Below are 144179 nucleotides of genomic sequence, written 5' to 3'. Positions count from 1 at the left end.
AAGGCTAAAGCAATCTATATTTGCAATTAAAGAGAGTAATATCTAATAGCAGGAGACATTCATCGAGCAAGTGGAAATCCTTTTATAGGAAACCTCTATTGGGGAATACTCCTTAATGTGAGTTTTGCTTAAGTCTTGAATAAACTCTAGGGCATACATTATGTATAGTTACAACTCGAATTACTTTGGATCCATCTAGATGTATTTGGGGGCACCACATTTTTAATACAGTAACAATAACGGGATCCTGATCGAATAAGCCTAGTGGATAGTCTACATAAACGATATATTGAATTCCTCCCCAACAACGGGCTCAATATAATAGCATTTACCTTTGTAACAAACACTGGTAAGTCCATTAGATTCTTAGGACACCTTGACCCAAAAGATCCCAAAAGAGCTTGCTATCAGGAGGCCAGACGTGAGGCCATTGAAGACTACTTAGGATCTGCCAACAACGGTCAAAGACTACTTAGGATCTACCCGATAGGAGTTGAAGACTTGCCGAACCGTGAAGAGCTGGAGCAATGCCCAGACAGGGTGTGGCAACCGTTGCCAGCCAGACTTGGCACTAGAGGCATGCCCTGATGGATGGGTTGGCCAACCCGAAGGGGCATACCCTAGAGTTGGCCAACCCGAAGGGGCATACTCTGGAGCAACGCATGGTCACCTCCATGCCTCGCCAGCACGAACTCGGCCATGAATGCCACTAGCATCCAGGGAGCAAATTGCACTTTCTACATCCAAAATGCGTTGCTTTGATATTTTGACACCGCTAACATTGGCTTCGCCAAAATATCACCTAAAAGATGGAACACTTTGATTCCATGATATTCTACCAATTTTAATCTATTTCCTTTTCTTTTCCTTGTTTTTGGTGCACAAAAGGACACTTATGCCCTAACCTCAACAACACTTACTTTCAAACAGGAAAGGGCTTCTGTGTCACTTTCTATTCTGTTGGGGCAGCTGCGTCGTCGCGGCCTTCGGTCAGAGCAGACCCACACCTCACCTGGGTCTGATCTAGGTTGGAGCCATGCATGGCCTTCGATCCGCGCGGGCCGGCTGGCCTGGGATTGACTAGGAGAGGTGGATCGATCTCCAGGCGAGTAGGATCGGCGGGGAGAGGTGGAGCGAAGCAGAGCAAAATGAGCAAGAATTGAGTGAAACGAGCAAGTAAGTGTTTTTGAGGCAAGGACATAAGTGTCTTTTCATGCACCAAAACTAGGGAAAAGAAAGGGAAATAGATTAAAATAGGTAGAATGCCATGAAATCAAAGGGCTCCATCTTTTGGGAGCCATTTTGGTGAAGCCAATATTGACTGTGTTACAAACGCCGAAGCCATGTGTTTTGGATGTCAAAGCGCAATTTTCTTGCATCCAAGTGGTGCCGTACGGCAAGATGGAGCACCAGGAAGAGGTGGATCGTGACTTCTCAGTGATGGATAGTGGCTCTCAATGGGCAGGCACACAGATCGAGCTACCACCATGTAGATCCAGCCACACCCACACAGATTTGGCCATTAGTGTACCAATCTTTGCACCACCGTCACCATTAGCACAACCACCACCAGATATGGAAGAGGATTATGGGAGGAGAGGGAGATATGGAGGGGAAGGAGGCCACGATGGACGCCGCTGGCTGACGCCACCACATTGTCCAACTGTGTCATAGTGGCAATGGCAGCCCCGCTGGTTTGGTTCTTGGGGTGGGGAGGTTGGGTTTGGGTTGCCCTTGTGTCACCCCTGTGAAACGACACGAAGGCCTCTTTTCTCCTCGGTGCACCCACTTAGCAACTTTCATTTTTTTGCAATTGCCACTAACATTTTTGGTTCCTCAATTTTCTTTACTTTTCTGGTGATTCTTTCATTTTTGTTGACTTTAAGCCAAAGGTTAGTAACATTTACAAGAAATCACCAAACACAATGGCGGGCACAATCAGAGACAAGGGTGTACATATGTACACCCAGTTTTTTTTTATGATTTTTTCTATATGTACTATTTAGTAGATAAATTCTCTAATAGATAGTAGTTAACGTCACCAACTCGCAATGATGGCCCAAGTCACAGCGCCGCAGTGAACACTAGTTCCACGACGGACCCACTGTCATGCGCCCACAACCCACCCCTATGCCCCATTCCCCATCGACTATGAGATGGATTTGGGTGACGACGGTGGCAACGCCGGCGCGGGCCAGGTGAGGCGTGGTGCGGGCACAAGCCACGTGGTTGTGCTAGGGGTTTGAGAGAGCCAGGGACAGAGTGAGGCAACTGGAGCTATAATGTCTTTCTTCAGATTGCTTCCCCAACTTTATCTTCTTTCTAAGCTAAGCTACTAATAATAGTTCTTTTAACCTGTCAACAGTTCAAGTTTTGATGCCTTGTTAATGTTTTAGTACAATTGTTTGGTACTTTAGTTTGTATACAGTGGCGAACCTTCCAGTAGGGCAAGGTTGGGCAGCTGCCCTACCTACCTCCGGCGAGGAGGCCAACCCCCTCCCCCCTCTTCTCCTCTAGCTCCAGCTCCCAGGTTTGTCATCTGCTATGCCGTGTGCCTATGCCCTGTGGAGCCGTCAGCTATGCGCCCATGCGTCTACTCTTTGTTCATGAGGTTGAAGGAGGCACATGCACCAAGAGGTATGGGCCATTCACATTGGGCCTACCAAAGTGCCAATAACCAAGTAGTTGGGCCAATAGCCTAAGCCCAATATTGTCTTGGTTGTGTCTTTGCTAGCTGCCCCAATTCGTTCGATTCAGCGGACGTCGGCAGTTTGTTTGATTCCCCAATTTGTTTGATTATCCAAAATCAGACACCCCAATTCATTGCCCCAATCGCCCGACAAGCTAGGCAGCTGGCACGTTGGCAATCCAGCATGGTGGGAGGTGGTGTGCCGGGTTCCAGCGTCAGGCACGGGCTCGTTCCAGTGGATGTCGATGGTGGGAGTGCTGGAGCAGGGCACAGCCAAGGACAACCAGTCAGTGGCCTTGATGGGAGCTCTGATGCCAAGCAAGGGCGAGGAAATGAATTGGCACTGGGAGCTCCATCTGCGGGGATTACGGAGTCGGCAACAGCAAGCACGGGTACGAGCTGCACAACCACGCCTACACCGGGACTACCAGGGAGGAAGAAGCGCTACAAAATCTTAAGTAAATTAATTGTGGTCTTATTCTTTTAGAAATTGTGCAGATATGGATTTTTGATTAATCAATCGAATGATTTTGTAGATTTAAAAAGCTTCTTTAGTAGCAATTACTTGGCTAGCAATGGTTTAGGCCCAAGCACACATGGAAGTGTGAATGATGTTGTGTCTTAAGGAGAAGTGCAAGGGGTTGCGGTCAAATTGGGAGATGTAGAAGCGCAAGTCATTGATGAAAAGGCACAACTGCTAGGACAAGATGTTGAAGGTATTAGGAATTTTGTCACAGATGTTCATCTTGTTTCTGATCCGGAGCTTTGTGTACCAATTGAGGGATTTCATCTTGACATTAGAGCAAATGTTCAAAGAGTTTATTTGGTAAAGGACCCAACCCAACCTTTTGGTCATAATTTTCCTCACAAGCATGATAATAGAGTATTTTTAGAAATATGGTTTAAGAAACATGATTGGTTAGAATACAGTGTGGCAAATGATGCATCATATTGTTTCTACTGCTTCCTTTTTAGGCAGGAACCCTTAGATGAAAATTTTGGTCATGATACTTTCACCAAAGTAGAGTATAGGAATTGGAACAATGCATACCACGGATTACCTCTACATATTGGTGGGTCAATTAGTTGCCACAATAGAGCAAGGACACCCTGCGAGGATTTTAGGGACTGAAGGGCAAGTATCAGACATAAGCGGGAGTCTAATAGCAAAGATGCAGGAGTGAAATATGAAATTCGTGTGACAGCTTCTTTAGCTATTTCATTTTTTCTCATTGCACAAGCTCATGCATTACGTGGACACAATGAATCTTCTTGTTTCTTAAATAGGGGGGATTTCTTAGAGATGCTTGAGTGGTAAACAAGATAAATGAGGAGGTAAGGGTTACATTTGAGGAGTCTGTCCAATAAATACCCAAATGACTTCATCCAAGATTCAAAAGGACCTTACTGAAGCTCATGCTATAGAGATTAGCAAAGTGATAAAGGAAGAGGTTTGTGATAATCTTTTCTCCGTTCTAATTGATGAATCTGATGATATATCAGTAGCAGAGCAAATGGTTGTGATTGTGAGGTTAGTAATTACATATTTATGCATTATATTAATTATTAAGAAGTGCTGTGTATCTAGTTGAGGCTTCAGAATAGGTGACCACAACTCCACAAGGTGGTCTAGTGTTTTATACACGAGATGTCTTACTCTTTACAGCTGGTGAAATTTAATAGCAATCAAAGTTCCTATGCTTTAAACTTGAGGGCATTTTTTTTGTGCATGGATGTACTTTTTTCTGCTGGGACTGAGGCTATATAGCATTTGTGCAGTTCTAACATGTAGAAATAAAACCTATGTGTAGGTCAATTGGTAGGAAATTTACAATTGATCTTCATGGTTGCGGCCTCTGTATACTTTTTTGGGGAGAAAAAGTTATTATGTGGCCTTTGTAATGACACCTTATTGCTCTTTTGTATGTGTGCAACCAACAACTTTGTTTCATCTAGTACTCAGCACTCTGCAGAACCTTTCAAGATATTACATATTTATGCATTATATTAATTCTTAAAACATGTTGTGTTACTTATCTAATTGTATCATATTTTCTGCAGGTTTGTGAATAATAAAGGAATAGTTGTGGAAAGGTTTTTGAGTCTTAAACATGTGCTAGATACAACATCAAATGCAAAGAAAGCTTTGCTTGAGCTGTTACTTGAAGATGTCAATTCATTTTTTGTTGCAAAAGGATTCCACTACCAAATATGAATGAGCTAATACCAAGATGGGGCCAATCAAGACTTGATGGGGACTTAATAACTCAAGAGCATCATTATCGTGTTGATACTTTCTTTGCTTCTCCTGATGCTATTATCAGTGAGATGGATCATCATTTCAATGAGGTATCATCGGAGTTACTAGTTTGCATATCTTGTCTTGATCCAGGAGACTCATTCTCCAGGTTTGATGTTGATAAGATTGCTCATCTAGCGGAGATTTATGATCAAGATTTCTCAATTGTCGATCGTTCGCTTATAAGGAATCAACTTGAGACCTTCAGTCTACATGTGAAGAGTTGATGATTTTATTGCTTGTCATGATCTTCGAAGTTTGGCCATGAAGTTGGTTCAAACTAAAAAACATTTTGCTTTTCCATTGGTCTATCGCATCATTGAGTTAGCATTGCTCCTTCCAGTGGCAACAACATCGGTTGAAAGAGCCTTCTTGGCTATGAAGATAATCAAGACTGATTTGTGCAATAGAATGTTCGATGAGTGACTTAATTACTTGAGTTTGTGCTACATTGAGAAGGAGATTTTTAGGGGACTCGACTTGGATAAAGTTAAGAAGACTTTCCAAGTCATGAAAGAACGGAAAATGAGCTTGCCTAAGCCTACTAGAAGACCTAGTCGTGCTTAGTGTTTTAGTAATGGTATGTCTTCTCACATTGTTCACTATTTTTTGTGATATATGGTCACCTAATTATCACTAACTAGTTGATTTATTATTAAAATTGACAGGTTTATCCTTTATTTTGGTGTATGTTGAACTATATAATGCAAAAATCATGGTTTATTCTTCATATGAGAGGTACCATTTTCATTCTTCTTCTATACTCTTAATTTACCGTTTATAGTCTAGCTTAAATGCTTAATGTGTCTTCAATAGAAATATGCGTATGTGGTTCGCTTTTTTATCGGTAAAGTTTGTTGTGCGTCTTCACCTTACCAATATTTTCGAGCTAGGTTCGCCACTGTTTGTATATGTTGAATGTTGCTGCTTGCTACAGTAGGATTATAAGTCCAAATTAGAGGGATATTATGCAGATATTTTTTCCTATTTCGTATGTGGCTGCATTGCACTAGACATCAAATTTGTATAGATGAAACTAAAAGGAGACCTATTTAGTTATGACAAGTTATAAGCATGGACTATGTTAGATGTGTTTGAACAAAGAGCATTGCCCTTGCTTATTTTTTCCCTTCCAAACGTCATGCATCAACTATTAGTCTGTTTGATCTTGTTTTGTCAAATGTGGTAGATATTCCTGTTCAGCATGCCTTCCCAGGATCACACTTAATGTTCCATGTTACCAAATTGTGAGCGTTTGTGGTTGCGTACATCTTGAGGTGCTGCTAAATGCAAATGCAAAGAATGCAGAAGGACATTGTGAGGAAGATTGTTGTAAAGTGGATTACTATCATCAACCAAAGTCATCTATATTCCAATTGTCATTTTCATTTGTCCAGTTAATGTGGGAGTTTCTCCTCTCAAGTCAATGCAAATTCCTATAATAGGAGGATGAGTTGGAGGATGGGTTTTTTTGATCTAGAGGTTTAACCTGGAGCTAATAAAATTGATGCAGGGTTGACATCTGAAGATAGTTCTTATGAGGATGCCATTGACGAATCTCTGATGCCAACGGGCATGGACACGACACATAGCGCTGTGAGAACTTTAATTCCCTCTTAGAGTTTATTTGTTTTAGCCATGGATTGTAAAAATCAGCTTTTAGATTGTGGATTGTAAAAAACTAGATTGTGAAAGTTGGATTGTAAAAGCTGGATATAATCCAGCCTGTTTGTTTTAGCTGCAATCTGTAAGATGAAACAAACAAACCCTTAGTCATTCAACTAAGGGTATGTACACCTAAGTTGAAAATCCCAATCCTGTTACTATCAAACTAGACGATTCTTTTTGCCGGGAATCATACATTTTATTACCTCTTGTAATTGACGCCAAGCACCTATTATGGCATGATTGTTTTACCATGTAGTAGCCTATTCTCTTTTACTTACCCCTTTTGACATTGACATAGTATTCATAAACACCATTGACCGTTAGTGTTTCTAATTATATGCTAGAAAAGATAAATAGTATAGTGATACGAAGAATCTAATGACAAATCTAATTGCTTTTATAAGTACTAGCGTTCAAAGTCTTGAAAGGTTGATAGTAAAAAGAAAATGGAGTAGTAGCATTTTCTAAGGACTGTAACAACAACTTAAGAGCGTACGAGCCAGATAGCTTAAAACATGTTTCCTACGTCATAGCAACAACATGCAAAGTTAAACAAAGTTCCATTTGTTGCAAAGAAAGAGATGTCTGATGAAATTTTGGCGTCTATCAACCTTTTTCTGACCTACCATCAGTGATGAAGCTTGGGTTGAAATTTAGAGAGCCCGATGAAACTAAATAGGTTCTAATTGGACCATAGGGAGGGCCGAATCAATAAAATATAAGAGATTAAACTTACGTACATTACAAAATACAGAAAATTTGTTGAGCCACAACTATACTCCACTCGTACTTGCTAAGTTATTCAGCGTTTAAACATGACATTATGCGGTTGATAAAAGGGGGAAAAGAAGGAACATACACTACATGCAAACATATACTACCCGTTGCACTCGCGACCCCTTCTCACCTTCTTCCTCCTAGCATCGTCGTCTTCCTCCAGGCTCCAACCTCTCACATGCTCCTCCACCTCTGCTGATACCTCCACCCACGTTACCACTGCCTATCACAACCATCGACGTCGTGGCTGCTCGCCTCACCCTCCTATCTTCTTCCTCTGCATGCAGCCTCACTACGTTACCCACCAGTGGCGGATCTTCTAGGAGCCCCCCTACTGTGCCGATGCACCGGGGAGCCCCCTAAGTGGGCCCCCTTGATTCTTTTTGCTGCCTTGCTGGTCTACGGTAGACTGCAGACGCCCTTGCGTCGAGAACCGTGAACCGGAGCTGGGTTTGGCCGCTTGGCCAAATGGCGAGTTTGGGATTTGGCAACTAGGCTGGAGTTGGGCTAAAGGCCCAATCGGCATGGTGCCAATCTCATTTTGTTCGGCTCTCGATCTTGATCCTCCACGCCGACCCTAACTCGCACGACTCAATAATCCCTAATCAACTCGACGGGCGGTGGCGCGGGTGGAGCTACTGTGAAAATTATTTGATAGTCTTTATACTGAAGAGACAAATGAAGTAAAATAAATACGGCCCATATTCACTGCTGGTCTAACATTGCTCTTACTGACCAGGGCTAATATACACACGGTCTAATCGCAATCCAGCATAAAATAAAAATCGCAACGAGCTCGGTTAGGCCCACAAAGGCCCATCACCTAACCGAAAGGGATGGCCCACCGCTCTCACCTTCTCCCTCACCCACCACCGCTGTCACTCACGAGCCGCCCTCACCTCGACTCGACTCCTCTACCCTTCAAAGAAAAAAGGGAGGAAAAAAAACGAGCTGCTAGTGATCACTGGAGCCAGCTCGGTTAGTTGCTTCCTCGAACCCGCAAATCTCGCCGCAGCCATGGAAGCCGCCGCCGCGCCTCGTACGCTGGTCGCCGCCATGGCGCTCGCGGTCGCCGCCTGCTGCCTCGCGCAGCTGGCGGCGGCGGACACGAACGGCGTGTACGAGCCGTGCAGCGACGCGCGGATCCAGCGCGGGGACGGCTTCACCTTTGGGGTGGCCGTCGCGGGCTACAACGCCTTCTTCTCCGGACCAACGCAGCTCTCCCCCTGCGACCGCCGCCTCAACCTAGCCGCCTCGGCGCAGCTCGCCCTCTTCCGCCCCAAGGTCGACGAGATCTCCCTCCTCACCATCAACACCACCACAGGCTTCAACCCAGTAAGCGATTTCTTCCCCTCTCTCCCTATCTTTTTAGTAGTTTCTTTTTTCGATTTTTGCCCGGGGTAAGTTGAGTTGGGTGGATCTGGAGGGGCTTGCATTGTACGTGCTTGTGGAAATGCGATTGTAGGTGGAGGTTGGTTGGATGGTGCCGAAAGCTTAGCATTTCTTGGTTGTTCCAAGCTGGAGGTAGGGGTGGATTAGCATGATCCTGATGCTTCCTGTAGCATTTCTCGATTACTTGGTGAGGAGGGAGATCTCATGATCCTGGTGTTTCCTGTAACATTGCTGCTCGATTGATTTGCTTCGATGCAAGACCTTTCTCCAGATGTAGTGGCAACTGGGAACAACGAAGTTATATGTTGTTGCGAAAGTGCACATCGTGATGCAAGTATCCTAGCGTGAGGTTCTGATCTTCACACTGTTGGCATTGACCCTTTGAGTTAGACTCAGACAACACATGAACATTTGGTTGTCCCAGAACTAGACCCATTTGGATTCTCCAAGCCATCACTTGATCCCCCAAGTGGTGATGACTCCTTCCGAACATAGCATCTTCATACACAAGTAGCTATGATGGACCACTATGTCGAAGCTTGTCAGGTGTCCTTTTCCAAAGATTGCATTGTATTGGTACGAGACATCCACTACATCAAACACTATCTACTCTTTGTGCAACCTCTCCCCATTTCCGAGGGTGACTAGGAGGGATATCCGTCTAAGGGCCTCGATAGGCCGGTCCCCAAAACCCAAGAGTGGGGTCCTGGCGGGTCGGAGGTGGCTCTGGGCTATGCCCATGCGATCGAACGCTTCGACGAAAAGAAAATATGCCGAGCTCCCACTATCGATCAATACTCAGTGTACTTCGGACCCTGAAAAATGTTCGCCGTGATGACAAAAGAGTCAGTGTGTGGGTAGTCCAAGGCCCGTATATCTTCCTAGGAGAAAGTTATTAGGACATGAGACCATTGAGACTTCACAAAAGGACGGTTGGTTCCCACATGATTCACCCTTTGTACATATTCTCTTCGTTGCCTCTTGGAGTCGAAGTTGTGGCTTGGGCCTCTGAAGATGGCCAACATCACATTTCGGGTCCCCCTGATGCTTTGAACTGATCGGGTTCCGTCAGATGAAGCTTCGATGGCCATGCGAGGTGGTGGGGGCGGCAATTCGGTAGGCGGGGGATACTGTGGTTGGTAGCTTCCGATCCACGGCGAAGGATGCGGGTGATACACCGGAGGTGGAGCCAGAGGAGATGCATCAAAGGCTCGCCAGTAGTGACTCGCTGATGACCGAAAAGGTTCCCTGTGGTATATTGCCCGAGGATTGAGGGCCTAACTAGAGCTAGATGACCCCGAAGTCTGCCTATGCATGCCTTCCTTCAATGGCACAATGTGCGGGCAAATCTTGGTGGTGTGGTCGGCATCTTCTCCATGCACCGCATTGTAAAGCACTCTGGTGCGACCGCCACCGTGCCCTTGGCCCCTCGCTCCACCTTTGTCCTTCGGTTGGCCCCAATCGGCCCTCCCTTTAGTAGGGAATTCATATTGGACATATTTCTCTTATGGCCCTTCGAGTGGGAGGAGTGCCGATGCGTCTTCTGCTTCTTAGGGAACCGGTGGTGCTCCTTTGGCTAATCCTCCTTCTCACTTCCTTGGGACTTAAATTTGTCCCTGGTCTTGTGGCTATTGCCTTTGCAGATCATCTTCCTCTGCTTTGGAATACTCCTCCATCTTAGCAAAAAGCTCGACTACCCTTCTGACTGCCTTACGAGTCGGACGAGAAGCCAACTTGCTTGCCCGAAGGCCCTGCCGGGCCGCATCAATTACAGTGTCATCGCTCAAGTGCTTCACCTGGCATTTCACACGCAAAAAGTGACGGATATACTCATTCAAGCTCTCACCCTCCTACCTTACCGCGAACAAATCCCCCACGTTGACAGGTACAACATAGTTGCCTTGGAAGTGGGAGAAAAGTGCTTCGCGATGCCGCTCTCAGGAATAAATCCTTCCCGGGGACAACGAAGTGTACCAAGAGAGGACTATCCCTTCGGTGGTGAGGACGAAGGCTTTTGCCATAGTGGTGTCATCTCTTCCTGCCGACTCAACTCCAGCTTCAAAGCTCATCACAAACTCCTTAGGGTCGGTCTCGTCGTTGTACAGGTGAAGGTGTGGCACCTTAAAGCCCGGAGGCCATGGGTGTGCCTACAGGGCTAGAGACAACGGGGAGTTGAGGTCTACATCCTGCGACCGGGCATGCTCTTCCGAACACCTGCCTGAGTCCCCTCGTCGTATGTAAGCCCCCAGTATGCCCCCCCCCCCCCGACGGCTCATGCTAAGAAGTTGCGGAATAACAAAGGGACCTAATCTCTTCCCAAAGCTCCTATACCTGCTTCACCGCCTCTTCCGTCTGGCGCCTGTATTTGGCTTCACGGGCTTCGGTGTCTCTACGCTCCTCTGCCGATACTCTTGACTTGCCAGGCCATCTTCGAATTCCCTTGTCTTCACCTTTCCTTTTGCCTCCTTCGCCCTTCCGCTCCTGGTCTTTGGCGGCATGACTTGTGATTTCTCTCTTTCTCTCATCCACGCGGTCTAGAGCTCTCAACCACGTGGTCGTGGGTTCGGTCCCCACGGATGGCGCAAAATGTTGTGATCATGGGAATTGGGATCACAACACAGTAAACAAGTGTAGGGTGGAACTTAGATTCATCATCCTATTACACAAAATAGGTTGGGTATTTATAAGCCATACCCTAACCATCCAGGTTTACAATACATTGGTACCCCCTATCTGTTAGTATTCTCATTTATAAGCCATACCCTAACCATCCAGGTTTACAATACATTGGTACCCCCTATCTGTTAGTATTCTCAGAATATTCTCGAGGTATTACAATCATTGTATAGGTACAAGGCATACAAATATAGGACTTTACTTTTATGCCCCTATGACTATCTTCTATCGGTGAGGCCTTTGGTATGTCGGGCCTTCGTCATCGTGGTCGTAGCTACCCTTTGGCCTTTGGAAGTCGAACCTTCAAATCTTCTTCGGGCTTTGCTCCTTCAGGTCCCTCGCTCCGCATTGGCTAAACCTTCGGGTCTCACTGACTCCTTTAGTGGTCTTCGACCTCTTAGAGGTTTAGCCTTCAGGCTCCACTCCTTAGCTGTCCTTCGGTTCCATACCTGTGACCAAAGTATTCCAACGAAAGCGGTAGCGTCACCAATCGCTTCCTATCCTTGGGGTTGGCTGAGGCCAGCTGGAGTCAAAGGGGGTCAACACGGTACCATTCCCCCAACATTAGGATTTGGGATATAATGTATGAGTAGGTTATGCTTGTTCACCAATAAATTTCCTGATTACTCCTTTATTGTTTTTCATCACCAAAAGCTTGGCTTAACAGTATACTTTCAGAATGCTGCCTGTTTTGTTCTCTACTTTATTTTTAAAAAGAAGTGGGGAAATTTACGTCTGTGTGTTAACAGCATGTCCTACTGATGCACTTTAATGTGTGTCTTGAGATTAGTAATTCGTTGGTCTTGGCCTTCATTACCCTTACATTTAGGTTACTATGTATCGGAGCGCAAAAATGTTGTTCCGGAAATGTAGGAGAAATGTTAGGTTAGTAGCTCAAATTGAAACAGGAAATGATTCTGCATTACAAATTATTCCAATTTTCAATGAGATAATGTAAATGTGAAAAATGCTAATTCTTTAAATGAGTTATCACCTGAAGTTGCATTTTGTTATTACCCATCAAGTTTACACTGTCATGGCACATTGGTGATCACACGTTAGCTTGATGTAACCTGTTGGTGTTCTGCATTCATGGTTAAATACATGCATCTGATGTTGGAATTGTCAGTATATGACCTGGAAATTCTTGTGCATATTTCGTAGGCTTCAGCTGGTGGATACATGGTAGCGTTTGCTGGTAGGAAGTACGCAGCCAGATCTGAACCAATTTTTATCTCCAACAGCTCGTTTACAGTGTCCAGCTTCACCCTGGTAAGGAACTACAAATATCTTGTCCAGCATGTGTGAACTTGGAACTGAGAAATTCTGAATCTTACTGCTACATGATAATACTTCTCTAGATTCTCGAGTTCAACAAAGGCAGACTTCAAAACTTGCACTGGAAGAAGGATGGCTGTGGTGCTTGCTCAGGGAAGTCAAACATGGTTTGCCTCGGCAAACGAATGTGCGCCTTTAGAACACAAAGCTGTAAGAACCAAGGAACTGTCGACTGCAGCATCGGCATCCAGCTGGCTTTCTCAGGCACCGATAAGCACGAGTCAGTTCTGAACTCGTGGTATGAGGTGTCCAACTTGCGACAATACTCTCTCTATGGGCTCTACTCAAACCTCAAGGACACCCTCAGCGGCCAGTTCAACAAGTTCTTCTAGCCTGTTTGGCGCAGCCGTTGTTTATTCTCTCCTGCTCCCGCCCCTTTCGATCTCCCTGAATCATGTTTTTGTACTTAACGTCCTTTGGGTTTGCTCGTCAGGTTGCTTGTATTCAAACAGATTTGAGCTTGTGTGGAAGGTTCAGTCGTCATATGTACCGTCGGTGTCATTTGCTATGAGTGTTTTTTTATTGCCATTTGCGATTAACTTTCGTTGTGTGATGAGCTGCTGCTGACGATGTTTGGTACCCAAGAAAAAGTCATATTGTCCAGTTTGCATAGATGTAAAGAGTAGCTTGGTCCTCGAGATATCGACAGCTTGTACCCATCACCAGTTGCTCAAGGTTTCTGAAAATGTCTTGTGATCGTCCGGCAGTTGAGCTGGTTCAGTCTTTGGATTTGCAGCCTGCCCTTTTTTAATTCTGTCCTACCTTGATGAGTAATTGTTTTTTTTTTCAAAACTATTGCGGCTGTTAGTGATATAAATGGCATTATCGAGTTGTTTATAAGTACACAAAACTTAGTATCGAGCTGAGCCAGGAATTCATGCTCCTGCTTCTAAGAATAGGCCTGAACAGTAATCGCTGCCCGGTTTGGAACGGAAAGCTTTGTAGGAATTACATTGTTTCCTGCAAAATTATGAGTTTACCATACTCCAAAATACAAATGATTCCAGCATCCGAACCGGAGTAATTTTTTAATGGAGCGAAAACGAGCTGTCTCCGCTTCGGCAACAGACCGTCGGAACAACCAATCATCGCCTATGGGATGACAAAGACGGAAAAGGAAGGAAAATCTCAGCTGTTGAACTCAGTATTCTTGTTGCAATATCCAATGCTGGTTTGTCCCATTTGCACTTTGTATTATATGCTAAAGATTATCAGTAAACTAGGATGCTGTTCCTTTCGCCAGGCTGACTTAAACCTCCTATTTCATTTGTTATTCTTGGATCACAGATTTGTCCTTATTTTTTGTTGGAAAAACTGCAACCCACATGTAACTTTGAGGGTTCCTCTCTTCTTCTATAATAAATGGAAGAACTTCTGCTACTCCGTTTACGGAAAAAAAAAACCTTTGGGGTTTGTCCAAAAAGCTCCTATAACTTATTTTTCTCTAGTCTCCCACCTACAACTATTATATAATGCTAAATATCCCCCTATAATAATTAGTCGTTATAGGATTAAGATGCCCATGAGAAAGTGAATTGGGTTCTAAAATCTTTTTTTATTCTAGAAACTATTGCAAAGGAGTTGAATAACCTTAGTATAAATATATGCACTAGTTTCTAGGTGAACTATCTTATGAACAAAGAAACTCAGCCAAGTTACAACCCTATTCTAGCATAGTAAACCTACTAAAAAAAATTGCAAGAATGCAAATACTAAATTTAAATGCTAGAAGTAAATTGCTCAAAAGTAAAGATAGGGATATGCAGACTCGATTTTTTCCCGATGTATCGGGGAGTTGATGCTCTTCCTAGTCCTCGTTAGAGCACCCACGTAAGGGTATAGCTCACTCTTTATCCTATGTGTCACGTCCCAAAATCTGTAATGCCATGTTTAATATTAAACATGAGTCACTAGCTTCAAGTTCGAATTTCAAACGCTTTCAATCGCCAGATTGAAATTTGAATTGCAAATTTGTGATCAGATACTTCTAAGGATTTTAATCATGACATAAAAATTTCGTAGATTTTCGGAGCACAATAGCAACTCAATTTGGATTAATGAGGTGGGAGAAAAGAAAATGAGAGAGAAAATTGAATTAGAAGCAAATTTGGGATTGATCACTTGCATGTGGACCCATTTGAGTGGAAAAGATCTCTCCTTCTCACTCAAAAGGGGCAGCCACCTCTCTCTCTCTCTCTCCCTCCCACTCCCCACGTGCTCTCTCTCTCTCTCTCTCGTTGGCCGGCCACCCCACAGGAGCTCACTCCCTCTCCCCTCTCTCTCTAGCTCTCTCCCTTTCCCCCATGGTTCCCGCCTCTGCAAGCGAAATCGAGGTACGTATATGGTACCTACGCGACCACACGTTCGAGAGCTACTCATCCGTCCAATCCTTTTTTGTTTTTTTCGAAGGATTCGAGCCGGTGTTGATCTCTTTCGGTGTTTAGGTTGAAGTGTTTGGAGCACTGGAGTTCTTCTTCGTCCCGAACTTTTCGCTTCTTCTCGAAGGTCACAAAGCGGGGCAAAAGCATCCTTGGTGAGCCGGTGTTGATCTCTTTCGGTGTTTAGGTTGAAGTGTTTGGAGCACCTGAGTTCTTCTTCGTCCCGAACTTTCCGCTTCTTCCCGAAAGTCACAAAGCGGGGCAAAAGCATCCTTGGTGAGCCGATGTTGATCTCTTTCGGTGTTTAGGTTGAAGTGTTTGGAGCACCAGAGTTCTTCTTCGTCCCGAACTTTCCGCTTCTTCCCGAAGGTCACAAAGCGGGGCAAAAGCATCCTTGGTGAGTCCTTTAGGCTTCCCATGGCATGAATGCGGATTCGAGCCGGTGTTGATCTCTTTCGGTGTTTAGGTTGAAGTGTTTGGAGCATCGGAGTTCTTCTTCGTCCCAAACTTTCCGCTTCTTCCCGAAGGTCACAAAGCGGGGCAAAAGCATCCTTGGTGAGTCCTTTAGGCTTCCCATGGCATGAACGCGCATTTGGATGATCGATTTTTGTGAAATCAATGCGTTCTTGAGCATTAGGAGCGAATTATGGATTTGGTTGAGATTTGATTTAGGAATTGAGTTGCTAGGTGGTTAGTTAAGTCCTAGACTCTCTAAACTCTCCCAAACATATCCCTCTTTGGAGTGGAAAAGATCGCAAATTGATTTGGCAAAGTTTCCCCTCAAATAGGAGTAGTTCTGAAAAGTCCAGAACCTCCGGAAAATTATCCGGAGGTTCCGCAGTCCGGAACCCCGCGAAAAAGTGCGGATAGTAAAAAAAAATGCGGAGGGTCCGCAGTTACTATTTATTGGCGCGTTGAGGCTTGCAAAATTCATAATTAATTCATCCGAACTCCAAACTATGTGAGACCAGTTGCGTTAGATTCGTATGAGTATGAATTACGTGTTAAAAATGTTGAAACTCCAGAAAATATTTTTGATAATTAGTGAGTTAATTAAATATGTTTCGGCTTGTTTAGGTCACGTTTAGTTGTTGCCATGTCCTAAAATTATGAAACCACTTTTGTTAGCCTTGTATTAACATGCTCTATACATTAAAAATACTATGAGCCATGAGATGAGTGTTTGAATTCCGTTGGTTAATGAAATACACACTGAGGTTTAATGAGTCATTGAAATGGTTTCAATCTTTAACATTTCGTAATTAATTGAATCTAAACCCCTTATATAGTGTATGACCATGCTTAGGTAGAGTGTGTCTAGTGTTCAAGTTGAATCGATCAACGAATCGGCAAAAACATATTTCCTGTCAATGTCCGGAGTGTCCGGAAGGTCCGCATAAATGCGGAAGGTCCGGAGAATCTCTGAACTGCCCAATGTCTGGATGTTCCACATAATTTTGCGGATAGTCCGCATATGTCCAGAGGTTCCGCACTTTCGGCAACTTTTCAAAATTGGTTTAAATCCTAATTTTATTCTAGCTCACATGTTTGCACTTTTAACATATTTTGTGCATCTTATGGTATGCATTGTTGCATTTCATCCATACTCATGGCATTGCACACGTTATTCTTTTTAGAGAACGCTGATCCGACGATTCCGACGAGCGAGGGCGATCCGGAGGCACCCCACCTTTCTGATCTAGGGCAGCAAGGCAAGCATCTTTCATATTGCACCTTTGTCGTATTGAATGAAGTCTAAATATTGATAAATTATACTTATGTATAGGTTTGCATGTATAGGAAGTCAATGTTGGGTTTTGATGGGTAGATTCTACGTTGAATTGCATTGTCTCTACCTTGATGTATTGTTGATCCATATCCTTGTAGCCTGGGTTTAATCATGCTAAGGTCTAACTTAAAAGTGACACGAGATGCTTAGCAATGCATAGCTCATTGGTAGAAGTTGAGCGGTGGAACGTCCCATCGTTCGCGAGCTATAGGTTAATTACCTTCACAATGATTACAATGTTGGGTCGATAATGTTGGTTGGTGAGTGGTGGGTATGAGACGAGATGTGGGCGGTGTTAGCGGTGTCGTCTGCCTCGGTGGAAAGTCCAAGGGGCAGGTCGGGAGAGGAAACCCGAGCGCCATAGACCGCTTGCATCGTTTAAGGCCGTCTGTCGGTACCGTTGGCTTTAGCACTTACCTTACTCACCACATGCCGATCTAATGGTAAGGTGAGCTGAATACCTTCACAGCTGTGGCTTTGTGGGGCCTGAACAACGATGATGTGAGCGGACGGGCTTGTAAGCGGTACTAGTTTGCTCATGGAGTAGTTCTAGTACTACCATGCCGAACGTTGCATGTCGCATACGGTTGGGGCTGATTAAGAAAGGTTGTCACGAGTACCCCTTTGTGTGCACTTTAGCGGGTGGTACAAGTCGTATGGTCCTTGTGTCGTGTGGGTTCAGAAGTATCCTCTGCAGGGTGTATAAACATTTCGAAATGCCGCGCTCTCGGTCATGAGCATGCTATTATTTCATCGTATCGGTCGTAGAGTTCTCACTTGTGGATTATGGTTGTGGTATGTTGGGAGTGGATGTTGGTGGTCGAGATGGTTGGCAAGTTGGGTCGAGGTGGTTATGATTTCGTTACAGTTATGCTAACTTACTTTTTAGATGTATTTATGTTCAGTTGAGTATTGCAGGGTAGAAGTACTTATTGTTGGTTAAGTTCGGGTGCTCACACATATATGTCTAGGTTGCTTACCGCATATATGTTTCACTTAACCTTGTGACCTAATCTTGCTACCAGCTCAATGCATAATCCTTAGAGTCGGAATATTATACTACCCATATTGTGTAAGTCTTGCTAGTATCTTCGTACTCAGGGTGCTGCCCTTAAGTTGATGCAGGTACTACTCAAGTTGGAGAGGAAGAGGCGGTGTTCAGCTACTGGGTGCTTGCTGATCAGTGTGGCAGGCAGGAGTAGCACATTCTACTCCGAACTCGGTGCTTTTGGTGTGGAGCCTAAGGGCATGTGGCTCCATACCCTTTTGTTGTATGGTTTTGTTCCGCTGCGTAGTTGTTGTTTCATTTTGATGTAAATTGTGGAAACAGCTGCATGTTTAAAGACTTGTAATATAAATGTTTAATTACCTGCGCTTTATTAAACTGTGTTGTGATGCATATGTTGGAAGACATGTGTTCCAATCCTTGGGCACAAAACACGTGCCGGGACTGCCAGAGCAGTATTTTGATTAATCATCGAGGTTGTGATTATGTTAATGATCCACCTGATGATTAGTTCGAATACTGTTTGGTCGGGTCCTCACACTATGCAAGGGACCAAGTGATCTCTAGTGGTAGTCATTCTCTACTCTGGATCGGTGAACTCCAAACCGGTACATCTTCATCTTGAGGCTTCAACAATCACTTCACTATGAAGCTCCTCAAGATCAAATGTCACCAATCCATCTATGTGACACCAATCACCAAGAGTAACAAGCTAAGAACCTCACTTGACCTAATCTAGACTAAAGAGGTGGATATATGCATACAATCTACTTTCCTAACACTAATGGTGCCTTAATATTCAATTAAGAAACTTGAATGATCATTGAAGTGCTTCTTCTTCCTCGACTCTCCAAAGGTGTAGGTGAAGTCAAGAGAGCCTTCAATGAGGTGAGGGGAGCATATTTATAGTCAACCACCACAAACTAACAGTTATCCTCTCGGCCTCTAAAAATCGGGTCACCGAACAATCAGGTGGGCCACCGATGTGACTTCAAATCCAACGGTCCAGAAACTAGCCGTTTACAGTATGACTACCTCACTGGACAATTAAGTTGGTCACTGGACTGTCCGGTGGCCTTCATTTACCAAGTTTCCATGCCCTTTGGATAATTTGTCTGGTGACCACAGACAAACTAGGCATACTGTATGGTGACTCACCGAACAATCAAGTGGACCACCAGACCGTACGATGGCCCCCAAGGTCCAAGTTACAAGGCTCTCTGGACATTCTGTTAGGTAACCAACAGACATTTGCTCTTGATTATTCGGTGCCACCAAGCAGTCAGTTGGCCCCACCAGACTGTCCAACAGACTTGATTCCAGATTTGCTTCAAAGTCTTCATGTTACTGGATAATATGGCTTGATTTTTTGGTGATCACCAGACGATCAGGTGACATCACCAGACTGTCTAGTGACCTAATTTCATTTGGGATTTCTCCATTTCAGCTAATCTTTTGTCCCTACTTTGTTTCTTCGATACTTTGGGCTTCCATGGAGCTTCCTAGTTTTAGACTAAGCTTGTGTGCATCACAACCAATTATCTAGTGTCGACTAGATCAAGCTAATACTCTTAACCTCCATTTAGAATACGGTCAAAGGAAAACAAATAATCTATATACTACTAAGTGTCAACCTTAACCCTTTGTGACACTTGAGCTAAACAGCCCTTAATCTTTGTGTATATCCTTTGGTAATACCCATGAAAACCAATATGGGGTCCAGATCATCCAAATACCATCATCATGACCTAACTTCAAAATATATCAATAAAACAAGTTAGTCATGATTATTATATTTTTATTATCGACCAAAACATAAATTAGATGTCTAAATGCTTTCAGGGCGCACCATGTGGTGCATGCATGACTTACTATGATTCCTAGGGCGGCACAATGATATATAGCATCACTTCCAGCATCTATGGGACCATTGAAACTAACCTAAAATTTCATTATTTGGGCTCTCTATTCACATACTTTCGAAATTCATCCTATTTATGTGTGAAACATGAGTGACAGACCAAGGAGACTATGAAATTAATTCTAGAAGCCAATGTGCCATATCATGCAGTCAAATAGTGCTAGGGGTAATTTGACATCATAGAAGAGTTGCAGAGGTGGACAGACAAAAAAAACAATTGCAGGGGTTTGGACCCATATGTATAGGTGGATTTTTACAAAAAAAAAAAAAAAATCAAGAGATGCTTAGCACACAATTGTAGAGCACCATTTGTTTCATCACATGTACCGCTCTGGCCTGCATGAGTTTCATGAGCTGCAAGGAACACAACCAAAATGCTGCATGAGGACACACAGAAAAACGCCGGATGACCGCAAGAATCATCACTCTAGAACACAAATCACAAGAGACAGGCTCCTTGTCACACAGTGATGAAACCTTGGAGGGACCGTTTTTTGCGTCCTGTTTTCTTGCCTTCTTTGCCGACTGTAGATGGACCAGTGCATGATGTCACAGTAAAGAAATCACCTGCACAGAATGGCATGAAAAAGATACAGGGACAGCTCACCAAAAGCTGAAGCCAAAGGGAACCGAACTTTGTGTCACCAAAAAAGGTTAAAAGATGCAAAAATTTGCACTATGAGAGGACAGAGAGAGGAGACACGAGCAGCACTGAAGGGCACTCAAACTTTTGTACGAAGGGAGCACTGAAAGTTAATGGCTGCAGCAGAGAGTACTGCTTCCGAACCGATTTACTTGTCGTTTAGGTACAGACGCGTCCAACTATACATGAATTTGATCATCTCTTTTTCTAAATATGTATTAATTAAAAACACAAAAATATACAGTGATGATGAATATGATACCATTGATTATAGATACTTTGATAAATAGAAGTCGTCAAAGATTATATTTCGGTTGGACGCATTCTAAGACAATATTTATTAATAAAAGCTGTCTGAATCATATTTCTGTAGAATCTGGAATCTGAATCTGACTTCTCTACAAGGGCAAAGCGAACAATTTATTTTAGTACTAGTAGAATCAATGCAGGAAGTTGCAAAGGGGAACACGAAGGTATTAAAAATAGGCAGAGGATAAGATGATGCGAGGATGGAGAAGTGGCACGAGAGAAAGAGTGGTGGCCACACACCAGGGCAGCACCACTGTAAAAGATTTTTAGTGCAGTGCAGCATAGGAAAGGGTCTCAGTGCAGCATCAGGCCCACAGCTGAGCTGGAGTTCCAGCATATGGTTGCGTTGTTTGCCATACTTAATTTTTTTTAGGAGAACTGTTACAGGCAATTGACACTTATGTTTATATTTTTTTGTAAGAAAGCAGCTGGCATTTATATTATGTGTTTTCTCTAAGGTGCCAGACTGATTCTTCACTTTATTTTTTAAATGGGTGAACAAATGGAATTTGGCTACTCCACTGGACTCTTTTTCATTGATTCTAATGGTATGTGCTATGAAAGTATTTCTTATATGGATATAGTAACACCAATTTTATGTTACCAATTCACGTAGCTTTTTGTATATTCATGGTCAAAACTAAAAATCTCTGACCAGCATAGATCCTAAAACTAATAATTCGAAACGGAGAGAGTATGTGAAGTTTCCTCGGAATTAATGTTCTTACCCTGCACAAAACTTTAAAGAACTCGTTTTATTGTCTTCAATTTACATATGTGGATAATTGTGTAAAGTTGGCGATCAAGATGAATCATATCTCTCAACTTTTATATTTTTGAAGCCTTAATTCAGGGCCTAAAAACACCCCCATTAAACTAGTGTTCTGATTCGTGACAAATTGCATATATTTGTTCACTCTGGTTCTTAGTGTTAGAATCCGACTTTAAGAATGCCCAAGTTGTCAATTAACTAAAATGCAAAACAGTGAAACCCTTTTGGCTACAATAACTGTTTTCTATATAGTTGTTATTTGTGGATAGGTTTTGAACACGCTTCACTCTAAATCTCATATTTTGACAGAATAACCAGTACATGCAAAATAAATTTTAGTGCATGTACTCATTACAGTTAAAATTATTTTAAGCATACCTATCGTGTATTATTTATTGGTGTCCAAAAGGTGCATTTCAACTGCTCAACCGTTTTCTTCAGCTCCAACCGTATAAAAAAGTTTGGGTCCTCTGACAATAGCGGTTCATTTGATCTTAACCTACCGCTACCTAACAAGAGATTTATAGAAGCCAAAAGACAACTTGCAATTTAGGAAATGTTGGTCATATAGTACTTCCCCCCAAAACTAACAACAACAGGACCATGTTGCAAACGTTGTTGACACTGTATCTTTGCAGTTTAAAATATTCTGGCTGCTTCACCACTAATGCAAATAATGCCGCTACATCACTTTGCACTTTTTTCCTTGGAGTTTATTTTGTGGATAGGTCTGGAGAGATGGCCCATGTTGCATGCATGCAGTGGCTTCTTTGACTTTCTGTCCTGGCAAGTGCTCAGTGCACAAGTACGAGGGGTACTTCTATTTCACTTAATGAAAGTTGCACAACTTGAAAGTACTCGCGCTTATTAATGGTTTGATGACACGATAAGTTTGTACTATATGATGGACATTTTAATGTGTTCTTATCCATTGAAATGGTGCAGCTTGATGTCAGCGATGATTTTAGAGTGACCCTTTCTGTCACAATGATCATGCAAATCGAATAATTAAAAGTGGGCTCCTTAATTAGTTTGATGGTTTTAGACCCTCCTTGGTGGAGATTATTCTTTTGATTCCCTGATTCTACAATCGAATATATATGCTCCAGTGCATATTTATCTACCAGTGCATAATTTAGTTTGTGAGATAAGTTCTGTCCATTCCTTTGGTGTACATGCACATTAGTGATATATCACATATGCATCATTGTCCCTACTTCATCACAAGTTGGTATATATTTTTAAAGAAAAATAATGACAAAAAATTGTTACTCCCTCTTTATACAAATGTATTTATTTTAAACATAGCAAAAGCTAGGTTACTCTCTCCAGTCATAAAACAGACACATTTCGGAAATGGATATGTTATCAAAAACACAACCATGAACTTAATTGCAGTATATGCCTAATACCTGGTAATATTATACATGTATTTCTGTGACAAAAATGCACATATAATTTTTATATGAAACTGTTGTATAAGCAACAGTAATTTTGTATAGAACATATTGGTACTAATTTCACTCGGCAAATCTAAATATTTGTCTCTCTCATATTAGCAGTAAAAATTCAAAAAGTTACTGCACCTTGTCAACAATGACATACATTTATAAGTGAAAGTAACTAAGAATTCATATTGTTTGACTATTTCATTACTCGTATTTTACTATTAAGAAACTACTTGTTAGGAAAAAAAAAGGTGCAGGTTCATCTACTCATTGTGCACTGACTTGAGCACTAAGCACTTAACTTGTTTTTAATGAATTTTTTTATTTTAGTTTTTTAAATTAATACTTTAATAACAACACGTGGGAAACTAAATTTCCAATAACAAGCCCAATTTGTCACGCCGAAATACTTATCGTGACTCTTCAACTTGATCACGCCAATACATATGGCGTGACCAAGATAGCCACACTAATGTAAGCCCTAGTGTCTTTACACGTGGGGCTGACATAGCAACCCTCAGTCACGCCAAAGCATGACTCATAATGACGATGTGTCAAATGAACAATACCCGTTAGGATTCTAATTTTTCTCCTTCCTTCTTTCTCTATTTGGATAATAGGGTTGTTGTGCTCCAAAATTCATAAAAAAAAATTTGTATGTTCTATAATTCAAGGTGAATCCATTTCAAAAGAATTCATCTCAATACCCCATGTAGGTTTCAAAATTAAAAAACTCCAAAAGGGCTACTTTTAGAGCAATTTTTAATGCCTCAAAGAAATTCCCAAAAATCTGGAAAAATTCACTAATATTTCTTTCATGTGGTATAATAATTTCTAAAATTATTTACAACCCTAGGTTACTTGGTGAAAAAGTGAGTTCCTTTGCAATGATCCATTTATATGCATTTTTATCATTGCATGTGATATTCTCTTTTTAATTCAATTTGAATTCAAACATGTAATTTTTATTTGATACCATTTCATCTGTTATCAGAGCCTGTGTTTCCACAGTAGGATCGTTTACCCCTATCTCCATATATTTTGTGTTCGTTCTATCCACTAAAAGCCAGAAAAAATGCCAAAGCCTTTTGTTTGCATATGTTATTTTAGTGAATTTGGTTAAGTTTCTGTTTATTAGAGTCTTTGTTTTAGTCACTAATCATCCATCCTTTGTGTCATTCTATATTCTTGTGCCGTTTCATATCTATAAGTGAAAATCACACAAAAAAGAAGTCATAGCCCAAGTCATCCTTTGTGAAAACTTTGATCCCATCAAGTTCTAGCTGCTAGTTGTGTTGGGTTTTATCTTCTAATTATGCTAGTCATATACCTGGTCTTGTTGTGTTGGAGTTAAAAAAAAGTGTCAAAAAAAGAGAAAGAAAGTTGCTGCAAAAAAGGGGGAAGCTTGAGAAAGAAGTGAGAAAGATTCGTTTGCACAAGTGTGTAAACCTTGAATCAAGTTGTGCAATTAAGTGTAATCCTTTTTTTAAGTGTGCAAGAGTGTAAACCGTGCGTCAAGTGGGAAAATAGTTCGCTATCCTTCTTTGGTGCAATTTTTTCTTGGGTCTTATTGCAACACTTGCATCTCGAGCATACTCCTTGTTTGCATCAAATCTGAAATTTCTTTGTGCATGAGTTGCTTCAAACTCTTCACTGGTATCTTGAGATCAGCACTAGGCATTGAACTTCTAGTTTAGACTATTACTTATCTTTACAACAGCTAGATTTCAAATTTCTCCTTGTGCATTAATCCCCACCGAGCTCCAAAAAAACCATTGTGTACATATTTCTAGTCTTGTATTCGCTTAACTATCACTTAGACCACCACACATATACTTATGTAATCTACAGTGAAACATAAGAGCTTTGATTGGTTAGGAAAGGTGAGGTTATGAGATTCCACAAATTATCCTATAGAACATATTTGTTTTTCTCGCTACTTGTTTCACTAACCGTGCAGAAAAGATGGCTGCCCCTAATCCGGAGGAATGTGTTTCCATAGCTCAATTCAATGAACTGAAACATAGCTTGGAGGAGAGACAAGAAAGGATTTCACAAGAACTTTAAAATCTTATTGTACATATTCAAGGTCTCCAACCTCCTGGTGAAAATGCAAGTGTACATGTTGAAGAACTAGATAAGACCAATGAAGAAGCTGCTACTAGAATGGCTTGAGAAGTTCAAGCAAGAAGACATAGAGTTGCTGCTCATGCCATGAGGCCTCCTAGCCTTGGTCGTTGTTATGGTGGCGTTGCTGCTGGTTGTAGTTCAGGAAGAGGTCATGGACGTGGTGATGAGAATTGTGATGAATTCCAAGAAGAATTTGACCAAGATAATCATGTTTTTCCCAGATACGCAGAGCATCAACCTCAGGACTATCGCGGCCATGCACAGGAGAAAAGGTTTGGCAAGCTGAAAATCACCATGGCTAAGTTTGAAGGTGGAGCCGACTCGGAAGCATATTTCACATGGGATTTAAAGGTTGACAAGATTTTTCGCATGCACAATTACTCTGAAGAAAAGAATATTGCAATGGCCTCTCTTTAATTTGATGGGTATGCATTAATTTGGTGGGAGAAAGTTCAAAATGAGCGTGAAGCTGTCAGACAACCTAATATTGCTACATGGGTTGAAATGAAAAGAGAAATGAGAATCCGATTTGTCCCACGTCATCACAGGCATGATCTTTTTAACAAGTTGCAAAATTTACAACAAGGCACACAAACCATTGAAGAGTACTATAAAGAAATGGAGAAGGCTATGATTCGAGCAAATGTTTAAGAAGATGAAGAGCAATCTATGGCACGATTCTTGTCAGGGTTAAACAAAGAAGTAAAGAGAAATGCAGATTTTCAACCATACAACACTCTTATTGAGTTGGTGAATCAAACGTCCAAAGCTGAGCATCAACGACAAGATGACAGAAAATCAAGCCGAACTTCAATAACTAACTCACGGTTTATTGCAAGTGGCAGCAAGTTTGCACCCAAGTTCAATACCGGACATGGTCTTAGTAATAATTCTAGTGGAGGTTTACGTGCAAATACTAGCTCGTCTTAAAGTAGAAAGGAAGCATATACTCCAAGTCAGAAGAACAAACCTGCAACATCAACAAATTCCTTAGTTGGTTCTATTGCTAGGAGCAGTGAAATTCAGTGCTTCAAGTATGGGGGTCGTGGACATGTTCTCAAAGAGTGTTTGAATTCAAATTGAATTAAAAAGAGAATATCACATGAAATAATAAAAATGCATATGAATGGAGCATTGCAAAGGAACTCATATTTTCACCAAGTAACCTAGGATTGCAAATCATTTTAGAAATTATTAGGCCATATGAGAGGAATATTGGTGAATTTTCCTAGATTTTTGGGGAAAAAATTTAAGTCCTTAAAAATTGCTAGAAGTTCTAAAAGTAGCCCTTTTAGAGTTTTTTATTTTGAAACCTACACGGGTTATTGAGGTAAATCCTTTTAAAATGGATTTATCATTAATTACAGGACATAAAGAAAAAAAATTGTGAATTTTAGAGCAAGGAAACCCCACTGTACAAATAGAGAAAGAGGGAAGGAGAAAAATCGGAATTGTGATGGGTACTGTTCATTCACCACTCAATCATTTTCCTTATTTGGTGTGACTCCAGGCTACCACACCGGTCCCATATGTAAAAGCGCCAGGACAGACACCAGCGTGGCCACACATGCATTGGTGTGACCAAGTGGGATTCACACCAAGGACTTTGGCGTGACAAAAGTTGCTAGTTCCTGGACATTTAGTTTTTCACATGCTATTATTAAATATTAGCTTAAAAAGGCTAAAATAAAAAAAAATTAATACATAAGTTTACCTAGGCAAGCGTTGCTTAGCTGGCTGTTATCATTAATTAATCTTAATCTATTATATTAAATCTATGTACAAACAATGACATATGAGGGTTGTTCGTGCTCCCTCTAGTCACAAATAAATAACATTTTGGGTTATGTGTAGTAATTATTTTTAAACTTTAGCTAAAAATTACTCTTTATGTATTAAGTATTGATATTTAAAAGTAATGCGGATATAACTAGTTTCATAACATTATAACTTTGTTACTCCCTCAAGTCTGAAATAAGTATCGTTTTGGACATCGATACAGTCCTCAAAATACCACTTCGACTACTACTTTTTTTTAATATATTGATAAAGTATAGAAAAAAATATATTATTATGAAAGTACTTTTTGAGACAAATGTATCGTGCCATTTTTAAGTATCCAAACCCAACATATAAAAAGTAATTTTAGCCAAAGTTTGAAGTAGTTGCCTTCACGTAACCCAATATGACACTTATTTTAGACTAGAGGGAGTATATTCTATTTCTATAAACATATTACACCAAAAAGTAGTAGTTAAATATGTGTTTTGGAGACCATATCAATGTTCAAAATAATACTTATTTATGACTAGAGGGATGTAGGCATCTAGGCATCTAATCCCAGTTTTAGTGATGAATGAAAACGTGATCACCGTGACTAACGTATTTGTTGTAGGATTATTAAAAGTTAGGTCATGATGATGACTCTTGGATATTCTCGGCACCTATATTGGTTTTCATGGTTATTATTAAAGGATATACACGAAGATTAAGGACTATTTAGTTATAAGTGTCGCAAGGTGTTGGGATGACACGTAGAGTACATGGGATTCTCATTTCCCTTTGGTTGTACTATAAAGGGGGTCGAGGATAGTAGTTTGGCCTAGTTTTATCTAGAGAGATAGTTGTGATGCACACTAGTCGAGTCTAGCACTAGATAGCTCAGAAGAAGCCCAAAAAAGCACAAATCAAAGATGAAACAAAGCTTGGATTGAATTGAAGAAAACCAATTTTTTTGTATGCATCGGGTGATTGCACTGGAGTAATTGTGTAGGGAGCAAATTTTAGAGATTTTGAAGTTACATAAAACATAAAATGCTAAAAATAAAGAAAATAAAGTACTACGACAAGAATGCAAACTCGATATGATGACGCTCGCATCCTGGCAACAATGTCAGAAAATGTGCTACTGCTTTGTAATGCGTCCTTGTTATACGCAGTTGTTCTTCCAATGTCACTATAGAGAATGTGCAACAAGAAATCCCTAGAGCGACCCTAGGTTCAAATATTGATCCCTCAGAGAAACAGTTGGTCTATCAAGCTTGCACTCTAATCTAACCCTTCAATCACTGAATCCCTTTATTGTAATGTAGGGGGGATTAAATACTTATAAATATAATAATTATAATTTTAAACGCAAGAAATAAATTATCCTAAAATTAATAAGGATGGAAACCATGATTAAAAGTAGAGTATAGGACACTTAGGAACCATGTAGATAGTTGGTTACATGGATCGGGAAATAATCTATACGTTAGAGAATAAATAAGATAAAGATTAATTATAGAAATTAAATATGTTTGATATTGGGTGGCACATCCTAATCTTCTCTTGTCTACCGGTCTCTTGTGGGCCATCGGACAAGAACAATCATCCTTCAGTGTATACGACACTATCACCATACACATCTATTAAGGGATAGATCCTGGAATAACGTCTTACATGTTGTGGTTGTACCATTTATCCCTTGTGGATTTTCTTCACTCCAACCAGGTATAGTTCCTATCACGGAGCCTCGATCTACAACTTGGCCATCCACATAGTTGTTGCCTCCATATGTAGATTCAATCCTTGTATTTTTGGTCAAACAAACCTAGGAAAGGCGAGAGACAAATAAAAAGATTTAGATAGGAAAAGACTATGTTATGATTACTCATAATCTACACCAATGGTATGCTACGTGGCGCCTATGCGTCCTCTATCCCTAAGGGGATTATTCGCTCATCGCAATGAAAATTAAACTCATAATAATTACAAGAAAGATTATCATCTAATAAATGAGGAACACAATTAAAGATAAAAATGAATAACATACTTGATGCGATAAATGTTTGCACTGAGAAGTGATGATGGAGACCTATTACAATGGATCTGATGAAGGGGAAATAGATGAACTATGGTGGAAATGATAGTCTCTACTTTGATATGGATCGACGCCATCTTTAAATAACCGTTGGGATAGGGTTTTGCGTTGCCTTTGAAAGTCATTCCATGTCACCGCCTTCACAAAAATTGTTTGGTTTTATGAGCTGGACATAGGGGGTACGGTCAGATGGTATGCCCACTCCTGATCATACCGCACCCCTCCAAACCCTCTGAAAACTCCAATTGAGGCACAATATTTTCTTTTCCTATGTTTTTAACAAAAAGGAACATATCCCATGCAAATAGCAATTAATTGATGGTTAGCCGAGCAATAATTATCAAAGATATTCACGAAATCATTCGAAAATATGATGCGTAGTTTGGATGCATCACACATCGATAGGCACTACAAGGAAAAATGCAAAACTTAACAAAAATTCAAGAGCGTGAAAATTCTGGATTCTAGATCCTAATATACTTACAATCTTATTGAGTTGCACGCACCTTGCACCACCAACTCACCCAAAATCCCAATCTGATTGGGAAGGGTGGGTAAATCACTTATTTCAACATCATCTTTCATACAAAAAGTGCATGATGCATATCGAATGTTTACACCTAATTATCTTGTCCGCATAAGTTTTTATCTTATCATCTGGATTATGTTATTGGAGGGAGAAATTTAGTGACTTGCCTTTGTTTCGGGATTTGGATGGTCTTAAGACATAGTAGGTGGGTCTTCCATTAGTTGCAATGCGTCTGTTTCATGAACGAGAAACTTGCGTCGAACGTAGATAACTTGAAAGAAATGAATGCGGGTGTGCCAGTATACACAATATATACAGGTAAATGAAAACAATGTAACAGAAACATTGAGCTTTATTCATTCATTATTGAATTTATAGAGTGCAAGTTTCTCAGATTACAGCGTATTACTCCACACATGAACGCACATGCTATCTGACTAGCTGATTGTCTGGTGATTGTGTCGTCTTGGTTCATGTGATCTCGTGAAAGCCTCCAGTTAATTATGCCCATCTCTTAGGCTAATCCGCTATAAATGCACCGATGGTCGTCGTCTCGAGGTCATATCCGAGTCTTCAAAGCTAAAAACACAAACACACAGACAAGCAGAGTGACAATGTGACTAGTAAAGTAAAGGATGGTCTCAGCATTGCATCATCGACCTTAGGCAACCCGAGGCATCATCGATCTTGTACCATCGACCTCAGAATAGTATAGGCAATAGAGATGAATTACAAGCACAACACGACGCGTAGCTTCAACCTGAAAAGAATCTGTTGTCGCTTAGAGGGGGTAAATAGGTGGAACCTAAAAATTTTACAAACTAAACGTAGCGAATCAGCAAGATGCGGACTCTCCGCAGATTTTTTTCGGAACCGGAACCTCCGCAAATATACGGAGGTTCTGCAGAAATTTGCGGATACTCCAAATATTTTTGAGGGAACTCAAATTATTCCTATGCAACAGCAACGTGGATCAAATCCATGAATAACAAAGCACCAGAGGATGTGTTCCAATATATTTCTCCAAGTACCTGCAGCTCAAACCTCACAAAGAGATAGAGTCAAAACCCTAAATCAACGGGAACAAAAATATGCAATAAATCACAAAATATTGACAAATGATACACAAGGATTTGTTTACCGAAGTTCAGCCACTCCACAAAGAAGTGCCTACATATTCATTGAGGTGCTCACAAAGAGTCGGGTTTTTTTAGTCCTTTCCTCACCGAAGTGACCATAAAGATTGAGCTAGAGTTGCTTACTTAAATTTGCATGGGTGATACAAATTTCCCAAGGCTCAGCACAAGATTGGGAGCTCAACGGGCGATGCCTAGCTGTCTAGGTGGACAAACCACCAAGAGTAACAAACACGAAATCACCGGCTTGACGAAGAGAACTAGTGCTCAAAGGATGGATTTGAATCTTACTAGCACTTCTTCTTTCTCTCACTCAATCCTACACAAGATGTCACCTAGAATCACAAAGGGGAGTGGAGAGGGGAGTTTTGAATGCTCTTGAGTTGCTTGTCTCAAGTTAGGTCAAAATGAATAAGCTAGTTGTTGTTGGAGAGAGAGGGTGTGGGGTATAAATACTCCACACTCAAAAACTAGCTGTTACACCTATGAAAATGCGGACACTTCGCAAAGGTGCGGACCTTTCGCACACTCTTAATTAACCCAAACTCTACTAAAGTGCGGACTATCCACAAAAATACGGACACTCCACATTTGCACATTATGTAAAGATTAGGGCTAACATAGGTGCAAGTGTTGTGTTTGATGTGTCTCTCATAGGTTTGTTAGATCTTTTGAGCACTTTTTTCTACGCAAACAAGTAAATTTTGTATCCCCCTTAATAGTACGGCATCTTAATCTCAATTTTAAAAGATAAATGAATTTAAAAACTATAAGATCCATGTACTGCTTTTTCTCTTTTCCTTTTTGGGAATCTCCATACGTCAAATTCTTACTTGATCGAATTACACATGTTCATACTTCATAAAACTCATTAGTTCTTTAATTTTTTTGTCATTATCACCAAAACTCACTTAGGGCCTAGATGCACTTTTAATCTCCTCCTTCTTGATGATTGATGACAACCCAATTATCGCTTACAAAAGAGGTATATAATTAAAGCTTTTGAATCCTTATGATATAGAGAGCCCCCCCCCCCTAAAAATCTGCATTTGAATGAACTTCAAAAAAATTTATAAATTCTAATTGCACAATTTTAGGGTAGTGTGGAGACTCCCCCTATATCATAGCATCCGTAGAGTACAACAACAACAGGTGTGTAAGATCATGAATAAACATGATGCACATGACATGATAAGCATATAAATAACCTAGATTTCTATCCAAGTGCGGACCCTCCTCAAACATGCGAATTCTCTAGACATTTTTGCAGACTCTCCGCACTTGACACATTCTAAACTAAAAAGCGTATTACAGCACAAGAACACATTATCTCACTCTAGCATAATAAAACTTAGTACCAACAAGAACTAACAGTTTAAGCACATCACGATCATACAATTTCATGTCAAGAGTTATTACAAAACGAGTACAGGAAAGATAACCTTTTACTCCCCCTTTGGCATCAAGTGCCAAAAAGGGAGGAAAGGAAAGACTATAAAGATTAGCATCTACTCGTCATCATCCTCGTCCTCGTCCTCGTCCTCGTCGCCATCATCATCATCATCTTCTTGATACTCGCCCTCTTGTTCGCTTTCTTCTTCTTCTATCTTACCATAAGCAGAGCGAGTATGACGAGAGCGGGGAGCCAGAGGAGGAACCTCTTCTTCTTATTATTTCTTGATCTGTTGCCTCCCACTCAGCAAACGGATCTCCAAAATCAAGCACTTCTTGATGAGGAGAAGTAGGAAGTCCTAAATGCCCTTTGATTTCTTTTACTTCTCTTCTAAGCTCATTTACTTATGTGGCATTGTACTTGCACATAGAGAAGATTGAGCGAAGCACATTTTTTATGTACTTGCCACGTCCACGAGAGCCACCACCACAAGATTGCGAAGAGGAGGGTGCACGAGATAGAGGTGAGGCTGCACGGATGAGCTTGCACCACGAGATAGCCTAGAGGATGCCTTCTTTTTCACATGATAGGACTCATGAATGCAATCTTTTGGAAACAAGATCTTTGTAACCTTCTCAATGATATACATGATGTACAAAGCATATGGAAGCCTTTTTCTTTCATCAACCATGGCGTCACAAAGCTCGACCCAAATGAAATCACCAACACTAAAGGGTCTTCCACCGGGTGCCATCCTAAGAATAATATTCCTTGACATGCCATGGAGCTTAGTCCCATCTCCCTTCTTTGGATTGATGGTTTGGCGAAAAAGAAGATTTAGATAGTGATAATATGACTTCAAACTATAAGTGGAGCCATCGGCCATTCTAGGATCCCCATAAATTTCACCCAAGTCATATTCCTTGTTCTTTTTCTCAACAAAAATTGTACCATGTTCATGATCTTGTGATCTAAGAGCAAGAAGACGAGAAAAAGTCATGTAGTCTATACAATAGTGAATTCCATGTGTTGTCCAATGAATCTCTTTCTTGCAGACACTGAAAAAGAATGAGGCATGGAATTGAGCAATGATTTCTTTTTTCCAATTATACTTGAAATCCATGACATCTTTTATTCCTTTCTCCGTGCAAGCATTGATGACTTCATCAAAATGGGATCATTGGTGTCTTCCATGTATTTCCAATCAATATATTGCATATAGACAATGGGCTTGATCTTACTTAGGTAGATGACAGATAGATAGAAATCAAAATAAAATTGGCACCAAAACCATCCATCCAAATACTCATATCTAGGCCACAAGTAGGGGTCATGTTTCCTTTCTTTCTTGACCACTAATTCTTAATTCTTGTAGCTCTTTGGTAGTCGAGGATCATAGGGTTGATTGATTGACTTGAGGAGAATGCCTCTTCGAAAATTCATTGTAAGCTACTTGCTCCCTTCCAAAATTGAGATTAATATGTGGAGGAGTGTGAGGACATGTCCTTGGATCAATCTGCTTGCCCAACCGATCTTCATCCCTTTCAGTTTGGGTCTTATGACCCCTAGCTTTTCACGAGGCTCTTCAATGTGAATACCTTGACTACCGCTTCTTCCACCAAGCTTGACCACTTGCTTTCTTGCGGTAATTTTAATATGACCCCTCGTTGTACAAGAACTACCACCTTCACCTAGCTATTCTCCTGCCCTAAAAGTAACAACATATTCATATGACTCATCGAAGGGAGGAGGTACATAATGTTGGGCTTGAGGATCATGGCGACGCTTGGTGCGAGCTTGTGTTGCTAGATTCCTTGGATCTGGATGTCCCATCACCACTGAAAGATAAAAAGGCCGTATAAGCTATGGAAGAGATTGAGACAAGATTCAATAATGATATCATAGTTTAGACTTTGTCTGCAGACTATGGAGTCTCCGCAAAAATTTGCAGACCCTCCGCAAATGTGCAAAGTCTTCACGGATATGCGGACTCTTTGCAGATCGCAGACCAAACCCTAAATCTTGATTTCGAAAGATTTTGCCAAGGGATGCAAATGCCACTAGAGATATGGAATCGAAGACACCTAAGGAGGATATCTACCAAAGGAATATCGCTCTAGGGCATTCAAAGAGATCAGGCAAAAACTTGTTTTATACCTCGAGAGAGAGAAGAGAGGTGAACTTGATGTCGATTCGTTGAACTTCACGAAGAATCCGCACTCGAAGGGCTGGTCTTGATGCATATGCGGAGTATCTGAAGATTGGGCCTCCAAATCACTGGAAATTGAGATTTGAGTGGAAGAACTTGAGAGAGAGAGAGAGTGACAGCTCGAGAGAGAGAGAGAGAGAGAGAGAGACGCCAGTGTAGAATACTGAATGACTGTTGGAGAGAGAGAGAAGTTTTTAACCCAATGGGTAGATTAAAAGGAGTAAAAAAAGAACTATCAAATTGCGGAGTCTCCGTAGAATTATGCGGAGTCTCCGCAATTATGCGGACCCTCCACAGGATTTTGCGTACTCTCTGCACTTCAACCAACAGTAGGGAAAAGATAGATTTGAGATAAATTACGATAAGGAAATGAAAGAGATGTGTTTTGATGGACACGAGAGATCATATCAGTTGTATTAGCCAGCAATCAACTAATCAAAGATATAAGCACAAGTGACATGACGTGATCAAAGACCAAAGATCCAAATTTATTAAAAATACACAACTCTAAACCTATCTTTTGGAGAATTCCTATCCAAAAAGCTAGAAATCTACAACAGTTAATTGTATGCAATAAGTCAAGCCATATTGCGAGAATCTAGGATATTTAGTTCATTTCTCAACTCACAAAGTTTTTGCTCGTCTAATGGCTTGGTGAGGATATCGGCTAGTTGTTTTCAATCCTCACATGGCGAATATCGATATCCCCTTTCGTTGAGTTGTCTCTCAAGAAATAGTATCGGATGTCTATATGTTTGGTTCTTGAGTGTTGCACAGGATTATTGGCTAATTTTATGAAACTCTCATTGTCACACAAAAGTGGAACTTTGGTCATGTTATAGCCATAGTCTCTCAAGGTTTGCTTCATCCAAAGTAGTTAAGCACAACAAGCACCCGCTGCAACATACTCGGCCTCGACGGTGGACAGGGCTACGGAATTTTGTTTCTTTGAGGACCAAGAGACCAAGGACCTACCCAAGAATCTACAAGTCCCTATGGTACTCTTCCTATCCACTTTGCAATTGGCATAATCAGAATCCGAATAGTCGATAATGTCAAAGGTTGAACCTTTAGGATATCATAAGCTAAGGTAAAAGGTATAAACTAAATATCTAAGAATTCTCTTAATGTCCATTAAATGATACTCTTTTGGAGCATCTTGAAATCTAGCACACATGCACCCTAAGAATTATATTGGGCCTAGATGCACAAAGGTAAAGTAAAGATCCAATCATGAAGCGATATACTTTTTGATCCATGGCATTGCCTTCTTCATTGAGATCGAGATGTACATTTGCTTGCATGAGAGTCTTGATTGGCTTGGCATTCTTCATTTCAAATTTCTTGACCATATCCTTGATGTACTTCGTTTGACATATGAATTTTTCTTCCTTGAGTTATTTGATTTGAAATCCTAGGAAGAACTTCAATTCCCTCATCATTGACATCTCAAACCTCTTTGTCATAATCCTACTAAATTCTTCATAAAAAAATTATTAGTAAAACTAAATATAATGTCATCGACATAAATTTGGAAAACAAATGAATCATTATCAATATTCTTAGTAAATAGAGTGAAATCAGATTTGCCTATTTTAAAGCCTTTTTTATGGAAAAATCCCTAAGGCATTCATACCATATTCTAGGTGCTTGCTTAAACTTATAAGCACCTTATGGAGTTTGTATACATAGTTAGGATACACCAATTCAGAGATTGGCCTAATCTCTTCACATTCATTTGGTATAGCTTGAAATCATAGAGATTAGCATAGGCAAGTAATATATGAATTGACTCAAGCCTAGCAATAGGAGCATAAGTCTCACCAAAATTCAAACCTTGTATTTATGTGAAGCCTTGAGCAACCAACCGTGTCTTGTTCCTTGTCACGATCCTATTTTCATCTTGCTTATTGCGGAAGACCCACTTGGTTCCTATAACATTTTGCTTGGGTCTTTCCACTAGGGACCATACTTCATTTCTTTTGAAGTTGTTTAATTCTTCTTGTATAGCCATCACCCAATCCAGATCTTCAAGTGTGTCTTGTACCTTCAAAGGTTCCAAAGAACAAAGGGGTAGTATTCACACAAATTTGTAATTCTTGAATGAGTAGTTACCCTCTTTTGTATATCACCAAGAATGTTATCAACCGGGTGCTCTGTTTAGATGCTTTAGTGAACTCTTGGATGTGGCACTTGAGATTGAGCTTGAATGTCTCCTTCTTCGTCATCAAAGAAGTTATTTGAGTCATCATGAAACTTGATCTTGACCTTGATCTTGTACCTTTATATTTGTCTTCACACTTTTCTAGTAATATGTGGACTCTTTGCACATTCTACGGATTCTCCACATATTTGTCCGGAGTCTCTGCATAATCTTACAGAACCTTCGCATTTTGCCGTAGCTGAAGGTATTTCACCATTTTCTTCAGCCTCCTTTTGATCTTGAGCTTCCTTGGGCCTTACTTCACAATGACTTGCTTCTTGATTGCTTCACAAGGAGGTTCTTCATTACTTACAACATTTAGATCAACTTGTTCCACTTGAGAGCCATTAGTTTCATCAAATATCACATCACACGCGATTTCAACACAACCGGTGGTTATGTTGAAAACAAGGTATGCATAGGCATTTGATCCATATCCAAGCAAGAAGTCTTCATCAACATTTAGTGCAAATTTATAATTTTTGGGTTTCTTGTTTAGAATAAAGCACTTACTACCAAAAACTCTAAAGTAAGATACATTTGGCTTGTTACCGGTTAGAAGCTCGTATGCAGCCTTTTTCAAAATCTTGTGGAGATATAACCGGTTGATGGCATGGCATGCGGTGTTGATAGCCTCCGCCCAAAATTAATCTGATGTCTTGTACTCATCAAGTATGGTTCTTATCGACTCTATGAGAGTGCTATTCTTTCTCTCAACAACCCTATTTTGTTGAGGGGAGTAGGGTACCAAAAGTTCATGTTTGATTCCTTCTTCATCAAGAAACTCTTCAATTTGTGTATTCTTGAATTCACTTTCATTTTCGCTTCTCACCCTTTAAATTTTTACATCAAATTCACTTTGGATTCTTCTCATAAATTTCTTGAATATGGACTGTGTTTCACTCTTATCATACAAAAAGAACACCCAAGTGAAACGAGAAAAATCATCAACAATAACTAAACCATACTTATTACCGTCAGTGCTTATATAGGTGATTGGTCTAAATAAATCCATGTGAAGAAGTTCCAATAGCCTTGTGGTCGTCATCACATTCTTAGCAGGGTGAGGAGCTCCAATTTATTTTTCCACTTGACATGCACTATAAATTATATCTTTCTCAAAAGAAACATTTGTTAGTCTTAGGATGTGCTCCCTCTTTAGAAGTTTAGACAAATTTCTCATACCAACATGGGCTAGTCGACGGTATCATAGCCAACCCATGCTAGACTTAGCAATCAAACAAGTCTTAGGCCTCACTTCATCCGTTGAAAAATCAACAAGATAAATCTTGCCCTTCAAATGACCGGCGAAAGCTATTGAGGAATATTCCATTCTAGAGACGGTCACACCCTCATTAGCAAAAAGACAATTATAGCCCGTTTCACAAAGTTGTGATACGGACAATAAATTGTAGCTAAGAGATTTGACCAACAATATGTTTGAGATATAATGATCATTTGAGATAGTAAAATTTACCTAAACCAATTACCTCTCCTTTTCCATCATCTCCAAATATAATATTCTCATGTTATCCTCTATTTTCTTTAAATGATGAGAACATACTCTTCTCTCCGGTCATATGATTGGTGCATCCACTATTAAGCACCCAAGTTGTCTACCGAAGGAGTATGCTTTGCGTCTTTTTTTCATGAGACACTTGGGAGTGTCATCGTCGTCGCTCATATCACTAAAGAGTGACTTTGTCGGTGTAAAGGAGCAAATGGTGATAGTTGCGACTCCTTCATCATTAGAGTTGGAGTCGGAGTCCCACTTCTCGCTAATGTGAGCTTGACCCGAATAGATCTTCTTGTGTGTCTTGTACTTGTCCTTCTTGTAATGCTTGTTCTTCTTTTCTTCCTTGCCTTTGTTTTTCTTTTTGTTCGAACATTCAGCGATGAAGTGGACAACTTCACCACACTCATAGAAAGTTCTCTTAGATAATCTTCCTTTTGACTTATTTCTCTTATACTTGCTATAGCTGCCATTCTTTATGAATTCCTTGACTTCCTTACAAAGAAATAAATTTCTTCATCATCGGAGCCCTCTTCTTGACTTGATCTCAATTCTTCATCTTGCTTGCTCTTGCTCGCCTTTAATGCTATTTATTTATTCGTGGAGGTTGAACTTTGTTTGCTTTCTCCTCCATAAGCTCATGAGCAAGAATTCTTCCAAACACATCACTGGGTGTGAGTCTCTTGTAATCCCTTCTCTCACGGATGAGTGTCACCAAGGTGGGGTTTTTTGGTGCAAAGACTCTTAGCAATTTTTTCACCACCTTGTGGTTATCTAGCTCTTCACTTACAAGTCCTCTAATCTTGTTCATTAGCACCATCATGTGGTCATACATTTCTTGAGGGGTTTCATTGTCCTCCATCATAAATCTTCCCAATTTTCCTTCAAACAACTCTATCTTTGATTCTCTCACACTTGTGGGGCCTTCATGAGCAACTTGTAGTGTGTCCCATATCACTTTGGCCTTATCAAGCTCATCCACCTTGTTGAACTCTTCTGGGCTCAAGGTATCAAGCAATACACTTGTGACTTATGCATTACGGTGAAGGTTTTGCTCTTGTTCGGAAGTGATCTCTTTGTCTTCATTCGGTAGCTCAAAACATGTACACACAATCTTTCAAATACTTGGATGAAGAGAGATTAAATACAATTTCATTTGTGCCTCCAAGCAGCATAGTGTGTGCCATCAAAGTATGGCGCACGCCTGGATGACACGGAGATGTAAGAGTTAGATGCATTCAACTTATCATAATTGAATTCACAACTCCCTTGCTGTTGCTGTTGCTTGGTGCATCATCCTTTGGACTCTTTGGTTCTTTGGACTTTTCTCCTCGGATGTCGACATCTTCAAATTCTCTAAGCGGTAAAGCCTTCTAGGAGATTAGGCTATGATACCAATTGAAAAGGATCTGATGTCGCCTAGAGGGGGTGAATATGCAGAACCTGAAAAATTTACAAACTAAACGTAGTAGATTAGCATAATACGGACTCTCCGTAGATTTTTTTTGGAACCTCCGCAAATATACGGAGGTTTCGTAGAAATCTGCAAATACTCCAGATATTTTTGGGAGAACTCAAATTTATGCCTATGCAACATCAACGTGGATCAAAACTACGAATTACCAAGCACCAAAGGATGTGTTCCAACCTATTTCTCCAAGTACTTACAGGTCAAACCTCCCAAAGAAATAGATCGGGTCAAAACCCTAAAAATCAACGGGAACAAGAATATACAACAAATCACAAGAGATTAACAAATGGGACATAAGGATTTGTTCACTGAAGTTCGGTCACTCCACAAAGAAGTGACTACATCTTCATTGAGGTGCTTGCAAAGAGTCGGGTTTCTTTCAGCCCTTTCCTCACCCAAGCGACCACAAAGATTGGGAGCTCAACGGATGACATCGAGCCGTCTAGGTGGACAAACCACCAAGAGTAACAAACGTGAAATCACCGGCTTGACGAAGAGAACTAGTGCTAAAAGGATAGATTTGAATCTTACTAGCACTTCTCCTTGCTCTCATTCAATCCTACATAAGATTTTACCTAGAATCACAAAAGAGGAGTGTAGAGGGGAGCTTTGAATGCTCTTAAGTTGCTTGTCTCAAGTTAGGTTGAAATGAATGAGCTAGTTGCTATTGGAGAGAGAGTGTGTGAGGTATAAATACTCCACACTCAAAAACTAGTTGTTACACCTGTGAAAATACGGACACTTTGCTAAGGTGCAGACCTTCCGCACACCCTCAGTTAACCCAAACTCTGCTAAAGTGCGGACTATCCACAAAAATACGGACACTCTGCATTTGCACATTTTGAAAAGATTACGCCTAACCTAGGTGCAAGTGTTGTGTTCGATGTGTCTCTCGCAGGTTTGTTAGATCTTTTGAGCACTTGTTTCTATGCAAATAAGTAAATTTCGTATCCCCCTTAATAGTATGGTATCCTAAACTCAATTTTAAAAGATAAATGAATTTAAAAACTATAAGATCCATGTGCCACTTTCCTTTTTTTATTTTTGGAGGGATCACCATGCGTTAAATTCTTACTTGATCGAATTACACATGTCCATACTTCATAAAACTTATTAGTTCTTTAATTATTTTGTCATTATCACCAAAACTCACTTAGGGGCTTGGATACACTTTCACAACCAACGTAGCAACTGAGCTGCTACTGGGAGCCCGGTGCTGTGCTTAGCCCACTAACTCCGTCGGACCTCAGTATAAACGTCATCGGTCACCCGAAGGCAACAAACAACAGTATCCTCGAAGGCAACATACTATTGAGCCTCAATGCATATCACCGGGCATGGCAAAGGGTGGGGCATGCAACAGTAAGTCTCATCAGTAGCATGGATGGCAACAAGGTACTCATAGCAACGGCTCAGTGGGGGCACCAAAGAGCAACATCACAGCCGGTAACAGGGCCTCCATGACAACAATATGAATGACAACAAGGTTCCTTTGGTGACAGGAACACCATCAGAAGCCCTCATATCAGCAAAAGAGATGGCAGCACGACTTCAACAACTCCACAACGATGAGCATTAACAGTAGCAATACATCATCGGTGACAAGAGGCAACAGAAACGACCATCAGAATGAATGGCAATGTGAGCTGCAAACTGGTGCAAATGGACCAGCGACAACAGGCCATAACAGATTACATTAGCAGCTATGGTGGAAGCCAACGAAAACAAGAAGGACCATCAAAACACCCACAAACTGGTAGCAATATTGTAGGCCATCACCATGAATGAAGCCATCAACTGCAGGTCGACATCGAGCACCATCACAGTAGAGGTGGGCACCATCACAGGGAGAGGACCAGCGTTGAGCACCATCACATGGAGAGGGAGCTAGCAGAACACCATCATCAAGGAGAGGGAGCTGGTGGTGCACCATCATCAAGGAGAGGATCAGCGGTGCACCATCATCATAGAGAGGGCCAGCAATGCACCATCATCAGAGAGAAGGGCTGGCAGCACACCATCATCAGGGAGAGGGAGCCGGTGGTCCACCATCATCGGGGAGAGGGCCGACAGTGCACCATCATTAAGGAGAAGGGCCGGGAAGACCCCATCATCAGGGAGAGGGAGCCTGCAGTGCACCATCATTAGGGAGAGGGCCAGAAGTGTACCATCATCAAGAAGAAGGGCTGGTAGCGGCACAACGCACCAACATTAGGGAGAGGGAGCCAGTGGTGCACCAGCATCAAGGAGAGGGCCGACAGTGCACCATCATCAGGGAGAGAGAGCCGGCAGAACACCATCATTAGGGAGAGGATCGGCTGTGCACCATATCAAAGAGAGGGAGCTGGTGGTGCACCATCATCAGAGAGTGGACCGGCAGTGCACCATCATAAGGGAGAAGGAGCCGACGATGAGCACCATCAGGGAGAGGGGTCAGCGATGAGCAACATTAGGGAGAGGGGCTAGTGGTGCACCATCATCAAGGAGAGGACCGGCGGTGCACCACGAGCAGATCAACACACCGGCTCTGGTGACCAAAGAACAAAAAGCACAAGAGACCGGCACAAGCATCTCAACGGCACGAGCACAGAGACCGACCGGAGTACCAGACTATTTAATTGTACCTGCTGAAACTTACCATTGAGTAATCCAATCGAAGAGCTCGAGCTTGCCATGACGATGACACAAATCAACAATGACACTTGTGGTTGTGCGACAAAACCTAGCAGTGGCGGTGGTGAGATTAGGCGCAGATCAGATCGAATCTTTGGCGTTGACAGCAAATTGGTGCAGTAGGGCTTTAGCTTGGTCTTCAATTCCTCCTTCCACCTGAGTGTCTGGCCTCATCCCCTTATATAGGTGGCAGCATTGAGGGGATTGGGATACAAATCCATTTGGACTTGGAGAGATTGCCGTTGGAGATAGGAAACTAAATAGTATATATTGTCAAATTTTATGTGAGTCTAGTTTGGAGCCCAGCATCCTCAACATTTTATTACATTTAAGGGAAGATATATGTGATTGAGCGTTTGGGTTTCAGTTTGTATATAGGTACAAAATAGTCTTATGCTAATTCTAGTATAATTTTACAATTACTACTCCACAAAAATAATTTTTGCAAGACACAGTATTACTACAACTGTTCTCAAATAGACGTTGTTTTAGAATACATGTAGTCAAACTTTAAAAACTTTGACCACTAATACACACAAAATTATAATGATTCGACACATACAAATGATATGAGTGATCCGCCATGAAAAATACTTTCACATGATTCTATGTTTAACAAATTTTACTAAAAAATAATTATAAAAAGTAATGTTAAAATATATGTATTGGAGACCATATCAATGTTATAAATGATAAGTAAAAGAGAATAGATGTAGTATAAATGCACTTTGAAAACCACCACAATGTCAAACATATCATGAAGCCTAAAAAGCTTTCCTTTCTTGAGGAGCTTAAGGGCTCGTTTGGCAGGGCTCCAGATTCTCCCAGAAACGTTTTGGTTTCAGATTCTCTCTGGAAACGTTTCTCTGGTGAATCACTCTCAATTTTCTGAAAACGTTTGGCAGGGATTCTGGATTCGGATTCTTGAAGAAAAATGACCTGAGTGATTCTCGAAACGGGTGAAACACCATTTTGGGTGATTCTCCTCGTAGTGTTAAAAATGAGAAACGTTTCAGGTAATTCAAGGTGAAACATTTCACGTTTTGGTGCGTTTGGCAGGGATTTTAGAAAATCACCAGAGAATCTGAAACGTTTCTTACAACCAAACGGGGCCTAAGTTTCTGGTGGATTTCATAACCTGAAGGTAGAGTTTCCAAATAAAAAGCGCAGCATTGAGGCAAACATAACTTACCCGAACTACAGCCATAGTGTTCTCGTGAGTGCATGCATGTTGCTAGCATTAATGACAGGTTAAACATCATAAATTATTTACCGATAAAATCTAATGATTTACCAAGTTAATTAATAGACACAGATGGATTGATCAATGGATGCTTGTTCGCATACTCCATGTATGTTGTTACTTGCTTCTGTTATCGGAAAACATTGTAAAACAGTAATAAAAATAAATGTAATAAGTTGGCCGGTTACCAAACAAGCAGATATGTGATCCCATCAAAACATTACTCAGTAGTCCCTATTACCAACATTATACTGCTGGTATAGGTGAAAACATTCTTGGTTAAACACTGATAAGGTCTAATGCAACAAATAGACCAGCTGGTAAATAGATGGATGGACGGCTAGATCCTCTAGAAGGTTAGCTGTATGAACCAGAATTTGGTAGGGCCAACCAGCTCTTGGGAAACGTATCATATGATGATGCGGCTTGTTTGCAGTGGACACACTACACTACATAACCGGCTATAAATAACGGTTCATCACTATAGATTATGTAAGAACCAGCAGTGAAAATATATTATTACCGGTTCTTCCTCTCCCACGTCCGAACCATGATGAAATCATTAAGAATCGGCACTGATACGAACTATAAGTGCCGGTTTTAAATACGAACCGGTACTAATCACTACCAGTTTTAAATACGAGCAGATAGTGAAACATATCCCGGACCTGAAGTTTCTAAGGAATGGGATTTTGGCTTGCGCTCTGGCGTTCGCTCAACTCGGTCACGCGCGTCCACCTTATCCTCTCTCACACACCCTCGTGTCCTCACCCCATCTCTCTCCTCTTCCTTTCTCTGCCTTTCTCTCTCCTTGCCTCGTGGACCACTCCGCCGCCAACGACCGATAGACCATGGAGGCGGCCATCCTCGCACCCCAGCAGGCTATCTCGCCGCCTGCGGCACCGGCGAAGAAGGTGTTGACGATGATGCCAAAGACCAAGTGGTGTGCCACCGCCGCAGCGAGGAGGAGGATGCTCAGCGACATCACCAACCTTAGGAGGCGCGCACCGGTCGAGGAGGAGTACGAGTCGACGTGCGCAGTGGCAGATGGCCCGGAGAGCGGTGGCACGTAGCTAGTCAAGGTGAGAAATTCCCCGATCCACCACCACCACCACCGTCTCTTGATAACTATCCTGGCGTGTTGTGTGGCTAACGTTGCTCTTTTTTTCCTCGAAAATTTTGTTTCCGTTTCAAGAGAAAATGGATCTCATAAGGCTCCTCAAGGCGAGAAAGTGAGTCTCTGTGCTCTGCTTCGGTTTCTTCCATCGATTGATCTATTTCAGTGAGCGGTTAGGGTTCTTGGTGTTTGCCTTTTGGTCTGGCTCGATTCAGGTTGGTTTTGGTGTTTGCAGCGAGATCATAGAGTTGAGCGGGACCGAGATACAGAAGCTACGGCTCACTATATCAGACCATCCACGGTGGCAGAGGAGCGGGAGTGTGAGCTTGGGGCTGGTGGAGTGGGAGATGGCTAGAGGAGGGCAGACGGCGGTGGCAGCATGTCCGTGCAGGGCGGTGGTGTCGTGTCCATGCAGCGGTGGCATTCCTCTGTCGACTGAGAGCATGCAGCGGAGGAGCGGGAGTGTGAGCTCAGGCTGGTGGAGTGGGAGACGGATGGAGGAGGGCGGGCGGCAGTGGCGGTGTGTCCGACGAGATCCACGACGGTGACCCGAGCTCCACGAACAGTGAGCAATGTGACGGCTGGCTCGACCAGCTCGATTCATTTTTGTTTGCTCCCAAAACACCTATCACCACCGGTTCTAGACCCGGCAGTGATATGTATCATTTTCATTGTCGAGTAAACACTGATGCCGATTTTGGAATCGGCAGTGATCACCCTTTTATAATAGTGAGAGTAAAGTGGACGGCTCAGATCTTCTCTCCCCATATCACCAATGATTGATGTTGCAACAATATCCGGTGACTTAAGGAAACAACGCGTGACGAAATGCACAATGTTGTTTTCGTTTACCTTGTCAAGTACAACTACCATACATGAAGAAACAAAAACTTTCGACTCAATTGCAGTTTGTGTGTAGTCTTCCATTTAAATGGCAACTTGTGATCTATTTATTTTTACTTTGAGTGCTAATAAACGTGCAATGCATATATACTCACCTTGGAGGAATCTAGCGTGTGTAACATACACTCCATTTCTATTTATAAAATGTATTTTGGTAAAGCCTGGGGAATTAAGGAGGCTATGAAAACAACAGCCTATAGTCCATTGTAGAGGGAAAACCCAAGGTATCTATGATGTAAATAAGTTGAGAATAAGAGAGGTACTGCAGGTGTTTACTGATAAATGTAAAAGCGTGATGCGAATAAATGAAGGAAAAAGGTGAAAAAATCAATATAATTTGCATGCACGCTATATTGAAACAAGATAGCAACAACTAATAAAAAATGAAGTCAAAACCAACGCCGTTTTCACCTTTCATCAAGAGTTTGACAATATCTGCATGATACATACCAATATATACACACACTTCCTTCCCTCTTATCCTAGTGGTCACATATCTCACTCAGCCGCTGCCCACTCTCTACTTCAATTGAAGCAATGCCTAGAAATTTGTGTTGTCAAACCCTTTCTTGAGACACATCGCAAGGATCCAACCTCAACTAAAGCAATTACTAGAAATTCATATTCTCGTTCCCTTCTTAGCATGCATCGTCGCAGGCTCCACAGGCCCATTGGTCATTGTTTCTTGTCTATATACATATGGTCAAATAAGAAATATCGATGATAAAGCATACGAGTACCAAACCTCCACATATACCACGGTACAAGAGTAGAAGTAGAAACCAACCTCCCATGTCCGGCATGGTACAACAACAAAAAGGGGCGGTGGCCGTGCAGCGTGTAGTCCTTCTTCCTTGCCCTTTCCGAGAGGGAGCTTCCCGGCAGCCGCACGACCAATTTGGTAAGGAATGGCACACGGCTCGCCGTGTTCCTGGGAATCTTACCCAGGTTAGTGGCTGCACAGTACAACGCCCACAGTGTAGTGTACAGCAGATCAAAAGTGCCCCCTTGCTGCGCTTGAACTGGCAAAGAATAGCCATCGCAATTAAAAAGAGAACGAAGAGCAGTGTCGTGCACCCGAGAAGAGCTAGTGGCAATCTTTTTTTAGCTCAGACGGGGAGGAGAGAGAGAGAGAGACTTTTCTTAGCTTAGGCCTTCAGCTCTGTGCCCACCAAGGCACCATAGCCTTGCATTTATATACACTCTCCTCTCTCTCTCTCTCTCCCTCTCTATACCTGTGTGTTACTGTCGTCCTCTTGCTTCCATTATTAGATGGCCTCCTCCAGCTGAGATGTTAGTGGGCTTTGTTTGCTTCCCCTCCTCTCCTTGTGCATCCACTGTGCTCATGTGTTGCCCTGGTTTGTCCTGAATCCTTGGATACAACCTCAGGTACTGCATCATGCATGAGCCTTGTGGGCTAAAGTTGTGGCTTCCTGTGCTCCTCTTATTGGAAATTCTTTGCCATCTGGGCATCTGGTGGCCACTCTCTCTGATCTTGCTTGCCACCCTCCCTCCTTTTCATGCTGATTTTGATGTGGGCTTCTCTCTTCCCAGAGGCAGACCGAGCTTTGAAACTAGTTTCTCTTGGAACCTGTTGTTCCTATCCAAGCATTTTATTTCCTTGCTTGTAGAAAAGATTTTTTCTTGGTTTCGTCCATCAAGTTCTTCTGGTTCTATGCTATTTCGGTGCATGTTTCTGTGGGTTAGTAGTAACCCTTGAGTTCATCCTCCGCGCACCTCTGTTCCTGCCTCTCAATTCTTTCGCCAGATGTTCTTGTTCCCTTGTGCTTGTGAGTTTCTTTCCCCTTTCCATTCGGTTCTTGGGGATTCTCCCACTTGTTTCTATTTTTTCCCTACATTTGCGTGTTGCCATTTCACCTCAATTTGCACATAGTTTTAAAAGAAAAAAAATTCGACGTCACAGTCTCTAATTTGTTGTTTAATTATTTGGCAACAGGTTGGTTGCATCCATAAGTAACCCCTTAAGCTAAGAATCCTGCAAGAGCTTTGGAGGGTTGGTGAGGCTTCAAATTTCCTTGACAAGGCAAGGCAGCCATGATGAGCTTCAAAAGCCATGATGGATTTGGGCAGGTCGCCGCTCTGAGCCAGGCCTCCAATGGCGCCGGAGCCCCACTGCCATGGTGGGCGGGGTCCCAGCTGCTGTACGGCGAGCCGGCGCCCCTGTCGCCGGAGGAGACGCGCCGGGACGACCAGTTCCAGGTCGTGCCGGGAGCTCAGGGCGCGCCGGATCCAGCGCCACAGGCAGCGGCGAAGAGAGGGGGCCCTGAGACCCTGAAATTCTCTGTGTTCCAAGGTGAGGTGTTTTTTTTTTCTCTGCCCCTTTGCAAGCTTGTGGATTTATGGCAAAAATATGTTTCTTTTTTAAGAATAGGATTAATTGCAAGAATTTGGCATGTCCTTGTTGGATCTGTGCATGCTAGTACTACGCTAGCGAACATAAGTGAATGACACAGGGTTTAATCATCGTATTATCTAATTGCAAGATGGATATTCCAAAATCTATATCTTGCTAGTCCTTTGCCTTTCTTTTACCTCTTAAGCACTGCTCTAGAATTTCCACTATTCCTTTTTCTTTCGAACAAGCAGGTTAAATTTTGTGATCGTTTCAATATTGCTAAATATATCGATTAGTTTTTCTTTTTGCGAAATCATAGGTTGTTGCAAGAAGTTGGCATGAAGCAGATGAATTTGCATAAAGGAAGACAATGCTATATATGTCAGCTGTCATGACAGAGGCTGCAATTAGTTGGGTTGTCCGTTGCTTTGGGTCCATGCCCCCATAGTACCATTCTCGGCGTGGTGGTACCTTTACTTTGATGCCACTGCCGACTGTTCTATTATAGTCACCTCCATTATGATTTCTGGTGCCCTCTCAAGTCTCACCATAGAAACCCTTTTATTTGAACGAGGGGAAAACCGATTCCACTTTTATTCACAGAATGACAGAACTATAGAAGTGGAAAGAAAATACAAATTCTCACCACCTGCAACCAACATGAGTATCTCCCTATCTCTATTTGCATATTTTGTGGGCATACTTTGTACAATTATTTCTTATCGCACCCCCCCCCCCCCCCAAAAAAAAAAAAAGAGAGAGAGGAACGAATAAGCTAAGCTCAATGAATCGATAAAGGAACAGACACTAGAATATTAAGCTGTGTCATGTATTTGGATTGGAGGAGTTAGCAATTGTTTCTCTCATATTTGCACCTAAGATAAGCTTTCATCCTTTTTCCTTTTGCTTTTCTTTGGAAAAAAAAGAAAGATTTAAGCTTTTCATTGACAAATATGGCATTGCAATAGATCAGCAGCTGTGAGCAGGATATGCTTCCTCTTGTTTGTGGGATGTCCTGCAGAACTCAATCATTATGAAGGTCTATTTTTGATGAACAATAAAAGCATGTCCTTGCCAACTGTACACATTTATAAACAAGAGAGAATATGTGCATAGCAAATGCTTTTTTAGAATATGAAACATGGCAGATACTTGATGGTTAGAAGCCAACGATGATCTAGTTTTGAACCATGGAATGGTCTTTTGGTGTGTATAAACTAACAAAAGACTAGTATGTTAGGTCTTGATGGAATTCAATAGCGTCCTCAGATTCCATGAGTAACATCCACGTCTTTCTAACCGCATAGAGTTCATTATATAATATATAGCTTGCCGTCTCCTTTTCTAGAGTATTAGTTTGAGATTAGGAAGCATCAGTATTTTGCTAAGACATGTAATATTTACAGTCCGTCTGTTGGGTAGTCCAGAATGGTGCCTAAAATCTGCTGTGACTTCTTGATCTGTGTCATTTAAAATATGTGTCCAGTTTTTAATGGTTGAGAAAACTACACTGCATGAATGCTCTTGAAAAAATAGAAACCAAAGAAATGGTATTTTGTCCAAATTGTCAGAACTCAGAAGTACTCTCTGAAACCATCAAAACTTAATTCAAGCTAATAGTTTCTAGCAACCCGGGAATTCAACAAATTTTTAATGGTTCTGAGAACCTATGATGTTCAGGGAATTTGGAGTCAGGAGAGAAAGCCCCGGAGCACTCTGCCACCATTGCGCTGCAGTCACCATTCCCCGAATACAATGGCCGTTTTGAGATTGGTCTTGGTCAATCCATGGTGAGTTCTTCCTTTCACCCTTGTCTATGGACAGGAACACAGGATAGAAAATACGAGTAACTGCTTTGACATTTTATGCATTTGAAAATTAGCCAATTTACAGCTCAGAACTCGTTTATGAGAATCATCAGTGTTAAGTTATTAACTGATGGCATGTCCTTCAGGTCTCTTCCAATTACTCTTGTGCTGACCAGTGCCATGGCCTGCTTACCACTTATGCAATGAGACCAATGGTATAGTTTATTTGTTTTGAAAAAAAAAATAGCATTCCAAAATTTCTATCTGATTGATTCCCTAATTGTGTTCTGCAAAAATATAGAGACATCAAAGTCAGATATGTGAAGAAGTATTTAAATATTCTCTTGAATCGTAGTTACTAGCAACCTCACGCATTAAATTTTTTAGCTTGTGAAATTAGGTAACCCTTTAATATTCTAGTATCCTTACTGATTTACATGATGTGTTCTGCTGCCTAAACATGTCAATACAATGTTTACCTATGCTCAAAGGTTAACATGTAAGGAATTTATGTGATATATTTTTCGCTAATGCAGTCTGGTGGGAGAATGCTCTTGCCACTGAACGCACCGGCCGATGCACCAATCTATGTGAATCCAAAGCAGTACGAGGGCATCCTCCGCCGCCGCCGTGCTCGCGCCAAGGCGGAGAGGGATAACAGGCTGGTGAAGGGCAGAAAGGTGAGTCTCTTCTCCCTTGTGAGTCCTCAACTTTCCCTACGCGCCCATGCAACCCCGCTGTGCCGTTGCTATGCAACATTCTCTTCCCCTGCTTCACTTCCATTGATCGTTCTTCATGTCATGCTGCAGCCGTATCTCCATGAGTCGCGCCATCTCCACGCGATGCGCCGAGCAAGAGGCTCCGGTGGGCGCTTCCTCAACACGAAGCAAAAGGAGGCAGCTGCGAAAGGAAGCAGCAAGATGGCAGGACCTGCGCGCCTCGGCACGTCTTGCTCCGAGGTTCCACAGCCGGGGCTCGGCAACAACCCGCGCTGCCACTCCCGGAGCAGTGTCTCAAGCCTGTCTGGTTCAGATGTATCAAGCATCTATGATCATCACGATGACGCGGACCACTACAACGGCATCGAGCACCTCCGGACGCCCTTCTTCACCCCGCTGCCATCCATCATGGACGGCGAGCATGGGGCCGCCGCCATCCCCTCCTTCAAGTGGGCAACCGCCGCCACCGGTGACGGTTGCTGCGAGCTCCTCAAGGCATGAACCGAGGAGGGGATGGGTACTCAGACAGCCAGCCAACTGAAGGCTGGCTGTCTGTAGGCAAATCATTCTTGGCTGTTCTGCATTGGGGTTGCACCAACCTACCCTGTCCCTGAAACTTTACAGTGGTGGGTTTCTGATGCTGGAGCTCCCCATATGCCTGTAATGTAGTGTATTTAAAGCACTGCTAGTCAGTACTTGCTAGCACTGTGTCAGTATGAATTATGTGTTGTCCGGTTGATCAGTATCTGAATAATTGAAGTGTCAGACTTCAGGGTTAATTCCTTGGGATGTGTCAGAGTCTTGCTTTTGTGAAGCTTGGAGGTCTGAAACTTTGTGCTTGTTATAGATTTCGTAGGGTAAGTTGGAGTTTGTATTTGTAAGTTTGGGACCTGCAGTCTGCTGTGATATCCGTCGTTGTAATTGGTACATGACTTGTAAGCCTGTCTAAGCAATGGCGGCCTTCACGCTGGGCAACGTTGAGCGCCAAGGTTATAAATGGCGCAAACAAAAAGATCCTCCAGATTTTCTTCCTTTTTGTAATAGCAATTAGCAAGATCTTGTTTCCTTCTATTGGAAAAGCGTACGTAGATAGGACTCAGGAATCGTAACAGACTCGATCCAGAGTCCTCTGGCAGTTGCGTTGCCGCCGCCTAGATCAAAGTCGCAGCAGAACTTCCTCGCTCCATGGACGACGTAGCAACAATGGATCGAGCAGCAGGCAGCAGCCATGGAAGTGTTGGCAGATGGCTACGTGCCGTCGGTAGATGAAAAAACAGCAGTGATCAGAGAAACAGGTGGACCGTCGCTGGCGCTCACCTTGGGCGCAATCCAAGAAGGCATCCTGGGTCCTGGGCTGTGTTACATGGACATGGGTGTAGATGTCGGAGTTCGACTCGTGTCGAGGTGTTTTATTCGAAAAAAATTTTGAGACACATCAAATACTACTTGGAATCCGAGAATACGTGAGTCCGACTTAGTAAAATATTTTAAACACAGGTGTCCAAGTAACACAGGTCCTACGGCAACTTTAACAGCAAAAAGAGAGGGATGCCGCGATGCAAGAAGAGATCTTGCGGTACCAGACGGAGGCTGAGGCGCCGGCGGAGGCGATCGTGCTTGAGCGCAAGGCCGCCAGCCTCAACGCAGCGCGGAAGGTGGTGGCCTTCTTTCTCGCGTCGCCGGAGTGACCTCCTTCGCCCTTCGGGTGTTCCGGCCATGCGACGCCGCCGCCTCCCCTCACCGTTGTTAGTATTAATCTTGACTTGTGTAGTTAGCATGTATGTCATGCGGGTCTTTTAGCTAGTTTGTGTTAGTCCGCAGCTGTGTGTTGCAGTGCGGTGCAGCTAGCTGATCGATGATTGAGTCGTCATTAGATTAAGCAGAGTTACTGAGCTGCATACAGGAAAGTGGCCGTCTTATGCGGATCATGGAGACACAACATGCATGAGTTAGTGGCTTGTGCGTGTGTGGATCGTGCGGGCGTGTGCGTGAGACTCGGCCAACAGGTTCTTGCATGCGGCTGGGAGCGAGTCCTCAGGTTGGTTAGCTTCATACGTGTGAGGAGGGAGTGGAGCCCGGGTATGCGTGCGTGGCGTGAGTCCCGGGCAGTTTGTTGCTCCGTGTGCATGTCAGTGAAGCTATATAAGCTGTGTACTTACTTGGCTAATTGGGAAGTGAATACAGACAATAAGAAAAGGGCGTTCGTTGCCGGTAAGTCTGTGTGTGTTAGCTTCTCCACAGTACTGCTTGCTAGCAACTCTTGTGTTTGCGTGTGTCCTCCGAGCAGCGTGAGTTTCTGTCTGCTGCGTCCAGTGCCGCGTGAGATCGCGTAAGTCGAAGGAGGCAGCTCCAACAACCGTCCCCACCCTGCCCTTCACAGTTTGAACGGCCGCACAATTCTGCTCGCGAAACAGGCGTTGTTGCAAAAGTAAAGCTCCTCAAATACCGGCATAGTAATGCACAAACAAGATCAAAGGAGCATATAACTATCTGATCGAATGATTGGCAGTTAACTCATCGCTGGCAAAAATTTTAGCTTAGCAGAAGTATTGCAAGAATCAATGCAAGAGGATATCATGTCAATTAGTGATTTAGTGCCATCAAATCATCAGATTATTAAAGCATGAGATGTCCGTGTATAATTCACCGGAGTTGGAGCTCATCGGACAACACGTGTATAATATGATTTCACCCAAAAGAATCACATATTCCTGGAGAGAGAGAGCAGAGATATGTCTATCTTTCTCTCCAATCTGGCCAAATCACAGGTTAACTATCCTCGGGAAAATGAAGAGGAAATGAGGAATTAACATCCTCAAATCCCTCACCAAAAATTTCAAGATGCCGCCGCCTTTTCGCCCAAATCAGGCTGCAGGATCTCCGCTCTCCTCCTCCTCTGAAACCACCGTCTCGGCCGCCTGTTTCTTCTTGCCTTCCTCCGACGCCGGCGCCTGCCCCTCCGGCGGCGAGGAGGTGGTGGGCTCGGACTCGGCGCCGTCGCGTGCCTGTGCGGCCGCGGCCTCGAGATCTTCGGCCATGGCGCGCTCGGCGCGTAGGATGAGCTCGTAGTACTCCGCGTGCGCGTCCATGCACTTCCGCAGCGCCGCCGTGGCACCGATCCACGACGTTGTCTCCAGCCCACGCGGCCTCCGCCTCCTCCACGCACTTCTCCCACACCACGAACCCCTCCTTGCACCCGCCGCCCTTCATGAACAGGCAGAATCGGCACTCCCCTTCCTCCTCCCCCTGCCCCTCCCCTTCCTCGCCGGCCGAAGCGGCGTTCACGACCACCGACTCCGCCACCTCATCAGCTCATCTGCCGCCGCCATTGGCGTCCGGAGCCGCCGGCTCGTCCGCAACGCCGCCGGCAGTGGCGGTGGCGGAGTGCTGGGTATCTTCTTTGGCTGGTGGATTGGCGGAAGCGGCGGCCTCCGGGGGAGGAGCGGAGGCGGCGATTCCCATGGCGCTAGGGTTTTGGGGCTCGAGATCGCGGCTGCGGCGAGGAGAGAAACAAAGGTTAAACCCTGCACAAGAATCTTTTTGAAATAATATTATATTATTAAAAATTATAAAATAATATTTAAAATAAAAAAAAAGTCGTAGAAATAAGTGCGAATTGGCACCGCGAATAATTCCCATGTACTTGCTGGTACTTTAATTGCCGATGGCAAGTGATATATAAATTTTTTAATATAATTTGGAATGAGATAGTTTTTATATGAAAATTGTATCTATCGATGATATTTATAATTTAATAAAAAATGTTCAACCATAAAGTCATATATATCGTCGATAGGTATAATTTTTATATAAAGATCACCTTCATCCGAGATAAAAGAAAATATTTTTTTTTAATATCGTCTACGGGACATAGATCCTATTGGCAATAGGAATGCTGATAGGTCCTTAGAGATGTGTCAAATAGGATGTCTGCACTCTAACTACCGATAATTGGAGTGTATACATATTTCTACAAATTAGTCGTGGAGCTCATGCTTTGCATATAACACACGAGACTGGGAGCGTTGTAGCACGTGGTAGCACGTGGGAAGCGAGACGCAAGCCCATGCAGGAGGACGCGAGAGCAGCAGGAGATGAGGGATGCGGGACCATGCGGGAGGGCAGGGGAGTGTGCGGGAGCAAGGGCGTGTGAGAGCATGCAAAAGATGCTGGACGTGGGCCTACATGGGAGAGCAGAGCGGAACGCAGGGGCCGACGGAAAATCCAAGATGCAGATTAAGGAGGTGCGGAAAAGAAGCACCGCGTACTTAGGGATTTATCGATTTAAATAATATTTTTACAATTTTTTAAGAAAATAATGTTATTTTAGAAAATCCACCGAAGAAGAGTGCGGTGCTGTATTACGGATGGGCCTAAACGAGCACTGGTTCAAAGGGCCCAGCCCAATAAAATGCAAAGGAGGAAAAGAAAGAAAGCCCAGCCCGATTTTACAGTGGCTTCGTTCATGGACATGGTGGTGCTATGCCAAGTTGCTAGATTGTTTGGTGACAATTCTCTGTATACCATCCAAAGTTGTTAAAATTCTCCATTTACCAAAAAAAAATTCTTTGTCATTTATGTGCTACTATTTAAAATTGTCTTTACCCTATATGTCACTATCGTCATAACGGTGTTAATTCTAATAGCACACGCCGGATGAAAACACTAAATTTCTCTTCCCTTATATGCCACTACTATCAGCTCCGTTATAACGGTAGTGGTACACAAGACAAGACAAAATTCAAGTAGTGGCGCATGAGAAACAAGAATTTTTTTTAGCGAATCGAGGATTTTGAAATTTTTCGATGGCATGTAAAGAATTATCTCAAGTTGCTAACCCTTCTCTTTGAGTCTACATCATGAAAATTAACCTTCCTAAAAAAACCATAAATTAACCTCTATGCATTTGTATTTGAAATTCACTTGGTCTAAGTTTTTTTCAAAATTGAACCTTGCCTGCAGCATAGGCCGTTCAAAACCAGGCATTTAGAAATAAGCTGGAAAGACGAGTTTTCTTTAAGGTGCCGTTAAGGAAAAAAAATTAAATGTATAAAAAATATACTCTGTTTTGTAGGCACTGCCATCCAATCAACACCAAAATTATGTATTTCCTACTCTTAGAGCTACATGTCAATCAAGCCTAAGAGCGTGTACAATAATATCGTCTTTTAGGTCGTCTCTTAGCCTGTTTGTATAGATGACTCAAATGACGATGTGTACAATATGATTGTCTATGATCTTCCAGTTATCTCAGAGTAGACTCTTCTTGACCCCACAAATCTATGATCTTCCAGTTATCTCAGAGTAGACTCTTCTTGACCCCACATATCTATAAGAGACAGTCTCTTAGCAAAGAGAATGTGAAGGGTCGGTGATATCTTAAGAAAGAATAAATTAGAATATTTAAAATCTATTCAACTAGAAAAATACACAAAATAAATCTATATCAAATTCTATCTGCATGTGTTCTAAATTTATCTAATGTGTTTACTCTATTGATCAAAGCGCTTGCAACCTATCTAAGAAGATAAATTACAAGAATGTAAATACAAAAACATAAATAAGATAAAGAGAGCGAACTTGGCACAAAGATATTTATCCTATAGTATCGATGATATGAATATCACCTTTAGTTTATGTTGAAGCTCCACAAAGGATATGCTCTCGGTCGACACCCGGTCACAGCTCTTGAGCTACCAAGTCATAAAAACAAAGCCCCCACCCGGATGAGACATCAAGCCATCAAGGCAATGTCTCACCACTAGCCTCTCTTCTGGTTCCTTGCCGCCGTAATCACTTCTCGTCGTCACTCCACACCAAGTTAGAGGATCAACAAATTTATTGATGAGTCATCAAAACTCTAAGGCACCGGCGTACCAAGAGGTACAAGCTTAGATTACTTCTTGATCCACTCTCTAGGTAGCAATCATCTAGCAACATACCCTCTAGGCCTATAAACACTAATCACTCTCTAATAGTATACTTAATCACCTTTAATGATCACTTTAAGCACTTTGGTGGCTTGGATGTCTTCTCATGTGTATATAAACTTCTCTTAACCCAGCTGTCGGAGGATTAACTCCTGTCGCAGGGATCCCGAGAGACCTCTTTTTAGATATTCGGCTGGGGGGATGATCCTGAATAAGTTCGTTGGAGAAATGAATAAGAGTAAATGCAACGGCCGGTGGTGGGGGTGATGATCTAGTGCAAAGAGAAGTAAATGCACCGAAATTTAGACAGGCTCGGGCCGCACGGAGGCGTAATATCCTACTCCTGTATGAATGTAATAACTGTCCTGAGGAAGTCCCTCAAGAATGTGCTGGTTACAAGAATATTGGTCTAACTAGGAGCTTGAGGCTCCTTGTTCTTGGGCAGGGACTGTCCCTTGTGCGTTGTGCTCGTCTATGGTTCCGTTCTCGCTGTTTGGGTGCTTGCGGTCTCTTGTTCCCTTGTCTTCTCTTCTGTGTTGCCGGCTCTTTTAAGCACTCGCCGGCTGCGACATGCCCCGAACAGGAAGGAGGGGGGCACAAGTTCCAAGACGCCATGACTAGGAAAGGCGTCATCATTCCTTCTGGGTGAAGTGACCGAGGGTGGAAAACGCGGCGCACGCCTGGTCACCTGTCACCATAAACACCCTGGCAACGGGCGCCGTAGAGAGGACCCATCGGGCAGCCGCAGAGCAACCCGGCGTGCCCGCCCTGTCTTGTTCCTCTGCCACAGCAGGGCGGCAGACGGAACGGCTTGATCCTGGCGATGTTATCCCGAGACACACCGGATGATACAGGACGGGACTCGTACAATTAATAACCCCACGCCTCTCTGCCAAAACATGGCAGGAACTGACACTGCGGTGGGGGTAGTTGGGAATGTCAGGCCACGCACGCTCATTAAATGCGGCTTCGAACCTCTGACTGATTGACACCTCATCGGCGGGTGCCTCGGGGGTCTTTCTGGGTCATCGGGGCACCGAGTACTCGGGGGTACTGTTCACCTCCCCGAGCACTCTCTCTCGAGAATGCCTATCCTTGTCCTCGGGGACCGGGTGCTCGGGGGTACTCTTCACCTCCCCGAGCACTCTTGCACGAACCTTCGGGGAACCGAGTGGTCGGGGAGCTGCCACGTGCAACCCTGAGCACTCTCTCCCGAGCACTCTTGCCCGACCCTTCGGGGAACGGCGTGCTCGGGGGCTGCCACGTGCAGCCCCGAGCACTCTTACACGGATCCTCGGGGAACCAAGCGCTCGGGAGCTGCCATACGCAATCCCGAGCACTCTCTCCCGGAACTTGGCTCTTCTGATCGTCGGGGGACTAGGGCACTCGGGGGTGACCGGGCACCTCCCCGAGCACTTTCTTCCTGATATTTAAACTCCGCGGATCATCGGGGAACGGGGGTGCTTGGGAACCACGGACTGTGGCCCCGAGCACCTTCTCCCGGGACTTGAACTTTCCTCACCCCGCAGGAGGGACCTCGCGGGATGGCGCCATGTAGCAGATGGCTGGCCTGGCCTCGGGACTTAGGGACCCCCGATTCTTGATACACCGACACCAGCAACCTCAAATGACTTAATGGAAGGGTATTTATAGCCTCAAACCCGCACACTAGTTGTTAACCCAACGGTTCAGAAAAGTTGTTAACACTGGATGATCTGGTGAGAACAATAGTAATAACACCGAATCATTCGATAAGTACACTCACAAACTAACTGTTGGAACCCCACTCAAACCTCTGTGAACAGCGAACACTCCGGTGTATACTTCATCTCTATCACCAGACTATCCGATAAATATATACTTAGCATCTAAGCCAACTGCATTATCTCTGTGTAAATTGCTCCGGTGTAAGCATCCGGTGCACATCACTTTATCACCGAACTATCTTGAATTTCGTTCTGCCTATTTGCATTGTTCATTATCCGGTGTATTTTTCAGTGTAACCTTGCTTCATCACCAGACCTTCCGACGTGTTGATATTCGATCTTCCACGGTGCAACCTGCTCTGGTGAAATACTCTGGTATGTATCTTACTCTGATCACCGGACTATCCGGTAGATTGTTCCATTCTGCCTTCTGGACAGAAACACTCCGTTGTTGCCATGCTTTGATCATCGGACTATTCGGTGAGGCTTAGTCTTTATTATTCAGTATGATATCATTTTCTGGAAGAATTGCTCCGATAAACACACTTGCTAATCACTTGACCTTACAGTGAGATCTTCAGGCTTCTCTCCCACTTTATCAAATATGCTCCAGTGAGCTCAACATACATAGTATCGGACTATCCAGTGAGACAAATCTTCCTAAAACTTTTTCAATTTGACCAAACTTTATCCCGACTACAGTGACTTTTTCATATATTGCATCTACGAGACATACTAACATATATTCTTGACAAACATATAATTCTCATTAACTACACTATCATTAATCATTAAAATTATAATCGTAACTTAATAGATTCATTTTCATTACAGAACTCATGCATTTTCTCGTCCCATTGAAATGAAGTCGTTCCGAGATCTCAATCCACGGTGACACCTACCATGGTGCTTCTGATCTGAAGCTCTGAAGACTGCCGCCACGACCTCGCGTGGCTATGGAAACCTAGATGACGCACAAGATTGGGCTCCGCAACAGCATGATGATGAGAAAAATGCCCTTGGCCGGGAGCATATTTTCCTCAGTATCACTACTGAACTGGTCAAAATCTTCTATAAAAAACTAGTATCAGATTTTAATTTGGAAATCATGAATAAAAACTCTGGATATAAATACAAGTACTGATCGACGTCCATACGGAGAACCCGACCTAACTAAATTAATCTTGCGCATTCATCGAATATATTGATCGTATCAAACATATTCGTCCTCATCCTCGTCCTCGTCATCCTCAACCTCCAGCTTGTCTTCATCAACGTCCACCGACTCAGTATGGATGGTGGTCGTGAGCACGACACCGTCCCCTCTATCAGCAGCTTTGGGCACGACGCAGAAGAAGTCCTTTGGCAGCCCATCAGACAGCGACGAGCTTCTCACGGCGTCCAGCATGGAAATCCTAGTGTGGCAAGACGAGCAGATGAAATGCCCAATATTACACTGCGGTATTGGAATTATTAGACAAGTCCTCGTGAGAGAATAACTTTGTCAGAAACAACATGCAAGTTGACAGAAACATAAGTAGCACGTGTTCTGTAAATTCTGTTGAGTTAATGTCACAAGAAACTGCTTTTCATGGATTGATTTAACTTTTTTTTAGGGGAAAGACAATACAAAGGTTTGCTGATCTGATGTTCTTCAGAAATTAACTCGATGCAAAAGAAGAAGAAAAATCTCAATACTATTTATTTAAGTAGCATGTGTTACTGTGTACCTGGAGAATCGGAGGCCTGAGGGGCTCATAGCAGACAGGGCAATCAAGAAGCTCATCGACATTGTGAACCCCTGTATCTTGTCGATGCCATCTCCCGTCTCATTAGTTTCTCCTTTCGTCTCCATCACCTCCAAAACCGCTAGCTTGCCTGATATCGCAAGCGCAACAGAAGGTTAAACCTACTGATCAGAACAGTTCCATATGTAATACCGAATCTTACAGTACAAAAGAAGAAGAAGAAAATTCGATAAAAAATCGACAAACCGACTTACGGATTGTCGGCCGCCGCCGGTCACTGCTTAAATAGGACTTGGGCTAGAGTCCCGCCCAAAAAACTCTAGCCCTAACCGCCCTTTACTCACCACTGCCCTCGCCTGCTCCCGTCACCGCGTCGCACTGCCGCCGTCGTTTGACCACCCGTGTTGCCCTGTGCCACCTCCTGCACCGTGCCACGTCGACCGGCCCATACCGCCTCTCGCGCTCAGTGCCATCCGCCGCCAGGCCGCCCACTCTGCGTCAGTCGACTCCGCCTAATTGCGCCACCCTTGCCCACCATTGCCAGCAGCCGCCCACGCCGCCGCCGGTCACCGTGGCAGCCAGCTGCAAGGGGCACTTGCTCTCTACCTCGGTTGTGCAGGAGCAAAAGAGATCAGACCAGAAGGAAAGAAGGAAGAGAGAGGAAGGGAGGAGGAAAAAGGAAAGAAGCGGAAAGAAAAGGGAAGGAAAAAAAGAAAAGGAAGAAAATGGAAGGGAGGAAAAGAGAGGAAAAGAGGGAAAAGAAATGAAGGGAAAGAGAGAAAAAGAACAATAAGGGATTTTTGGGATTTCGGATAGGGAGCCTACCTCAGACACTTGATGTATAGTTATTTGAGTTTTTTTTAAAAATATGAGTATAATATATTACTTGGGTTTAAAAATGTCAGTGCTAAAGGTGCGTAGCCAAAGACTCACCACGATTAAAGGAAATGCATGACGAACTCATGTTATGACAAGATTCACTCATTAAATATTTTATTGGCCCTTTGAATTATGCACGTTCCATATTCGTATTTTCTTGTGTTCACGAGCTTCAAGTTCATGATTGCGTTCATTTCAAATGATCAAGTTTCGAGTTACTTCTTTACATTTCATTTAAGTGCCAATGATATCGGATGTGCAATTTAGTTCTTATATTTAGTATCATGTGAGTGAGTGTTAGCATCACTTACTCATCTTTATCGATAAATGCAAGGATATATTCATGTTTGTCCGTTGCAGATGGAAACTACTGTTTCATTGTTATTTTTGAGAAAAGAAAAATTTTGTTGTTTTTCGTTCTTCATTAAATTTGGTGATATGTTCTTCTATGGTCTGAATCGTACTTGCTGAGTATTTTTACTCATACCTATATTTTATTTAGTTTTTATACCAATCATCACAGCATGTTTAGAAAAGAATATAATATCACATGGCAGCACGTGTTAGCACCTATATGTCAATATTTAGCTACTCAATAATGCTTTTGTTAGTTTGGCTAATTAAATGGTTTGGGTTTTGTTTTTGTCAGCTTATCAGATCCTAATCTTGGACGGTAATGTTTACTTTCTGTTTATATAAATCATGCATTTGATTTTTGTGTGTTTTATTTGTCCGAAAAAAGGCCAAGCTTTTGTTTGGGCTAGAAGTAGCAGATGTAAGGCGGTAACCTCCGCGTATGTAGATATCAGGGGCCGTACACCATCACTCGTTGTTCACAATTTACACCGACAAAATGCCAAGTAATGATATGGTACGTGGGAGATAGAATCTATTGTGTGCTTGCTTTATTGGAAGAACCAGGACTTAGAACAGGATAGTTCCGAACAATATAATCTAATGATATGGAAACAAACTAATAGAAATGGGATTGCCTAAAATATGTACTTCAATTAACAAACATTCATTTTCTTAAAAATGAACAAACATTCCTTATTAATCAAGCCTTCCTATCGGCTCAAACCTTACTAGCTTAGTAACCAAGACTAGTCATCATTACTGGCTTGCACTACTGTACCGCACAGACTAACACTGTGTCAATATTGTAATTTTTTTAACAAACAATGTCAGATCATAGATCATCACAAATCCCTAAACCAAGTTAATTTGTTGAACCACACGTGGTGATCACCTTGTGGGCCTGCGCACAATATGTGTAGTCATCATCCCTGAAGCCAGCAGGTGAGCCGAACTAATAATAGTGAAGGTATACATAAATGATTTATTCAGCAAGAAGGTGTGCAGAATATTTTCCTGAGCAAATTCGACCCCTTTGATAAGTAAAGCCAGTAAGCTTTATTTATATCCCTCCAGGCTCCAAATAAACCACAACAAAAACTTAATTTGTGAAGGTTCTGCATATCTGACAGTTTAGCTTTTGGCATATTTTCCCAGAGGTTATGAACAAAAACAATTAATGGAGAGCGATTCCCAGAGATCATGAACAAAGGCAATGGGATTACACTATCAGGTGAGCACTACATTCCGAAAATATTGGAATGGATCCTGCTCTTTCGATCGAACAATTGCCGTATGTTCATATCCGAGTATCTATTACATAATTGACATTAAAAAAAGGAATAAGGGGCAGTTTGGTTCGATACCAGATTTGCGATACTTATCAAACTGAAGTTTTAAGACTGTTTGGATCACTACCCCAAGGTGCCCAGCCAAATTCTGGTCCTGCCTGCACAATTTAGCAGCCGTTTGCTTTGAAGCCCAGATTTAGCCTGCCAAATAAATTTTGGCCTTCCTCGGTTGTCCACCAAGCCAAATCTGTGGCCAGTTAGAACCGAGCGATTTAGTGGCCAAATTTTGGCTCGGCTGCATGGTGAGGTGTTAGCAGGAGAGTGGTCAGTAAATGTTTTGCTTTTTCAATTAACAATCTACAACTGACTATAGTTTCTAAACCACTCATCCGACTCGTCATCCATTTGTACCATTATATTCCTTACGATTTAATCTACAAAACAAGACCTCATTTAAATATATTTTTATACTAAAAAAATTAATGATATATGGGCCCTACATGTTATACCGACAGTTTTGGAATATTTTAGCTTGACAACAATCCAAACACCAATTTTACTTTCAATTTTGGCCGAGACTTAACTTTGACTTAGCTACAAACCAAGCACTACTTTTTTGCGATAAATTTGGCCATACAGTAAATTTGATGATGACCAATATTTAGTTAGACCTTTTAGGATCAACAACCAAACAGTCCCTTAACAACCCGTGGCAGCCTGCAAGCGTATGGTTCCTTGGCATAATTTCTCACTTAGCAGTAGTATATTTAGAACAAGAATATTTGGATTATCATGCGTCATTTCGTCCGATTCCTTCACATTGCATCTTCCAAAAAAAAAAAAGCATTCACAATGCAAGTGTGCGGTGATAGTACTATCGTTCAAGCGATACATCTGCTAGCAATCTGACACGGAAGTAGCCAAATAAAATTTACTCTAGTTCGGCGCAGCATAAACCCTAATAACTAACAATAGGCACAGTAGGAGGAGGAGAAGGGAGCCAAATTGTCCCGAATCAAGAGGGATGTAGCCGTACCTGAAACATCTGGTTGTCTCAAAGGATTAGGCCCTGCTGGAACTGCTCCGTCGTCGGTGACCTCTCCTCGATCTACTGCTCCACCGCGCGGCGCCCTCCCTCGCTACTCGCGTTGATCAGAGCCAGGTACGGAGGAAGAAAGTGGGACGGCGGCAGACTAGGAGGCCCATTTATCGAATGGTGAAAAGTTGCTTATTCGGAGAGCTGCTACAGTGACAATAACGGAATTGTTTTCCCCAAGATTTAAGATTAGAACCGTCCGTTAGTTATTATAACGTTATGGGCACCGCTCGACACGCCATTCATTATTATAACATTATAATAACATTCATCTTGTCAAAATAAAAAATTGGAAACTAAAACCTCGAGCACAAATTTTATTAAGCTTCTACACATGTTTTGCGTAAATTTTCATCACTGTAGACTAAAAAACGACTTCTTGCCTTTATATGATGTCTTTCTCTCTTCTTCTGCACCATAGATAAAAAAGTATTCAATTGATGCTCCGAAAGATAACATATATAGAAGAGTGGAACTATCACTCTATCAAAAATCACATCATTATAAGTCAACCAAATAGCGTAACATATAGCATTTGCATCAACTAAAATTTAATTCTTAAATTTTGGATTTTCCCTTTAACCAAGTTCCAAATAAATTAGAAACACTACTAGGTGGATGAATACCATAAGCAACTTGAATGGTTCGCCAAATAAATCTAGCATAGGTGCAATCGAAAAGATGGTGTTGTATAGTTTCATTATAATTACAGAAACAACACTTTAAATTTCCTTTTGCTTTCTTGCTAGGTTAGCTTTGGTTAAAACTACTTCATTATGCAAGTATCATAAAAATATCGTAATCTTTAAGGGGAGTTTGAGTTTCCAAATGTAGCGGTTAATAGGAATTACCCTATTATAAATCAATACTCTATACATATGTTGGACTAAATATCGATCATTTTGATGTAGAGGCCATCTAAAAGGGGGAGTTTGAGTTTCCAAATATAGCGGTTAATAGGAATTACTCTATTATAAATCAATATTCTATATATAGATTGGACTAAATATTGATCATTCTAATGTACTAAAAGTATCTTTCTGATAGCTAAGATGAATATTCATAACTTTAGCAACCAGATTATGCTATGCATCTAATGTGTCCCCCACAAGAGCTCTTCGAAAAGAGACATTGAGATGTTCCACATTTACCACCCTCGCCACATTTGCATTCTTATTCCAAACAATATTGTAAAGGGTAGGGTAAACAAAGACCAAAGCTACACTGTCGGTGTATCAGAAACCGGGGGTCCCTGAGTCCCGAGGCCAGGCCAGCCGTCCACCACGCGTCACCATCCTGCGAGGTCCCTCCTGCGGGATGAGGAAAATCTAAGTTCCGGGAGAAGGTGCTCGGGGCCACAGCCTCTGGTCCCCGAGCACCCCAGTTCCCCGATGACCCGCAGAGTCCAAGTACCGGGGAGAGAGTGCTCGGGGAGGTGCCTGCTCGCCCCCGAGTACCCTAGTCCCCCGATGGGGCAGAAAAGCTAAGTACAGGGAGAGAGTGCTCGGGGCTGCATGTGGCAGCCCCCGAGCACTCGGTTCCCCGAAGGTTCTACAGAAGTGCTCGGGAGAGAGTGCTCGGGGCTGCACGTGGCAGCCCCCGAGCGCTCGGTTCCCCGAAGGTTCTACAGAAGTGCTCGGGAGAGAGTGCTCGGGGCTGCACGTGGCAGCCCCCGAGCGCTCGGTTCCCCGAAGGTTCTACAGAAGTGTTCGGGAGAGAGTGCTCGGGGCTGCACGTGGCAGCCCCCGAGCGCTCGGTTCCCCGAAGGTTCTACAGAAGTGTTCGGGAGAGAGTGCTCGGGGCTACACATGGCAGCCCCCGAGCACTCGGTTCCCCGAAGGTGCGTGCAAAGGCGCTCGGGAGAGGGTACTCGGGGTTGCACGTGGCAGCCCCCGAGCACTCAGTTCCCCGAAGGTTCGCGCGAGAGCACCCGATGCCCCGACGACCTAGAAGGGCCCCCGAGGGGCCCGCCGACGAGGTGTTAACCAGTCAGAGGTCCAAGGCCGCATTTAATGGGCATGCGCGGCCTGACATCCTGACATCCCCAACTGCTCCCGCCGCAGTGTCAGTCCCTGCCATGCTTTGGCAGAGAGGCGTGGGACCATTAATTGCACGGGTCCCGTCCCGTATCATCCGGTGTATCTCGGGATAACGTTGCCAGGATCAAAGCGTTCCGCCTGCCACCCTGCCCTGGCAGAGGAACAAGACAGGGTGGGCGCGCCGGGTGCCTCTGTGGCTGCCTGGTGGGCCCTCTCAACGGCGCCCCGCGCCAAGGTGTCCACAGTGACGGGTGGTCGGATGCGCGCCGCGTTTTTCCACCGCCCCTGTCACTTCGCCCAGAGGAAATGATGACGCCTTTCTCAGTCGTGGCATCTTGGAACATGTGCCCCTTCTTTCCCGTTTGGGGTATGTCGTGGCCGGCGAGTGCATAAAAGGATGGGCGTACAGAAAGATAGATAGAGACAATCGGAAAACATCCGAAGATAGACGAAGACATCGAATTGGCTCGAAGCAATCGACCGTGCCACACTTAGCCGAAGAACACTGCAAGCAAGCTTGAGCAGAGCTAGAACAAGGGAGCCTCAAGCTCTCAGTTAGACAATATATTCTTGTAACCAGACATATCCCTGAGGGATCCCCCTTCAGGAAAGGATATCGCATCCACACAGGAGTAGGGTATTACGCCCCCGTGCGGCCCGAACCTGTCTAAACTCCGGTGCATTTATTTCTCTTTGCACTAGGTCGATCATCCCCCACCACCGGCCGTTGTATTTATTTCCACTTCCATTTATTTCTCCGACGAACTCATTCAGGATCATCCCCCCGGCCGAATCTCTAAAAAGGGGTCTCACGGGATCCCTGCGACAGGAGTTCATCCTCCGACATACACCTACTTGTTTTGAAATTTCCCTAAACAAACAAACTTGATTGGAAAAGAAAAGGAGGAATGACAACTTGTGCAACATAAACACATTGTTCGTCCGAAAGTGATCTACCTCTATGATATTACACACACTAGAATAGTAAGTCAACGATTATCGGACAACTCATGAAAAAGGTCAACAGCTACTATTGTCCTCACATGAGGACTATAGATTGCCAAAAGAATTTTCTCACGTACATGTCCTACCAATGGCGCTTAATTGCTACACTTAGAACATTCTCAGACCAATAATTTTACAATGGTGTATGATGATGACGAACAAGTGAATGTACTATATGTCATCTGGAAGGGAATGAATAGGCGTTTCTAAAAATTAAAACTTCACAGTGGATTAACATAATTTGGAACTAACAACATCTAGGTACTTCTAGTTGAATCTAATTGTTACCATAGGTTCCAAGATAAGTGTATAGTGTTTTTCACCTTTCATCTGCAGCCACAAACTCACAAACATGTAGATCGGGGCAAATCACTTGAAAGTCAACTAGAGCAACAAAGAACCAAAGACAACAAAGAAGATAAGAATTTATTTCCCGGAGTTCGGATCCAACGATCCTACGTCTCCGTTGAGGTGCTCACATAGAGCTGGGTCTCTTTCAATACTATTCCTCACCAAACGATCACGAAGATCGAGTTTGGGCTTACTCAAAGTCCTATTTCCTGCGGAGGCGAGAATAAGCCTTCACAAATGTCTCGTGGCACTTCACAAGCTTGGGTGCTCAGCGAGTAACACCTAACCATCTAGGAGCTCAAGGCTCCAAGAGAACAAACATGGAATCGACTGACTTTACGATGAACTAGAGTGCTCAAAGGTTTGAATGGAACTCGCTAGTACTCAATAACTCAACCAAACTCTCAAAATCTTACAAGATTTAATGCCTAAGGGAGTGGAAGAGCTATTTAATGGCTACGAATGTTTTTGTCTTCATAGTTGCTCAGCAACAAAAGCAAGGCGGGGGTATTTATACTCAATCCTAAAAAACTAGCCGTTACAACACTTTCTACACTAACCTGGAACTTCCGTGTTAGCTCGAGACTTAGTAATCGAGGACCCTACTCGGAAAGAATCTGGAGGCTCCGACACCTGGAACTTTCGGGTTGGTTTGAGAAACCAAACTGAGCACCTTACATGGAGCCTCACCTGAAGGTTCTGGCTACCCGAAACTTCCAGATCAACCCGGAACTTCCGGGTTGGATAGAAGAACCAAACAGAACCGGAGGCCCACCTGGAGGTTCTAGCTACCCGGAACTTCCAGGTACACAGAGTAACTTAGAATTTTTGGTATCCGTGGGGTGTTTTATGTCTCTCATCTTTAGGTTGAAAGGGTACTTTGAGCAATGAGACATCTCCAAATCAATCTAAACACACCTCTCTTGATAGTATAACATACCTATACTTAAATTCAAAAATAAAATCAATTAAACCCATTAATTAATCATGTGCCGCTTCTTCTTTTTTTTGGGAATGCCAACGTGTTTAACTTCTTCAAAGGGACTAATACATGTTTATAACCTTATTAAACTCATTAGTCCCTTAATTGTTTGTCATCAATTATCAAAAATTCACATAAGGGGACTGGATGTACTTTCAACAAGTACTACTACCACACGTGGCAATTGCATTCAAGTTTGGACTTGAACTAGATTGCAACTAATAATCAAATCTCAAAGTGGTTCAAATGAGTCACACGACGTAAGTGCTTAACTCGATTAGGAAAGTTTGGGCTAAGTGTGTCCCACAGCTCTAAACATTTTGTGATGAGCAAGTTTACCGAATTAAATGTCTTTTGGTCTGTATAGATATTTTTTGTAAGATTGTTTTTTCTGCCACCTGAGTCTTGCACTTTAGTGGTTTTAAAAGGTGTGTCAAAATTTCCTTTTGCTAGTGTGACACATTTCGATGGCTTTAATGCTGGGTCTACAATCGAACTTGATGGAGAATTAGGGCATCTTTAGGATTGCTAAAAAAATATGTAGAGTGTGATAAATTTTCATATGATTTGAATATCTACTCCATCCATCTGAGGGTGAAGAAATAATAAGATCCTAAAGTCAAGGATTTTATTTGCTTTGAGTTCAAGAAGCGAAAAAAGAAGCATAATTAAGCTCATCTAATGGCTATCTTTGTAGCGGTAATCAAAGGGCAAGAGGAGAGAGAGTAAGAAGAGGCTGTCGTGGAAAAGCTTCCAACGTTGCCACCACCATTGCGTCTCTGTTATGGTTAGAGTGGTGCTACAGTGAATTGGGCAACATTTGATACACTCAATGTGGAGAAAGCTGATGAAGGAGATTAATTAGAAAATGTACAAGTGAATGGCAACTAGCGAACTGCCTTGGAGTAAGCAAAATCAACGGCTATGGAAGGTTGCACCGAGGGAGAGAAGGTGAGAGGGAGAGAGATGAGTTGTTGGATTTCTTTTGGCAAGTTGAATAGAAATGATATCTTTCTCTAAGGTAATACATTGTTGGTTAATTTTTGAGACATGCGAGGAACCAGAGAGAACATTAGAAATTTAGCTCTTGCATGCATAACCCTTGCTATTCCTAAGATCATCCACATTGTTGCAATTTAGCAATGCTAGCTAACATTTTTCCCTCTTTGGCTTCGATGTCGGCCATTACAACATGCGATGACAAGACAAGGATTCATGGCATCACTGTATTTAGATGTAGTTGTTTTGATGCTAAGTCATCATAAATATTATGGATCCACGAGTAAATGTAACGAGGGGGAGAAGGGAGAATAAGACAGGAGGAAAAAAAAAGATGATATTAAAATTAATCGAGGGTCTTATTATGAAGAGGGAAGAGATGTAAATGTCCGAAGAGAAAATCATACCTAACATTTGTGTGACGTGGTATTGGGATGGTCGAACTGCCCATGAGACCTCAAATATTTATACACAATCATTGGGGTTTTAGAGAAGGATGTCTCCACAACAATCACTTGAGATTTTGCATATCCCTTTGTCAATTATTGTAATAATTGGATCTAGATCCAACCCTTTGGATCTAACTTCTCCTTTCACCTTAACCCCACCCACCTCCCCTCTCTCTCTTTGTTTTCATCGATGCATCCGACATCCAATGTCACATCACAACCGAGGATGCCCACCTTGCACCGACGATGCCTGTTAGGGGAAGCTCCCTGACGTTCCTCCTCCCTCCTCCCTCCCCTCACACGTCTCCTCCCTTGTCAGCATGTTCTTCTTCAACTCTAGCATGTTCTTCTTTGACCCTGTTTGACACCCCCGCTGCCACCTCGACTGGCTCCAACGCCATGACACCCCTGCTGACCTTCATCATCCACCAACGGTCATCTACCACTGTGGCGAGCGGCACCCCTGGCGCCAACTAACACCGTCGGTCCAACCAACCTCCCTCGACCATCCCTATAAACCTATCAGTGCAAGGTTATCCCCACCCTCAAACTCTAAATCTCAGAGATTTGCAAATATGTTTAGAGAATGTTTCTAGATTTGCAAATATGTTTAGAGAATGTTTCTCTCCCTTGCAAAATGGCTTATTTATTATCTCTCGATAACTTCAACCGCTGTAGAAAGGTTAATGATCATTTTGGAGATGTGCTTGGGAGCCGTGTTCTATTTAATCGCTTGAAATGACGGTAGATGCACTCGTTTCAGTGATGCAAGATGCTTCTATTCGGCATGGTACAAATGACGTCACCACATCCAAGAGTCTCTTTGTAGGGCTCCATCTAATCTAAATTCTATGTGAGAGTGATTCTTAAAAAAAGTAATTCTGTAGCTGATTCTCTAGGGTAAATTTTATGGAGAAAATAATTTTGTGGAGGAAGTGAATCAGGAGAAGTAGATTTTTTAGCTCCCAGCATCTAGTTTATTTTAAAGAATCACTCCTACAAAATCACTTTGGGAGTTAAAATCTGTAAATTGCTATTTGGTATAGCTCTCGCTAATTCCACTCTAGAAACTGATTTGAGAGCTATGTCAAACAAACCTAGGTCTGATCATGAGCAGCGCGACCTGATAAACTTGGCTCAACCTGACCAGTACACATGTCAAGCTCGGGTTTAAAAATAGATCTAAAACTTTAAAAAACCAGAGAAAACCTAAAAAAGCTCAAACCCAACCCGGTAAAACTGATGTCAGGTTAGGCTCAGGCTTATGGCTTTCGTGTCAAAGCCAGACCCGAACCGATCCGACCTTTGAACAAATCTAAAAAGGCCCCAACGGTCCGGCTGCCCGCCTGTGCCCGGTTGACCTCATCAAAACAACTGGGATTTTGGGTTGACATGTCGAGTACCCGGCACCCGGCACCCGTCATCGCGAGACGGCGCGCGCGAGCTGCCTGCCCTGCCCATTCGCTCGCGCGGGGTCCACCCGGCGCGCCTCCCGCTGTCTCCTGCGTCCCGTTCCCCGTCCCGTGGCCGTGGGACCGGCGGGCGCCTCCAGGCAAAGGTCTTCTCGTGGAGTTTCTCCGGAGCTCGGGGTTCGAAGTGGAAAATGCTGCGCTGCGCGTGCTCGTTGGGGCGATCCGGGCCGTCCAACGCCGCGACAGCTGTCTCCTTGCCGCGGTCCGCGCTCGCCGGGCACGGCGCCCCGCTCGTGGCGAGGCCGCCAAGAACGTTAACGGCCGGGCCTTTTCTTTTCTTTTTGAGCGCTCTTTCTTTTAGTTTTCTTTTGTCGTCTGGCGTTGAGCATGTGCGTCCTCGGGTTCTCGCGGTTTCCTGTCGGTAAGCTCGTAGTACAAAATAGCCTGGTCCCCAGTTGGTCTGTGCTGTACTTCCAATACTAAATCTTGTAGTCCTAAAAAAAGAAATCTTATGTCGATCTCAAAGAATCATACGTCTCTGTTGGGTCTAGGAGAAAATAGGGCAATAGAGAGCTATATTCGTCGCATTTGTCCACACATTTTGGTTCGCAATCCATTGACACAAATGTTTTCATGACCTCTTAGTTGCGAATCCTCACATACATCCTTCAAAAGCAACCATTTTTCTATTACAATTAGGATTTATCAGTCAAATATAAACATATGCTCATCGATCCGCTGCTAGGTTGGTTGGTGCAATGGGTAGCAGTCTGCTGCTAGGTTAATTGGTGCGATGGGTAGCAGTGGAGGCTCTCGAGTCTTAGCTTTTTGGATCTGCTACTCTGTTGGTTAAAACCTGACTAGATCATCAATTATGTACAAAATAAATGCTCCACTTGAACATATGCTACATTATATTCAACTTATGCGAACCATTTATGTAATCATAATACAAGCCATACCGTCCAACAATTAAGATTAGGAACATTACTCCATAGCTTCTTGTTTGTTCTAAAGATTTGTTACATTACAATAATCAAACCATCCCACACAATTGACCTCACTTGATAAATACTCAAACTTTACAATGCAACACCAAATCGAGCTTCCACACTGACGCCGATCACCATTATTTTATTGATGCACCTATTTCTGCAAATTTTAGATTTTAGCTAATATTTTTGTAATTTTTCAATAAAACTATATCATTTGAAATTTTTTCCTCCGATCACCACACTGGGCTCCATTTCAAAACGAACGAAGCGCGAGGGCTAAACGGTAAAACGGCACTAAACAAAAACAAAAAAGACGTTGCTAAATTTCCTTTCCCATTTCCACTCTTCTCTTTTCTCTCTCTTCCACCTCGTCCTCCCGTCCCCCCTCCACTCCAACCAAGCCAAGCCAACCCAACGCCTGGCCGTCCCCAGATTTGCAGCTCGCCCCAGCGAATCCTCCGAATTACCCCATCCCTTGCCACGCCGCGCGCTGCCCGCGGTCTCCGGAGCGGAGCGGCCCCTCCCCTCACCGCAATTCCCGAGGCCTTCCGGCCTTGGTGCTCTCGCCTCCCTCGCCTAGCTCCTTCGCGATCGCGCCGCGCCGAGGCGGAACGCGGACGAATCACGCTGCCCGGGCGGGAATCTAGGCTTCCGCCGATGGAGCCCGCGGCGTAGGGCGGGGTCCCTGCCTGCGTCGCTGGCGCGTGGGAGATCTCGCCGCCTCCAAACCCTAGCGGGAGAGGCGGCTGGAGGCTCGCCTCTAGTAGCTCGTGGCGGCGGCCATGGACGTCGACCCGCGCATGACGACAGAGTCCGACTCCGACTCCGACGCAGCGGCCGCGGCCGCGCACGGGGGCAGCGCCGGAGGCTCCGGGTCTGGGAGCGAGACCTCGTCGTCGTCCGCACCGTCCTCGCCCGGGACGCCCGCTGCAGCCCCGAATCCGGCGGCGGTCGGGGCGGCGGGGCCGAGGCCAGCGCCGGGGTACACGGTGGTAAACGCGGTCATCGAGAAGAAAGAGGACGGCGCGGGGTGCCGGTGCGGGCACACGCTCACGGCGGTGCCGGCCGTAGGGGAGGAGGGAACGCCGGGGTACATCGGCCCACGGCTGATCCTGTTCGGAGGGGCCACCGCGCTCGAGGGAAACTCTGCCACGCCGCCCTCTTCGGCCGGGAGCGCGGGGATCCGTATGACTTCTATCTTATTGCTTGTGGTTTCTGATTTTGGAATGTTAGTCTCGCCGCTTGGGTTATTCTGGGCAAGTTTGGGATTCGGTTAGGTGCCACTCTGGGCTGAATTTTGGATACGGTGATAATTTGGAGAATGTTTCGTTCTCTGATTTATGAAGTCCGAGAATTCATTTTTGAGATGGATTTACGGGCCGAATGTGATTTGCTGAGAACTCTTGTTGTTTAATGGTGGCAACCAATATCGAGTGTCACCTGGAAGTTAAGAGTTTGTTTAATTACTCACGACAGAAATATAAATTATAAAGGAATCACGTCATTTCAGATGCTACTTTGACTAGGAGGTAATAATCCTTTTCGAGGAATTGACTTGAATTGAATTTCATTTCATTGGTGAAAATAATAAATTCACGTGCTGTTGGGTGGTTTGCGATGTCAAAGTGAGCTGGAATGTGCAATGCTATTGTATATAGAGATTAAATTGAATAGTGCTACGTTTTTGTCTCTTTCAAGAATTTGTTGCCTGATAGTTTTGCTTTCGTCACTCTACTGGCAACTCTTGCTAGATGTTTGTAGGGTTATTTGTTCAGTTTTCTTGATGGAACATTTAATTGTCTCGGAGATGTATTGGGTGTTATCCATGGTACACTTTATCTTTTTATGTATGTTCTATTACTCTAGTAGGAGGAACCTTTTTTGGTTAGGAGGTGAATAAAACTGCTTCAAGACTGACATTGATCTGAAACTTAAAGGCTTTATTCTTTGGGTTGCCATTTGGAAACTTTCTCTAGCGTACGAGAGGAATACAGTTGCTTGGAAGAGTAAACCATAGTTTAGAATGGAAAAACAAAGCAGATTTTCTGTGGGCGTGGAATGCTAATTTTATTTCCAAGTCAAATGTAAAAGTGGATTCCTCACTGATGTCTTCCATTGCAGGTCTTGCTGGTGCCACAGCAGATGTCCATTGTTATGATGTGATATCTAACAAATGGAGCAGGTAGAGTATTCCATAAGTGGTTTTGATCTTTTTCAGCATTCAGTACTTGGTGCACTGCTTTAGTTAAGTTTTCAAACTTGTATTGGTTAGGGTAACATGATAATTATATTGCTAATATGAAGAAATCCTTGAATATATCTAACCACAACATCCTTTGTTAGGCTTACCCCACTTGGGGAGCCTCCTTCACCAAGAGCTGCACATGTGGCAACTGCGGTTGGAACCATGGTGGTCATTCAGGTATTTCTTTCTCTTTACAACTGGTTGCATTATTTTGTTGACTAGGTTGATATTGAATTTATTGTTTTTACAAACCAACCTGTTATTTTGACTAAATATTTGTCACCTTTTTATTTGTGGCATAAATATTTGTCATATTTTTAAATTCGTCCCCACCTTATCACCACACCTATAATATCTCCAAGCAAATCCAATGAAGGTAGCTAGTAGTTGATGCATCTAGTAAAATACAGGTACTAGATTGTCAGAGACCATCTTGGTTCTTTAGCGTTAACTGAATGTTCATGAGGGTGGACCTCTGGACGCTAAAATCTCATCTCTATTTTTATTCTTCTTACGATTCAGGGTGGAATTGGCCCTGCTGGTTTATCTGCAGAGGATCTCCATGTTCTGGACCTTACACAGCAACGACCACGATGGCACAGGTGATTATTATTCTCGACTGACTTGAGTTTATAATTGCAGTTATTTGTATTGTTGCTGAAGGTCCTACATGCATGTAGAGTGGTGGTTCAAGGACCTGGTCCAGGTCCACGATATGGTCATGTGATGGCCTTGGTTGGGCAGAGGTTTTTGTTGACTATTGGTGGAAATGATGGTAATCCATAGCTACCGTAAACATTTGTAAAGTTCCAATTTATACTTTCCTGCACTTACCCACTCTGAATGGTGTCAATACTGGAACCATTTTCACATCTTTAGGGAAGCGACCCCTGGCGGATGTTTGGGCCCTTGATACCGCAGCTAAGCCATACGAATGGAGGAAACTTGAACCTGAAGGTGAAGGACCGCCGCCATGCATGTAAGTATGCCAACAGGAATAGGAACTGATTTTGTGTTGTGAAGTATATTAAATTAATGAGCTACAAATAATTTATTAGAGTCACTGACTTGAAAAACTTTAAATATATCTGTGACAAGACATTATCGTATTGACGGTCTCATGTGTATTACCTTATGAATTTTCTATCAGACTATCTGCAATTCGATCTGCTATTTATTTTGTATGGCAGAGTAGCATGATATGGCAGTGTTAACCCACCATGTTGCCCAATCAGTTTCTTGTGATCCGACCTCTGCATTTAGGTGTCACTCTTTTAGTGTTTTTACTGGAATAGTTAGTTTTGATATTCCTTTTCTAATTGTCCTGTGGTGCTGTTGTTCAGGTATGCCACTGCAAGCGCACGCTCTGATGGTCTTCTCTTACTTTGTGGTGGGAGGGATGCCAATAGTGTGGTAAGTGCCTGCTATTTACCGGACCTTTTCCGCCCATCACTCTCTGTGCCCAACTCGCCGGCTGGCCCACCGCCTGGAGTGCATGGAACCGATTATTTTTTAGCTTTGGGCCCCATCTTGCAGTAGGAACCGATGTCACACACTGTGAGGGAAAGCAAATTGAAGCGTCACTATTGAGATTACGTTTCAAGCATTGCTTGTGAGCTAGCACGTTGTGGAAGGCCTTAGTTCTCCTGTAAATAATCCCTTTGACAAGTAGCAACCTTTTCAGTCAGTGGAGCATAGTTTTATGCTGTGGAGATGTCTATTTGTGCTTGAATTAAGAAAAGCAGTACAAGAACTCTATTGCATTTATGCAACAACAATTTATGTTTATGTTTTCTACTCTAATCATTACTTCTAGTTCTATAACCTAAATATAACACCCTATTTGTCAAATATCACTATTAGTACTTGTCATCGATTTCAGATCAAATATTAGTTCTATTCTTATATGTGTACTTTTGCAAAATCGCCAGCCCCTATCAAGTGCATATGGTCTTGCAAAACATAGAGATGGGCGCTGGGAGTGGGCAATTGCCCCTGGTGTCTCTCCATCACCCAGATACCAACATGCAGCTGTAAGCTATTGCTCAATCTCCTTATTTTTGTTAAACAAAAAGTCCCCAGTGTGGTCCTTGTGTAATCCTTGCTATTTGCTGGTATTTAGGTTTTTGTGAATGCACGTCTTCATGTGTCAGGAGGGGCTCTTGGAGGTGGGCGGATGGTAGAAGACTCCTCGAGTGTTGCAGGTTCCAGTTTAAGACCTTGAAGTTACTCACATGTTTAATTTGTCAAGTTAAGAAGTACCTTTTTGAAAAGTATCCTATACTTCCATAACTGGTGCCTGTCAGAAATGTCTCAGTGGAAAGTTGTTTCCTTTGTAAACACATCTAAAAAAGTGTTATCTCCTGTTGCGAATTTCAAATATCCATTTCTTTCAAAATATCTGCAATGTAGATATACTTGAATACTCTAAGTACTCTAGTTACTTTCAACATTGGTCAATCATAGCTACTTGCTAATGATGTCAATATGATGTCCTGTATTCTTTTCTGTTAACTATGATGGTGTGTTGATACCACCCAGTTCTTATTCTTTGGCTAGAATTTGAATTATGTTGGCTTGTTTGGTATAAGTATCCACATTGCTGTTAGAACAGGTAGTTACTTACTGTGGCAACCTATCAATGGCAAGTGGTCTTTTTATTCATATAATTTGTGCTATTCTACCTGTTTCAGTATTAGACACTGCTGCTGGAGTCTGGTGCGACACAAAGTCAGTTGTTACAACTCCCAGGACGGGAAGGTATAGTGCAGATGCAGCAGGAGGAGATGCTGCTGTTGAGCTAACACGACGGTGCAGGCATGCAGCCGCTGCTGTTAATGATCTTATATTCATCTATGGAGGTTTACGAGGAGGTAAGATAACTGGGTTAGTGTTCCATGTTTGATATCTGACATTGAGTGTCATCGATGACACATGCATTTTTTTTTCCACTGCCCAATGTGTCCAATTTCCCCACCTTTTGCTGGCTGACCACTGTTGCTGTCTCTTGTTGCAAATTGACCATGGCTTACCCATTTAGCATTATACTATGTAGTTTGTACTGCATGAGATTAACTTTACAGGGTCATCATGCCATTGTTTTTGAAATTGGCAGTCTAGTTGCGATTTCGTTAATGATTCGACACATACCATCCTTCTTTTTTCACTCTGTTCCATGAGATGCCATAAATGATTATCTAAATAAATAAAATGTGTGATCTTGATATAAATGATTGCCTAAATGCTAATGTTAACATTTACTTTATTATTGAGCTTAAATATATGAAATAGAATCAAATGCTTTTGATGAGGCTGCGTGCTATTATATATTTGGCCTTGCATAGATTCCTGCTTCTTGGGCTGCAATCTGCATAGATCAATCTTGCTGAAGTGTAAATATCAGTGATAATAATTTTTGAGATGCAACTGATAATAGATGTTATAATCAGCTCACATGCTACTCGATTATGGATGGATGCACACTAAACTTTTATATGTAGTCCCCGCAATCTTATATCATGTTTACGGCTTTACGCAGTTTATGTGATGTTTTCGTCCACTTGCTGTGCCATCTTTCATGCACTCATTTGTTGAGAGTATACTGTGGTATTGAGTGGCAACTACACATTCTGAATTTTGGTTACCACACATAATTATATATTTTTCATGCTGTGTGGGTTTGATTCCTTTCAAGTTTGCATTTGCATTCTCATAATCTTATATTTGAAGCACTTAAACAGTTATGGCATAATTGCTATGCTTTGCACCTGAATTACAATTGGATAAAACTATTGTTCAGTTCCTCCTATTGACTAATAGGGATCACGTTCATAATATTTCTAGCATTGCATGATAGAGTTTAATGCACTGTTGCTTATTCGTTGCTAACTTTATAGAGTTGCTATTGTAGGGGTACTTCTGGATGATCTTCTTGTGGCTGAAGATCTTGCTGCTGCTGAAACAACAACTGCTGCTAATCATGCGGCAGCAAGTGCAGCAGCCACTAGTATGCAGGCTGGAAGAGCACCTGGAAGGTATGCTTACAATGAGGAACGAACAAGACAAACAGCTACGGAATCAGGTCCTGATGGAGCTGTAGTTCTCGGGACTCCAGTTGCACCGCCTGTAAATGGAGACATGTATACTGATATTAGTCCCGAGAATGCTTTGCTGCAGGGACAGAGGTACATATCATTACTTTTTATGAATGTGTTCTTGTGATGTTTCGTCAGCAAATTAATATTATTTTTTTCGTAGCTAGTTCATTCTGATGTGTTTAAAATGTTCCACAGGAGATTAAGCAAAGGTGTGGATTATTTAGTTGAAGCATCAGCAGCAGAGGCGGAGGCAATCAGTGCTACGTTAGCTGCTGTGAAGGCCAGGCAGGTTAATGGTGAGATGGAGCAGTTGCTTGACAAGGAGCAGTCTCCAGACTCCACATCAAGCAGTAAACATTCCAGCCCCATCAAACCAGAGAGTGCTCTGTCTAACAACATGACAGCTCCAGCACCTGGGGTTCGCTTGCACCATAGAGCTGTGAGTAGAATACATGTTGCATTTTGTTTTTCACTTAGTAGTTATGTTTAATTGGGCAATTTAGTTTCATGGAAGTCAATGTACTTGCTATTACCAGCCTAACAGTAAGTTATTTGCATGATTGCATTACACTTCGTTTCTATTTTTCCCATTTTTCCCTTGCAGGTTGTGGTGGCTGCCGAAACTGGAGGTGCCTTAGGTGGCATGGTCAGACAACTATCAATTGACCAGTTTGAAAATGAAGGAAGAAGGGTCAGCTATGGCACCCCTGAGAATGCAACTGCAGCAAGGAAGTTACTAGATAGGCAAATGTCTATTAATAGTGTTCCTAAAAAGGTACTTTTGCTTTCCATTAGTAAAATAGGTTCACAATTAAACTAAACTAAAAATGCTCTTTGAGTTAAATAAGAAATGCCTTTTGCTTTCTGCATGATAAATGATTAGAAACTCAGCAGATGGACAGCTTTGATACTCCTTGTACCGGCATTTAATGATGTAGAAATTCTAATGCTCATTAGTTGTTGAGTTAGATGAAAGCTGCCTAGCTTCTTCTCATCTACTTAATCACTTGTTACCTTTTGATGTGTCTGCTGAAATTTTTATTTAGGTAATTGCATCTCTGTTGAAACCTCGTGGCTGGAAGCCCCCTGTCCGAAGGCAGTTCTTCTTGGACTGCAATGAGATTGCAGATCTGTGTGATAGTGCTGAGAGAATATTTTCAAGCGAACCAAGTGTTTTGCAGCTTAAAGCCCCTGTTAAGATATTCGGTGATTTACATGGACAATTTGGAGACCTTATGAGGTTGTTTGATGAATATGGTGCCCCTTCGACAGCAGGAGATATCGCGTAAGTGTTTCTTTCGTTTGAGATCATGGAAATGATGCACTTATGCATCTCTTATAATTAATTATCATGTTTTTTATATGCCAAGATTTTTTAACCATTCAGCATGCCAAAATGACTGAATTCTTGATCCACGTTTTTTATGGTCTTTGTCTGATGCCAAATTTCTTCTTTTCTGGTCTTCAGCTCATTTTTTTTATTTTTCCTAACCTGCAGTTACATTGATTATCTCTTCTTGGGAGACTATGTAGATCGCGGCCAGCATAGTTTAGAAACTATTACTCTTCTTCTTGCATTGAAGGTATCATACTGTGCACTTACCTTCAAGCTATGTAGACTTGTTATGATGCAGTAGTCTGTTTAAGGTATAATATTCAAACTACTGTATATTTCAGGTTGAATATCCTCAAAATGTACATTTGATTCGTGGAAATCATGAAGCTGCAGATATCAATGCTTTGTTTGGTTTCCGAATAGAGTGTATAGAGCGAATGGTAACTGACATTTTGTATCCTGCACTTCTTTACAAATTCGCCTAGAATCTCTTGCTTAGGTTGATATTGTTTGCTCAAAAATAGGGTGAGAGAGATGGTATCTGGACATGGCATCGCATGAATAGATTATTCAATTGGCTTCCTTTGGCTGCGCTTATAGAAAAGAAAATCATTTGTATGCATGGTGGCATTGGTCGGTCAATCAACCATGTTGAGCAAATCGAGAATCTTCAAAGACCAATTACGATGGAAGCTGGCTCGGTTGTCCTTATGGATCTTCTATGGTTAGCATTTTCAGCGACTCCTCCAGCTCAACCTTACATGACTGCTATTTATTAAATTTCATGGTCTTGTTCTACTTATAGGTCCGATCCGACAGAGAATGACAGTGTTGAAGGACTGAGGCCCAATGCCCGGGGCCCTGGTCTTGTTACATTTGGGGTTGGTGCTTTTTAATCCATAAGTTGTGTAGGTATTTTGTTGTTTCAACCCTTTCGATTTTCCTAACTTCAATATTTTGTGTTACCACAGCCTGATCGTGTTATGGAATTCTGCAACAACAATGACCTTCAGTTAATCGTGCGAGCACATGAGTGCGTGATGGATGGCTTTGAGCGCTTTGCTCAAGGTCACCTGATCACTCTTTTCTCTGCAACAAATTATTGCGGTGAGAATGAGTTTTGTGACATCTGCTTTCAATCTCTTGGCTTGATTATATGATTTTTTTTTGACATGGATGCGCACACAGGTACTGCAAATAATGCCGGTGCAATCTTGGTTTTGGGTAGAGATCTTGTGGTTGTACCGAAACTAATTCATCCTTTGCCCCCTGCAATTACATCACCCGAGACATCACCAGATCATACTGATGACACATGGATGCAGGTAAAACTATTATTATTGCAAAGGTAGCCCTGTTCTTGAATTGTTTGATGCTTCTATTCACCTCTTAACACCATGACCTGTGAAATGAAATTCAGGAGCTGAATGCTAACAGACCACCAACTCCGACCAGGGGCCGTCCTCAAACGGTATCTAATGATCGAGGCTCTCTTGCCTGGATATAGAAGATTCACCACATATTTGGTTGGTATGATCCATCTGAAGCCTGACTCAGCAGGATCTTGCAATTTTCATTTGTGTTCGAGAGAGAGGCTAGTCCACAGACATACCGAAAGAAAATTATGTACAGGGAGCAAAGTGGACTAGTATAATTGTATAAAGCTGGACGAAGAGAGCTTCATCCAGGACAGTGCTCTCCAATTTGATCCACCGAACACAGAGTAGCAGTGCAAATAGAACTCAGAGTTTATCTGAAGATCCATGGAGGCTTCACTTGTATATACTCAGCTGGGTGGATAGGGTGGTGTGTTTTTTTTTTGCATCCAATTGGAATGGCAAAGGAAATAGTGTTATTGTACTAGGTATTCTTTCCTCTCTTTTCCCACTTTCTGTGGCCTAGAATTTTCGTCATGTTGCAAAGTGTTTTTGAGTTGCCACAGGGATCTGTCTGGTCGGGGTCGGGGTCTGGGTCTGGGTCTAGTCGTGTATAATAGCCTTCCCTCTCATCCTATTCTATGTTGAAACATCCCCCCTCTTCTCTGTAATTTCAGTCTGATACTGATGTGTTTAAAGTTTTGGGTGCCAAACTGAGCTTGTTGTTTGATTTTTTATTAGAGGTAAAGAGCTGTTATCATCTTTGATTTTACGGTGTTCCTTTAGTGAATCGGTTGTTCCTGCTACTCTGTTGTGCTCCGGTTGGCACATTCTGGTGGCTACTTCGATTCACGATGTTCCTTTACTGAATTGGTTGCCCCTGGTTTTTTGGGCGGAACGTTCATCCCATTATACCAAGTCCGCAGCGAGATTGCTGGCCACCATAGATTCAATACAAGGGGCCGTATCAGGCCATAAGATCGTACTGCCCAAATCCAGATTTGCTCCTTGGAATTGGTTGTTCCTGCTACTCGGGTGACTATTGTCGGGTGGCTTATTCTGTTCTCATGTGCTGACATGGACCTAACTGCTACGCCGTGTTGGAGCTGACGCTCCAGTCTGCAATGGAAGCATGAGTGAGCAAAGCTCTCTTGTTTCTTCTTATTAAATAAGAATCGAACAAAACGAGAGGATCTATAATTATATTAGTAATTAACCAACAAAAAGCCTCTTCATTCGTTCTCAAAGTCTAAAAATTATCATTTTAATTAGAAAAAAGAAAGTAAAGTATCCTTCTACGTGTTTATAAATTATCCATCACTGTAATTAAGAAAAATAAATCCAAAATACTCTCATATCTGCTTCACTATTACCCACATATGTCATTATTAAAAAAATGAAGCCAATCTATATATTAGTAATTTGCCAACAAAATAAGTCTCCTTTGCCCTCAAGGTCTAGAAATTACCACGTTAATCTGAAAAAAAGAACAAACTGTCCCTATATATTTTCATAAATTACCCACCTCTGCTATTACGAAAATAGTAAACCCAAAATACCCACACACACGCTTCTCTATTGCCCACATATGCCATTATTAAAAAAACGAAGACAAGTAATTGGTGGACAAATGAAGTCGCATCATTCGCTCTTAAGGTCTAGAAATTACCACGTTAATTAGAAAAAAGAAACCAAAATGTTCATATACATGCTTATAAATTACACATCACTGCCATTACAAAAAACCCCCAAAATACCCCTATATTTGCTTATCTATTACCCGTGTCTATCATTATTAAAAAAATGAAGCCAAATTTTGGCAAAAAGAGGAATCTAATGTCTCCAAGAAAGCAATGTGTCCCTATACATCTATACTCCTATAAAATGTACGAGTTTAGCAGATCCGATTGATCTTCACCATTCATCCGAGTTGATCAAACGGTCATTGTGCAAAGTTAGACCCTATTCCTCCTTCCGAAAATACATTCAATTTATTTGTCTTCCATACCTAGACATACAATATTTACCCTTTATACATTCCAAAAATACATCCAATCTTTCATTATTTGTCTTCTATAGCTAGATGTCCAATATTTATCTTTCATACATTCACCGCTGGGTTTCTCCAGAGGGTGTGCCGCCTCACACTTTGCCTACATTGTCGAGTTTCTCCAATGGGTACACCGCCTCTTGCACTTCGTCTATAGCTCTGAATTTTTGGAGAGGGTGCACTGTTGCCCGCACGTCGCCTCTACCACCATCTACCACAAAGGTCACCTCCGTCACACTATCTTTACACTAAGGTATCATGTGATAATTATTTTTTCACTCCCTTGCAAATCGGTCACCATCTTGATCTTTCTCACAACATTGCTATAGACGACCGACTATAGACGATATGGTCCCCTCCACCCTCATGTCTAGGTACTCATCATTCTCCTCGCTCCTGAAATTACATGATCATGTTATGAATTCCATGTATGCAAATCTCTCTTTTGTTATGCTATATTCTTTTACTTCTTTAGATTGCTCTATATCCTAAATTGATTCCATATGTGTGAAACACGTATGAAGTTGCTAGTGTTTATAAATTACCCATCATTATCATTAAAAAATAAATCCAAAATATCTTTATACCGAGTTCTCTATTACCCAATCTACCATCATTAAAAAATGAAATTGCGACTCTAATGTCTCCACGCTAGTCCAACCCATCTTGACAACTTGGATATTTTCCCGATGACCCGGTAGTGTGAACAAGCGCGTAAAAAAAAGGTGCCATATCGTATGAAGTGGAAGCAATGCAGGTTCGCAAATTCGTTGAAAACCGATTGTACGAAGTTTGGAAAAAAAAAGCATGCCTTAAAAAGCGTGCAACTCATTTTTTATCTCATGTTAAGAAAAATATTAACATGCAAACAAATATTTTGTGTGTGTAGGGTGTACCTTAAGAGGATCTAAAAGTGCATCTAACCATTAAGTGTGATTTTGGTAATTAATGGTAATACCTATGGACTAACAATATTATTGAGAATTTTTAGTAGGTTGTTCTATAGGTGATGCATGGAGAAAAGATATGCTTCAAGATGAATGAGATTTATGTGATGCTCGGGTAAGTGGTGACAATATCTATGGTCTAACAAGTATGTTGAGAATTATTATTAGGTTATTTCATAGGAGATACATAAGAAATGAAGCATGGATTCATTAAAGATTGACATGAGATCAAAAGAAATGCATCGTTGTCATTGAGCTCTTAGTGATGCTCATGAGAAGAAGGAGAAGCTCATGAAGACTGGCAATAAAAGTGAAGGCCAAGTTGCTTGTGAAGATCAAGTAACTTAGGGTATAAAATTATCAATTAAATTTTATGGACTAACCCATATGTTTTGTGCTTGAGAGTGAGTTGGGGTTATGTTACATAAGAAGGCATGAGTTGAATTAAGATGTTCAATATACCAAGTTAGAAGAGTAAGATCAAGACAAGTTTAGTGGACAACTTACATACTTGAATGCTTGCGGTTCATACCTCGGTGGTGAACAAAGTGAAGTGTGAAGATGTCATATACAAAGTGACTTTCTATGACAAGATAGTTAAGAGCAAGCAATACTCGGGTGTGATGGACCATCTGGTAGTGAAGAGCAAGCAAATGGCTTGGCGCTGAAGGACCAATACGGTGATGAAGGGTGAGTAAAGGCTTTGTGCCATGGACCACGCTATGTCATGAGAAGTTATGAGTGATTCACATCAATCACATAAAGATTAAGAAGGGAAGCAAGGATGAACATCATCATAATCCTTAAGTGAAGAGTTGATGATAAGTCTTGAAGAGCTATGAGAAGCATCGTGACTTGAATAATGTGTTCGTCAAGTCCGGTGGGATTATTCAAGGCAAAGGTATAACTAGAATATGTTTTCTCATTTTGTCGATCTTAAAGAGTTTGGTGGGAGACTGGGTTATAGGTATGCCGCACTATCAAGAGGGACTACCGAAAGTGTTGCTCGATTGTTATGTCGAGTGCTCAAACCATGTGCTTAATACATGACGGGTTTATGTTGAGAGTTCGCTTTAGAAAGTCTGGTGCCAAAAGTGTGGAAGTGTCTAAATTAGGTTTTGAAGTATTCCTAGTTTGATCCAATGTGTTTAAGATTATGAATTCAGTAGGGATGTGTAGCCCTTTGAATAAGCTTTCCGTGGAGTTAAAAATCACTGAAATCGAATTTCGAGATCAAAAGTTATCACCGTTTTTTAGAGGGTCAGTTGGGCTAAACTCGGAAGTTCCAGGTGAGATCCAGGAGTTTCTAGTAGCCGGTACCTCCGAATAAGCTCCGAGCAAGGGTGCTTGGTTTGGGCTTGTTAGTTTTACCTGGAAATTCCAAATTGATCTGGAACCTTCGGATTCTGGAGTCCTGCACCGGAACCTTCGGATGGAGTTCGGGTTGGGTTCTCAGTTGCTGAGGTTGTGTTAACCCAGAAGTTCCGGGTTAGGCCAGAATGCCCTGTAACGACTAGTTTATGACCGTTGGGATTCTTAGTACCCAGAAATTTGAGTTGTACCTGGATTTTGGGTTGTGCAAAATCTGTCCAACTGCTAGTTTTTAAGAGTAGGGTATAAATACCCCTTGTCCTCCTAGCATGTAGGAGGTTACTTGGCTGGGTTTATGATGATGGCGTGAGGTGTTTTGAACTTGGCGTTCCACCTTTGAGTGCTCCATCTCCCTCTCTAACAAGATTTGGTGAGAATCAAGCCTTTGTGGATTAGTCAGTAGAGAGAGAGGTGTGGTGCTTTGATAGCCCATAGATTTCCACATAGGTTGTGTGTGTTTGAGCACTTGGTGTTTCTCATGCACGAGTTTGGGAGTTTGTTACTCTTGGAGCTCCTAGGCATCTAAGCGTCACTGGCGAGCACCCAAGATTGTGGTGTGCCACGGGAAGTTTATGAATATTTGAATTCACCTCCGCAAGGGAAAAAATTAAGAGTGAAAGCCCAAGCTCAAGTGTGACCGAGCTGTGTGAGGAAAATGGTTGAAAGAGACCCGACTCAAATGACCGAGCCCCTCAACGGAGACGTAAGAACCTCAAATGGATGTGTCTGAACTTTGGTAACAAATCAAGTGTCTTTGCGTCTCCTTTACTTTTGTGCTTATTTGCTATATTATTGCTTGCAATTCGTTCTATATCCTTTTGTATATCTTATATAGAATTGACTTGTATGCTTATATCTATATTTATGATATCAATTCTTAAACCCTCTTGCATATCTTGCTTAGAATTGTTATGCGTGTCTATCACCCTAGGATTTCAATCCATCACACTGTTTAAGGTGTTAGAACACTAGCTAAACCCAGTGTGTTTAGGTTCTGAGCTAAACCCAAAAATTTCAGATTAAACCTGGAAGTTTTAGATTATGTATAATCCACTGCAAAGGTTTGAACCTAGAAGTTCCAGATTTTTTATAATCCGTTGCGAAGTTTCAATTTTGTAGGAACACCTATTCATCCTCTCTTGGTGGCATCAGTATCCTTTCAATTGGTATCAGAGTTAAGTTTCTCTTTTAAGGCTTTACCGCATAGGGAGTAAAGACATCGACTAGTGGATTAGTGCACATATAACCACTCCTATTAGATGACTCTAATTATTTTGAGTGGAGTACTCGCATGCTTCATAATTTTAGGACTATGGATCCTCAAATAGAGCAAGTTGTAGATGTGAGCATTTCTTCTCCTAGTAATAAACACATAACATTTGATGAGGAAGAGAAATGCATACATCTCAATGCTCAAGCTACTAATACTTTATTTAATGCTTTGAGCAAAGATGTATTTGACACGATTATACCGCTTGAGGACACTCATCTTATTTGGACAACACTTAAAGAAAGATACGACAAGCCCAAATGGAATGAGGATGTTCTTCCGGAGATATCATTTGGAGAATGCTCTACTTCATCATTACATTATAAAGAGCACCAAATGACTTTCTCCTTTGTCCAAGAGTATGCCACTCCATCATCCACTTCACCAACATTTAACAACGAGTAAGATAATGAAATGGTGAGAGTGATAATTGAGTCCCCAATCCTCTCTTTGGACTCCAACTACAATACTATTAATGAAAATTCCATATATGCTTTGTTGTTGACCCTTGCATATCATCTAGTAAAAAATTACCTATTTATCATGATGATATGGTTAATAATCCTCATTGTAATGCATCTATTTTCATTAGTATTTGTGAGAATAATATTTTGAAGGAAATATAAGCTTACTTGAGACAAAGCTTAGGTGGAAAGGTCTCAAGAAAAATAAAGAAGAAAGGTCCACCTAAGGGAAGATCAAGGAGGATGTGCTATACATGTCGTCTATATGGACATTATAGTATGAATTGTTCTCAACTTAGCAGTGAAGCATCCACTTCCTCAAGATGCTCATCCTCTCGCTCCGATGCTGTATTGTGCCTTATGGCAAAAGGTAAAAACAAATCAATAAGTGAGGATGATAGTGATAGTGCTATTGACGGACTTGGGTTTGATATTTGAGCAAAAATGATATGTCTAAAATGATCAAACTCATGACCAGCACAGAAAGACTAGAAGAAAGCCTTGAGAAGCAAGATGAATTCCTCATTGAGAAAATTGAGGAACATAAAGCCTTAAATGTGAAATATGAAAAACTTTAAGAATCCTATAGTTCTTTATCTAATCTTTATAGAGATATTAAAGTTAAGCATATCTCTCTTATTGATAAATTAGATGTTATGCCTCTAGTGGGTTTAGAAATTTCATGTCCTAATTGTATTGCTTTATCTAAGGACGAATTCACTATCTCTCATATTGATGATACTTGTGCTTCTAACTCTATTTCTCATATAGCATCTATGGAGAAAGATAATGTTGAGCTAAGGGCTCAAGTTGATGAGTTAGCTAGCAAGTATGTGGAACTACAAGAAAACCATGATGAGCTTTTGTGCACTCATAAAAATCTTGTAGCTTCTCATACCAAGCTAGAAATAGCTCATGAGGTAATTCTTACAAAGGTAGAATCATATGAACCTCATGTGGATAATAACACACATTCTTTGCATAATGTAGATTTAACATGTGCTAGTTCTAGAAATTCATCTAATGAAAATTGTAGGATCGATTACACTCTAATAAGGCAATCAGGGTGGGGGGGGGGGTGAATGATCGCAGAAACCAAATTTAAGGATTAATTCACCCAAATCAAAAATTGATTTAAACTCGGTATTCCACTCAAAAAAAATTACATGCTCTAGTAAAAACAATGTAGAGAAAGATTCACTGGTCCGATTGCTCTCAAATTTGGACAGCTAAAACTAGATCCAAATGCAAAACTAAGCCAACAATAATTGATTCAATCGGACAAATGGATCGAGAATTATACCTAGTTGAAGCATACTGTGTCAACCAGAATCGAGTAGATCGAAACCTAGTTGAGTTGACCAAAAAGCTACTCGAGATCAAACAAAAACCACTTGAAATTTTCTCAGATCAAACACTAGATATTCTAGCAAGGTTTTGAGTGGATTAAACTAAGATGAAACTTGATAGAAACACGAAATCAAAAACCAAAACCAAGTACGCAAAATATAGAACAAAAAGAAAATTTCGAGTCAGCAACTCATCAACTTACGAAACTTAATTTTCATTGCATAGATGAGTTTACAAGATGCCTCTTCAAAGTATCCAACAAATACTTCCACAAAATCTCAAACCCTAGACAAATCTACTCACCAGATCAGAAGTCTAAATCTGATCTCGTTCTTGGTGCACCTTACCCTGACCGAGACCCTCTCAATATATAGCCTTCCAAACCATCCTTGGTTTGGAAACAACCTGGTCATATCCTATCCGGACACAAACCATACCAAGACACATCCACCCATAACCAAATTCAGCTCATTCTCGAGTCCAACTCAGACTAACACTCGATTCTTTATGGGACTAGACTCTTTGACGAATCAGATCATAGCATGACCTTGCCATGTACTCGAACGACTCCATCATCCGAACACACAATCTGGTTGCCCACAACCTCGTGTACATCTGCCCTTCTCCGTAATGCACCTAATCATACACATGCAACCTTGTCTTCACGTACACTGTTCTCTAGCCCGAATGTCTTGTATGACATCCTTGATCACTATGACCTTAGTTACTCCTGAACCTAGTCGCTGAACCTCAGTTCTTCCCTAAACTTAGTTTGCCAATCCATCATCGACCACGTTTGCCTTCGAGCAACACCTGCACATGAATCAACAAACGAGTACGAGCACAAGTCCTTCCCGACTTGACTCAAGATCAGTTTACGTAACACTACTCACACGAGTATATTGCATCACCTCTACGCTAACACCAGCGTATAAGCATATCTAAGCAACAACTTAGTAACTCATGAACATTATCCTAATGTCATTAAGCTAAATATTTTGCTATGCCAATTTCATCATCCAAAACAATTTTTCATCACATGATCTCACAATCTCCCCCTTGATGAAAACATTGGCAACCCTCATATGAACATTGGTAACCTCTTAACAAACATGATTTTGATTTGAAAATCAAACGCAAAGTGAAATAAAAATCAAGAAAAATTTCCAACACAGAAAATCTCTCCCCCTTTGAGGAAAAAAAAACAAAAAATTCTCCTGAATGAGTAACTCTCTCCCCTTTGGCAATGATTTCATCAAAAATTCAAGAGAGATAATCATTTTTTTTTGTTTTTATCATAATGAGCATCGTAGATCAGCCACTTATATAAAAGTTACTCGACCAAACAACACTATCAAGAATATCTACACCAACCCGTCTATACATGTAAAAATATAGTGTGAGCACATCTTATCAAGTATAATTAATGATTTATTTGCAAGGCATGATCTGTTAATCTTTACTACTCTAATCCTCAAATCATATGCTATCAAAAACATGGATACAAAAAGTATGTCATTGTTTTGATTAAAATCACATGTAACAAGATACCAATTGTGTTGTCAAGAACATCTCATATTATTTTGCAAGGAATTATATGCACTATCAAACTTATTCTATCCAACCATGATAGGACTATGTCAAAGACAATCAGAAGCTTAAGACAATGGTTACGGTCATACACGACTTCTTCCAAGTTCATATCAAAGTGCAATGATAAGCAGTCTCATAAAGAAGAAGTGCGACAATAAATACTTCCTCGATCTTTTTCTTATCAAGGTCTTTATCAATAATTTATAAGACAGAAAGCAAGTTAAATTTCAAGTTCTCGACTAAAGCAACATCCTTGTACATAAACTTATCATTTACCTATACTATACCTTCTGCAACAACTGATGTAGAAGAAGCATTGCCAAAAGAAACACTTTCAGCACGAGATGCACGTACAAGGGAGGAGAACCAATTCTTATCACCAGACATGTGGCGTGAGCATTCAGAATTGACTATCCAAATGTTCTCCTTCCTTGCTTGAAAAACCTACAAGGCAACAGAAAATGTCGAGGCTTCAGTACTGGGGTTAGTAATAAGGTATTTAGGGATCCAGTACTGAGTCACCCGACTAGAAATGTGAGTAGAAAAATTATGAGTAACCCAAGTTGACTCAACTCGAGAAGCTCAAGTAGGTTCAATGTGAGAAGCACTAGCAGCTCGAGTAGTCTTAACTCGAGAAGCCCGAGTAGGCTCATGACGAATTGCACGAGTAGCAAAAGGTGATGACTGTTTCACCCAAGGCACAAAATAAGGTGCAACAACCTCACGAGATATAACATGTGCCTTTCAAAAATTAGACATATCCTTAAACTTTTCTTTCCTTTGTTGTTTAGCTAGTGTAAAGCAAAAATCTACTAAATATCCATCTCTACCACAATGAGTGCAATTGTACTTAACTTGATGTGTGGATTTAGAAGAAGAAGCAACATTTGCATTCATTGTAGAAGATAAAAATCTAGCAGACTTAAAAACAACCTTCCTAGGTTCAGATTCAATAAGTATTTCAAATTTGCCACTAACAAGAGCCCTGATAATAGTAGGTGCATTTGTCTTAGAATGAGCATAGGATCAAAATCTAAACCTTATTTACATGTGCTTGACTTAGATGAATCTAAAATTAGGTTCATATTTTTCTTTCCAAGAGAAAAATGCTCTAAAGTTCCTTTCAAGTAATCAACCTATTTAGAAAGAGATGTGCACTTATTGCAAGCAACATTCATGGGTTTCTTTTGTTTTTAGAAAAATTAGATCATGAAAGAACCTCATGAGTAATCATGTTATTGAATATTTGAGAAACTCTAGCATTAGCTAACACAACTTCAATTCTAGAATTGAGCAATTAGAACAAGAAGTTGAATCAAGCAAATCAGACGTTGAACAACTAGCATTTTTAACTTCTCTACTATTTAACACAACAAGTTTCTCATTCTTCTCAATTTATTCTCTGAGTTTCTCAAGAGTAGAAGCATGAACATCTCTAAGGGAAATGAGCTCAATATATATTAAGTCACATACTTTGTAAGCATCATCATCAAGAATTAAAATCTTAAGTCTTGCAATTTCAGAATTTAGTGATTCAATTAAAACATCATGTTTCTTTTTTTTTGTTACATTTTTCTAAGAGTGTACCAAGATGAACAACATAATTAGATAGATCATCATAAGTAGGTAATACCTCATTACCATCGTTGTCACGTTCATCCTCAGTTGAGCTTTCTTTATTGCTTGCCATGAGACACAACCCAGTTAAATCATACGATGTCTTACTTTTGGATGTTGTGTCATCCTCGCTACTCTTCGAATCAACGTCACTCAAGTTGACTTATTCATGTGTGCTAAAAGAGCTCAATGCACAACCTTACGATCGAGAAAGCTCTTCTTCTTCTTCTTGTCATTGATAAAACGCTTCTTTTTCTCCTTCTCTTTTTTTGATGCCTTCTCTGCAAGCTTAGGACAATTGGAACGAATATGGTTGAGATCACAACATTCATATCATCTTTGAGGACCTCCACTTCCTCTTTTCTCATACGCACATTCTACAATGCTTTAGAGAAACGAGTAGAAAGTAGTGCTAAATCTTCTTAAGGAATCAACTCAAGCTGATCATCAATTAGTGAAGATATAGAAAATAGTGAAAAAATTGATGAGGGAGATTCAATATGAGACATGCTGGGTCGAGAGACCAATGCAATTGATTTATTAACATTCTTCCTAGCAAAGACATCTAGTTCATACGTTTTTAATTTAGAATAAAGAACATCTAATGTAAGTGTACTCATGACAGAAGATTCTCTAATAGATGTAAGATGTAACTTTCATCTCCCATACTGACATATCTTGTCAGGACCCCGATCTCGGATTTCCCTATGCCTCCTGTATCAGTCCCTAGATCAAGTAGCTGATACGCACAAAATTCAATAGAATGATACATACTACGAATAAAATAAAGTAAAATAATTACCTGAAAAGACTAAAATATGGTCTTGTGAATAAGGATCCACAACAGACTAGCAAGGCAGAAGAGCCTACAGTGGAGCGGAGTGAACAACGATGCAACCCAATACCACAGGCAACTCGGATGTGGACGCGACCTTAGACTTCTTCTCTTCGATTTCAATTGGGTTGAGGTTGATCTCCATCTCAGTAATTTGAAAGCAACAAGACTGAGTACAGAATGTACTCAACAAGTACTATACTACTTCAAGGGGTTGATAGATGCATAATAGATGTTTCGAGGATAAGGCTCGACGATATAGTTTTAAGTGTAAAGCAGGTTTTATGCAGATATCCAGTTATATTCTCTACTGTTAACCTTTTGAAACAAATGTAACCTGGTAGCAAAGCTTTTGAAACAGTTTTAAAACAAGATAACCTGGTAACAAAGCTTTTGAAACAGTTTTAAACAAGGTAACTTGGTAACAAAGCTTTTGAAACAGTTTTAAACAAGGTAATAAGCTTTCAAAACGGTTTAAGCAAGGCAACCTGGTAACAAAGCTTTTGAAATGGTTTAAAACAAGGTAACTGTGGAGAACCGTTCAAATAATATTATAATTAATTACCAAGAGGATTATTATCCATAATCACAACCTCGATGATTAACCATAATATCATCCCGATAGTCCCGGCACGTGTTTTGTGCCCAAGGATTAGAACACATGCCTTCCAACATGTACATCACAACATAGCTTAATAAAGAGTGAGTAATAAACATTTATATTACAAGTATTAAGCATGCAATTAAATTCAATAATTTACAACAAAAGTGAGCTAGGAGGAGACAAAACCCCTCAACTCCTAATCACAAAAGAACTACACAACAGAAAGTTAAACATATAAACAACAAAAGAGAACGGCGCCACATGCCCTTAGGCACCATCTCAACACGCCACCTTCAGAGTAGGATGCACTACTCTTACCCACCACCCAGATCAGCAGGCACGAAGTAGCCAAAAATAACCTCTTCTTCAGTAGCAGGAGTACCTGAAAGCGCAGACATGAGTACGAAGGTACTTGCAAGACTTAAACCATATAGAGCACATATACATAGCTCGACTCCAAGGATTATGCATTGATCATTAGCAAGGATGAACCACCAGTTAGGTAAAACATATGCACTAAGCATCCTAGACATATGTGCGAGCGACTGAAACTTTACTAAAGCATAAGAAAACTGCCCTGCAACTAACAACTAAATGAATGTAACTGCAAACAACATGTATATCAATAAGTAACAAGTACCAACATCACCATCTCCCACCTACCGAACCACAAACCATACTCGAAACTCTACCACCGATGCAGATGGACAGAGGCATGCTCATGACCGAGAGCGCGGCAGTTTGATCTGTTTATACACCCTGTAGGGGGATACTCCTTGACCCACACGACACGAGGACCATACGGCTTGTGCCACCGGCCAAAGTGCATACAAGGGGGTACTCATGACAACCTTTCCCAACCAGCTCCAACTAGAACTCGGCGCGGCGGTACTAGAATTACTCCTGGAGCAAACTAGTACCACTACAAGCCCGCCCGCTCACACCATCGATGTCTACACCCAAAAGCCATAGCTGCGAAGATATTCGGCTCGCCTTACCATTAGATCGGCATGTGGTGAGTAAGGTAAGTGCTAAAGCTAACAACATCGATGATCGGTGCTTAACCGGCACAAAGCGGTCTACGGTGTTTGGTTTCCTCTACCGACCTACCTAGGGGAACTCCACATCCGGGCAGGATAAAACACCATCCTAGCACCACTCATGCCTCGTCTCATACTCACCACTCATACAACCATCTCAACCTCAACAAGTGTATGTAATCATAAGAAGGTCCTATGCTCGCGAACAACGGGATGCGCCGTCGTTCGACTTCTACCGAATGATCTAAGCATGGCTAAGCATATAAGTCGAACTCATACCTAGACATTGACAACATCTCAATGCTACAAGGAATGTAAATACACAAGTATTCAAGGTAGAAGAATGCAATCGGTATAGGTTCTACCCATTGGTACCCGACACTGACTCACTAAACATGCATACATACATAAGCGTATTTCATCAATTTTCAACTTATTTAATTTCACAAGAGGGATCAATATGCTTAGTTGCTTACCTGGATGCACTAGCTCAAATATGTGGGGTGCCTCTCCTTCATTTCTGAACAACTCCACTTAAATATCAGCAACACCCCCTTCAGTTATGTTTTCAGACATAAAAGTGTAGGTTCTATCATCTGACAGCAACCTCAAACCACTGCTCAAATCACATCCAGGAAATAACCATTGAAAGAGTACATGATCTTCCTCTGTTAAAGGAATGTGATAAGCAAAGTGCCCTCTGATCTCAGGCAATGACAGCTTCTCTATCTCTATGTGTGACATTGCAGTACGACCGTGGACGTAACATAATGAATTTCCATCAAAATCGAATTCCCCACCTAGGTGAAATATGATGGGAAGTGTTTCCAGATCACCCATTGCACATAATGAGAAACAAATTCAAAACATCAATATCATCAGAGGAAAATTCATCACAAATGTATACACGCTGGCATCAGATCTTTAATCTTGTTAGCTTTTTAACATGGATCTTATCATAGCACAACCAGCAAATCAGGTGGAAACCAACCGGCAAGAGAGATATTTTTAGCTTTTAAACATGGATCTGGTCAGAGGCTATGTGTTTGTTGGAAACATGATCTGAGAAAAAGATACAGATCAGGAACATAGCAGATTGACGAAAAGAAACAGCCAAGGACCCTAGATCAAGAAGAAAACCAACCAGCAAATCAACTCGTTCAGATCGTCACCAACCAGCAAACAGTAAGGAACACACCTAGATCAACCGGCACAGATCCTCACTGTACCCACGATCATCACCCAAATCTAAACACAACAAAAAAAAAAAGAATAGATGCAACTGAAAAATAGGAAGAAACACAACTGAAAAAGGGAAGAAACACAACTGAAAAGGGAAGGAATGCCCATATCATCGCCCAGATCTATATGATCCTCCCACCACATCAACTGCTGATGTGTTTATCCTAGTTGGCAAAACCGCACCACCACCGTCCAACATGGAAAAACTGGGGTCCAAAACCATCATAAGGTGAATAGTAACCCGGATTAAGGAAGAGAGAGGGTTAAGTAAACCAAAAGAAAGTTCAGGGGGTTAAGTGAACTCGAGGCATACTTTGAGGTAGTAAATTTGACTTTTTTCTTTTATATATGCAGTCAACTTTGATTTACTCTATATAGATTTTTATGGGAAACAATTACATAACGGAGGAAATATGTTTAGTGGGCAATGGTACCACTAATATAAAATTAAGGGAGATAAAATATTTCCATACTCTTAAAAAAGGTAAGGGAATATTAAGAAAATCGCTGGGTGTGATACAATGATTATCAGTTTCAGCAAAGCCACAATCATTCTCTCAATGGGTACTTAAATTAGTAATCGATGATACACTCATGTATTCTGATTCTACACATATCCTATTAAATTACAAAGATATCTGTCAAAATAATTTCCACGTAGAAACTCATAATGACAACAAAGATGAATATCTATTTATCATGAAGAATAACCGATATGGCAAACAATGCTTGGAAGAATTACTTCATATTTATCTAAATTGTATCATACATACATCAATCTCGTATCACATGTTGCATTTAAGATATTTTTTTAAGAATCTTGGTAAATTCAAGGCTTGGCATAATCGCCTTGGTCATCTGGGTTTAGAGATGATAAGAAAAATTATCAACAATTCTATTGGTCACAACATCAATGTTGGATTTTTTTTTTCCAAAATTCTTATATTTTGTGTGCACCGTATGAGCCATATGGAAATTAATTTTAAGGCCCTCTTACCTTCAAATAAAAATCTTGGTTTATTCTACTAGAAAAATCAAGACATGACTATGGTTGGATTTACAAATACTGATTATTATATTTGATCCCTATAATGCTATATTACAGATAGACTTTGTATTCTTATATATAGTGGAATAACTTTCTAAGTGAAGTCATCAAAGCAGACTCTCTCAGTTACTTCCACTAATCATTCTAAAATAATTACATTATATGAAGCATCACGTAAAAATATATGACTTCATAGAATAATTTTACTACATATAAGAATCATGTGGTATTGATTCATCAGAATCATCTATCATTATCTATGAAGATAATGCTGCTTATATTTCTCAAATACATATACGTTATATAAAGTGTAATGTCACATATCATATTGTCTAATATTATTTTATCCTTATGAATTACATAAATAATGGAAAGATAGATACTTTGTAAACGATATCATGGGATAATCTTATATAATTATTCACAAAGTCTTTACCTATATTTATTCAATTTATGAAATTGGTATGAGATGACTTTAAGAGTTGCAAAGTTTAGGGAGAGTAAACTCCTATTACATATAACCTGTTAATGATCATTAGATCATAAATATTGCACTCTTTTTCTTTATAAGTCTTTCCTATCAATGTTTCTCATATAAGGTTTTTAATGAGATAACATTAATACATACATTCATATATGTTATATCATTTTCTTCTAATTTTTTTCACTAAAGGAGTTTTCGATGGCATATTACAATTATAATTTTCATCATATTTTTTTACAAGATTTTTAGAGGAGATTTTATTACGTTATATGTATATGACCAAATTTATCAAGAGAGTATTATGAAACAATATCAACTGATTAATTAGACATCCATTGGGATGGATATCTCCCCAAAGAGACACCTATTAAAGAAAGATGTCTCAAAAAAATATAAACTTGTCTCTTCATTCTGTATCAATATGTGATCAAATAATAAAATCAACCAGAGTTTTCATTTTCATTCTCTCCATTACTCTACAATATGAAGAACGAGGCAGCCGATTCAATTGGGACGGCAGCCATCTATCCGCATGTAGTTATGTTGGTCTGGTTAACAGATGCAGTAATTAATTGATCATTCTGACACTCTTAAAAAACCCCTTCACTATCAGTTTATAAAGGAATTTTACTATCAATTTTAGGGCTGGCAGTGATAGTTCCTGATTGGTGATTAGAGCCGGCAGTAATAGTCAAGGTTTTACTGTCGGCTCGTAACACGAACCAGTAGTGATACTATCACTACCAGTTCGTAGCTAGAGCCGACAGTGATAGTGGGTTTTCACTGCCTATTTTTTCAAATGATCTTTTAGTATCAATCCATGATACGAACTGACAGTGATATAAGATTATTTCTGTAGTAGTACGAGGTGTCACTCGACTAATTGGTTAAGTGGCTAAATTATTCACAATTGATGCGTTTGATGAGCTCTTAGCACTGCTGGTCGATCAATTGGACACATAATCCGATTAGTCGACTATTCTCGCGTTAAACATTGATAGGTTGGTTTAACTTGCTAATCGTGATCGGTAAGCTCACAACATTTCATGAACTTCGGCACATACAAAGGAGAAGTGACGGTTGGTGAAATAGCCCTCCAACTCGAAAGAGAAAGCGTGTAGTTAAGTATGCGAGGAGTGAATCAATAAGGTTCAGGTATATGGTCAGCGCGCTATACAGTAAAAAGAAAAAAGAAAAAAAATCCAGGAAACGAGAGGAAAAATCCAAGAGACTCAAACCCAACAGCCAAATTGTCTCAGAAACAGCCAAAAATAGCGGGGCTGCTTCAAGTATTCTTTGTTTTTCTTATGCGACAACTATAGCAGGCTAATAAATCCACATCAAGCACTACTGAGATGGTGCCGCCAGTGGCTCACTGTCAACATGCAGAATACAGCAAGTGTTCTAATTGGCATCCTTAGTGTTCCAAAGTCCAAAACTCGACCAAAGCAATCCTTTCCAGCACGCTAGCACGTTAAAAAGCCTTGCAAGAGAGTACAGTCTCTTTGTCCAGTGAGTTAATTCCTAACGTACAGGAATAACTAAAATTGATACGCCATTTGCTAGAAGCGTATATTTGAGACATCCAGAACACAGACAGGCATGATATAGCCTGTCGAGAACGCCCTGTCGATAGCTCGTGTCCATCAGACGAACCAAGTTCAAATCAGAAAACATGTGCCCGCAAAGGAGGTCCTCAACAGGATACTAGGCCAATACAATGACCACACTGTATGAACCAGGTATATAACACTGAGGCATAAGGCAATGAGGTCCATTTCAGTGTCCCGTGGTGTGATACTCAAGTTCAGCGTTTCTTCTGATCCTTTCCTGTCTTGATATCATGGGTGAGCATTCTGGGAGCAATGGCCATCGCCATGAGCTCCTGGAAGAGAAGCTTACAAGCATAGGGTATGTGTACCTGTCAGCACAGCAGTATAATGTCACATTAGTAAACCAGCAGTTAACGAGTAAATAGATTCAAAACCAAATTTGTAAACCAGCTGTATCGAGATACAAAGAGCTGTACTCACTTGGACAATGTCAGTCTTGTTCTTGCAACCCCTACATTCAAACGAATTTTTCTTTAGGTTAGCGATCGCAATGAGGCCGCATTTCTCACATACATGGACTCTGTAAGCATCACTCTGGTCGAATAGCCTTTCCTTTAGGAAGAAGGCGGCACCATGCGCAATCATACAATCCCTTTCCATTTCTCCGAAACGGAGACCACCATCACGTGAACGCCCCTCTGCTGGTTGCCGGGTGAGTATCTGAACAGGACCACGACCTCTTGAATGTATCTTGTCGTCCACCATGTGCTTGAGTCTTTGGTAATACGTGGGACCCAGGAAAATCATTGCAGACAATTTTCTTCCAGTGTGACCATTGTACATGGTCTCGAATCCACGCATTTGATAACCACATTTATGAAGAGCTTTGCTGATGTTATCCACCTGAAATTGAGGCAAAATATATAAGGCTACAGAATTCACATAGCAAATCCAATTTCATTGCCAGTTTTGCGCAGCACAAGTCCCAAAAATACCACTATCAGTATTAATCTAGCAATTAAATTATAAGTGACTGCATCAACCTGAGAATTCAATCTTTTCTTAAGAATAACTAAGTCTAGAAGGGATCAAGAATAATGAGTCTCCAAAAGAACACTCACAGTAACATCAGTGAAAGGAGTCGCATCTCCTTCCTTCCCCATGTGGGCCGCAACTTTACCCATAATACACTCAATCAGCTGCCCAATAGTCATACGGGATGGAATAGCATGTGGATTCACAATAATATCAGGTGTGATGCCTTCAATAGTCCATGGCATGTCCTCTTGTGTGTAAGTCATTCCAACAGTTCCTTTCTGACCATGCCTACTGCTAAACTTATCTCCAATTTGTGGTATGCGAACTGATCGCATTCTAACCTTGACAAATCTTAGACCATCAGCATTTGTTGTTAACAGAACCTGTACAGAATACAGCAGATTTAGTAGCCAGCTTGTTTCAAATTCATCACCACCTATAAATACAGAAAGGTTGAGAAACAACTAACCTGATCTACCATGCCACTTTCACTGTGACGCAGAGAAGTACTATGATCACGCTTTGAGTATCTAGAAGCTTGCCCTTGAGCATCATCTTGTGGAATAGGAGATGTCTTCCCGATAATGACATCTTCACCTGAGACCCTTGTTCCCTGATACATAAATTATACATCATGCAATCTGTATTGCCCCAAAATATAGATAAGCCTGCGGTAATGAAATTGTCTACTCACAGGTGGTGCAAGGCCATCATCATCTAGTTTGTCGTATGACCCATGGCGCATCCCCTACAAGGAAAAATTACACCAATATTAGCTCCATATGAGCAGCAAAGAGAAAAGTTACAATATAATTATGAGAACGCACCATAGTATTCTCCCTGTTTGGGCGACCAAATTCCTCTTTGACAAGTGTCCCCATCTTCTTTTCCTCGTCTCTGCATATGATGTTCAAATTGTTAGATTACAAGCAGTCAAGCACTGGACTACTGCGCAGTGGCATAACTTACAATGTGCACTATACCTGTAAGAGCGAAAAAATAGTGATCGGAAGAACCCACGATCAATGGAGGATTGATTCATAATAACTGAATCTTCCTGGTTATATCCAGAGTAGCAAGCAATAGCAACAATTGCATTCTACACAAATCACCAAAATAAGGTATCAATGATTAAATAGAACAGAAACAAAAGATAACACAAACAAAGCAAAAAAACACTGAAGGTAAAGGCAGAGTGTTCACTCACAATGCCAGCTGGTAACTGTCGGAAGTGCAAATGTTCCATAGCACGAGTAGTGACAAGAGGCTTTTGTGGGTAGTATAGAACGTAGGCCAATGTGTCCTGAACAAAGATAGTGGATAGATAAGGTTCAAACCTAGACCGCCATAACAATCAATCAAACAGTAAACTCACCATTCTTAGCTGGTAGTTAGTGACATAAATTCCCATGGCTTGCTTTCCCATAGCAGACTGATATGTATTACGAGGTGACTGCATGATCAATGGAAAGAATTAAACACCTTTAAAAGAAAAAAAATTGCAGCACACAACATTGAAGAAATGAATGGTTCACCTGGTTGTGATCAGGAAAAGGAATAATCGACGCGCAAACACCAAGTATCAACGAAGGATGAATCTCACAATGAGTGTAACTCTGAGAGTACGCCTCTTCGGGGTTCTGTCTCGCATTTATTAGGTCCTGAAATTTTTTGTTGGCCCCATTAGGTGAGCAGAGAAGGAATAAGGCAAAACCACTTCACATAAAGAATGACCGAATGGAATAGACAAAGTCCTTTCACGCCCACACGGTGTTCAATCAGGTATACATGGAAATCTCACTTACATTTATGGTCATGGATATCAAAGTAGTCTCTTCCTCTTCAGTATCTATGTACTCTATATATCCTTTTGAGACCAATTCGTGCCAGCCTTCATCAGGAGTCTCCTGGATAAGCAGACAACACAATAAGCATATGAGGAAACATATACGCATGTAAAGCTTAGTTGGGCATGAAGCCAGCACATGGTAGTCAATATTGTACCCTTTGTTGCAATGCTCGGATATGCATCTTCTTGATGAGCAGCCTCTTGTTTTCAACAATAAACAATGGACGGCTGCAGCGCCCATAATCCGTATAGAGTCGAAGTTCTTTAAGACGAATATCACGAACCACACCAACCTCAGTGTTGACATCAATCTGAAAGCAAACACAAAAGCCAGAGCGTAATTTTGAGATCTTAAGGTCCTCCAAAATGCAGTCTTGACTTGTAATGAGTTATCATACCTATGTTCATCCTACTAAAGAATGAAATATGCAGTAAATACTATATGTTATCAAAGGAAGTTCAAATTGCATAAGATGAGAACATACAAATATGAGTTACTAGAAGGGTGCCATCAATCTGTCAGCACTGGGTAACAATGTAAGATTTTTTTAAGGCTCATATCTAATTCGCCTTTTTGTCAGAACTATATAAGGCTCACACTCAACAAGATAGCATGGAACAAACCTGTCTTCTTAAACGCCTAAGTGTTTTCACCAGCAGGTCTGGGTTCCTATGAATTCCAACCCAACAACCATTGACAAAAATTTTGGCAGCTTGCGGAATGACCGCTGGTGATATCTCCTGTACAAATGAATCCATAACAAAATCAGTCATTGTAGTAAATGATACTAACCTTAACCGTAAGGTTGGCAAGGTACTACTAAATCAAAATGCATGTGCACAGAAACATAAAAGGTGAGCAAAAACAAACCTCGAAATTCTCTGTGCCCCACTCCTCCAAAAATTCCAAAATTGGATTTGCAGCAGAACCAACAGTGATATATACCATCAAAGCAAGATTTTTCACCAAGCCGCAAGCCTGAATACAATGCACATTGAACACGGGACAACTGAATATCCAATCTTCTTGGGATCAGAGGAGATAACTTAAGCCATTAAATCACTTACTTGTCCTTCTGGTGTTTCAGCAGGACACATCATTCCCCAGTGAGAATTATGCAACTGGCGAGGTTTTGCCAACTTCCCTATTATTACAGACAGACGTAGATCAGAACAAATTTTCAGAATCAAGTCTCTGGAGAAGTATTTACGAAATAAAGATCACCTTCACGCCCAATGGGAGAGTTCAGCCTCCGCAGATGTGACAGCGTAGAAGCATAGGTCAGACGATTAAGCACCTTTGTGCCAAGTAAAGGAGGATTGTGAAACGTAGATTAGCACATTTTTCACAAAATCAAGACAGATCATAGAATTGATAAAGCAAAAATAGACACCTGGGAAACCCCTGCTCTGGTTCCGGCTTGGTTAGCTTGTCCCCAGTTTCCAGTAGCAAGGGAATACTTCAACCCACTAGTAACAGTTTTTGCTTTGATGGCAAATTGCAAATTAACTTCCTTTCCATTATCCACACACTGCGAACAAGAAAAGAGTCAATTACTGCATGGATTAATGGAAGTGGGGAAAAGAATTCCATAATTTAGACAGAAGAAACCTTTTGAACATATGATCGGACATCCCTTGTTAACTTTCTGAAAAGCTGCATTTCAGGAGAAAAATATTAGGCCATTAACCCAGAAAAAGGCACTAACAATCTTAATATTTCAGTATATCCAGACAAACCATTCTAAAAAGTCCTCCAAGCAAGGGACCAGCAAGGTCAAGCCTTTTGTTGCCATAATGATCTCTGTCATCCTCAGCTCTTCGACCAAGAGCGCACATCAATAGGCGGTGAATAATGTATCTGCGCCATAGAAGTAAAGGAAATCAACCTCTCTACTTTCCACAGAACTTATATAACTTGCTGATTAACAAGGAATACATACCCGAAATAGTATGCCTTCTTAGTTTCACAGAATTCCCCTACACCAACATGAGGCAACATTTCCTTTTGAAGTATTTCTTTTGCATACCTGTAATGGAGAAATAGGTGTGTATTAGCAGAATTATAGTTCAACCCTCTAGAGATATAGTGCAAACTCTTTGCCCAACATACTTAATTCTCTTTTCTCGAGTGACACCAACTGTAGCACCACGCTTTCCAATGTAGTCCAAAGCAACCTGTGAACAGTGAAATCAAAGCTTTAAAAAGAATAAACATAAGACAGATCTCACAAGTTTACTAGTTTAGTAACTCGTATAAGTAATTATGTTCTAGTTGAGAGCTCAGTTCACAATGTGCCCCAAGTGGTAGCTGAACAAAACAGCATGATCAAAGCAAGCAAAAAGAAGATGAATGACTTATAAGTAATTGAGTAAGAAAGAACAATTCATTTCTGCTTATCAAGTAGCTGCACAAGTACCTGTTGATTTTGAATGACAAAAGCTTCCTCCAAAGATGGTCGCAGCAATTCCATCATTTGTGTATCAGAAAAGTCATAACATATGTGCTCCAGTATATCTTTGTCAGCAACAAATCCTAATGCTCGAAATACAATGATAATGGGAATGTCTGCACGAATATAGGGCAGAGTAGCACGGATATATTGACCAGATGAACCCTGCAGCATAAGGAACATATTGCACTGTTAGCATCTTATACGACAAGCTTGCCTCACTGCAGTACTGCACTCTCCAACATGTACAAGAAGAAAGCTATATATTACAAACACACGCATATATTGAGAACTTTTTTCAAAACTTTAGTAAGTCACTAACCCCTTTCGCTCCTGCTCGCGAAAGCATCCGTACAAACATGCTACTGGCTGGTCTATTCTGATTCTCAGCCATAGAACGGACTTCAGCCACATATGCAAATTTATTGGGCTGTCTCTTCTTAAAAACATATACATGATTTGTGCTCATCTTCTCCTGAGCAATAAGAACCTTTTCACTGCCATTGATAACGAAATAACCTCCTTGGTCATAAGGACACTCCCCAAGTTCTGTGAGATCTTTCTCAGATTGTTGATATAGCGTGCAGTAACTAGAACGCAACATGATTGGAACCTGCAGGAAAAATGACAGTTGAGGAGCAAACAATATAATTGAGAAAGCTGTATTCATATGTTTACAACAGCACCTTTCCGATAAACACTTTTGGATACTCCATAGTTTCTGTAACTTCCTCACAGTCATGTCCTTTCTTCATTACTCTGTATGATACATCAACATACAGTGGTGCCGAGTATGTCAAGTTCCTGAGCCTTGCTGATTTTGGAAACAAAGTAGCTGTCTCTCCATCAGCTTCCGTCATCATTGGTTTGCTGAGATAGATTTGACCAAAGCTGATCTTGTGGAGTGTCTAATGAAGAATACAATGGCATCATAAGGTCACAGGTTAAGGAGAATGGAATAAACAACTAATAAGAGAAGTTGGTTTCAATTAAAGAACATCAGCAAACTTTCACATGGTTGCAGTAGCAGTCCTCAAAAGCCCCAATAGAAAAGAAATAGCATTGATCTCACTAAAGGCGTTGGTATAGGTTGTTTACTTTGTTTATATATAAGCCAACAACTGTACCATGGTATTGCTTCTGTTTTACAGGTATTTAGAGAATTCAAGTATGCATACAAAAAAAAAACCTAGACTCTGATTGTGGCACAGCCAGAAAGAGCATTCTGCATCATAACTTAATAGGCAGGTTGCCTCCATTTTCTCTTTTGAGGATATATTTCACTTATACTTGCTACAAGCATAGAATAGAATGATGTGATATGCTTCTAGGAATTGTAGAGAGTGAAAATGACCCAATCAGATTGATATGATCAAAAGTTCAAAACATCTCTTTTAAACTATTATTCTGGTCTTAACTGCGTCTGTGTGACCACAGTACTTCTCATTACAGTTTTTAGCTTTAGCTGGCTATTTTGGATCTACATTGTAACCCTGAATGTATTAGTGAAGACAACAGCTGAAGAGAAATACCACCAAAAGATTTCAGCAACAGCATTGAACATTCGAATATAAGTCTTCACTTCATAAGTTGCATATCTGTTAGGAAAAGGAGACATGTAAAACTCTTTTTCAATTTCCACCCCTTCACACATACATGTCTTATATTTACTGGTGAGTGCTTCTTCTGTGGAAGAATATCCATAATTACATTTCAAACAATAGATCTTGTAACACACAATTTCTCTTGAGAGAATTTAGAAATATCTCGCAACCCTTTTATTTACTTATTTGTTTATATTTTATTTGAGTGCTTCGTAATAGCAGCATTGATTGATTTTTTCTACTTAGATAAGCTATGAATTGTGTTCTTCCGTTGTAAGCAGTTCAACTGGCATTGTCCATTATTTGTAAATCATCTCAGGCAGCTCAACCGAATAAAGTATAAATGATCCGATACTCAAAACCACAAAGCCCTGAGACATGTGCTAGCATCATCAGAAAATCGATTCTGTGTCTTCCACTTATGAGTTATGACTAATTACAACTGAACTAACAACTACAAAAGATGTCCCTAGTTCAATAAACACAATTCACTCTTAGTTCTCCTCATGCCACCCTTGTGAAACTCAAGCATTCCCCATCTCATCAGACAGAGAGAACTTCAGAAGACGCTCATCTAAATACTAGAATAAAATAATTCCACTCAACCAATATCAGGGTTTCTTACTGCTACATATCATTGGCAAAATTCTCACTCCAACTATAAATTGAACACCACCAGTGACCTGTTTTCGCACCACTTCCAAAACCCTAACTGGCCATCTAATCGAGGAGCTGCTAGGTAAAAGGGTGGCGAAGTGCTGAGACCTGCCCGTCGCTACCGAAATCCCTTGACATACCAAGCTCCCAACCCCAATCGCCCAATCTAACAGCAGCAAATAGCGAAAAATCAAGCCAAGATTGCTACGATCGGGGTGGGGCAACAACCTCGGCGAACTCGGCCTGGCGGCCGGGGTTATGCTGAGACTCGGGGCGGATCTCGATGTCGGCGGACTCGTCGACGATCTCCTGCATGGTGTTCTGGATGAACTCGTCGAAGGAATCAAGCTGCTGGCGCACGAGGCCCTTCTCCTCGAAGTAGGCGGAGATGACGGCCCAGGCGTCCTCCTGGGTGATCTCCTCCTCGTCCCGCTGCTCAGCGTCCCCGTCCCCGTCCTCCTCCATCTCGTCCCCGTCCCCGTCCCCGTTCCCGCCGCCGTACCCCACCTCCTCGTCCTCCTCCGCGCCCCCGTACCCTGAGTGGTCGCCGCCGCGGTGGTGCCCGCTGTATCCCATCTCCATGCCCTCGTCGTACTCGTCGTCCTCCATGGACGGAACCCTAGCTCTAGCGGCTGGCTGCGGCTGCGCGGCGGGGTGGGGGTCTGTGTATGTCTCTGCGAGCCGCCTCTCGCGAGAGCAATAGAGGGGAGCGAAGCGTGGGAGGGGAAGTGGAGTTGGGACGATTGCCTAATTTCCGCGTCCGTTTTTATTTTACTATTGACCGAGGTGAACTTCACATACGGTTCAGATTCAGAGGATGATTTTGAATCTATTTCGTACGTGAAATAATTGGAAGTAAATTAGATACAGGTGGGATAGATGATCAGATGTTAGTGGAAATAAATGCTTAAGGGATTTTAGACAAGTTCGGATCGTACGGAGCGTAATACCCTACTCCTGTGTGTATGCTATAAATGCTCTGGAAATATCTCTCTGAGGATCTCTTATGGTACAAGGGTTTCTGTCTAAGTCTAGAGCTTCGTGTTTCTTGTTCTTCGTCAGCTTGATTCGGTCCTGAAGAACATGATCTACAGTGAGCTCGATCTCTTTTCTCCGGAGAGCCCGCCCCCCTTTTATACCCCGTCAGGACGGTTAGCATACCCAGAAAGGATGTCACGAGTTCCAAGACACAATAAATGAAAAGCAACCATCATGGGCTGCAGTTTGATGTTACGGGGTTGAAAACACACCGCGGCTGGAAGAGGTCGGGAGACTTTTGGAGACCCGTATCGCCTCGGCCCACGCATCTTACGAGAAGTCAATGCGCGAGGTGGCCGAGGAGCGGGAAGCGCTGGAGGAGACACGCGACGAGGCTATCGCCGCGCAGGAGAAGGCCAGCCACATGGAGCGGCTTGCGACCGAGCGCGACCAAGCTTCCCAGAGGCGGGCCGCGGAGCTGCTTGCTTGGGAGCGGCAACTGCTGTCTCGGGAGGAGGCGGCCGGCAAAAGGGAGGAGGTCGTGCGGTCTGCTCAGGCGGACTTGGCCCGCCAGAACAACGAGCTCGAGCGTGGTCACGCCGAAGTCCTCCACTGGGAGGAGGAGGTTGCGGTACGCGAGACCGACGTCGAGATAACGGCGGTGGCCCTTGATGCCCGAGAGGAGCAGATCGCGTGGCGTGAGGTGGATGCCGCCTCGACATCGTTGGCCCTTACTATTCGGGAGGAGCTGGCCGCCAAGCGGGAGGCCGACCTGGCCCCCCGAGGGTAGGTCGTCGCGGCCCGGGTCAAGCAGCTGCAGAGAGCTCAAGCCGAGATTCCGTCCACCAGGGGCGTCCCTGCCAGCGCAGCCGATGATACCAGCCTCGAGGACCGGTTGAAGATCGCAAAGGATGAGCTCGAGACCATCATCGCCGAGCGGACCAACGTCAAGCTGATGATGCGGGACATCCTCCAGCAGGCACGAAACTCCATGTAGGCGGCCGGGCTCGGGCACGTGCACGTGGGCGAGTAGGGGCTGGACAAGGAGACGATTGGCCACCTCGCCCTCGACTTTGCGGAGATCGCCCAGCACCTCGAGGCTCTTCCAGGTGCTCTGGAGGAGCTAGCGTCCCGGGAGGGGCGTGCTCTGGCCCAAGCAGTGGCCGAGCACGTTCTCGCCTGCTATCGTAGCCGAGACCCCGCCTTCCCACTGGAGCCAGTCCGGCAGGGAGTGGTCGAAACCGAGGAAGCTGCCGCCCGGGAAGCCGTCTGCGACGTTGCCGCCGAGGTGGTGGCGTGTTTTATGCGGGAGCCGGAGCCGAAACCGAGCAGCGACGTGTCTTCGCCTCCGCCGGAGCCTGCAGATAGTTAGGTTTTTTGTTTTTGGAATTTTGTAAATATGGGAGTGATCCCCTCCAAAACGATTTCTTTGAAATATAATACTCCCTCTGGTTGCAAATGTAAGTCGTTTTAGCCTCTCAACTATTCTCTAAATATAAGTCGTTCTCGAACTTCTATGCATTTTTTTCTCTTTTGTTCCCGTCTTACCCTTATTTAATAAATGCTACCACTCTCACAATTGAATGCGTTATCTTTTCCAATGCAGAATAAATAAAGGGTAACAAGATCATTTGATCTACTTTCTTAATTCTTGTGCACAAGTCTAAAACGACCTACATTTGCAATCGGAGGAAGTAGAAGCCTTTCTTTGGGATCGAAACTCCATTGTGTTTGTCTTGATATTGTTTGCTTTTTTCTTGATGTCCCGAGAGGTACTAGCCGGACCGAGCCCAGCCTTTTTCCCCCGAGAGTTAGGTTGCCCCGACCACTCATCGTACGAGTAGTGGGACCACCCGAGCGTCCAGCCCTCGAGCCCTCACGAGTCTGCAGCTGCTAAGTCAAAGAGACATAAACACGAACTTCTTTGCTCGGGAGACAAGTCCATCCAGCACGGTGCACGCCGCGACCAGTGAACACTTTCCACCCTGCGACCTCCCAAACAAGTAGACCGGAGACTCGTGCGGGCGGAAACGCGACCAAGAGTCCCCATGGTTTGGTGGTGTCCGGGGTAGGACTGACCAGACCGAGCACCGACAGCCCACCCCTGGGGTCTAGGCAGTCCCGACCACTCTTTGTTCAAGCAGTAGGATTACCCGAGAACCCCAGAGACTCGGTAGTGCCCGGGGTACTGCCAAGCTGGCAGAACACCACGGCCACCATGAAGGACCTCGGTCAGCCATCGCCGCCTATACGGTACACCGACTACTGTCTGTTTTTGTCGTTCCGGAAAAGCGAGCACGTGGGCGGGGTTTTGTGCACGAGGAGACCATCTCGCTGAACAGATTAGAATGCGAGGGTCCCGAGGATAACTCGGGAACAATAGTTTATTGCGTATGTACGAGAGGAAATTCATATAACTTTAGTTACTCATCGGACAGCTGTCAGCCTTCCGACCGACCAATCCAGGAGGGGTAGGTGCCCCGAGCTCGGGGCGCCCGGGGAACGTCGGTTCCCTTGCTCAGAGCGCCTAAGCCCCAAGGACATCTTTTAGCACCCGAGCACTGGAAAAACCGGTGAGAGAACCAGGGGCTAGGCGGTCCTGACCACTCATCGAGTAGTAGGATTACCCGAGGACCCCGTAAGTTCGAGCAGCGCCTTGGGCACTGAGGCCTTTTCGGTCGGGCTGCTTTGTTCTTGATTATTGATCTGTAAACTTAAGAAATAGGCAAGACTCTTTGCTTGGTGCGCTCTGTTAGTGGGGTACTCATTATAGACTGCTCTCGTTTTTGACTCGAGACCTCTCGAATACCCGGACCGACGAAGTGTACAGACAGAGACATAACCCAGAGGTCCAATGGTTCAGTGGTGCCCAGGGCAGGACTGACCAGGCCGAGCACCGATAGCCCGCCCCTGGGGTCTAGGCGGTCCCAACCACTCTTTGCTCAAGCGGTAGGATTACCCGAGAACCCCAGAGGCTTAGTGGTGCTCGGGGCACTGCCATGTAGCCGGACACCACAACCTACCACAATAGACTTAAGTCAGCAGCTACTGCTGCGCACATACCGACTGGGATCCGTTTTTATCAACGGGAAAAATGAGAGAGCGTGTTTTCTCGCACAAATCGAGCATCTCACCAAACAGATTAAACATATGGATTCCAGAGAGAAAAACTCGGAATAAGAGTGTATATTGACAATTTGTACAGAAGTGGTAACATACATGGTTGGTAGTAGCCCCCGGCCAACTTGGGCGGGGGGGACCCCTGGCCTGGTTGGCCCGAGCACGAACATGCCATCTCATGGATAAAACTTGCACAAATGTTCGATGTTCCACGCGTTTGGGAGTGGCTGGCCGTCCTCTGTGGCCAGCCGAAATGAGCCTTGTCACGGGACACTGGTCACGATGAAGGGGCCTTCCCACATAGGGGACAGTTTGTTCTTTCCTTCGCGCGTTTGAGCGTGTCAGAGAAGTAGATCCCTAACCTCGAGTGACCGGGCCCGGATGTGACGCTGATGATAACGTCACAGGCTCTGCTGGTATCTGGCTGCTTCTGGCTGCTCGGACGGTGGCTCATCGCTGACGCTCCTCCAAGTGATCGACGTCATCGCGTCTTCGCTGTTCCTGTTCGCCTTTGGAGTAGGCATTCACCCTAGGGGAGCTGATAGTGAGCTCGGAGGGGAGGATCGCCTCGGCGCCATACACGAGGAAGAACGGAGTCTCCCCGGTGGCGCGGCTTGATGTGGTCCGGTTGGCCCATAACACAGCAGGCAGCTCGTCGATCCACCCTATCCCGTGCTTTGCGAGCACGTCGTAGGTCCAGGTTTTGAGCCCCTTCAGTATCTCAGCATTTGCACGCTCGACCTGCCCATTGCTCCGAGGATGAGTGACGGAAGTGAAGTAGAGCTTGATGCTAAGGTCCTCGTAGTAGTCCCCGAACATGGCACTTGTGAACTGGGTGCCATTGTCGGTGATGATTCTGTTCGGGATGCCGAAACGACTTGTGATACCGTGGATGAATTGAAGCGTCATGTTCTTGGTAACCTTGATAACTGGGACCGCCTCTTGCCACTTGGTGAACTTGTCGATGGCGACGTAGAGGTACTTATAGCCCCCGATTTCTCGGGGGAATGGACCTAGGATGTCCAGCACCCAGACCGCGAAGGGCCATGACAAGGGGATGGTATGGAGAGCCTGAGCTGGCTGGTGAATCTGTTTTGCGTGGAACTGGCACGCCCTGCAGCGCCGAACCAACTGGGAAGCGTCCTGGAGAGCTGTAGGCCAGTAGAAGCCTTGCCGAAAGGCCTTCCCGACCAGCGTGCGGAACGATGCATGGCCACCGCACTCGCCCTCGTGGATCTCAGTGAGGAGCTCACTGCCTTCTGCCCGGGTGATGCATTTCAGGAGGACACCGTCTGTGCCGCACCGGTAGAGATCCCCATCTACTATGGCATAGCGTTTGGACTGCCGTGCAATCCTCTCCGCAGAGGCATCATCCCCGAGAAGGATGTTTCCTTTCAAGTACCATCGGATCTCGTCGATCCACGAGGCATCTTGAGAACCACCAGCAAGCGCAGCGTACTCACCGGGCGGTGGCAACCTGACGGGACCTCCCACTGAGGGTGCTGCCTGGGTTCCCTCAACTAGGCTCGAGGGTTCCCCATCATCCTGGTCGGCAAGCAGGACGGATGGCCGTGTGAGCCTTTCTTCAAAGGCGCTGGCCGGGACGAGCGCCCGGGCAGAGGCCAGGCGAGAGAGGTCATTGGCCCGAGTGTTGTCGCGGTGAGGTATGTACCACAGCTCCAGGCCATCGAAGTACCTCTCCAGCCTCCTGACTTCTGCCACGTACACCGCCATCTGAGGATCCGCACACTGGTATTCCTTGGATACTTGGTTAACCACTAGTTGGGAGTCTCACTTGACCAGCTGGCACCGAATCCTGAGGCCCACCACGACTCGGAGGCCAGCAATGAGGCCCTCATACTCCGCCATATTATTGGTTGCTCGGAAATACAGCTGCACGGCATACTGGAGTACTTCACCCGTTGGGGAGGTGAGAACCACTCCAGCCCCCACGCCTTTCAGCGTGAGGGAGCCGTCGAAGTTCATGACCCAGTACCCAGGCCCATTCTGCCCGGGATGTGCGGAAATCGCTTCATTGTCGATCTTGGGGACCGGCGTCCACTCTGCCACGAAGTCAGACAGAGCCTGGCTCTTGATTGCCTGGCGACTGACGAAGTGCAGATCGAACTCCATCAGCTCCACTGCCCACTTGACGATACGCCCAGTGCCTTCTCGATTCCGGAGGATCGGCCCTAGTGGGTAGGTGGTTACCATCGAGACCTTGTGCGCCTGAAAGTAGTGGCCCAGCTTCCTGGAAGCGACGAGCACGGCATAAAAAATCTTCTGGGCTTAGGGGTACCTTGTCTTGGCATCTCGGAGGACTTCACTGACGAAGTACACTGGTCGCTATATGCGGCGGGCCCGGACTGAGGCCTTGCCCGAGGGCTTATCACAGCCCCCGAGCTCGGCTCAGTGGTCAGGGCCGGCCGGGCTCTCGGGCTCAACTCCCTGGTTGGGAGGAGCCGTGGTTTCGGGCTCGACTCCCTGCTTGAGAGGAGCCCTGAGAACTGAAGGCTGCTCGGGGGCGGCCGGGAGCTTGGACCCAGCACCTTGCCCCGAGCACTCGTCACGCTCCACCACCAGTACCATGCTCACAACCTGAGGAGTGGCCGAGACGTAGAGCAATAAAGGCTCGCCCTCGGAGGGGGCTACCAGTAAGGGCGGTGAGGTGAGATACTTCTTCAAATCCTGGAAGGCCTGCTCAGCCTCCGGTGTCCAGTTGAAATGACTAGTTTTCTTCAGCAGTTTGAAGAGAGGGAGCCCTCGCTCCCCGAGCTTGGAGATGAAGCGCCCCAGGGCCGCCATGCAGCCAGTGAGATGCTGTACCTCCTTGAGTCGAGCCGGGGGACGCATCTGTTCGATGGCCTGGATCTTCTCTGGATTGGCGTCGATTTCTCGGTTGGAGACCAAGAAACCGAGGAGCTTGCCCGCGGGTACCCTGAAGATGCACTTCTCGGGGTTGAGCTTCATGCGGGTAGTGCGGAGACTATTGAAAGTCTCGGCTAAGTCCTCCAGCAGGGTGGCGCGGTCTCGGGATTTGATCACGAGATCGTTGATGTAAGCTTCGACGTTGCGGCCAACCTGCGAATCAAGGGTGATGCGCACGGCCCGCTGGAATGATGACCCAGCGTTGCGCAGACCAAATGGCATTGATACATAATAATAGGTCCCCACCAGGGTAGTAAATGAAGTTTTTTCCTCGTCCTGTTTGGCCATGCGGATTTGGTGATAACCCGAATTTGCATCTAAAAAATACAAAAGATCGCATCCCGCAGTGGAATCTACAATTTGATCTATGCGGGGTAAAGGAAAAGGATCTTTCGGACAAGCCTTGTTTAGGTCGGTGTAGTCGACACACATGCGAAGCTTGCCGTTGGCCTTCGGAACGATGACTGGGTTTGTCAGCCACTCTGGGTGGAGGACCTCTCGGATGAAGCTGGTGTTGAGGAGCTTGCTGACTTGTTCCCGGATAAACTCCTAGCACTCGGGCGTCTGCCGCCGGACCTTCTGCCTCACCGGCCATGCATCGGGGTGTACAACTAGGTGGTGCTCGATCACCTCCCTAGGGATCCCGGGCATATCAGACGGCTGCCATGCAAACATGTCGATGTTAGCCCGAAGGAAGGCGACGGGCGCGCTTTCCTATTTGTTGCCCAGGTCACCGCCGATCCGGATGACCTGGGACGAGTCTTCGCCCACCACGACCTCCTTCGTGGGGATGGAGGCGTCGGCGACGAGTCGGGGTTTGGCTCGAGCAGAGACCAAGGCCGAGTAGAGACCAAGGCCGAGTAGAGATGCTCGGCGCAGGAGACGGTACTGCCAGTCTCGGTGGGCATGGAGATGGGGCCTGCGGGGCCTGGCATCTTAACCGTGAGGTAGGCATAGTGGGTGACCACCATGAACCGGACGAGTGTCGGGCGCCCGAGTATGGCGTTGTAGGGGAGAGGGACTTCCGCGATATCGAAGATGACGTTCTCCATCCGGAAATTGTCCCGGCTCCCGAATGTGATAGGCAGCTCGACCTGCACGAGGGGCAGGGTGTGCCCCGGTGTCACCCCGTAGAAGGGGAGTGATGGCTTTAGACGCTGGGAAGGCACTTACAGCTTCTTGAAGGCCTCCTGGGACAGGAGGTTTAGGCCTGCACCCCCATCGATTAGCACTCTACTGACCTTTATATTGCAGATGGTGGGGGACACTACCAAAGGTAGTCGCCCCACGCCTGCAGTACTCACGGGGTGGTCCACCAGACTAAAGGTGATCGGGGTGTCCGACCACTTCAGGGGCCTTGCGGCCGCAGTGCTCGGGGTGGCAGAGCACACCTCGCGCCGCATTGTCTTGATGCAGTGACGAGAGGAGGGAGTGTACGTGCCTCCGTCGATGAAGGAGACGGTGTGCTCGGGCTCCTGGAACCCGAGTTCTTGGTTCTCGGGGGCGGCTCTGTCGTCGCCGCCCCTGTGGCATTCCTCGCGCTCCTTCTGGCGCCGCTCGATAAGGCCTTTGACCGACCGGCACTCTGTGAGGTCGTGCCAGTCAGTCTGGTGGATCTCGCACCACTTTCCCGGCTCAGGCTTCGCGGGAGCGGGAGCCCTCGCGAGAGTGGGCCTTCTGTCGGCAGCTGCCCGGCGTGCCGGCCTGCGATCAGGCCTTTGCCGGTACGATAGGGGCAGCATCGCTCCTTCTTCTCTTTTTCTTTTCCCACCCGTCGAAGCGGGAAGAACCTGGTTGGTCGGCAGCGGGTTGCTCAGGGCGCGGGACATGCCACACCCGAGCCTCCGCTGCCTTTGCGCACTTGTCGGCCAACGCGAAGAGCTCCGTGGTGGTTTCGACCTCATGCGTACCTGGCTGTTCAAGCATCGGCTCATCGCGGACGCCCTGCCGAAACGCTATGATAATGGCATGGGGGGTTATCCGCAGGATGGTGTTGCGGACCTGGCTGAAGCGCTATATGAAGCGCCTCAACGTCTCCCCCTCATGCTGCTTCACGGCATGAATGTCGCACTCCAAGCTGGGGCGCGTGAAGGTGCCCTGAAAATTGGCCACGAACTGGTGGTATAGATCATCCCAGGAGCCGATGGATCCTGGGGGTAAGTTCATAAGCTAGGAGCGGGAAAAGCCCCTCAAGGCTACATGGAAGTAAATAGCCGTAACCTTTTCACTGCCGCTCGCCGCTTGGACGGCGGTGGTGTAGATCTGGAGGAACTCGACGGGATCGATGGACCCGTCGTACTTCTCCGATAGTTCTGGCCTGAACTTCATGGGCCAGTTGACCCGACGGAGCTCGTTGGTGAATACGCGGCAGTCACGGGCCGGCATAGAGGAAGCCTGGTCCTCTGCCTCGGCCTCGTGCTGGGACTCCCGATGGCGCTCGAGGGTGACGCGCGCATCTTCGACGGCCCTCCACTCATTTAGGTGTAAGCGGAGGTCCTGAGCTCCGGTTGTTGCCAGGGGGCAGCACTCCGCCTGGAGGCCCCCCGGTCGGTTCTGCCGCCACCTGAGGATGGACCGGTCTTGGTTGCGCCGCGGCGGGAGGTGGCATGGGAGCTTTCGGCCAGCACCTGCCGGTGAGCTCTGCCCACCAGGGCGGCCACCTCCTGCAGCCAACGGCCTTCTGGGGTCTCCCCCACTGCCTGGATAGGCGGGTGCCTGAGGAGTGCTTGCGCCGCAAGTAACGCACCCCCAGGGCTGGCGTCAATGAAGGCGAGCCTGCGCCGTAACGGTGCCCGGCGCTGTCCGGACGTGGATCTTGCGGCAGGAGTGTCTGCCGCTTGTTGAGGGTTAGGCGGCCCGCCTGCGACGGCGGCGGCCCTGCTGGGCCCAGTGCCGTTGTCCCCATGGGAGGGGAGCGCCGTACGGGCGGACCGCTGCTGCTGCTGAGGAGCAACGGAAACTGGGGCCTCCTGAGTGATGGGCTCCACTTCTTCGCTGGAGTTAGACCCGGTGCGTCGGAGACGATGTCCTCCTGCCATCTTTTCTGCAGAAATCAAGGTGAACTCAGAGATGCAACACCCCTACCTGGCACGCCAGCTGTCGGAGGGTGAACTCCACAAGCGAGGATCCGGAGGGTCCCCTTTGTGATTCGGGGGGGGGGGGGGGGATGATTCTGAATCTACCTCGTACGTGAAATAAATGGGAGTAAATGAGATGCAGGTGGGATGAATGATCGGATGCTAGTGGAAATAATGCTCAGGGGATTTTAGACAGGTTCGAGCCGCACGGAGCGTAATACCCTACTCCTGTGTGTATGCTATAAATGCTCTGAAAATGCCTCTCTGATGATCTCTTGTGGTACATGGGTTTCTATCTAAGTCTAGAGCCTCGTGCTTCTTGTTCTTCATCAGCTTGTCTCGGTCCTGAAGAACTTGATCTGCAGTGAGCTCGATCTCTTTTCTCTGGGGAGCCCGCCCCCCTTTTATACCCCGTTGGGGCGGTTAGCGTGCCCAGAAAGGATGGCGCGAGTTCTAAGACACCATAAATGGAAAGCAACCATCATGGACTGCAGTTTGATGTTACGGGGGGTTGAAAACGCGCCCCCGTCCGGTTTTGTCGTCATCATCCCGCTTTTCAGCATGTGCTGTGGGGAGGGCCCACCGGGTAGCCACCGAGCAACCCAGCGTGCCCGCCCGGTCAGAGCGAGCCTGACACAGCAGAGCGGCAGGAGGACGTGCGACGTTATCCCGAGGCGCACCGGAGGACGCGCGATGGGAACCGCCGTATTAAATGTCCCCACGCCTCCCTACCGGGGAGTGGCAGGGGCTGACAACAGGCGTGGGGGGAGTGGTTAGAAGTGACAGGCCACGCGCACTCTTAAATGCAGCATCGGGCCTCTCACCAATTAACACATCACCGCTGAGCCCCTGTGGGGACCACCGGTGAAGGACTCCTCAGGTCTTCGGGGAACTGTGAGTGCTCGAGGACTACTGTTCATAGCCCCAAGCACTCTCTCCCGGATATGCCTTTTATTGGTCCTCGGGGAACTCGGGCACTCGGGGACCACCGTTCATGACCCCGAACGCTCTCTCCCGGAACTTGGTCTTCTCGGGTCATCAGGGAACTCGGGTACTCGGGGACCACTGTTCATGGCCCCGAGCGCCCTCTCCCGGAACTTGGTCTACTCGGACCTCGGGGAAAAGTCTCCGAGGGAAGGCGCCACATGGCACTCTGGTGTCCTGGCCTCGGGACCCCCGGTTCCCATGTCACCGACAACTGTGTAAAGTATGATAAAAAAACTTAATAAATAGATTCACAAATTTTATACATTTTAATATTTATTTATGAAATTATTAATGTTAAACACATTCATTAATTATAGAGAAAATGTCTGATTGGCACGCCTACACCGCGCCCGTTTTTATTTTATTGTGTAGAGCACGATAAAAGAAGACTAAAAAAATTAGTTTCACAAATTTGGTACATTTCAATATTTATTTTATAAAATTATTAATATTAAACACATTCAATTAATTATAAAGAAAAATAAAACTTTTATGCATGCACATAGTTTTAACATGTAGATGGAAGTAATACTAATTAAAAAAATTGTTTAATATTTTTTGAGTTTTAGATATTTTCTTTGCATTTTAGATTTTTTGAGCCGATTTATTAATGTAACTAATATTCATTTTGATATTTTTCTAGAATTTCTCAAAAAAGAAAATTACATATATATGTATACGTCTATATATATGCATATACGTATACATATATACCTATACATATGTATATATGTGTACAATACATATACGTATATATACATGTACATATTCAGGTCCACTGCTACAATAGCTACAGTAGCAGGGGCCTCAGAATTTATAGATCTCATACACTTTAGTATATAGTAGTTGACGCACTTCGGTTGATTGTTGATTAAGCTTTGTTGAAATGTCATCTTGGCTCCTATGATATTAGTACAGTGATCTATATATCATTGACGTACGAGTAATATTTTATCAAAACAAGTATCAATTGAAGTGCATTTTAGCAATTTTTCCAAATTTATCGGGGTGTGCGATGACAGGCGAAGTCGGTTTGGTGAGTTCGAGGCTTTTTATGCCGGGCTAGAAGCTCGGATGGCTATCCATGTTACTGGTTGATGTCTAATTAGTTTAAGTAGATTTCAGGCTATTTGTTTTCATTTCAGATGATAGAAAGCAATTTTTATAAGCTAAAGTGAAAACAAGCAAGAAACTTGTGAAAGCAGTTTTTAATAATCCATCCTTCAGGTTGCTACAATCTCACAATTTATTGTTGACAGCTTTCCTCAGCTTTTGATCTGCTAAAAAACCAACTACCTATCAAACTTGAGGTGGAATTACCTTTCATTATCCTTGTTTACCCGGTACCCATGCGCCCCTGGAACCCCGAACAGATCTCACTCCAGCCTTCCGTCAAACCTAGCGTCGCCGCCATGGAGGATTTCGGCGCCACCGACAAGCTCGACGATGCCCTCTCCTACCGAGACGACCTGCAAGCATCTCCCTCGCCCGCAACATCTTGCGGTTCGTAGCTGTTCCCAAGCGCTGCAGCAGGCCAAGGTGCTGCGGCAGCGTGCAACTCGTTCCCCGATGACGACGCGATGAGCTACTTCCCCGGCGACGGTAACTCTCCCTTGCCCATCCCTTCTCCCTCGGTCGGAGCAAATTGTGGCGCGGTGCGGTACCCAGGCACAATGGAGGCCTTGTTTCGAGGCACGACGTCATCCTTGTTCCTTGGCGACAGTGCAGGCTCCTTCATAGGCAGCTTGGTGGCCTACTTCTCTGGCGATGGCCCCGACGCTCCTGCATGACATGACGTACTTGGCGCGTCGCCATGGCCGCGTACAAGGTGCCTCAGCCCTCCCGCTCTGCAGCCCCCGGCGTTGCTCCCCTCCCAGGCGCGGCCCTATCGCTGCTACCCTCTCAAGCGCGGTAAGCTCAATGATTTCATGAAAGGCTTGATCTTTTTCACCTAATTGAGCTTTTTTAGGTGAAATTGAGCTGAATTAGTGATAAAAATTTGGTATTTATCGCAGGCTATGCTTCAATTAAAAAAGAAGATCGTCCCTGCTGTCCTTTTGTTGAAACCGTAGAAGTTAGCTCATTCTTGTATTATTGTTCTGTGATGTATATGTCGTATGCATTTAACAATAATAGCTAAAGCTACTTAACTTTGTGCTGATGAGTAATTTTCTGCACTCTGAACTTGACAGATATAATACTTAATTCCTAAGCATTTCAGTTTGCCTAGACGCACAATATTTATTTGCATAGCCAGTTCTGATAAAGGATTTGTACGAGTATAATCAAATAGGTTCCTGACGAGGAACTATTCAAATTGAATTCTAATTAATCATTAAATTGATAATTTATATAATCATGGTTACAATAATTAATCAGAATACAATCCCGATAGTTTCGGTATGTGTTTTGTGCCAAGATCGGAACACACATCTTCGCAACATATGTCATCACAACAAGCTTAATAAATAGTGAGTAATAAAATTATATTACAAATCTTTAGAGGATTATTATTTATAACAATTTATAACGCTCGAACATTAGGACGATAAAAGAACAGTCTCACCTCCTAGCCACCTAGAGGTACTATGCAACGGAAAACAAAATCTATGATCAACAAAAGATGAGTGAAGCCATTTGGCTTTAGGCATCACCCAAAACCTCATCACTTGAGTAGCTTGCACTACTCCTACCCGTCACCTGCATCAGCGGGCGTGAAGTAACCAAATATTAGCTCCTCATCACCTGTAGCACTTATAAAAGCAGCGTGAGTACAAAGGTACTCGTAAAACTTAATCCATAATAGGTACATATAATAATTCGACTCCAATAATTATACATTTGGATGAGTTAGCAAGAAATAGGCCACATAATTAAGTAGATTCATATGCAAAAGTAATTTTTGACACAAATATGTGAGCATCTACACTTAACCACATATATCCTTCTATTCTGAAATCCCTAACATAAATATATCTATAAAAGAACCATCTTACTTCATCAATAGCCATCACCAACCATTTCGCAATATACCATACCATCATCCCATATCGGTACTCTACGATTGTTGTAAATGGATAGAAACTCTACGATTGTTGTAAATGGATAGAAGCATCCTCATGACCGAGAGTGCGGCAATTCGAATTGTTCTTGCACCCTGTAAGGGTACATCTTTACCCACACGTCATGAAGACCATTAGGCTTGCATGACCACACAGGTCCACAACAAGGGGTACTCGTGACATCCTTTCCCAAGTAAGCTCTGACCGATTGGGACATGTGTCTCTAGGTGCGGGGGTCATCTAGAACTACTTCTCGAGCAAACTAGATACCCCTTAAAGGCCTATTATACTGACAACACCCGAGACGTTCAAGCCAAAGGATCATAGCTACATGAGATATTCGGCTCATCCTTCCCATATTAGATATGTGGTTAGTACGGAAAGTGCTAGAGCCAATTATAACAACAATCGGTGCTTAAACCATGCAAACAGTCTATGGCATATGTGTTTCTCTCCCGATCTACCCCTAGCATCGCCACATCTTGTCTCATTCTCACAACTCATACTTTCCAATATCATAATTATCTTGGTGAATAATAAAATAAGCCATAAGCTCGGGAACAATGGTTGAACCACTGTTTAACTTTTACTGAGGACCTATGCATTGCTAAGCATTTCGGTCAACCTTTTCAGTTAGATATCAACAATCTTTTACCCAGGTTACAAGGATAAGAATCATCAACAATTCAAGGTAGAGGTAATAAATCGACATAGGTTATACTCATATAACCCGACACAGATTCGCTAATATACACAACATACATATAGCATATTTTGTCATTTAGATTCGACATGATCCAAAATACAAGGTGGAATATGCTTATATGCTTGTCTTGTTGCTTTGGCACTTGCTTGACACTTCCTGCACAACACTCACAAAACTCTAATAGTTCGGTGTCACCTTCGATCACTTGAACCGTCGGCATGTCGCTCTCTAAATAAGTCGAGAATGCATCGAATAAGAAAATGATGATCAAAATGCATGCTTATGATGCATGAACCGCAACTGGTATGAAAAGCGTCGTATTTCAAAAGCATATGCAAAAGATTGGCAAACGAATGGGGTTAGAAAATGTTTGAATCTTAAATGAGACAACTAAAAACTACAGTGTACTGTGTAGCTGGCGATTAGACTAGAAGAAGTGACGGTCAGACCGTCGGCGTGTAGAGAGTTTCATGCTTTGGCGGTTAGATCGGACCCCTGGGTGGTTAGGCCACAGGGTCTAGGGGTGGTCTGCTCCTGACTATGGAGTCTAAAATGGAGCTTCATTGGCAAAGTATCATTTTGGCGGTTAGGCCGTCCATAATGGCAGTCAGACCATTAGGCCATGCCGGTAGCACCTTGGCGGAGTCACTGGTGTAGCGAAAATGACCCTAATAGGTTATTATTGTGATTTTGGTGATTAGTAACAATGTAGTCATTGAGACTGACTATTTATCAAGAATATATGTTAGTAGGTCTCATGGATGCAATACATCAAGAAGCCACAGCAGCCGTGAAAGTGCCTAGAGGGGGGGGGGGTGAATAGGCTTTTCTGAAAATTAAAACTAAAACAGCGGATTAAATCTGCCGGATACTCCGGTGAAGGTCGGATACTCCGGTATGGTCCGGAGTATCCGGTCTAGTCCGGAGTCTCCGGTCTATACAGGAATTTTTAGAACAACTACGAATTAAAGCTAATAGCTAGAATCTAAGGTTGAAGCTAGGTCTACTGGATATCACAGAGCTAGAATAACACTTAACACTAGCAAGATGATCACTAGAGTAATTTGTATGACAAATCACAAAATTCACACAATAAAGCAAATAGCACAAATACGAACACGAGAGATTATCCCGGAGTTCGGCCACCTCACAAAGAAGTGCCTACGTCTCCGTTGAGGAGCTCACAAAGCGCCGGGTCTTTTCCAACCCTATCCTCTTCTAGCGACCACTAAGATCAAGCTAGAAATTCTTACTCAATTCGAAGATGTTTATAAACTTCCCGTGGCACTCCACAAGTTTTGGGTGCTCTACGGGCGACGCCTTGCCATCTAGAAGCACAAAGCTTCAAGAGAAATGATCGCAGCGAATGCTCGATGAAGAACTCAATGCTCAAGCGGCTTGAACCCTCTCCAAACACAAACTCTCTAAAAATTTGCAAACTTTGTACTAGAGGTGGTTGGAGGGTCTTTGAATGCTCTTAAAGTGCTCAAGAGGTCTAAAGTTCACCAGCAACAACAAGCACTAGATGCCATGGGGTGTGGGAGCATTTATAGCCCTCTCTCAAAAACTAGCCGTTACTATTTTGTCAGAACTGACCGGACTATCCGGTGTACACCGGAGTATCCGGCCCTAAATCCAAAAACGGCGTCAGAACGGTCACAGAACGTGTCAGAACTAGCCGTTACAGTTATGTTAAATTACCGGAGTCTCCGGTGAACACCGGAGTCTCCGGTCCTAACAGGGCTTCCAAAAACATTAAGTCCGGAGACTAGCCGAACCCTCCGGCCTCTCCAGGTACCGGAGTATCCGGTGCACACCGGAGACTCCGGTCTTTTTATCAAAAAGATTAAAGGCTAACCGAGAGTCTCTGCCGGAGTCTCCCTCGGAGACTCCGGTTAACACTAAATCACTTACCGGAGTATCCGGTGAACACCGGAGACTCCGGTCCTTTTTAATTAAAATAAACACCTTAACCGAGACTCTCTGGTGGAGACTCCGGTCTGATAACCCATAAATTACCGGAGTGTCCGGTGAACACCGGAGTCTCCGGTCTTTTTCCAAATAAAAATAAGCCATAACCGAGACTCTCTGCCGGAGTCTACCTCGGAGACTCCGGGCTAAATACTGAGTACCGGAGTATCCGGTGAACACCGGAGTATCCGGACTCAGTGATTTTTTTCAGAATAAACTCGGTGTCTGTGAGTTGCTGCTAGGTGCTGCAGCTTAAAGAAGGGAACAAAGAGTGATACTAGCTTGTATCGAGTGGTACGTTGGTACCTTGGAGTCTTTGTGACTTGCCAGCATCTTGGGCCTTTGTGGCTCAAGCTTGTTGAGCCTCTGACTTGGTGTGGAGCGACGGCAAGACACGTGTACAGGGACACAAAGACCCTTCCTTGATGGCTCAAGCTCCAAAGTGATCACAACGGCAAGTGACCAGAAGAGAGGCTAGTGGTAAGACCTTATCTTGGTGGATTAGTGGCTTATCGTGCTTGAGACTTTGTCTTGGTGACTTGGTAGCTTAAGAGTCGTGACTGGAAGAGTCGTGCCGACTGGGAGTATGTCCTTTGTGGAGCTACAACATGGACTGGGGGTGAAATTCATGCCATCGATACCACGGGATAAAAATCTCTTGTGTCGAGTTTGTCTCTCTACCTTATTTACGTTTCCGTATTTACATACTTGCAATTTAACTTGCTAGAGTAGGTTGCAAATCCTCTTGAGCGGTAGAGTAGACACACTAGATAAACATACAACACATTTAGATAGAAATCGAGATAGGTTTATCTTGTGAAGTTTTTCGAACCAATTGATTTAAGTTTTTAAGTGTCCTAATTCACCCCCTCTTAGAACATCATCGTTTCTCATAATTGGTATCAGAGTCTCGTGCTCTTGATAGGCTTAATATCCTAAAGTTGTAATGTTCGGGGTTACGATGGATACCCATAGTGCTCCTCTTTTTAATGGCACAAATTTTCCCCATTGTCAAATTCAAATATCTTGTTATTTACAAATCAAGGGTCTAGATATTTGGAGAGTCACTGAGGAAAGGATGAGGCAACACATCACCAACAAGGAGAGGCAATTAGATGCATTAGCGAAGAGTATCTTTTTATTATCTTTAAATATTGATGCATTTAATCGTGTTTATTCTTTCACCAATAAACATGATATTTGGACTAGTCTCATTGAAATTAATGAAGACACAAAGGATATGCACAATAAAAAATATCATGTACTAGTTACTAAGCTCAATGGTATAAAACAACTATCCTATGAAAATGCTAATGGCATGTATTCATGTTTGAATATTCTTATCAATGAGATAAATGGGCTTGTTTGATGTCAATTGACGGTGATCAAGTAGTGAGAAGAATACTTCAAGCTCTTCTTCCAAAGTATAAGTTGATAGTCTCTATCATCTACAATAATAATGACATCAAGAAGATGACTCCAAGTCAAGTGCTCGGTAAGATCACCGCCCATCAGATGATAATGAACATGGAGGTGAAAGCTCGTACCTCATCCAACATCAAGAATCTTGCCCTCACAAGTAAGTAAGCTCAATGCTCACACATGAAGGCGAAGATGAGGAGGCAAGAGTAAGAGTCAAGCTCAAACAAAAATAATAAAGATGAAGATAAAGATGAAGAGAGCAATGAAGATGATGAACAAACACATTAAGTAATGAAGAAATGTACCCTGAAGTCACCAAGCACATCTCTCAAGTGGAGAAGAACATCAAGAAGATAAATGCCAAGATTGATCAATGAATCTCCATGGAAGACTTGGTTAGATCTATTGATCGTATCAAGAAGGAAAAGAAGACCAAGAGCAAGAGGGAGACAATGGGAAGATCCAAAGCATTTGCAAGCATGAAAAGATGGATGAGTGAAGATGAAGATTCAAACTCAAGTGATAAGAGCTTCGTCACCCACTCCTCCAAGACAAGATCTTCCTTAAGGTCATCATCACGCAATTCATCATCGCACAAGTTATCACACAAGTGTCTTATAGTCAAAGGTATGGATAGCGATGTTAGTGATGATGAATCCGATGAGGATTCTCCTTCCTATGATGAGCTCGTTCATTTGATTAATAAGCAACAAAGGGCCCTTAAGAAACAATCAAAAGAGCTTAAGAAATTGAATGCACTTAATGACATTCATGCTACCTTTGTTTCTAATTATGAATAATTATTGTGCAAATTTAATTTGCTAAACAAGGAGCATAATGAGCTTAAGGAAAAATTTGAGTGTATTGAATCTCAATCTAAGGTCCCTTTAAAGTAATCTATCTCTCTATTTAATTATAATTCTAAGGTAGAGGTAGCTCATGATCATCATATACCCAAATCCCTATCCAAAGGTAAAAAAGGAGGTAATAGTGGTAGATGCAAAAACTTTCAATTGTTGTAGCTCATTTGTCTTGTCTAGGATTGTATGTGCATATTTCAATTTATTGCAGTATCTAGTGTAGGTTTTTATATGTTAGGTTGCTTGTGTTTCTCTCTTTCTTATGAGCAACCTACATGGTTTATTAGTAGTAGGTTTCTTTATTGGCATTAGTTTCATAATTTATATCTTTTATGTTTCATGAATCAATCTATAGGGTACTCTTCCCATTGTTATAAAAAATAAGTGCATATGTATCGCAAGTATTTAAAACTTGTATGTACACATTTAGAGGGAGTATATCCTATGGCTTGTGATATTGAGACTAACATGTGTTGCTAGATATATCTTTTGTAATCTCATAGAGAAATTGACACATCCTCAGATGTATTCAGTGTTTAAAGAGCTTCAATTGGTATCATTGTCAATTCATTTCTAATTTTAAGCTACCTCCATTCACTATATGACTTAAACTTCTTACCTCTACTTATAATATAGATGTCCATATATTGCTACATTCCTACAAGTGGTATTCACAAGTGAATTTCATTATATGTATGCACATATAAAGGGAGAGTTTAGATTATATCATGTGAGTTTCATGAATTACGATCCTTGTTTGTCTCTTTTAATTGATATCAATACCTCATATCTATCTTTTAATTGATATCAATACCTCATATCTATACAATTGGTATATCTTTTTAATTGATATCATTTCATATGGATCATGATTTATGAAACTATCTCACATGTGCTCTTATGTTCTTCCTCAAGTTCAACATATGTTTGTAGCCTTTTTTGAGATTGTTGAGAAGAGGGAGAATTTTGATGATCAAAGCAAGAAGCAAGATACAAGATGTTTAGGAATACCAAAATTTACAAAGAGGGAGAAGAAGAAGATATAAGAAGCAATATGAGGCACCTAGGTTGACAAAAGGAAGTTCTTGCATGAGTGGATCAAGAGAGATAGTGATAATGGAGAAAGGGGAGCCACAACATAGGGGGACTAAATGGTAAGAACATACATCCAGGCAATGTGGTAAGATTTTGTGCTTCTTACAATTGGTATCATTTATTATTTGCCACTTGCTTTGGTTGTGTTGTCATCAATAACCAAAAAGGAGGAAATTGTAGTGAAAATAACCCTATTAGACCATATTTGTGATTTTGGTGATTAATGATAACATAGTTATTAGAATTAACATGTTTGTTAAGAATGTATGTTAGTAGATCTCATGGATGCAATATATCAAGAAGCCACCATAGCTGGGACAAAGATTGATTGAATTAGAGAAGTCCCAGAAGAATTGACCTCACCGAAAAGTCCGATGTTCAGGAGTTTGCACTCATCAGAGCATTGTGCACAGAGACTGATGGCCTCATCGGATAGTCCGGTGCTCGGTGTGTTGAACTCACTGGAGTATTTCTAACAAAGGGGGAGAAGGCTGATGACCTCACCGGATAGTTCAGTGATCTTCATAGGGTAACACAGATCATTTCTTATAGAGAAGAATGCAAGTGTAGAAGAATGAAGATCAACCCATCGGATGGTCCGATGTTTGGTTTGTGCACACCAGAGTATAGCACCGAAGTATTTCCTACAAAGGCGACTGCAAGTGCTGAAGAATGAAGAACCGTATAGTTCGGTGATCACATAGATAGTTGCACCGGAGCATTTTTAGGGAAAAGAAGAGAATGTTTAACTCATCGGATGATACAATGTGAATAAGAATGAACACCAGATGAATGCACCAGAGCATTTTACACAGAGAACCTACAAAGGCTCGGATGACTAAACATAACTCACCGGAAGGTCCAGTGATGGATTTGAAGGCACACCGGAGTGTCCTGTGTTCACAGAGATTTTGAGTAGAAGTCTAATGGCTAGTTTATGAGGTTGTACTCACCGAATGATTTGGTGTTAGTACCATTGTTCTCACCGGATCATCTGGTGTTAACAATTTTTCTGAGCCATTGGGAAAATGGCTAGTTGTCGAGTTTGAGACTATAAATACCCCTCCACTGAGTAATTTGATGGTATGACATGCTGCTAGAGTCTAGAGGAAGCTCATATACACTTGAGAAGACATCTAAGTCACTAAAGTGCTTATTAAAGTGATTATCCAAGGCAATTAAGCGCAAGATTAGAGAGTGTTTAGTGCTTATAGGTCTAGAGTGAGTTGTAGCTAGGTGCTGCAACTTGAAGAAAGGATCAAGGAGTGTTCCTATCTTGTACCGAGTGGTACGTCGGCGCCTTGAAGTCTTGCTGACTTGCCAACATCTTGGGCCTTGGTGGCTCAAGCTTATGGACCATCCAACTTGGTGTGGAGCGATGGCAAGACACGTGTACGGGGACGTGAAGACTATTCCCTTGGTGACTCAGGCTTCGATGTGATCATGGCGACAAGTGACCGAAAGAGATGCTAGTGGTGAGACCTTGCCTTGGTGGCTTGTTGGCTCATCGTGCTTGAGACCATGTCTTGGTGACTTTGTAGCTTAAAAGCCATGACCGGAAGAGTCATACCGACCGAGAGCATATCCTTTGTGGAGCTCCAACGTGGACTAGGTGTGACATTCATGCTATCGATACCACGGGATAAAAATCCCTTATGCTGAGTTTGTTTCTCTACCTCATTTACGTTTTCGCATTTACATACTTGTACATCTTCATCATCCTCCTTAGGCTTAATATCACCAATTTCCATATTTTTCATTGCATGTCCCAGGGGTTCATCACCTACATCATCACAAGAAACACCCTCTCCTTAGGAGCCATTAGATTCATCAAACTCCACATCACATGTTTCTTCAACAAGACCGGTTGCATTGTTGAATACTCGATATGCTTTGGAGTTAGATGCATAACCAACAAGAAAACCAATATCACAATGTTTTTCAAACTTTCCTAGGTATTCTTTTTTCTTGAAGATAAAGCACTTACAACCGAAAACCCGAAAGTATGAGATATTTGGTTTCCTCCTAATAAGAAGCTCGCATGGTGTCTTTTTCAAGAGTTGATGGAGATACACTCGGTTGGATGCATGACACGTCGTGTTGATTGCTTCCACCCAAAACTTCTCCGGTGTACCATACTCATCCAACATTGCTCTTGCAAGAGTAATGAAGGTCTTGTTCTTTCTCTCCACCACACCATTTTGTCGAGGGGTGTAGGTTGATGAGAACTCATGCTTGATACCTCTATCATCACAAAATTCTTCAATGTATGTGTTCTTGAACTCCGTGCCGTCGTCACTCCGGATCTTTACAATTGTGGCCTCAAATTTATTTGAGCCCTCTTCGCGAACTTCTTGAAGATCCTAATGGTCTTGCTATTGTCATCTAGAAAGAAAGTCCAAGTGTATCTTGTATAATCATCAACAATAACAAGGTAATAGAGATTACTACCAAGACTTTTGTAAGTAGTTGGTCTGAAGGGATCCCAACGCTCTAAGGATCTTGATGTAGACATCATGGATTTGTATGGATGTGAGCTTGCAACTTGTTTTCCCGCTTGACAGGCGCTACACAATTTGTCCTTCTCGAATACAACATCTTTCAATCCAACTACCATTCCATTCTTGAACACCTTCTTGAGTTGGCTCAATTCAATGTGTGCAAGTCGACGATGCCAAAGCCAACCCATAGATGTCTTGATAAAGAGGCATGTAGTCAAGCTAGCTTTATTAGAGGAGAAATCCACAAGATATATATGTCCATGTCTAAAGTCTTTAAAGATTAGATTATTATACTTCTTGCTAGTTATGGTAACGTCTACATCACTAAATAAACATGTGAAACCTAAATCACATAGTTGAGCTATGGATTGCAAATTAAAGCTAAGTGACTCTACTAAAAGAACATTGGAAATAGAGAGATCATTGGAGATTGCTATCTTACCCAACCCTACCACATTTGCCTTAGAATTATCTCAAAAAAGCGACTTTGTCATGATCGCCCACATCATCTTTTAGTGAGGTGAACATCTTTACATTACCGGTCATATGTTGTGTACATCCACTATCGAGCACCCAATGTTTTTCACCGGCTTTGTAGTTCACCTACACACAAGGATCAAGCTTTTTGTTTAAGTACCCAACCAAGTTTGATACCTTTGAAGTGACTTACAAGAGCTTTAGGCACCCAAATTTGCCTAGGAAGCTTTCCCTTAGCTTGAGTTCCAATGAATTTAGCAATGACTTTGCCACGTTTAAGTTTATACAATAGAAAATGGTGACCATTAAAAGTAGACTTGTACTTGGAAGGCAAATTAGGAATGGGTTTAGCAGGAATTGGACACTCCCTTGTGTGGTGACCAGTGACTTCACAATGTTGGCAATATGAACCAACTTTCTTGATGAAACAATTCTTGATCTCCGGTGACTTGATGATCTTATCCACCGGTTTGGGGAAGCATCCAAGGTCTCTCTTGTTATAGTACAATGCATTCTTCATGACAATTTCCTTGTGCTTGTACCCCCCTTAGTCAACCAGGCCACACATGAATTGAGATTTGCAATCTCCTCTTTGTGCTCTTGCTCCGTTGCATGGTTAGTCTTCAAAGATGATATATTATCATATGAAGAGGAGCATGGTATAGTAAGAAGATCATCGTAAGAAGTAGATGCATTGACCTTAACAACATCAATAGTAGGCAATTCAGTCATGCTAGGATCAATGGCATCATAAGCTAGCTCAAGTTCTTGATATTTGCATTTCAAGTCAACATACTCAAGTTTTAGCTTCTTGTTACTATCCTCAAGAGACTTGCTAGATGCAACTACTTAATCATATTTCTTAAGCACATCATTGTATTTAGCAAGCAACTCATCATGATTAGAACTAAGCATAGCATTAGTATTTTCAAGAGACTTGAGTTTAGCTTTTTATTTCTTGATGATAGTAGCATAGTCATTCATGAGCTTAGATAGATCATTAGGAGAACGACTATCATCATCACTACTACTACCATCATCCTCAGTACTCACCTTGTTGTTACCTTTTGCCATAAGGCACATAGGTGGTGGAGGTAGAGGTGGATCATCATTGGTGATGGCAAGGCCCATGAAGTTGTTGTCTTCATCATCGCTTGAATCATCACTTGAGCTCTCGCCAGAGACCCATTCACCAACAATGTAGGCTTTGCGGCCTCCACCCTTCTTGTTGAAGAGATTCTTCCGCCTTTTATCTTGATACTTCTTCTTGTGTTTATCATCATCCTCAATTGCATCAATCATTTTGGACTTGTTCTTGTTTTTCTTGTCAGGATGAGGGCAATCATATGATATGTGGCCAAGGTTACCACAATTGTAGCACTTCTTATCTCTGTCACCGAACTTGTCAAATTTCTTTGAGCAAAATTTGTTCTTCTTGGGATCATAGTTGTAGCCTTTCTTTTGAAACTTGGAGATCATCCTTGTGGTTCTTCTCACGAGAAGAGCCACTTCGGTGTCGAAGTCGTCGTCGTCGTCGTCATCGTCATCATCTTCTACATCGCTTTCACTTGATGATGGGAGCTTCATCTTCTTCTTTTTGTCAACCATATTTGCCTTAAGAGCAAAATTCTTCTTGGATGAAGACTTATGATCTCCAAATAAGAACATCTCATGAGCACATATCTTTCCAACGACGTCGGTGATGGTGATGTCATTGATGTTACTTTCATGAAGAAGAAAGATAACAATATTGTATTATGACTTAGGAAGCACCATCAAGATCCTACGAATAACATCTCTTTGAGACAATTGAGCGAGTTCAAGGGAATTGATTTCTTTCACAAGCATATTCATGCGAGAATACATCATTGCATAACTCATTAGGAAGCATCTTGAATTGATTAAGAGCATTCATAAGCACATGATATCTTTCTTCACGAATTTTCCTAGAACACTCATGAATTTCACAAAGAGCGGTCCAAATCTCAACAACGAATTCCTTGCTCCTAACTCTAGAAAAACCTCTTCACTAATTTCCTCAAATATAGTATTCTTTGCCTTACCATTCCACCTAAATTGTTGTTCAATAAAAGGTTGATAAAACCTAATGGAGGCGGCTAGCCAAACTTCAGGGGAAATAGCCTCAAGATAGCTCGCCATACAAACTTTTCAATAGGGAAAGTTCTTTCTTTCGAACTTTGGCATGCTACTTTCACTCCCCAGGGCCATTGCTCTAGGATTTCAAGCCTATCAAGAGCACGAGACTCTGATACCAATTGAAAGGATCGAATGACTCAAGAGGGGGGGGGGTGAATTGGGCAATTAAAAAACTTATACCAAAAACTAGAACAAAAGCAACCTAAGCCTGGAACAAAGGAAATGCGGCTACACGAACAAACTAGGATAAGACAAATAAACAAGCAAGCAAAGACACTAAGAAAATACGGAATGTAAAGCTTGCAAGAATGTAAATGCTCAAATTAAATTACGGAATAGTGAAGAGATAGACAAGTGAACACTGGATTTTTTTCCGAGGTATTGAGGAGTTGGCACTCCCCCCTAGTCCTCGTTGGAGTATCCACCAAGGATATCACCCCCTCTTGACTCACCAGGACTCAAGTGCTCCTTCATGATTGCCACTTCTCCATCTTCAGATTGGCGGATATCAAACCAAGTACAAAGCCCTTTCCGGCCCCCCCTAAGAATTCCAAGAGCTCACCGAGAACACCACAAATCTCCAAGACCTGTTAGGTGTTGCCAACCATCAAGAGTAATAAGCTAATAGCTTTACTTGATCAAGATCAAGCCTAGCCTACAGTTAGATGCACACTTGCTACTCTCCAAGCACTAATAATGTCCTTAATCTTCAATTAGGGACTTAAAAATCAACTCAAGTGCTCTCTCTTACTTCTTGATGACACACACAATGTATGAGCTTCTCTGGGTTGCTTTTACGTGAAATGAAACAAAGTGGAGAAGTATTAATACGCTAGAGATCCAAATTATAGCCGTTGCCTAACCACCAACTTTTTCTGTTAACACCGGATGATCTGGTGATTACCATCTCACTCACACCGGACAATCCGGTGAGTACAGACTCCTAGCCACACTGTGCCAACTGTCATTAGCCGTTGATCCTCCGGTGTACTCATCCGGTGAACACTAAAGTCACACCGGACAATCCGGTCAGAAGAACCAGGCCAAAAACACCAGTTGCAAACCTCTCTGCAAGAATTAGTCTGGTGATCCCTCTATGCAAGCACCGGACCATCCGGTGAGTGAAGCCTCTTCTGAACCTCTCTACAACATTGCTCTGGTGTATTTGTCTAGTGGGCACAATGTAAACACCGGACTATCCGGTGAGTAGAGCTTCATTTTTCTGCAGTTTGAATTTGCCTCTGCAAGAAATAGTTCAGTGATCCCCTCTTTCCATCACCGGATAATCTGGTGAGTTCAACTTGAATTTTCCTGGGAAATTTCACTTCAGTTGAAAAAAGCTCTGGTCCCCTCACCGGTGTAACACCGGACTATCTGGCGAAGCATTTCAAAAATTTTAGGACATGTGTCACCAAAAAATGCTCCAGTGTGAAAACCTTCTTTATCATCGGATCATTTGGTGAACTCAATGCCTTCTTGAGTTAAGAAACGAAATTTATCTGGTGAGTTCACCTTTCACATGACCGGACTATCCGGTGATGTAAACATCTCCGAGCTCATCCAATTCAAACTTCTTTGAGCTCTAACTTCTCGACCTCTCTACCATAGGCTTCTCTGAGCGACCTAGTGCTAGAATTTCACAAGTGTGCATCAAACCAAGTCTAGACTCAACTAGATCAAGCTACTACTCTTAGCCCCTCTTTATAGTATGGTAAAAAGACTAAGAAAGAAAATCTATACTACTCTAAATGTCCTTCATCTCCTTTGTGACACTTAGAACTAGAAGATTCTTAATTTTGATGCACATCTCCTTTGATCATCCATATAATCAACTAAGGGACTAAGAATACCCAATCATCATTGTGAACTAAAATTTTTTATACCCTTCAAAATAAATTTGTTAGTCACAATGATATGGTTGTCATTAATCACCGAAACACTTACCACTTACCTAGGGGCCTAGATGCTACACCATGCCTCCCTCTAATCTTTACCGGAGCAGCAAAACGGCAATTTGCCTTCCCTCTCCCTCCTTGCTAGGCCGAGCTCCGCTTGGACCCACGCATTGCTTGACCTGACCTCTACCGTAGCACCATTCCGCTCGCTTGACAATCCATCCACGCACCCCCGCACCTGCTGCTCGGCCGTGTGCCACGTCGCACCGCTTCGCCGCTCGGTCGCGCGTTGCACCGCGTCGCCATGTGTGCTGCCGCCTAGAACGCGTCGCCAGGCCAAGCTCCCTAGCCAGCCATCACTCCCCATCGGCTACCCCTTTCTTCACCGGCCGGCCTTATCCTCCCCACTATCCACTGGTCCACCGGTCCAGTTCATGGTGGACCACCCACTACACTCCCTCTGGTCCACCGGCACATGGACCGAGCTCACCGAACAGGCACCCCACCGGCCCACGCATCTGGTGCACCATGCACCCTCCTCATGGTCACATCCGGTTTACAAATACATGCACCAAGTATGTGGAATAGTGCTCCATCTCTTTTTCCAAAAAATTTATTTCCGGCAAATCTTTTGATAGCCATAACTTCTCTGTTTTATCTCCGATTTTGGCGATTCTTTTACTTATATTCTTCTAAAATCATAATCTATCTCCCAGCCAATTCTTATAATTTGTGGAGCTATGTTTATTTTCTCCTTCGATGTTTATTTTTGTATCACGGCGTTTATCTCAATTTAGATTTTGTCTTTTAATAATTAAAGTTGGGTTAGTTATTTCAATATCCATATTTAGATTTTAAACGTAGATTAGTCACTTATGTTAATCTAGCTTAAGCGTAGGTTTAATCTTTTTGCTAATTAAAATAGTTACTAAAATAACTAAATAATTAATCTTTTAATTTAAATATTTAGAATAGTTGTTATTCATGTTAAAGGTTATAGATTAATCTTATTTTAGTTAATATACTAAGATTAACCAATGTAGCTGCTAGATAAATAAATATCAGTCATTAGAATAAGATATAATAATTTAACATTAGTAATTAATTAATTGAGTACCCTTTTAATAATTAAATAATTAGATTAATGTAGTAGATTAACATAGTAAATTAATTACGTGCATTGTTTAGTAACACCAGTAGTTTATAGCTTAATTAGAGAAGCAATTAAGCAACACTAGGTAATTAAGATTAATTACTAGTAGTTGTAGTGTTATAGCTTATATTAATTAATTGGAACTTAAGCACATAATCACCTAAAGGTATACTTACGCATATATGTATACGTACTCACATACATATAGATGTAAGTATCACACATACGTTTATATCGGTACACATGTACTCACTTACATGTAGAAACCCAAATTATCGCCTTCCGACAGTTAAGCTATTAAACGTTCACCCAATCATAAATAACTTGTTTAGGCTTTCTCTTAAGTTAATGAAACAACTAGGTTAATAACTTGACCTAACTTCACTAGATGACCTCGCTAGTCTCTGTATGTTAGTTCGCTAAGCTTAGTGTTACCGTCCTCTTTTCACTAGGTTAGCTTCGTTGTTTTCTCCGTTGTTCTTCTTTTGCTCTGGTGTTTCCCTTGGTTTTGTTCTGGTGTTCTGTTGCTTAGTCTCTATGCGCTTGTCGTCATTAATATGCGTAGGTTCAAAATCAAGGGTCTAAGCAAGAACGCGAGGATGGAACTAAAGGCGGAACCCGATGATGAAGAACCCAGGATGCTCGAACAACAAGACAAATTGTGAATTGACCTTCGGGAAGGCAAGTCATTTCTCCTTGATCATATTGGACCTATGTTTGCAAGCAATATACATGATCAACTAAAATATGACTTATTACCGCATGTGCTATGATCGCGTTTTCTTTAAAATTGCCTCTAGTAGTTAATCCTATTAACACTTGCCATGCTATAAATGTTATCATCCAAAATGTATATCACCCTAGGATTACCTGTTGTTATCTATATTAATAAGAGATGATGACTTGATATCTAGCATGCTTAGTATTGAATATGTCTTCCTAGAGATGTCACTTTTAAAGCACCTCTCATCGGAGATAAGATTTACTGTTATCAATGATAACTCTTATACCATGAATCCTTTATGGTTGGGAATTCTGTGATGGTTGTGAAATCCTTGATGTCATGTGGGATGTGGAGATTGGTGTGTAAAAATAGGTGAAAACTATTTTACTAGGGGCAGGTGCAATAGTACTCTAGATGAGGATGCTCTTGGGGGCTTGAGTCACCTCTGTGGTGTTCATTGCCAGAAGATACCTGCCTCGGCCGCTTAAGGACTGATTCATTGCACCGTTTGGCCTAGCCACCTCGTGCAATCATGCATCCTGAATGAGCAGGACTTGACTTCTCCTTCACCAGACTGAGTTGGGCATCATATTAGGAGGCTGAGAGCAGCGAGCAGATCAAGTGGCCATCTATCCCTCTGTTTGTAGGTTTCTAGAACCGACCTAGGCTTAAAAAGGGGGCTAACCTTCAGTACATGGACTCTGGCACTTGGGGGTAAATCTCGTAGAAAATCCTGAGAGGAAAAGTGATTAGAGTGTCTCGGTATGATTCACCCATCTGCTTGCAACGATTGGAGGTTGAGCATATTGTGTGGGTACAGTGTATAACCTCTACAGAGTGTAAATCTATTCGAATAGCCGTGTCCGCGATCATGGACACGCGTAAGCAGTAGCACTGATGACTAGACTCAGGGTGTGTGATTTTTGATGAGTGGGTGTGTGGACTATATGTCTGTGTGATGAGGTTGCTAGCTCAATCCATCGGAAGCTATGTGGTACTAGAGGTCCACCATAGATGATTAAAGAGACTACGGAGTGAGGTGTAGCCCCTCCTGGGATTGAAAAATCCCTAGATATAACTTGTTACTATTTTTCTGGATTTAAAACTATTTCAAAAGCTTTATTACCATGTTACCTTGTTTTAAAATTGTTTCAAAAGCTTTGTTACCAGGTTAACTTGTTTTAAACTGTTTCAAAAGCTTTGTTACCTGATTACCTTTGTTTCAAAAGGTTAACAGTAAATAATATAACTGGATACCTGCATAAAACCTACTTTACATTTCAAACTATACCATAAAACATTACCCTTAAAATACCCATTATGCATCTATCAACCTCTTGAAGTAGTATAGGACTTGTTTAGTACCTTCCGTACTCAGTCTTGCCGCTTTCAGATTGTTGAGATAGAGATAAACCTAAACCCAAACCCAAATTAAAGTGGAGAAGTATAAGGTCGTGTCCGCACTCGAGTTGCATGTGGTATTGGGCTGTTCCGCTTGCTTTGCTCCGCTTGGCTATAGGCTCTTCTGGCTAGCTGGTCTACCGTGGATCCTTGTCCATGAGACCATATTTTGCATCTTTTAGGTAGTTAATTTCATTTATTTTAATCAAAGTATGTATTTGATTCATTTTGTTGAGTTTTGTGCATATCAGCTACTTGATCCAGGGACTGATATAGGAGCCACAAGGGATGTCATGGCCCGATCGAGGCACTCAGTTCACCTCTTATTTCTGGAAAAGCCTTCATGAAGCCATGGGCACCGAGCTTTTCCATAGCATCACATATCATCCTCAAATCGACTGTCAAACTAATTGGGTGAATCAAATCCTAGAAGACATGCTCCGAGCGTGTGTTCTCACATATGGGAAGAAGTGGGACATATGCTTGTCATTTACGGAATTCTCCTACAACAACAGCTATCAATCAAGTATTGAAATGTCACCGTTTGAAGCTCTCTATGGCCGAAGATGCCGGACGTCGTTGAATTGGTCTGAATTCGATGAAAGGGCTTTTCTAGGCCTAGATTTGGTCAAAGAGTCAAGAGAGCATGTTCTGACTATTCGGAAGTGCCTCCTAATGGCTCAGTCCTGACAGAAGAGCTATGCGGATCGCCAATGATGAGAATTTGTGTTTGACATTAGGAACTTTATCTATCTTAAGGTTTTTTCCCTTAGAGGGACACAACGTTTTTAGATATAGGGAACGTTGGTGCCTCGTTATGTGGGCCCTTTCCAAGTCATTGCACGACATGGTGTAACACCCTGATTTTCAGAATTTACAACTTTTTAAAATTTTCTAAGAATTGAATAGCTTCACTAGTAGTATAGGTTTAAAACCTTTTTTCTTAATCAATCAATCAATATAGGTTATTATTTTGTGTGTATTGTATGCTGAGTTTTGTTAGGAGCCAGGTAAATGCATTAGAATTCTTTTTCTTTTCTTCGAGTGAAAATGGTTTCAAAAAGGTTTTTGCAAAACTCAGTAGTAAATTAGTTAAGGATCTTAATGGTTGGAATTCAAAATCTTTGAATTCATCATCTATTAAATCCTTGATCATACTTGATCCTTCTCCAGTTCAATTCAAATCTTATCCAAATCCTTGTTTAAAGCCAATGTATTCTTTTTCTCAAATTCTACCCAAATCCAAATTCAAATTCCTTATCTACTACTATTCTTGTTCAACCTCATTTTTCGTTTCTCTTAAATTCACCCCAAACTCAATTCAAATTCAAACCCTATTCAAATTTCTCTGCAAAATTTCTTTTCTAAACACTAGGGATACCTAAAGTGTCTTTGGGCTCAATTTTGCTCAAGTCCAAACTCTTAGCCAAATCTTCTAGATTGCCCAATAAAGGATCCACGAAATCTGCAAATTTTCGCGGAGTCCTGAACAACCTCATCTTCCCATGAAGTTTCGGAGTTCAAAATGACATCAAATGAAAATATTTACAATACCAAAGTTGTAGGTCTCATCGAGAGCTTCGATTTGAATCTATGGAAGTTCACTTTTGAATAATGGAGCTAAGAGTTATGACTCCCAAAATTAGTGCTGCACAGATAAGTCTAAGTTCAAACAATTTATCTTGTGGTGCATTTTTAAAAAATCAAGATGGCATTTTCAGAAGTTCCAATGAATACAAAAGTTGTAGATCCTTTCAAGTATTATAATTTAGAGTCCAGAAACATCCAATTTAGAGTCCGGACGTTAGATATATTATCCTCGGAATAGAGAGCTGTGAAAAAGAAAATTCTATCCGACTCGAACTCGATCCGTGTACGGCTTGGACTCCACCTTAACCAACCGCCCCTAACCCTATAAATAGGAGTTGCACACCCTCCCCTACCCCTATTCTATGCCACCAAGCCCTAGACGCCGCTGCTGCCCTGTCCGTGTGCCACCGTTTCTTCGGAGCCGCCGCCGCTGCCCATGATGTGCTACATCGTCTTCTCCGCGAATCCTCCTTCCTCGACCATCGAAGCAAGGTGAGGATCCCTTCTTACTGGTAAAATCCTTAATCTAGAAGCGTAACCCCGACCATTTGATCATGGGTGGTCAAGGCTAGACCTCAGTGTACCTCTTCTTTAATCCAAGACAATTTTTGCATAGCATGCCAAATCAGCACCACATCATTCTCCTTAGCCCAGTCAGTGAAGTCTGGTCTACCCTACACTTCTTGAATCTTGCATAATGACGTTGTCAAGCCTGGTGCAATGATTGCACAATAAACTCTTTTCCTATAGGAAGATAACTCCAGTAAACTAGTCTTTCCTTTTTAGCCTAATTCATCTTCCGAAAGCCCATTTTTTTTCACCTTAACTCCGATCTAGACGATTCTTGCATCTAAATGTTTCTAAAATCATACCTATCCAACCATAGTGTTTTTAAAGTGTTTTGATGATATTTGATATGTTGTTCTTAGTGTTTTCTTTATGTTGTTTGTCTGTAGTTCCTGCAATTAGTCGATAGCGTTCCAGAATAGTTCGAGTGACTTGAAGACAAAGATTTCGACAACACTGAGCAGCATTGGGTAGAAGTCAAGTGTCCTTGATCATATTGAACTTATGTTTTAAAAATTTTGTTTTACAAAATTACATGCAATATCTATCAACTTGATGGATAGTCACCTATGTTAGGGTTTACCTAGTTCTTTCTTTACATTCCTTGAAGCCTAAGTGATAGTTGATATGAGTCTCTTGGGTAGAATTGTTTAGCCATGCTTTTGCGATGTTGGGAAGTGGCATATACATGTTTAGTGGATATATGCAATTGTGATGATGAACTTGTTTTAGTAACATGGAACCCTAGGATTCGGGCAAGGAGTTGGTTTGATAATGGTGGTTCATGTGGTGGGCATGTGGATAAGTTCCAAGAAATTTGTTGGTTATTTCCCTGTTAGTTTGATAATGGTGTGGTTCATGTGGTGGGCTTATGGATACGTTCCAAGTAGAGATGTTAGGTTTTGTTGGTTATTTTCCTGTTGGATAGTCTTTGCCCAAGTGTCACATATAAGGACTGGTTCGTGGAGCGACAACCCAAGAAATACCGTTCAAACACGAGGCCGATATGGGTAAGGCTTAGCATATCAATTAGACTCCAGGCTGGCATTCGTTGGAGTACCATGACCTAATTGATGGACCATACTTCGTAGTGATTCTCCTGGCGGCACACCACTGGTATGTGTTAAGTGTTTCGCGAACACGGCAATATGGAAATCACGACTCGTGGCTAAAAGTTGGACAACCTCTGCAGAGTGTAAAAACTGTTATAATAGTTGTGCCCGAGGTTATGGGAGACTTAGATCCTCACATGATTAGTTGGTTATGAATGTGGGTTTGGTTGTGGTTTTGGTTATAGTACAAAGAGTACTAGACGATTGTTGTATGCAAGGTGGGGAGCCTTGTATGCTGGGTGTTGCACTATATGGGTTACATTCACTTAATAATTGTTTAATGCTTTTTGAGTCCAAATATCTTTTCATTACTCGCATTTACACAAATATAGCATGTGTTAGCCTATTCTTGTTGTAAGCCTACATATCATTACCTTTCCCACACTTGCTGAGCGTGTAATGTGCTCACACTTGTTATTTTTCCTATGTCATGCGACATGTATGGTGCTGCTCAGTGAGTGAAGATGTTGAACACTATCAAGACGAGGTTGTGACGTTCTATGCGCTTGTCCCCCGGTCGATTGCTTGCAGTGTTGTTAGACATCAGTGCTTCTATTCCATTGCAGATATCTACATAGAAGACAATATATGTCAATTGTTGTAAGAGTTTAACATTTATTCTATAAAAGTATTACTTTTGTCACTTCACCTGTGACGTCCTTATGTGTGTTGAACATCCTGGGCACATATAAGTCACATCAGGTTTTATCTGTTAAAACTGGGTGTGACACATGGCGAGGTGGCTTATCAGTTGGAGCTACCTCCATCCCTCTCCACCGTGCACGATGTCTTCCATGTATCGCAATTGTAGAAGTGCCTTCGAGTCCCAACCGAGGTCATTTAGGTTGCAAACCAATAATTGTAGCTAGATCTTTACTATCGTGAGCTTCCAGTCCACATCCTTGATGAAACGGAATGGAAGATGCGACACAAATCATTCAAGTTCCTCAATGTTCAATGGAGTAATCACTCTGAAGATAAAATGACGTGGGAACGTGAAGATCAGCTTCGTGTCGATTACCCTGAGTTCTTCTCCAACCTGTAAGTATTGTATTATATTCCATTTCTCACATGCATGGTATATTCTCCCAACATGGTTCCTAAATTAATCGTACTATTCCCCGACTCGTACCTTATCTCAGAACGAGATTCTTTTAAGGGGGGTAGGGGGTTTGTCATAGCCCGAAACCCGTAATAACGTATTTGAGCATAATTATGCATCAGAAGCATCATATCGAATTATTGAGCAATTTTATTTTAAAGTACTAGAACACCTCGTTTTGAGTCAATCGGGCAGGAGAAGAAAATTTAGGAGAGAAAGAATTGAATTTGCACCTTTTTCTCTAGTAGGTGGGGCCCACCTAGCTTGTCAGCCCCACCACCTCACCTCCCTCTCTCCACAGTAGCAGGCCCCTACCCCACCTGTGCTCTCTCCATCACTTACCCACCCACTCCCTCTCTCTCATTCTCACTATCTCCCTCTCCCACCTACTCTCTCCCTCGCTAACTGAGCCAAGAGAAGAAGAAGAAGAAAGGGGAGGCCATGGAGGAGGTCCCTGGTGAGCTCCCCCACCGTAGCCCACCAAAGGTCATCCTCCCCATCGAGCTCAAGCACCTTGGCTACCTCTTCTTCCTCCTCAAGCCTACCACCACCCTCCCTGATGTCATCTCAAGCTCCAGCCCTTCCCCAACTTCTACAGCCAAGCTACAAGCTTGCTAGGGTGTGGTGAGCACCCCAACCCCGTCCCATTTCATTTTCATGGCCAGATCTACCGACATTGAGCTCAAAAGAGCTCAACAATGGCCGTTGCCACCATTAGAGGAAATAGCCAAGTTTCAGTCGTTTTCGGCTCATGTATGTCATCCTACTTGGTAGAGGAGGTCAAGATGATGCTCTATGTCCAAAATCCCTACCACAAAAGCCACCATAATCGTTGCGGGAGAGATCCCTGATAAAAATCACCATTTCTGACCTCACCCGGAGGTTCGATCCCTGATAAAAATCAGTATTTCTGACATCACCATAGACGTTTTTTTTTTGTTTTCTTTGCTGAAACTTATAAATTTATAATAAATTCTTTGTAGCTCCAAAAATTATAAAACTATTTTTTTTGTTTCATAATAACCTCCTCTACTTATTAAAAATATCCCCAGCCATGAAATAATTAATTAACTTTCTGAGATACATTAATTAGGTTAAAGCTTCATTAATTCACCGTTAATTCTTTGGAAATCCAAAATTGGTGAAACTAATTTTGCTAGTCTTCTTATGACTTTTTCTAACAAGGAAAAATATTTTCATGCTCTCTGTTATGTTCCGTCCATCCGTATCGGTCTTAGAGTCATGAATGAGGGGTGATGGTTTGGTACGTTGGGTTAAGGTTGAGATGGCTCTGTTTTCGTATATATGTTTACTATGTTTCCAATTACATTTACACTTCAATTGGTATTTAACAAAAAAGAAAGGGGCTGCTTGGTTAAGTATAGGTGCTCACACATAGGTCTTAAGATTGCTAGCGCATATGAAATCACTTAACCTTGTTGCCTATTCTTGCTAAATACCCAAATGCATAATCCTTGGAGTCGGGTTATTAAATGTACCCTATATGGATTAAGTCTTGTTAGTACCTTCATAATCACACTGGTCTTTCAGGTTGCAGGCGAGGAAAGGTTAGTTTCTGGCTACTTCATGTCCGCCGATACCGGTGGCAAGCAAGAGTAGTGTCGTCTACTCGTGTGGTGAGGTTTTGGGTGGAGCCTAAGGGCATATGGTTCTATCGGTATTTTTGTTGTTGTTAGGTTTTAATTCTTTCATGGTGTAGTTTATGTCTTTTGATGTAAATTATTGTAAATGGTTGAATGCTTAAGAATTTGTAGTATAATATTAATTGCTCACCATTTCTTAAGCTTTGTTATGATGTTATATGTTGGAAAGGCATGTGTTTCGATCTTGGGTACAAAACACGTGCCGGGACTACCAGGACGGTATTCTGATTAATCAATATAGTTATGATTATGTAAATGATCGACTTAATGATTAATTAGAATACTGTTTGAACAGTTCCTCACAGCGTGACATCAGAGCTTGGTTTAATGAAGTACCTAAACATAATTAGGACGTTGTTTAGTAAGTGTGTCAACTTCACTTAAATAACTCACTAAAATTATTTTGTACCTCCTTTGGTTAATATGTATGAACTTGCTATATTATGCCCCTAAGTGTAATGTGTTGTTATTTGCGGCACTTAGGTCATTTGGGTTCAAAATTTTTGGTTGTTGCATTAATGAAAAAGGTAAGGAACGCATCTCGATGGAGCTGAATATTGGGGGCTTAACCAATGCGAGGTAGAGGCCTGGTGTGTCTCGTACAGTGATGGTACGGGAAGTGAATATGTTAGCAATAATGTATGAACATCCACCATACGATGGTAGTTATGATCGCCTACCCATGCAGCGATTACATGGGGTATCCCATAAGGTGAAGGTACGAGAAGTAAATACATTAGCAACAACGTATGAAACATCGCTTGTGCGGCGAGTTGCACAAGCATCATTCGTGCGAAAACTTTTTCTTTTTTGTACGAAGAGTGATGATTGTGATTTTGATGCTTGTTGGGAAGTGATGCACTCGAGAAAGAAACGTGTATATAGGGACCGAGCATACTTTCTTTTTTTTTCCTATTGCTCTTTTTGCACATCTCGTTTCTTTGAATTCCTCCACACCCAACCTCTTGTCTTCACCCGCGTCGAAGACCCCAGTGATACTGATGATAGACTTCACACCATTAAGCAAAAGCTTGCTCTTGTGCAGTGTGACGACCATGAAAAGGTCCGATATGCCACCCATCTACTTCAAGGCGCAGCCGGGCATGGTGGTAGAGCTACCTCGCCATGCAAGCCCGTGGCTACCACATCACTTGGGTGGAACTCCACATGGCTTTTCGTGCTTTCCAAATCCCTAAAGGTGTGAGGGACATCAAGAAGCACAAGTTCCTCAGCATCAAGCAAAGAGACAAGTCCGTGATGGATTACATGCAGGAGTTCAACTCTTTGGCCCAGTATGCACCTGAATACGTCTCCATGACAAGCACAAACAAGAGTACTTTATGGACGGGCTTTGCACGAAGATGCAAAAGAAGCAATCCACCCATAACTTTGATGATTTCAACATGTTGGTGAGTAAGTCAATCATGGTGGAGTACAAAATGAAGAAACATCAAGATGAAAAGAAGCGCAAGAGGGAGGAATAATTTTCTGATGGAGACAATGAGCAACAATTGTGTGCAAGACAATCACTTCTATCTCATGCGGTGACCATGGTACCTCCCCAATATATGTGCTTGGCCCATTCTTCTTCTTCCCAAGGGCAATCCCAAGAAATTGTGAAGATTCGTAGAATCAACTCATATCGTGGAAAGGGACATCCATGCTAAAAGTGCGGCCAAGTTGGGCACCTTGCCAAGTGTTGCCATTGCCCAAAGCAAGATGGTGTGGTAAATACCCACCTCGTGGGTCACGGAAGGTCCCTGCTCTGAAGCAGGGGAATATCAACACGAACACCATTGAGAAAGCCCAGAAGGAAGTTAGGGTGCTATTAAGCACGCTCCCCATCAACTCTCACCTAGTGAAAGTGCTCTTCGATTCTGGGGCTTCTCATTCTTTTATC

The 144179-nt window shown here is 42.6% G+C and overlaps 5 protein-coding genes and 1 pseudogene across 12 annotated transcripts; 3 read left to right on the top strand and 3 right to left on the bottom strand.

Moving 5' to 3' along the window:
- Nucleotides 1-8318: 8318 nt before the first annotated feature.
- Nucleotides 8319-13367, top strand: LOC133912951 (uncharacterized). The gene is made up of 3 exons (XM_062355948.1): nucleotides 8319-8768; nucleotides 12666-12773; nucleotides 12863-13367. Exons 1-3 carry the CDS (start codon nucleotides 8451-8453, stop codon nucleotides 13169-13171), a joined length of 735 nt encoding a protein of 244 aa, XP_062211932.1. The 5' UTR covers nucleotides 8319-8450; the 3' UTR covers nucleotides 13172-13367.
- Nucleotides 13368-46571: 33204 nt separating this feature from the next.
- Nucleotides 46572-51149, top strand: LOC133912950 (nuclear transcription factor Y subunit A-10-like). 6 transcript variants are annotated; one of them, XM_062355944.1, is made up of 6 exons: nucleotides 46572-46780; nucleotides 47445-47801; nucleotides 49524-49633; nucleotides 49798-49866; nucleotides 50188-50331; nucleotides 50461-51149. In XM_062355944.1, the coding sequence occupies exons 2-6, from the start codon at nucleotides 47543-47545 to the stop codon at nucleotides 50869-50871; spliced, it is 993 nt and encodes a 330-aa protein (XP_062211928.1). In that variant the 5' UTR covers nucleotides 46572-46780; nucleotides 47445-47542; the 3' UTR covers nucleotides 50872-51149. The 6 variants fall into 6 exon arrangements, with proteins under 6 accessions (XP_062211928.1, XP_062211927.1, XP_062211925.1 ...); XM_062355943.1 differs by having other exon boundaries at nucleotides 46572-46845; XM_062355941.1 differs by having other exon boundaries at nucleotides 46573-46876.
- A 1863-nt stretch (nucleotides 51150-53012) lies between these two features.
- On the bottom strand, nucleotides 53013-53877 carry LOC133911177 (uncharacterized; annotated as a pseudogene).
- A 5198-nt stretch (nucleotides 53878-59075) lies between these two features.
- LOC133911176 (uncharacterized) lies at nucleotides 59076-63500 on the bottom strand. 3 transcript variants are annotated; one of them, XR_009908614.1, is made up of 3 exons: nucleotides 63316-63492; nucleotides 59737-59884; nucleotides 59076-59462 (listed from the first exon to the last, which is right to left on the bottom strand). XR_009908614.1 is itself a non-coding variant. In XM_062353381.1 (3 exons), exons 2-3 carry the CDS (start codon nucleotides 59859-59861, stop codon nucleotides 59220-59222), a joined length of 327 nt encoding a protein of 108 aa, XP_062209365.1. In that variant the 5' UTR covers nucleotides 59862-59884; nucleotides 63316-63500; the 3' UTR covers nucleotides 59076-59219. The 3 variants fall into 3 exon arrangements, 2 of the variants coding, with proteins under 2 accessions (XP_062209365.1, XP_062209366.1); XM_062353381.1 differs by having other exon boundaries at nucleotides 59076-59421; nucleotides 63316-63500; XM_062353382.1 differs by lacking the exon at nucleotides 63316-63492 and adding an exon at nucleotides 60009-60260 and having other exon boundaries at nucleotides 59076-59421.
- An 8437-nt stretch (nucleotides 63501-71937) lies between these two features.
- LOC133912949 (serine/threonine-protein phosphatase BSL2 homolog) lies at nucleotides 71938-81428 on the top strand. Its single transcript, XM_062355940.1, has 21 exons — nucleotides 71938-72792; nucleotides 73729-73789; nucleotides 73951-74029; nucleotides 74375-74454; nucleotides 74533-74627; nucleotides 74732-74831; nucleotides 75196-75265; nucleotides 75784-75885; nucleotides 75975-76056; nucleotides 76546-76725; nucleotides 77763-78036; nucleotides 78145-78388; nucleotides 78554-78724; nucleotides 78996-79234; nucleotides 79448-79532; nucleotides 79627-79725; nucleotides 79810-80009; nucleotides 80091-80166; nucleotides 80257-80392; nucleotides 80474-80610; nucleotides 80706-81428. Exons 1-21 carry the CDS (start codon nucleotides 72390-72392, stop codon nucleotides 80790-80792), a joined length of 3000 nt encoding a protein of 999 aa, XP_062211924.1. The 5' UTR covers nucleotides 71938-72389; the 3' UTR covers nucleotides 80793-81428.
- Nucleotides 81429-97808: 16380 nt separating this feature from the next.
- LOC133912948 (DNA-directed RNA polymerase II subunit RPB2) lies at nucleotides 97809-106483 on the bottom strand. The gene is made up of 25 exons (XM_062355939.1): nucleotides 105959-106483; nucleotides 104156-104377; nucleotides 103792-104082; nucleotides 103437-103634; nucleotides 103130-103194; nucleotides 102960-103046; nucleotides 102757-102877; nucleotides 102629-102673; nucleotides 102411-102548; nucleotides 102242-102314; nucleotides 102085-102161; nucleotides 101888-101995; nucleotides 101641-101757; nucleotides 101172-101327; nucleotides 100973-101074; nucleotides 100703-100828; nucleotides 100543-100620; nucleotides 100375-100470; nucleotides 100151-100266; nucleotides 99995-100064; nucleotides 99862-99915; nucleotides 99637-99780; nucleotides 99251-99550; nucleotides 98610-99032; nucleotides 97809-98497 (listed from the first exon to the last, which is right to left on the bottom strand). The coding sequence occupies exons 1-25, from the start codon at nucleotides 106337-106339 to the stop codon at nucleotides 98384-98386; spliced, it is 3702 nt and encodes a 1233-aa protein (XP_062211923.1). The 5' UTR covers nucleotides 106340-106483; the 3' UTR covers nucleotides 97809-98383.
- Nucleotides 106484-144179: the final 37696 nt, after the last annotated feature.

Source organism: Phragmites australis, chromosome 3 (assembly GCF_958298935.1).
Source record: "Phragmites australis chromosome 3, lpPhrAust1.1, whole genome shotgun sequence".
NCBI lineage: Eukaryota > Viridiplantae > Streptophyta > Magnoliopsida > Poales > Poaceae > Phragmites > Phragmites australis.
This window is presented reverse-complemented; position numbering and strand designations above follow the sequence as displayed.

What these genes read in the sequence shown, in the direction of transcription:
- LOC133912951 (XM_062355948.1), top strand. Translation starts at nt 8,451, where the DNA reads ATGGAAGCCGCCGCCGCGCCTCGTACGCTGGTCGCCGCCATGGCGCTC. An exon ending in CCACCACAGGCTTCAACCCA is followed by an intron (nt 8,769 to 12,665) that starts GTAAGCGATTTC and finishes CATATTTCGTAG; the next exon opens with GCTTCAGCTGGTGGATACAT. An exon ending in CAGTGTCCAGCTTCACCCTG is followed by an intron (nt 12,774 to 12,862) that starts GTAAGGAACTAC and finishes ATACTTCTCTAG; the next exon opens with ATTCTCGAGTTCAACAAAGG.
- LOC133912950 (XM_062355944.1), top strand. Translation starts at nt 47,543, where the DNA reads ATGATGAGCTTCAAAAGCCATGATGGATTTGGGCAGGTCGCCGCTCTG. An exon ending in TTGGTCTTGGTCAATCCATG is followed by an intron (nt 49,634 to 49,797) that starts GTGAGTTCTTCC and finishes CATGTCCTTCAG; the next exon opens with GTCTCTTCCAATTACTCTTG. An exon ending in GGCTGGTGAAGGGCAGAAAG is followed by an intron (nt 50,332 to 50,460) that starts GTGAGTCTCTTC and finishes GTCATGCTGCAG; the next exon opens with CCGTATCTCCATGAGTCGCG.
- LOC133911176 (XM_062353381.1), bottom strand. Translation starts at nt 59,861, where the DNA reads ATGGAGACGAAAGGAGAAACTAATGAGACGGGAGATGGCATCGACAAG. An exon ending in TCAGGCCTCCGATTCTCCAG is followed by an intron (nt 59,422 to 59,736) that starts GTACACAGTAAC and finishes TTGCCACACTAG; the next exon opens with GATTTCCATGCTGGACGCCG.
- LOC133912949 (XM_062355940.1), top strand. Translation starts at nt 72,390, where the DNA reads ATGGACGTCGACCCGCGCATGACGACAGAGTCCGACTCCGACTCCGAC. An exon ending in CTCTTCTTCTTGCATTGAAG is followed by an intron (nt 79,533 to 79,626) that starts GTATCATACTGT and finishes TGTATATTTCAG; the next exon opens with GTTGAATATCCTCAAAATGT. An exon ending in GTCCTTATGGATCTTCTATG is followed by an intron (nt 80,010 to 80,090) that starts GTTAGCATTTTC and finishes TTCTACTTATAG; the next exon opens with GTCCGATCCGACAGAGAATG.
- LOC133912948 (XM_062355939.1), bottom strand. Translation starts at nt 106,339, where the DNA reads ATGGAGGACGACGAGTACGACGAGGGCATGGAGATGGGATACAGCGGG. An exon ending in ACTCGAGAAAAGAGAATTAA is followed by an intron (nt 103,047 to 103,129) that starts GTATGTTGGGCA and finishes TCTCCATTACAG; the next exon opens with GTATGCAAAAGAAATACTTC. An exon ending in CTCCTTTCACTGATGTTACT is followed by an intron (nt 99,033 to 99,250) that starts GTGAGTGTTCTT and finishes CCTCAATTTCAG; the next exon opens with GTGGATAACATCAGCAAAGC.